General features: G+C 35.0%; 8 protein-coding genes and 2 pseudogenes across 10 annotated transcripts; 5 read left to right on the top strand and 5 right to left on the bottom strand.

Annotated features, from left to right (window-relative positions):
• Positions 1 to 8,855: 8,855 nt before the first annotated feature.
• On the bottom strand, positions 8,856 to 9,753 carry LOC145594062 (putative disease resistance protein At5g66890). The gene is made up of 3 exons (XM_081650406.1): positions 9,552 to 9,753; positions 9,395 to 9,440; positions 8,856 to 9,336 (listed from the first exon to the last, which is right to left on the bottom strand). The coding sequence occupies exons 1-3, from the start codon at positions 9,751 to 9,753 to the stop codon at positions 8,856 to 8,858; spliced, it is 729 nt and encodes a 242-aa protein (XP_081506532.1).
• Positions 9,754 to 29,541: 19,788 nt separating this feature from the next.
• LOC145594063 (disease resistance protein RGA2-like) lies at positions 29,542 to 33,916 on the bottom strand. The gene is made up of 3 exons (XM_081650407.1): positions 33,383 to 33,916; positions 30,424 to 33,288; positions 29,542 to 29,610 (listed from the first exon to the last, which is right to left on the bottom strand). Exons 1-3 carry the CDS (start codon positions 33,914 to 33,916, stop codon positions 29,542 to 29,544), a joined length of 3,468 nt encoding a protein of 1,155 aa, XP_081506533.1.
• Positions 33,917 to 43,976: 10,060 nt separating this feature from the next.
• LOC145594993 (protein ACCELERATED CELL DEATH 6-like) lies at positions 43,977 to 49,366 on the top strand. The gene is made up of 3 exons (XM_081651347.1): positions 43,977 to 45,731; positions 47,652 to 48,172; positions 48,515 to 49,366. The coding sequence occupies exons 1-3, from the start codon at positions 44,927 to 44,929 to the stop codon at positions 49,172 to 49,174; spliced, it is 1,986 nt and encodes a 661-aa protein (XP_081507473.1). The 5' UTR covers positions 43,977 to 44,926; the 3' UTR covers positions 49,175 to 49,366.
• A 192-nt stretch (positions 49,367 to 49,558) lies between these two features.
• LOC145596130 (uncharacterized) lies at positions 49,559 to 55,935 on the bottom strand. Of its 3 annotated transcripts, none has more exons than XM_081652553.1 (2): positions 53,680 to 55,935; positions 49,559 to 50,091 (listed from the first exon to the last, which is right to left on the bottom strand). In XM_081652553.1, the coding sequence occupies exon 1, from the start codon at positions 55,888 to 55,890 to the stop codon at positions 53,767 to 53,769; it is 2,124 nt and encodes a 707-aa protein (XP_081508679.1). In that variant the 5' UTR covers positions 55,891 to 55,935; the 3' UTR covers positions 49,559 to 50,091; positions 53,680 to 53,766. The 3 variants fall into 3 exon arrangements, with proteins under 3 accessions (XP_081508679.1, XP_081508678.1, XP_081508680.1); XM_081652552.1 differs by having other exon boundaries at positions 49,559 to 50,152; XM_081652554.1 differs by lacking the exon at positions 49,559 to 50,091 and adding an exon at positions 52,744 to 53,339.
• Positions 55,936 to 58,832: 2,897 nt separating this feature from the next.
• LOC145594064 (uncharacterized) lies at positions 58,833 to 59,612 on the top strand. The gene has a single exon (XM_081650408.1). It carries the CDS (start codon positions 58,833 to 58,835, stop codon positions 59,610 to 59,612), a length of 780 nt encoding a protein of 259 aa, XP_081506534.1.
• Positions 59,613 to 73,071: 13,459 nt separating this feature from the next.
• Positions 73,072 to 76,790, top strand: LOC145594801 (uncharacterized). Its single transcript, XM_081651133.1, has 3 exons — positions 73,072 to 73,360; positions 75,264 to 75,651; positions 76,396 to 76,790. Exons 1-3 carry the CDS (start codon positions 73,203 to 73,205, stop codon positions 76,459 to 76,461), a joined length of 612 nt encoding a protein of 203 aa, XP_081507259.1. The 5' UTR covers positions 73,072 to 73,202; the 3' UTR covers positions 76,462 to 76,790.
• A 1,000-nt stretch (positions 76,791 to 77,790) lies between these two features.
• Positions 77,791 to 87,676, bottom strand: LOC145594913 (protein GET4-like). Its single transcript, XM_081651264.1, has 12 exons — positions 87,437 to 87,676; positions 87,093 to 87,172; positions 86,521 to 86,599; positions 85,094 to 85,175; positions 84,797 to 84,947; positions 84,256 to 84,346; positions 82,132 to 82,215; positions 81,039 to 81,085; positions 79,165 to 79,293; positions 78,819 to 78,903; positions 78,373 to 78,453; positions 77,791 to 77,982 (listed from the first exon to the last, which is right to left on the bottom strand). Exons 1-12 carry the CDS (start codon positions 87,476 to 87,478, stop codon positions 77,965 to 77,967), a joined length of 969 nt encoding a protein of 322 aa, XP_081507390.1. The 5' UTR covers positions 87,479 to 87,676; the 3' UTR covers positions 77,791 to 77,964.
• Positions 87,677 to 90,714: 3,038 nt separating this feature from the next.
• Positions 90,715 to 94,811, top strand: LOC145594713 (uncharacterized). The gene is made up of 10 exons (XM_081651042.1): positions 90,715 to 91,342; positions 91,627 to 91,815; positions 91,913 to 92,006; positions 92,099 to 92,169; positions 92,686 to 92,720; positions 92,806 to 92,895; positions 93,119 to 93,227; positions 93,478 to 93,654; positions 93,794 to 94,002; positions 94,091 to 94,811. Exons 1-10 carry the CDS (start codon positions 91,237 to 91,239, stop codon positions 94,457 to 94,459), a joined length of 1,449 nt encoding a protein of 482 aa, XP_081507168.1. The 5' UTR covers positions 90,715 to 91,236; the 3' UTR covers positions 94,460 to 94,811.
• A 2,170-nt stretch (positions 94,812 to 96,981) lies between these two features.
• LOC145596136 (CBL-interacting serine/threonine-protein kinase 4 pseudogene) lies at positions 96,982 to 99,041 on the bottom strand (annotated as a pseudogene).
• A 16,407-nt stretch (positions 99,042 to 115,448) lies between these two features.
• Positions 115,449 to 137,964, top strand: LOC145594065 (uncharacterized; annotated as a pseudogene).
• Positions 137,965 to 144,179: the final 6,215 nt, after the last annotated feature.

Below are 144,179 nucleotides of genomic sequence, written 5' to 3' on the forward strand. Positions count from 1 at the left end.
AAAATAAAAAATCAAACCTTGGAGGAGGAACTTGTCAGAGCCAGGAGAGGCAAAGAAGTAATTAATAATGGAATTCCATCGTGGATAGCTAACATCCATAACAAGAATAAAGAAGGACTAGGTTATAAGAAGAAGTCTAGGAGAAACAAGAAGTATGTGGATCTACCCAGTCAAAAACTATGTTACTATTGTGGTAGTACAGGACATCTTAAAGCTGCATGTCCTAAAAGAAATAAAGATACTCTTAAGAATACTGAGCATGCTGAACAGGTATGGTTGAAGAAATCTGAATCTTCTTCCAAAACAATGGAACCCAAGGAAACCTGGGTTCCAGAAATTAACGCTTAGTTTTCATGCAGGTTCCAGTGAGGGGGAACAACACTTGGTACCTCGACAGTGGTTGTTCTAAGCACATGACTGGAGACAAATCTAAATTTCTCTCACTGGATGCCTACTACGGTGGAACTGTGACCTTTGGTGATAATAAGAAAGGTGAAATCATTGCTATAGGTAAAGTAGGAAGGTCAAGTTCCAATGCTATTGAAAATGTCTTTTTAGTCGAGGGTCTTAAACACAACTTGTTAAGTATTTCTCAATTTTGTGATAGAGGTAACTCAGTTAGCTTTACTTCTAATTTTTGTAGAATCATTAACAATGACACTAACAACATTATCCTTGAAGGAACCAGAAAAGGGAACACATATATTGTGGATCTTAACGAAGTTCCAAGTAGTAGTTTAACTTGTCTTAGTGTCATTGAGAATGATCCCTTATTATGGCACAAACGATTTGGCCATGCTAGTTTTTCTTTGCTTGATAAACTTAGATCAAAAGAACTTGTGGAAGGACTTCCAACCATCAAGTTCCTAAAAGATAAAGTCTGCAGTGCATGTGTTAGAGGTAAGCAGACACGAATATCTTTCAAATCTAAGAATATGGTAAGCACCACAAAACCATTGGAACTTATCCATATGGATTTGTGTGGTCCTATAAGAATACAAAGCAGAAGTGGAAAAAGGTATGTGATGGTTATTGTAGATGATTTTTCCAGATATACCTGGGTTTTCTTTCTTGTAAGCAAGGATGATACGTTTGATCACTTTGTTGCTTTTGTGAAGAAAGAACAGAGAAGAACAGGTCATCAACTGATCCACCTAAGGTCAGATCATGGAACTGAGTTCGAAAACTCAAAATTTGATGAGTTTTGTGATGAACATGGGATGGACCACAACTTCTCTGCTCCCAAGACTCCACAACAAAATGGAGTAGTTGAACGGAAAAACAGAAGCTTGGAAGACATGGCAAGAACTATGCTGATTTCCAGTGGACTGCCTAGGAACTTCTGGGCAGAAGCAGTTAACACAGCGTGTTACATATTGAATAGAGTTTCTATTAGAGCAATAACCAACAAAACACCTTCTGAACTAATTAAAGGAAGAAAACCAAATATTTCCTATTTAAGATCTTTTGGTTGCAGATGCTTTGTACACAATAATGGAAAGAGAAACTTGGGAAAGTTTGATGAAAGAAGTGATGAGGCTATATTCTTAGGATATGCCTCAAATAGTAAAGCTTACAGAGTTTATAATAAAAGAACAATGTGTGTTGAAGAGTCTGTACATATAATTTTTGATGAAACTGATTTTGTGATTGATGTACAGGATGATGATGATTTCGAGATAGGGTTAGTAAGAAGACATGACCCTGATGAGGAATCAACAATATCCATGAAGCAGCAAAACAAGAATCCAGTAGCTGAAAACCAAACTGCAACTGAAACAGAAGTTCCACAAGAGGAACATCCTGAGCCTGAGAATCCAGAACCTGAGAATCAGGAACCACTGAATCAAGAGACAGGAAACAATGATGCTGAACCTGAAAAGTTGTATCCAATCAAAGACTTTACCCCTAAACGTTGGAAACATCAAAAGTCTCATCCAGTGGACGTGATTATGAGTGACATAACCAAAGGAACTCAGACCAGGTCACGGCTAAGGAACTTCTGTGAATTTTTCTCGTTCCTATCTACGTTGGAACCAAAGAACTGTGATGAAGCCTTACAAGATGCTGATTGGATCATAGCCATGCAAGCTGAACTAGGAGAATTCGAGAGAAACAAAGTTTGGCACCTAGTTCCTAGACCGGAACACCAGAAGGTCATAGGTCTAAAGTGGGTGTTCAGAAACAAGCTTGATGAACATGGAATCATAGTAAGAAACAAGGCTAGACTGGTTGTCAAGGGGTACAATCAACAAGAAGGCATAGACTTTGATGAGACATTTGCTCCAGTTGCCAGGTTAGAAGCTATACGCATTCTTATTGCTTTTGCAGCTTTTATGGAGATTAAGTTGTTTCAGATGGACGTCAAATGTGCATTTTTAAATGGTCTATTAAAAGAGGACGTCTATGTGGAACAACCTCCTGGATTTGAAGATCCAGATTTCTCAAATCATGTCTATAAACTTGATAAAGCTCTCTATGGGCTAAAACAAGCACCAAGGGCATGGTATGAGAGGTTGTCCAAGTTCCTGTTAGATAATGATTTTAAAAGAGGCAAAATAGACAAAACTTTGTTTTTGAAATCTAAAGGAACTGACATTTTAGTTGTACAAATATATGTAGATGATATTATTTTTGGTGCAACTAATGAATTTTTGGTGAAGTATTTTGTTGACCTTATGAGTGGTGAGTTCGAGATGAGCATGATGGGTGAGCTAAACTTCTTTCTTGGATTGCAAATTAAGCAAACTGAGAAAGGAATAATGATTCACCAACAAAAGTATGTGAAGGAACTCATAAAGAAATATAAGATGGAAAGTTCCAAAACTATAAGAACACCTATGGGAACTAACGCCAGACTGGATGAAGACATAGTTGGAACTTGCATAGATCAGAAGATGTATAGAGGTATGATAGGTTCCTTATTATATCTAACTGCTAGTAGACCTGATATATCTTTCAGTGTAGGCTTATGTGCGAGGTTCCAAGCAAATCCAAAGGAATCTCATCTCAAGGCAGTTAAGAGGATACTTAGGTACCTCAAAGGAACTGATGATTTATGTCTCTACTATCCAAGGAATGAATCAATTGATTTAGTTGGATACACGGATGCTGACTATGCAGGTGATTTAGTGAATAGGAAGAGCACATCAGGTATGACTCAATTTCTTGGATCATGCTTAGTTTCTTGGGGTTCCAAGAAACAGAATACAGTTGCCTTGTCCACAGCAGAAGCTGAATATGTAGCTGCTGCTGCTGCAGCTTGTTATTCACAAATGCTGTGGATAAAACAACAAATATGTGATTTTGGTCTAAAATTTGAATGTGTTCCAATTTATTGTGATAATACTAGTGCTATCTGTATTTCTAAAGATCCAGTGCAACACTCTAAGGTTAAGCACATCCACATTAGACACCACTTCTTAAAAGATAATGTGGAAAAAGGCTATATTAAGTTGGAATTTTGTCCTACTGATAATCAAATTGCTGATATTCTAACTAAGCCTTTGAGCAGAGAACGCTTTGAGAACATGAGACTGGAACTTGGGATGATCAAGCTGAATTGATTGCAACTGAAGTTCCTAGATATGGCATTGTCAATTAACAAGATTAATTAGAAGAATAAAACATCTATCACAAATTTTGTGTGATAAACATAACGGGAATGTCACCGTTGGTAAACTCTTGGAGGTCAGTGCAAGTAACACTTATTTAAAACTGTACATACTATTCAAAGCAATGTAGACTTGTATGTGACTTGTTCCATGAATTATATTTTTGAAAAAACAATTTTTCTTTTCGAGAAGATTTATCTTCTGGAATTATCCTTTATTAAATATAGTGTGAAAAGATAAATTCTTGATTTGTAAAAATTCCATCCGGATTAGTTTTCAAAAACAAGATAAAATAATAAAATTCATTGTTCCTAAACTAAACCCTTCCACTTCAATACACCGCTTCAAATATTTACTCCCTTATAAATACTACCCAACCAACCCCATTAACTTACCATCACATCAATTAAACTCTAGAACTACCCTGACCATAAAATTTCTACAGCTAAACCACACAAAAATTTCTACAGCTAAACCTCAACCAACCATGGCCGAAGAAAACCCTAAGAACCAAGAAGAGCTATCACCTCCCAGATCACCTAGCCCGCAACCACTCAGCCAAGAAATTCCTGTTGTGCTACTTCAAACCACCTCAGAACCAAAAAATACCAAGCCAAAAGCTGTTGAGGACACTGCAACTTCCTCTACTGGAAGTTTACCCAATGTTCTTGATCGAATCGGGTTATGGAAGAAGAGGAAAGCCGAAAAAACGGAAAAGTCACTCGAAGATCAAATTCTTGAAATTGATATGATGGCGAGGGACGAGGAACCCGAGGAAGAGAAAGAACATTCTGAGGGGGAAGAAGATGAGAAGGCACTGGGAAAATTTGCTGACAGGTATGTTGTAGGCTATAGAATTGATGATGCATGGTGTAACAAGGTGAATTTTGAACTTCTAGATCTGCTTAAGTTCCAGGGTTGGGATTTCATGTTTACTGTTAAAGCTAAAAATTATTTGTATCCACTGGCTATGGATGAATTCTGTAAGGAATGTGAATTTGAGGATGGTGTGTGTTATAGCAAAATTAATGGTGTTGATGTTGAGTTTGATGCTGCTAGATTAGGGTCTATTCTGCAAGTTCCATGTGAGGGGTTTGATACTTACATGAAAGGGGCTGTGACTGTTAAGGTAGCAGGGCATACTAAAACTGAAATCATAAATTACTTAGGGGGTAAAAAGGGTGTTAGCGTGATGAATCACAATGATCTCTCTCCGTTGCACAAATTGCTGTTTAATTTGGTAAAGAAGTCCTTGGTTCCAAGGACTCAAAAGAAAAATGAATTGTGCTACTTAGATATGGCCCTAATCTTTTGCATGTCTAATAAGATTAAAATTAATTTCCCAGCCATTATGATCCAACACTTAGAGCACTGCATAGAAAAAGAAATAAAGGTTGGATATGCTGCGATTCTTGCTTCTGTGTTTGAAGATTTAGGTGTGCAATTGAGGGATTTCTATGGGCATATGAGGGAGAAAGGAGAAAATGTGATCAATGAAACCACTCTGAGAGGTTTGAGTATTGCTGTAGTGAGGGGGAAGTGTGTGAGGTATGAAGCTGCTCAGAAAAAGAAAGAAAAGGACGAGGACTCACAGGTGAGAGTTCCTGTCAGGAAGAGCAGAAGGCTCTCTGGTGGAACTCAGGGTAGGACCAGTGCTGCTGATCCCTTGGAGTTGAGTGAAGGAGATGGAGGAGCTGATGAGCTAGTAACTGATTTATCTAATAGGCTTATGCAGGTTGAAGGACAGCTCCTTGACTTGTCAGGGAAGATAAAGGCTATGGAGAGGACTGACGCTGCTCAGGCCAAGGAGTTCCACAAAGCCATCTCAAGCCTTGAAGCAAAAATGAAGAAAGCTCAAGAGGACAACAAAGCTGATCTTGAGAAAATTTTACAAGCGCTTGATGCTTGATCACCTATGCAGCCTACCCTAGCCATCCCCTAGCTTCATATTTTCTAATGGTTTTTGGAACAATGATCTGTTTTTATTTGGATGTTTTTGAACTTATTTGCTTTTGAATATTTTGGAACTTGGTCTGTAATATTTTAAAGTACTCTGGATGGTTGGTTTTGTTAAATATTATGGAACTTTGTCTATACTTGCTTGCATTGTTGAGAATAAACAGGAAAATTTGTGTGAAAGTACTAGCTTAAGAGAGCTAGCCAGCGCTGCTTCCAGCTTCCCACATTCGATGAATTGCCTGTGGGGCTGTGAGTAGATGAATAAAACTTTGAAAAGTCAAGTTTTTGATGATGCCAAAAGGGGGAAAAGCAGGAGCAAACTTGAAAGCTGAAGTTGTTCTAGTTTCAGTTGAGTAAGTAACAAAGGTTTCTCTTCTCTAAAAATTTTCTTTGCTTTATGTTTGTTTTCTTTCTGTTACTTATGTTCTGTTTTGTTTCTTTGTTGTGCTTATATGAAAAAGAAGAAAAAAATTGGAAAATGAAAAATTAACCTTCTGTTTCTTTACTTATCATCCTCAGAAGTTTGCTCAGTTTGTCATCATCAAAAAGGGCTCGTTGTTGACCCTTATGAGGTTTTGATGATGATACTAAGAATTGAGCAAACTTCCTTTTAATAAGGATTTTCTAGTGTTGTGATGTTGGCAGGTTCAGTAAGCGTAGAGGGCTGAAGTAGGAACTGGAACAAAGGAACTTTGGAAGATCCATGAGGACAAGTAAAGAACAGAAGAAGAGTTCCAGCAATGGAACTTCCCGAAGTTTCTCAACAGGAACTTCAAAACGGGTGTAACGACCTGGTTCTGGTGTAATGCTGGGGCAAGCCTCAACAATCAAGGATCAACACAAAGATCAAGATATCAACCGAAGAAGATGGACTTCATAACTTATAGTTGTGTAAAAGATAAGTTTGTTTTCGTAGGATGATGTAAACATATAAATGATAGATATGCCTGGAACTTATTAGAAATCAGATAAAGCTTGGCAAACTAACTAATTCGTAAAAGATAATTATGAATTTTATAAAAAAAGTACTTAATGGATTTTATCTTATAAAATCTGGTTTAACTTGGTTTTATCTTTTTTATAAAATCTTATCTTTTAACAAAAACGAATTTGATAAAATTTGGTTTTTATAAAAACGAATTTAAATCTGTTTGGATTCGGTTTAAAAGAAGATAAGATCAGATTTGTGTTTGATCTATCTTGTTTGCGAAAACCCTAGTTTGAGAAGCTGAGGAACTCCTATAAATATAGAAGTATTTCAGCTTAGCAAAGTGAGAGTTTTAAGCGTGAAAACCACTTAGTGCTTAAGAGTAAGTTTGCCAAAAGGTTTAAGCTTTATCATTTTGATTTCGGGTTTCATGTGTAGCTTTCCATTTATGTGTTAGAGTGTGTCTTTGGGTTGTAATTGGTTTTGGGGTGAGATTGTGGATTCTCTTAAATTCACACAAGTGTATGAGTTTGAATTCTCTAAAATTCGAGTGGTAGTTAGTCACCCCGAGTCTGTCTTGGGTTGCGAGTGGGAAAAAGGAACCTGAGTGTGTCTTGGGTCGAGAAAGGAACCTGAGTGTGTCTTGGGTCGAAAAAGGTGCCTGAGTTTGTCTTAGGTCTGATAGGATAGGTTCCTGTCAATCAGCAAGTGTCTTAAGAGGAACTTGCGAAGCAAAGGTCTGTGTAATAGGTTGTACTAGGAGAGTTGCCTATTATAGTGGAATTTGTTTATAAGTCCCAATAGGGCCGAGGTTTTACTTCCAGTTAGGCGCTGGATGGTTTCCTCGTAAACTTGCTGTGTGCTTAAGTTTTCTTTATGTTTTTATTGTTTATTTCCGCTTAAGTTCCGCGATTGGAACCTACTACTATTCACCCCCCCTCTCGTAGTAGTTCATCTAAACTAACACTCGTAATGAAAGAGATAAAGAGTTAACCTTTTGATCCAGATTTACAAAAATTTAAACCGATTAGTACAATATAATACTAGCATCAAACATTCAAAGTGCAATTAACACATCTGTATGAACCATGACTATCACTATATTTGATTTTCACCGTACTATATTTGATTTTCACCGTACAAATAAAAAAAAAATTTTAAAAATAAAAAAATCATTGTACAATAGAAATCATCAGGACAAATGAACATTCAATGTGGAAATTCCAACAGCACAAATTTAATTTCATAACATCTAGAAATACTTGCGTGGACCTGGTTCACAATAATATTATTGTGGACCCGAAATTTATACACACGCAACTGACATTATATTGAACATAGTGACCTTTAATTTTAACATAATAACCTTATTTTTAACATAGTAACCTTTATTAAAAGTTGTATAACGTTTAATATTATTGTGAACTTGAAGTACGACGTTATGACCCTAATTTTAACATAGTGACCTTGACCTTATAAAATATTTCATTAAAAAAATTAACCTCTTATAGCCTATATATTACCAAATGACTTTTATTTTCAACATAGTAACCTTCATTTTATTATAGTGACTTTTTTTTTTTATTAATAAAACAATTATAAATTATCTAATGTTAGTGGTCCACAATAAATTAGTGTGAACCAGGTTCATTTAAGAATTTGTACATAACATCTGTTTCTCTGAAATCCTGTTATATTACCACAGGTTAATACATTTTGTCATGTAAGAGTAGCTATTATAGCACAGAAAATTTTTGTGACTTAGACATTGATGGATCATGGAAGAATCCACATAAAATACTGTATACAAATTTCCACCTTATTATGTCATTTTTGTGATTTTTAAGTTAATAAATTACCTTGTTTATTTAGCGTATAGTCGTTCCAATCTTGTTATGCTCCAGAGTACCCAATAACCCAAAAGCCCTGTACTAATAATGAACATAAACACAAGTTAATTTTACGTTCTCTTTGCAAAATAAATTTGTTAAAAAGCCACTGTACTCCTGCCATTCCAAAAAAAATGGGCAAAATTCAATTATTTTAGTACCAAAAGACGATAAAAATCGTCTTATATTAACAATACCTATGAAATAGTAGTATAACATTTGTTACAGTTTATTACAAGCTAGTATTAATACAATAAGTCAATAATACATCAATTATTACAATGCACAATGATACTATATGAAATAATCAAATGCGAGTATGTGACACAACCTTTTATTTTGCATTTGATGTATAAAGCTAAGATGCACCGTTGTGATTATTCGTAAATAATGATGGAGGAGACGTGTTGAATCTTAGGCCAATCCTCTCCGATTGAATTTTGGCATCGTTCCTTCAAGCCTTCTTTACAATAACCCAGATCTAGTAGCTTGAATGATGTGAGCTTCCGCATTGAATCTTGTAATGCATGATTGGATTTCATCGCAATTCTTAATCCGAAGGGACTTTAGAGATGACAAGCAGCCAATCCATTCTGGCAAGTCCTTCAATTCCCAGCAACATTCAATGGTCAGCTCTTGGAGCGCGGTCAAGTACTGCATCCCTCTAGGCAGAATGGTCATGTTTTCAAGTTTCCATAATTCTAAGGATCGGAGGCTTTGATGAAGGGATCTCCAAGGCATGCCATCGTCGTCTTTGAAGATTAAACTCGGACATTCAATTATTGATAGTGACTCTAGGACAGGGAGGTACTCTAATGCTCCGGAAATACTCTTCAAGTTATCACAACCTTTGATTGTAAGTTTACGCAATGAAGAGCAGCAATTTTTGAATGCCTGCTTGACTTCGGATAGAGTCTCCACATCATCATCCCATGCTATGTTGATGCTTGTGACAGAATTCAGTGATAGTGATTTAAGACAGCTATATTATCGAAAACATTCACCTTTCTGAATGCTGAAGGGCGGTAGCCATTGCTACCTTCGCGATCACTAAACTCCATTATTGTGAAGTTTTCATTAAGACCTCCCAAGTCGAGTAGTTCCACCCTTGGACAAGGAGGAAATGAAAAAGGCGCAAAAATGCTGGTTGCCAACAACTACCATCCTTTGTAACATGCTGTTGATCACCTTCACACCACCCTGTCAACTCGGGAGCAAAACTTATACTTAGCTCTTCAAGGGAGGGAAAGAAAGTGAAGTTTGTTGGCGTTCGTGTATAATCTCTACTGCTGGTGCTGCTTGTCATCTCCATATACTTCAAATTGCTCATACGTGATACTGTCAGTGATTTCAGATGCTGCATTTTACTGAGTAATGAGAAATTGTTAGTTTAGATGAACTACTACAAGAGGGGGGGGGGGTGAATGGTAGTAGGTTCCAATCGCGGAACTTAAGCGGAAATAAACAATTAAAACGTAAAGGAACTTAAAGCACACAACAAGTTTTACGAGGAAACCATCCAGTGCCCAACTGGAAGTAAAACCTCGGCCCTATTGGGACTTATAAACAAATTCCACTATAATAGGCAACTCTCCTAGTACAACCTATTACACAGACCTTTGCTTCACAAGTTCCTCCTAAGACACTTGCTTATTGATAAGAACCTATCCTATCAGACCTAAGACAAACTCAGGCACCTTTTTCGACCCAAGACACACTCAGGTTCCTTTCTCGACCTAAGACACACTCAGGTTCCTTTTTCTCACTGTGCAACCCAAAACACACTCGGGGTGACTAACTACCACTCGAATTTTAGAGAATTCAAACTCATACACTCAAACGTGAATTTAAGAGAATTCACAATCTCACCCCAAAATACAAAACACTCAAAACCCTTTTTCCCATTACAAGATCTCATTGAATATCCCTAAATACATATCTATGAATAAAGAGATAAAACTAATATGTTGAACACTCAAGATCTGTCTGGAACTCATTGGACGTACTGTAACCAAAACCTGATAGGAACTTTGACCAGGAGGACTGACTTAGCTTCGTGGTGAAGGATAAAACCATTAAGCACGACCACTACACATCATCAGCCTCAACTTTGAATGAATACATATGAGCATATTTATAGTACACTCGAATTATTCATTTCATCTTGAAAGAGATAGATTTTCTGAAAAGATAAGTTTAAAAGATATTTTCTAAAAACAAGTTTTCCGAAAATACATCTTTTTGTTAAGAATAAAATATGTCCATAATAATAAGATAAACTTAACATAAAAATCAGATTTTATTTCAATCTTATCTTTTAGTTTAAAAATACTTTTTAAACAAAATATATCTTTTTCCAAAAGGGATTTATTAGAAGATAAATATCTTTATTCAGTAAAACCAAATCCCTAAAAGATATGCACGTATTAGGTAAATAAATATATATCATTAAAACCGACTTTTAACGACGTGCATACTTAAGTTCCTATTAGGTTCCTGAACTCTGACAGTCTCTGAGTTCCTGACAAGTCAGTCACTCTAATTTCATTAACTGTTTGGAGTTCACCTTGGTTCTATATAGACTTGTTCCAGACCGACTTTTATGTCCAACATACTTACATGAATCCTAGAGCAATATACTTCTATTTCTCTGTCTTCATGTTGCTTCTCTGAAACTCTTGTTCTGGAATCCTGTAGTCTTGATATATTTTGGATCTTAGGGTTTGCCCCAGCATTACACCGGAACCAGGTCGTTACAACCCGTTTTGAAGTTCCTGTTAAGAAACTTCTGGAAGTTCCATTTCTGGAACTCTTCTTCTAACTTTACTTGTATCCTCATGGATCTTCTAAAGTTCTTCTGTTTCAGTTCCTACTTCAGCCCTCAACGCTTACTGAACCTGCAAACATCACAACACTAGAAAATCCTTATTAAATGGAAGTTTGCTCAATTCTTAACATCATCATCAAAACTTCATAAGGGTCAACAAGTTGCCCCTTTTTAATGATGACAAACTGAGCAAACTTCTGAGGATAACAAAGTAACTCAGAAGGTTAGTTTTTTCATTTATAAAAACAATAAAGAAACTAGACTAAATTAAAAGACTTCTACACATACATGACATATATATGTATAGGATACTTACCTCGTGAAGCTAACATATGTAAACACCTATTTACATAGTTACCTTCATGGTTCCTTAGTCATCATCATGCTTATCAACCGTAACACTTATCATTGTTCTTGTTCCTCTATAGCTTATCCTATATTGCTCAAGTTCCTTATATATATAATTGCTCGGGTTTCTTGTATTCTGTTCCAAACATAACTTGCTCTTTCTATGCACAACTTAACATACACATTAGATAGATAATCATCATTAGTTTATAATCATCAAAACCTAATTGCTCAACAGAAATGTTGCAACCCCTTGAAAGAATCGATCTTTATCTTTACAAGGTTTGGGAGATTTGATGTCCACTTTGTAAAAGTAGCACCTTGATAATCGCTTAATTCCACCCCTTTGAGGTTAGAATGAGGCCGTAATTTTTCTAGCAAATTTTCATGTTTGGTAGCTACTTCGTCACAATACTTGTCGCATTCAAACTCAATTGATACCTCCTTCGGCCTCCTTCGGATGCTCCATACTCCTTAAGTATCCTTTGGGCTTTCTTCACGGTTCTGTTTGTCATCAACATCCACACATTTTGGAGGAATTATTATGCTAATCGAGCCTCGTAGGTTTATAAGGGCTTTCAAATCTTTTAACATGCCCACATTTTGCTCACGGCTAACTTGAGCTGTCATCCTCACTCGGACTTTCTTCCTCACTTGATGAGTACTCTTTAGCTACTACAAATGTAGTGAGAGTAAGAAGACTTGTCATTTTATCTATACCCAAAGGCATTGAAAATATCACAAGGCATTTATTAATATTTAAGCTACTAAGGTTCACCAATTTATATAAATCCTAAGGCAACTCTTTTAAGTTAGTGCAACCTTCTAGGTTCAGAGTTTGTAGGTTGTGTAGTTTAGTGATTGAATTCGGAAGTCTTTCAAGATGATTATCAGAAACATCGATCAAGATATCGTAAATGCAGGAGTTTACATATCGACTCTGGCAAACTTTTAATATACAAGTCATGTAAGTCTAATGCCCTTAAAAATAACCAGCTTGATACAAGATTTTCAAGTGGTGGAAAGGACACATCCAAAATGCCATGAATATATGAACGGATGTTAGTCTTAGGAAAAATGCTTTCACTACAATCATTCCGATATGATTTAGATGGAGGATGTTATCTGTCATGTTTTCTGCAATAGAATCCACAACTCAAATCTCTTGTGCTCCAACATCTAAAGCAACGTCGTGCATCAGACTATGCATTTCACAAAACATAACCTATCCAAATTCATCCCTTTTTACAGGTTGCAACAAACAATCTGAGTAACAATTTTGATAAGTACTCCTCAGCAGAATCCACCATACTTTGACCATCGAGTGGCACCACATATCCTTGTGCCATCCAGAGGTTGAGCAACATCTTTTTGTCGATGATGAAACCCTTGGCCTAGGGAACAACGTACAATAGCTTAAGCAACTTTTCACTAGAGATTCTCGACTATTAACTAAGCTTTAGTATCAACATAGTCTTATCTTCACCTCTATCATCACCAATTGCGGCTGCTAATCCATACTTTTCAAACAAACTCAATTTACTTATATCCTGGCCAAATAAATGACAACCTAGCTCTTTTATGGCTAAAGGAATTCCATCACATTTCTCAACAATCTTCTTTCCTATCTCAACTAATTCAGGGCTGCTCCCCTGTTCTTGCCCTTTCTCAAAAGCCGTATTCTTAAAAAATTGCCACAAATACTCTTTGGACAAACCTTTCAACTCGTATGTGTGTTCACTCCCTATAGCCCTTGTTGTCTCTTTGTAGCATGTAGTAACTACGATCCTACTCCCACCTATACTAAACATTAAAAACTCTCTTAAAGCACGCCATTCTTTAGGATCATTAACATAAACATCGTCTAGAACAATCAAGTACTTCTCCCTTCCTATATTCTCTGAAAGTTCATCTTTTAGCAATAACACCTACTTAGTGCTTACTATATACTCTAGTTCAAATTTTGGAATAACTATAGGCGTATAGCACCTCTATGTTAGCAAACATTTAGGATGGCATTCTTGAAACTAAGTTGAAGTTTGTCACGTGAAAATGAGCCAAGGTGGAAAGAATTTTGGTGGAAAATATGATAGTAAAAAGTACCATTACGTGCATTATAGTACACAAAAAGTACTATTAAGACAACTTATACTTAGGCCCTGTTCTTTTGTGCTTCTGGGCAGAGCAGAGCAGATTTCATTATTATTATTATTATTATTATTATTATTATTATTATTATTATTATTATTATTATTATTATATCAGAAAAAACCTACAAAGTCAATCAATTTACAAGAAATTAGTGGGGAGCCGAGATACAATCTGGGCCCCCACCCCTCTAGCTATAGCGAACCCGATCCTGCTGAAGATTATAATAAGTATTATTATTATTATTATTATTATTATTATTATTATTAAGTATTATTATTACAATTATTATCATTGTATAACTACTATTATTATTACTATTACTATTACTATTATTATTATTATTATTATTATTATTATCATCATCATCATCATCATCATTATTATTATTATTATTATTATTATTAAATATTAATTATTATAATTATTTATATTATGATTATTAAATATTAATTATTATTATTAATATTATTATTATTAAATTTTAATTATTAATTATTTTTATTATTATTAAATATTAAATTTTATTAATATTATAATTATTAAATATTAATTTTTAATAATAGTATTATTATTAAATATTATTTATTATTATTATAAAATATTTATTATTTAATTATTTATTATTATTATTTAATATTAAATATTATTATTATTATTAAATATTAATCATTTATTATTATTAAATATTAATTATTAGTATAATAATTCAATATTAAGTATTATTTTTAAGCAGAGCAGAGTAGATTGAAGCAGAGCAGAGTAGAGCAAAGCAGCTCTAAAGAACGGGGCCTTAATGGTATATTACACATGCATAATAGTATACATGAATGTACCATTGTAGCATAATACTCCCTCCGTTTTTAAATACTTGCTCCACTTTTCTTTTCCGGCCGTTTTTAAATACTTGTTCCCATTTCCTTATTTGGAAAGTTATTAGTTATTTCAATACTTAATTAATTTCTCTCACTTAATGGACCCAACATAAATAATATTTTATTAATGTCGTATTTTCTCTCCTCCAATTATCTCCACTATTTTTACTTTATACAATTTTTTATTCTTCCACCCCCTACTACCTCCATATGGAGCAAGTATTTAAAAATGGAGGGAGTAGTTACATGATGTACCACTGTAGGAAAAAATTAAACGAATAAAAAATTGAAAAAAACAAAATGCCCTCTTATATACCTGTTAAATAAATAGGTGCTATGCGCCTATATACACTCCAAATTTTGTTCTTATCAGTTCAATTTAATAGCTTTTATGATTTTTAACATTAAAATACCCTCATCACCAACAAAAGTGGAAAACTCTATGATTGGATGCAGTATATGCGTTTTTATGCATTTTTGCTAATAAGAATAAACTTTGTTTTTTTTTAACAATTGAGTAAATAGTAAACTAGTAACTGGGCCGGATTATGACTCGAATCATTACATAATTGTTTTATTTTAATGATTATGTGCAATTTCAAATATAATCTAATATATATATATATATATATATATATATATATATATATATATATAAATATAAAGGGGAGTTTTTTCCCGAGTTTTTAGAGAGCCACATGGGATTTAATTATCTTAGCGCGCCACGTAGGATTATAAAGTTTAGTTGTAGCCAATTAAATAAGAGATTATTAATTTATTTTACAATTAAATAATTCAAATGCCACGTAAGCAAAATTGACGAATGAGATTTTAATGTTTAAATTAATTAAATACAAAATATTATCTTTTGAGATTAGGAATTTTATCTAATATTTTAAAACTAATATAATAACAATTTTAATCACATAAATATGAAAAAAAATATTTTTTAAAAAATACGAACAAATCGTGCATCGCACGGGCTTCATCTAGTTTATGTTATTTTGCTAAAATTTAATTGTTTTGCTTAAACGTGGTGTTATTTATTTATTTATTATTATTATTATTATTATTATTATTATTATTATTATTATTATTATTTTACTAAAAAGATAGTGTTGCAATCACGATAGAGCAGAGCGACTATTTTGTATGTACCACTGTACAATACATTTTTTTTTATTTTTTTTAGAAAATTCTACAATATAACCGCTACTTTTAGAAATTCTACTATGTGTCCTTACTTTTTGAAACTTCTATATAGTAACCCGCAAGTTTATTTATTAACTATATAGTAACCTTGCCGTTATCTCACCGTTAATAATTCCGTTATTGAGGCCCACTTTACAATTTTTAATATATTTTTTTATTGATTTTTGCGCGTTGTAAAATGTTTCGTTAAAGGTTCTAGGGGCTATTTTGGCCTAAAGGAACCAAATTGAGCTTAGATTTGCCAAAAAAAAAAACATAAATACCACGTTTTACATATTAAAATATAAATACGCAAATCGAGACATTTCTTAATGCGTAAAACGAGGTATTTACGTTTCATATTTGTCAAATTTAAGCTTAATTTGGACCCTTTAGGACCAAAATAGCCCCTAAACCTTTAACAGAACATTTTATAACGCCCAAGAATCAATAAAAAATATTGAAAATTGGAGAGTAGGACCCACTAACGGAATTAATTAATGGTGGGATAACGGCAAGGTTACTATATATAGTTACTAAATGAATTTGCGGGTTACTATATAGAAGTTTCAAAATGTGAGGGCACATAGTAGAATTTTTAAAAATAGTGGGTTATATTGTAGAATTTCTTTTTTTTGTTTTTTTTTTGGCATTTGAATGGATACACCCTACATCAACTAAACAAATGAGTATGTGAAGTTGTGAGAAACCCACCTTGTGACTTTGAGGTCACGGGTTCGAAACCCAGCAACTACAAAATGGTTAAGAGTAACCTCCTCCCTCTACTGTCAACTCTCAAGTGATGATAAATGAATCGAATTTATAGGCGAAATGCGGATTGATTGGTCTTACGCGTGCTAAATGTAAAAGTAGAGGCAAGTAAAAGCAATTCAAAAAAAGAGGCAAAGCAAGATAAATCAATGTAAAGAATCACTTTGCACCGAATTAATTATTGCTAATGGACAAAATCGTCGCAATAATCATCAGCTCTATCTTTGATTTATTGTGACATTCAAACACTCGTACTTTGATTTAATGACTCGTGAGGGGTTCCATCATTTATTCGGTGATTTCACCAATTACTTTGTGTATGTTAAATCTTTCATGATTTATTAAAGATGTCAAAAAATGACCCCAAATGATTATTTCTTTATCAAATGCATGTAGTAGGGTTAATACTTTAGTGAAAAGTAATGAATGTGAGAGGAAAGATATAATCAAAAAAAAAAAGTAATAATGGGTTTGGGTAGGGACCATGAGAGGAGAAAGATATAATATTTTAATGTAACTTTTTACCAAAAAAGAAAGTGTAACACTTGTTAAAACACGACGGGATTTAGTAAATGTAACACTTATTAAAACACGAAGGGAAGGGAGTAAGAAGTTATTCATACTAGGCGCGCGCGCGTACTTTTAACCGAAGAGAATTATCAGTTGATCAACCTCAACTTAACCCATGATCATAAAATTCAAAGAAATTTGACACCCTATATGGATTTAGTTACTTTAAATTGTTTCAACGATTCAAATCAATCTATACCCATCGCAATAACAACTCAAATACATTAGTAGAATTATTACAATCAACCCAACTTGCTAAAATATGAATGTGTTTGAATCACAATATTATAGGTACTACCTATTTAAAATTGAACTCAAACACAACTGAATTGTTGTTGATCCAACTCAAGTAAACAAGGCACATGAGATTGAACAAGAGCTTAGGTAGTTAGAGCTTACATACATCCTGATTACGGGGAATTATATGAAATCGATTTTCATCACTCGTCATTAAGGCTCTATCATAATAATAAAAAAAATAAAAACTAAAAAACCTTTTTAGACGATCACCCTAAGTTCTAATCTAGGACAAACCAACATTTTCTTTTACTACTAGGTAAACTTTGCTACTAATGCCACTATAGAAAGAGATCTTATAAGCATAGTGTCATAGCAATCTAGCTCTAAAGTTTGAGTTCAACCTATAAGCATAGTGTACGATTTGGCCAACTAATTATTGCAAGCACTAGGGTAGTAGGGTTAATCACCCATAATTACTCTAGGACATGAGCACCCAAAAAAAGGTAAATCTAATAAATCCTCTAGTACATAATATCTATTCCACATAGTACTTCATCACAACAACCAAAGCAACAACTTTTTACATCTATAAATAGATGTGAAATTTATATTTCAGAAGTCACCCAACACAAACACAACCAAAAAGAGCACACAATAAACGTTACTTAGTAGAAAGTTCCAATCCTCCAAGTCAAAAATGAAGCCATCCTTCATTAACATGGCTATTTGTGCAATGCTAGTGCTGGTGTTGGCTAACACGGTTGAGTTAGCCAATGCGGTGAGTTGTAGCCCTGCACAACTTAGCCCTTGCGTGAACGCGATCACTTCAGCAAGCCCACCAACAGCAGTTTGTTGCAGCAAGATCAAAGAGCAAAAACCATGCCTTTGCCAATACATGAAAAATCCTTATCTTAAAAAGTTTGTTAATACTCCTAATGCATGGAAGGTTGCTAGGTCATGTGGTACACCTTTCCCCAAGTGCTAAATCTATTTATATCCTCTTAATTAAGTGTACTATTAGTAGATCATGATATGTATTATAGTTGGCTTGAGCTACTTGGCTACTATTAGCTTGTAGCTTGTTAAAGGCCTAAATCTCAATAGTATTGCTATTTAAATGAGTGAAATGTAGTTTAAATGTGTCCCATTTATACTCTACTTGGGTATAGTATAGATGAAGGGATATATACAAATTAATATATAATATATGTATTATCTTGTTGAGTTACCTTACTATATACTCCCCTTATTTTTAAATATTTACCACACTTTCCTTTTTCGATCATTTTTAAATACTTGTTTTATTTCTTTATTTAGAAATCTTTTACAATATATAATTCATTTCTCTCACCTAGTAGACCCAATATAAATCATATTTTATTAATTACATATTTTCACTCTTCCAATTCTCTCAAATACTTTTGATTTTTACAATTTTTTATTCTTCTCCCTACCCTACTACCACAATATTTTATTACTTTCTCTAATTTCTCTTAAAACTCCGTGCATGGAGAAAAGAACAACTATTAAAAACCGGAGGGAGTATATGAGCTCTCATTTTGTAGTAAATGCCATAATAATTTATATTAAGCACTAATTAAAGTAGAAAATTAGAATGAGAACAATAAAGGTTATATGTAAGGAAACTTATGAATGAATACAAACCTAAGCTATAATCTCATGAAGTCATATATTACGAGAGCAAAAACCTATGTTAGCAGACATCTACTCTCAAGGTTAAATGCGATAACACAAATATAACTTCTTTCTTGCAAGGGGAGTTTATGCTAATCTCTAGAATTCTCAAATTTGTACTTAGTACATATTCTCTTTAACTTCTACAATCAAAAATTGATTATATATCAGTTTCAACATTTTCCAAGAATGTTAGTTACTAGCCAACAGTACATCATTTTCGCTTCTTTGGTTTCGGCTTTTTTGAAATTTCATCTTCATCTCCTGAAGAGCCTTCAAGTGGTTCATCAGGAACATCAGCTGGAGCATTAGTTTTGGTGATGTATTCCTTTAATATGGTCATGCTTTCTTCTTTCATTGAAACCAACTGTTCTGAGAGAAGGCCTGTGCTTCCGCTGACTGTATAATTCTCAGATCCAAGACGAATTGTGGCTCGGACATATGAAGGTTCCATGAAAATTTTGTTAGAATTTAGATACCTGAATGAGAAAATACACAGAAAATAGTATTAGAAAAAATGGCTTAACCTGCAAATTGTCAAGTTGAACTAAAATACAGAGTATGAGATTGCTTAATAAACAGCATATTGGGCGAATTTTTATCGCATGATTCACGTTAATGCATTGTGGAGGAGCAGAAAAAAGAAAGAAACAACATGAATAACTCATAAATATTACACAAGTACAACTACCCAGCAAAAGCACTCATAACATTTCTGCTAATCAAATAAAAGTTCATAGAGCAGAGTTGAAACAACCTAAAATACCAATGGAAGTCTACATTATCTACTGTTGTGTGACGTGGATAAGATACAAAGGATGTCCGGTCCAACACGCACAACGCACAACGCACAACTGGAAATACCTTAAGACGCTTGAATGATAGCTATCACACTGTATTTTGCTATTATAAGAGTCTACCACAATGTTAGACAAGATCATGGCTAGCTTACCATATTTATGCTACTTTGTAATAGGAATTTTCAACTTCAAGTTTGGGAATAAAGGTTGTAATAGCAACTAAAGAACACATAAAAATAGAAACGCCCCAAGTTTGATCTACCAAGCACCAACTGTATTAAAATCACTGATAAAATTCATCATATTACAATCACAGATTAAGAAATTCACCAACACCAACACTTACAGACTTACAAACATACACAATCAAATCAACAGTCAATTCTAACTACTATTTGATGTTATGATCACCAATGATGTCTTATCCATTAATACAACTGGAATACAGTGAGCCTCACAATCCAATTTTATGCACAAAAGTGAAAATCCAGACATCATCATTGTACATATTCTTCTCTATAATCTTTTCATCCTTCCCTCATTCTCAGTCTAATGCATGTTACATGTTATGATGATCTCACAAGAATGATTATGATATGCCTTGGTCCACTCTTTAATGTTTCGTATTTACTAAGGAAGATGAAATAAAACAAGGATCAAAGAGTACTTTAAATTTGGCAAGACAGAACAAAGATTAGTTTGAAATATAAGTGCATACCCCACAGAAGTGCATTGATACAAAACCAATGCCATAGACGCTTTGGAATCAAAGTGAAAAAAATAAAAAATATTGTGCCTATCACACATTGCTAAACGGACTGGATCAAAGGTTTTATCCAACAAGACCAATATTCATATTCTGTCTAAAGGGACATGTCACCTTTGTTAGTTTTTCAACAATTTATAGTTTATACTGGATATTCGGGCAAATATGGGTGAACGTATTTAATATAGCACAAACAACATTAGCATTTAATATAAAAGGACAAGGCTTGTCACTTACTGATAACAAAATGCATAATAATCAGTAGCACATTAACAGCCTTATTGGGAGAAAAATATATGATACAAACAATCACACAAATAGATATAAACAAGGGACAATAATCTTTTCCACCTCCCAAAGAAAACTAAGTAAGATTTTAATAAGTTTCATATTACTTCTTTTCCACCTTTCCCTACAATTGAAGTATTGAACCACCTAATGTGAGAAATATATGATAATAACAATGGAAACCAAAGAACTAAAATAGAATCTTTACTCTATGATGAAATTCAAATGACATGGAAAAGTCAAGAGAGAGTGCAATTGTTATGGCAGATTGGCAGCAAACCGACCAAATTTGTATTCGTTTGGGCTAGTGACTTTACTCTTTAGGTAGTGTTTGCCTTTCCAATAACATAGATAGAAGAGACATTTTTCATGCATATAATTAGTGAACAATGCTTTTAAAATTGAGTTAAACCATTACTCAAGTATTAGATTATTCAATCTGAATGCATTGGCATCAAATCTAAGAAACTGACTTGTTTACTACTTCTTACATTTCTCAAAGTTTTTATCTTTGTCGTAAACCTTAATCTAATTAGCTAATTATCATAGTCCTCATGCTGACTAATCTATAAGGTTAAGTCATTTTCCTTTGCTTAACAAGAACAAAAGCATGCCCATAGACCACTGTAAATACGAGCAAAATAAAAAACAAATATACATCTTCCAAATTCCAACCAACCATATACAACCTTAATTAGACTCCACTTGACAGCAATTTTGAGGCTCCACAAACTATTCTTGTGAAAAGATAACCAACCAATTTCATACTACATGATTTTAATTAAAATCCTTGCATATACACTCACAAATTGGTGCCCAACAATTTTTCAGTACAATTTTTCAGTAAATCTCTCCAACCCCCAATAATCTTAGTACTACAATTCTCCAATCACCTACCATGATCCAAAACCATTCCCTAATCCTATAAATACAATATCACTAAATAATTAATATTTTTGCACCAACTAATTATCAACACAGAGCAAACCCTAACATTATTGAGTAAACAAATTGCAGCAACTAGATGCAGACATACACATAATTCAGAATAAATTCAAATAAACAAAAACCCAGAATCATTATTATTCAAAAAAAAAAAAAAACCCAGAAAAATTAAAACAAATTAAGCAAAACCCAGTTCAAAATCAAGCAAATTCAACCAAAAATCAATAGAACATAGGAAAAAGAGGAGAGAGAAAGTACAGCAGCTTTGTTGATGAGAAAAATAGCTTCACCACTAAATCTTGGAATAAGAGGAAAAATAGTGTCGGTGAGGATGACGATAAAAGTTCCGGCGATAAGTATGGGGTTGAGTGAGAAACAATGAAGGCAGAAGAGGGGGAGAGAGAGAGTGAATGAATTAGGCGGCTAAAGAAGGAGGGTAAATGTAAGATAATTGATTAGCAGCGGTTCAAAGGAAAAACCCCTGCTAATAAATAATTGTAATAAAAAATAAGCAGTTTTTTACTAAAACCTATGTAAACTCCACTTTGATTTGCAGCGAATTGCCCAAAATGCAGCAAATCAATTTTTTTCTTGTAGTGAAACATCAAAAAAAAAACTTATGGTTAGGATGAATATGCTTTGTAGGCATACAAAGTCATGATTCTCATGAAGACACAAATTAAGAATGGGTTGATAAGATATTAAGTGACAATGACACCCAAACACTTGTTACCATTATTTATTTCTTCAGTTTAAATGTCTATAGGGCAGGATTAACAAAGGTTCAATAACATTTTCAAGAGTTGATGACTGTGAATCCAACTCTTCACTTCATCTCAAGTATCCAAGTCCTTTATATGATATAACATGGGTACTAACGGTTGACACTGCATTAAGTGCATTTCGAGATATGAGATTATTATAAAGTAGCCAAAGTCTAACACTTGAAGTCATTGCACTCATGTCCAACATGAGTAAACAAGTCCAAGAAACAGATATTTGACAAGCATTTGGAAAGTGAAAGTCTACTGGAAATTTTCCAGTCTCATTAAGCATAAAAGGATGTTTAATTTGAATTGGGGCACCATTTTCATATTTCATACTCCCATCATTTCCAACAGTTCTACTCACTATCTTTTTTAGTTATTTCAAAAAGTTCAACTCCCTCTTACTTCATTTTATTTTGGGTTACTAGATTAACTTTTTACTTCACAATATTAACACATTTCCACTCACTCTTAAGTCTTAATCCACGTTTTTCTTACACACCCACCTTTCACTCCACCTTTCTGAGTCGATCCAAATTTTCTTACAACTATTCATTTTTAAAAACTTTTTTACACTATTCTACAAGCAAGAGTCTTCAATAAGTGAGCTTAATTTCAGACACGAAGGGACTTAAATGCTTTTAAAAGGTTAGGGCAAAGATTTTACGCCTAGTTCTCTTCACCTTATTCTACCAAATTGAAACCATTTTCTAATATCAACCATTTTTAAGAGATATAAAGTGGTTTTTACTGATGCACCCATAAATTTTACTATGTAAATTTACTTATTATTACCAATTAAAATTTAATCACACTTATTTGCAGCTCCAAGCCTCCACCTCCACATTGATTTTTTACTTATTACAAATATCTATACTGAATATTATTATCTAAGGGGGGGGGGGGGGGGGGGGGGGGGGGGGGGGGGAAAGGACCCTAGGCTAAAGTCCTGATGTATTTAAAGCGCATGATTATTCATTAGTTACATTATCTTTAATACAATGTTTGCTCCTAAAAGATGTTAGGAAATGTCTTGTTGAAATAGCTCAAACTTTTAAACATGATACCTAAAAGATATATACAATAATCACACTTATGAGGGCTTATTTGATTCATCTCAATTTGGAATATTAGCGGTAATGCTCAAAGATGTGCCTTGGAAAGTTATGAGAAACAACTTTTAGAAAAGAGAAATATAATAAATAATATAGCTTACCATCAGTAAGTCGGTCCTATTTAATAATATTTTACTCCCGATAGAACATATGAAAAATGTATTTATTCAATCACAAAGATATTGCATATAACAATAATATCTAAGCCAACCAGCTAAAGTCAAAGGGAATCATAGAAAATCCTAGAATGAAGGTTTTCTAAAGCACATACCATAAAAAGATTTTCCCTCTTTTATCTCTTTTCCAATGTGTTTGCCTGACTAATTTTGAGGCCTAACTTTATTAGATAGCTCAGCTAGGCATCTATTGAATCAATTAAGCTAACATGGATTTAAACTTAAACAATCCACTATCCACATTCCCTTTGTTGCTATTTGTTAGCCGTTTTTTCTCATTCCCTTTACCCCCTCCGTTCCCCCAAATCCTTCTAAGTTCATTCCCCACCCCCCACCCCCCACCCCCCTTTAGGTACTTCCATACCCATTCCCTACCACCACCACATCAAACGAGCAGAATCCCAATTGATGTCAGGAATGGTAAATATTAGCAAAAACCCCCCAACCACAACCCAAAACCACCTCCACAAACACCCACAAACCAGAACCTAGACCCACGAAAACCCCCCACCCCCGCGAACACCTAACCACGAAACTCACCCGGATTCGCACAGAAAGTTGCACATAATAATTAGCAATTTAGATCCATGTTTGACAAAAGTTGCACAAAACATTTAATAAAGGTAGTATAACAACTGATCACTAATAATTTGTAGTATACTGAATTAATCACAAACATTAGTCAAATAAATAGTGCAAAACAGAGTGAGTAATAAGATATATAGAGAGTAAATAAATAGTGTAGAAAATTACCTCAGCTGAAACAGAGAGAAGGCCAAGAATGCAGGCGAAAGTAGCAGCTGCAAAAGCATTTGAGATTAGGGAGTCGACGACGCGAGTGAGACGATAGACATTAGCAAATCCAGCAAAAGTAGCGGGTAAATCCCAATTGATTCAGAAATGGTAAATATTAGCAAAAATTATACTTGTAAATTGCAGAAAAAATAAATTGTGTAAATAAAACGAGCCATGTGAAACTTGAGATACTATAAAAGCAAAACCTATAATCAATCGAATTGACTCTTCCATTTACAATAAAAAAAGTCCTCAATTTAGAATAAGAGAGAAATACCGTCAGAATTTATCTAATGCATTAAGATTTATTCCATGGAAACCCCAAAAAAAACCTAATTTTAGACAGACAAAAGTAAATTACCTGATTCTGGGAATACGAAATCTTCTAGGCCACTTGAGAAAAGAACGCTTGAATGGAAAATGTGATGAAATGTGTAGAGATTAGAGAAGAGAGAGACAAATGAGAGTAATGGATGATATGAAAAAATGAAAATGGAAGATTCCAGGGCTGTCTCCCTTTCTTATTGTGTTACTTTTATTTTTCTTTTTCTGTATTTTAGAATTTAGGGCATGTTCTCATTGTCTGAACTCAGCTAAACTAAAATGAATTGAACTGAAGTGAAGTGAAGTGAACTGAACTGAACTGAGTTTAACTAAATTGAACTGAACTGAAATAAAATGAATATTTTATAAGAGAAGGAAATTAGGAGCTGAACTGAGCTGAACTTTCCCACAATTTTTAAATGAGTTAAAAGTATTATTTTGTTTCCCTCCTAAATTTTCACTTTAAGTTGTAACTTTGTTAAACTTGAAATTTTGAAAATTTTTAATGATCAACAAGTGTGTCTGTAATCTTACATCTGAATATGAAAGTATTTCACTTAATAAATAATACCTTTGTTTTTTTACAAATTCTTAAATGGACCTGGTTCACACTAATTTATTATGAACCACTAACATTAGAGACAATAGGATTGTTTTGTTAATAAAAAAAGGTCACTATATTAAAATAAAGGTTATTATGTTGAAATAAAAGTTAGTGTGACATTAAAAGCTATTAGAGGTTATTTTTTTTAATGAAATTTTTAATATAATGGTCAATATGAATAATAAAGATCACTATGTTAAAATTAGGTCACTATTCAACATAATTTCGTACTTTAAGTTCATGATAATATTAATGGTCACACAAGTTTTAAAAAATGTTACTTTGTTAGAAATAAGGTTACTATATTAAAATTAGGGGTCACTATGTTGAATATAATGCCAGTTACGTGTGTATAAACCTTAGGTCCACAATAATATTATTGTGAACCAGGTCCACGCAAGATTTTCTGTTGTTTTTTTAGTTGACACGTTTTGACTTTATTCACACACTCCTCTTTAAGTCTTAACCTGATTTTGTGTTTTATTTGTAATGAAATATATTGTCATGTAAAATCTTGAGTTCTTTAATTGGATAGTAGACTAGTAGATAGATACAAGCATAGTTGCATAACTGCAATATATACTTCATAATTCATTAGTTCATAATATACTAATAGTGATGAGACATCCTATGAAGTAATTTAAATCGGAGAGTCGGAGACAGTGGCGGATCTAGGGGGGTACATAGAGTTACAACTGTACCCCCATTCTGCAGGAGAAAAAAAAAAAAAAAACTGATACAAAAAGAGATCCCCTTTATCTAATAGGCGGTCTCTTAGATACTGTCACCTACCACAACAGCCTAATCAGCGCCTTTTTTTTGTACAAGTATTAAATTCTAAGAGACCGCCTATTATAAAACTGGTCTTAGGCGGTCTCTTAGATGATATATATTCCATTGTAGTCTTAAAAACAAAGAGACCGTACTTTTGATCAAAGAGATCTATTGTTACCATAACAAGTTTCTTAGACAATCTCTTTTTAAAAAGATACTTCGTTACTCAATTATAAGCCTTGTTGTCGAAAGAAGGTGCATAATAAACACAAATACTAAATTACTAATGCAATAGTTAAATGGTTTATTAACTCAAAATTTAGTTAAGAAAAAATTATTGTGCTCCACATATTACTTTGTATTTTGTAAATTTTTTTTTTATTAAACTTAATTTCGTACCCCCATTACCCCAATCATGGATCCGCCACTGGTCGGAGACTGAGCTATTAAAAATAGCTCAGGAAAGGTTTAATCTAATCTTATCAAGTTTGAATTTGAGATCAAATTGTTCGTTTGAAAAAAATTGATTGGAATCGTATAGGTTTACAATAATGTTGTTAATCAACTTTATAATAAAAATTTGTTTCGTTTTCCACTCTTATGTTAAAGTACTTGATCACATATATTTGTATACATTATTAAAGCATGTAATTTTAAGAACTAATTAAAACTAAGTTAATTATACCTGTTTGAATTCCTAATTAACAATAAATTTTGGGTTTTTCTACACAGTAACCCTGTTTTTTTTCACTTTTCTACGTTGTGCCCCAACATATATGACTTTTTACACGGTAACCCCAATATGCTTTTTGTTTCCATACGGTAACCTTGCCGTTATCCTGGCGTTAAAAAATTCCGTTAGTCGGGCCCACTCTCCATTTATTAATATTATTTTTATCAAATTGGTATTCCGTCACATGTTTCGGAAGCTATTTGGGTCCTTAAGGATCCAAATTGAGCTCAGATTTGACAAAAAAATAACGCAAATGTCTCGTTTTGTGTGTTAAAATGTCAACACGTAAATCGAGACATTTCTTAATATTCTTTCGTTGCAGATAATAAGAAACAGAGGTAGTATATAAAATGATGCATACTTATTATCATGCAAGTATATATGATCACCTCCAACAATGTAACTATACCAAGCATCATAAAACCACTCATACCACCCTTAACTTTTGGACCACCTGAGTGTCTCACATACAAATTGCTGCTTGGAATGTAGTTGTAGTAGCTTGGTGATGGCGGCGAAGGTGTTTGCCAAAGCATGCAAGGGATACAAAATGGCGGCGGTGATGGATTGCACGGTGGAGGGGGAGGTGGTGGACATTCGGGAAGCGGAGGAGGCGGTGGAGGAAGGTATTCAGGGCAAGTGTCACACTTGATGCTTGGGTTTGGTAATGGTGTGTTTGAAGTTAATTCTTCGGTGGCTTTGCATGAAATTATGATTAAAAGGAGAAGAAAAATAAAATGGATGTACAATTTTTGAAGGATTAGTAAAGTCATTTTTGTTTTACGTAAAAAAGGCTCTAATGAGGGCTTGAGAAGGAGAATTGAGAAAAGATGTTTTGGTGATTTTCAGATTTTGTGATTTGTTAGGATGTTTAACTTTCAAAATATATACTTGTATAGTAAATAAAGTCAAGTCAATTCATAATTTCTTATATTTTACGTTAAGGTCAGGTTATATTGATCTTAAATTAATGTTCATTTGGGTATTAGATAATCTTTTGGATATTCACATAATCTAGGAATTGAATAAATTTGTACGTCTTAGGAAGTGGAATGTTTCTAAGAAATTATATACGTAGTAATTATAACAACTAAAGTATTAGCAATGTAATAATCTCAACATGCATGCCACATTTATTGTCCTAGCTTGGTCATCATTTGCAATTCGGTAGCCTCTAATTTTTAAAATTTCAAAAGGTTCCTATTTCTACATGCCACAGGCATGTAGAAATAGGAACCTTTTGGAATTTTAAATAAATATTGTCCTAGCTTGGTCATCATTTGCAATCCGGTAGCCTCTAATTTATATACAATTTGATACTAAGTAATTAAAATCCTATTCAATTTACTTGTTTTATCAATTGGAATTATTAATCTAAATTTTATGGAGTATTAGTTTCAAATTGAATATTTAAGAATTGGAACTTATTTTTATTATGTAAAAGTAACTTTTACAACTTTCAAAATTATCAAATTATAAAAATTATTGATCATACATACATACATACCAAAAAAAAAAAAAAAAAAAAAAAAAAAAAAAAAAAAAAAGTTGTAACCATGTTTTATTATCTACTTCGTATTAAATTTTGCTTATTAAAATAATAAAATGAAACAACAAAAAATTTGCTTATTTAACTGACTTCCTCGCTCAGATCAGTGTACTCATGACAGTCATTAGTCATACATATATCATAATGTTGTCAATTAACACTTTTTGGGTCAATTAATAAGCATCCTACCTACTACACTGATTAATTAAGAATAGGATTTACTTTAAAAAAAAAAAAAAAAAAAAAAAAAAAAAAAAAAAAAAAAAAAAAAAAAAAAAAAAAAAAAACCTAAATATGAAGGAAAAGACAATTAATTAAAAGTTGTTTTGGTAGATTAATAGTGTGTAGTTTGTCAATGGAAGGAAGACTTGGGGTCAAGCGTCCAACTTGTATATGGATAATATAATTCTACAGAGTGTAAATTTAATTGTGGCATTCATGTGTAAATACTTACAAATCAACCAAAAAAAAAAATGTATACAAAAGAGATAAAGAGTTAACTTTTTGATAACATCTGTTTACAAATCAAGCAAAACTTGGTTTTGTTAACCTCATAGGCTCGTAACGAAAGAGATAAAGAGCTAACCTTTTGATCCAGATTTACAAAAATGTACACCGATTAATACGTATAATATAATAGCACCAAACATTCAAAGTGCAATTACCACAATATAATAACATCAAACATTCAAAGTGCAATTACCACATGTACAAACCATGACTATCACTATATTTGGAAAAAAAAAAAAAAAAATCACTGTACAATAGAAATCCTCAGGACAAATGAACATTTAATGTTACTCCTAAATCCTAATCAATATGTCAATTTCTCATAAACATGTGAGCAGCTTTATTCTTTCAAATGCCATCTCCAAGTTTCCAACAGCACAAATTTCATAATATCTGTTTCTCTGAAATCCTGTTATATTACCACAGGTTAATACATTTTGTCATGTAAGAGTAGCTATTTCAGCACTAAATATTTTTGTGACTTAGACATTGATGGATTATGGAAGAATCCACTATTAATACTGTATACGAATTTCCACCTTATTATGTCATTTTTGTGATTTGTAAGTTAATAAATTACCTTGTTTATTTACCGTTTAATCGTTCCAATCTTGTTATGCTCCAGAGGACCCAATAACACAAGTTAATTTTACTCACTCTTTGCAAAATGAATTTGGTAAAAAGCCACTGTATTCCTGCGATTCCAAAAAAATTGGGCAACTATCAATTACTTTAGTACCAAAAGACGATCAAGCAACCACAACAAATTACCATGGCATAAGAGGCATATTAAAAAATGGTCTTTTCTTCAATAATTAAATAAAAAAATGGTCTTATATTAACAATACCTATGAAATATAACATTTGTTACAGTCTATTACAAGCATAGTATAAATACATCAATTATTACAATAAACAATGAGGAAGCCCCAGTTTCTCACCGTGAGAAACGAATTCGTTTCTCATGGGGGCATTTTTGTGAATAAATCAACAACTTTTTCAACTTTATTCAGCTGTGGAGCCCACAATATTGAAAAAATTGTTGATTTATTCACGAAAATGCCCTCATGAGAAACAAATTTTGTTTGGAATTTCCCATAAACAATGATACTAGCTACGAGTACATGAAATAATTATATGTGACACAACCTTTTATCTTGCATTTGATGTATAAAGCTACGACGCACCTTTGTAATTATTCGTAAATAATAATGAAGGGTACGTGTTGAATCTTAGGCCAGTCCTCTCCGGTTGGATTTTGACATCGTTCCTTCAAGCCTTCTTTACAATAACTCAGATTTAGTAGCTTGAGTGAGGTGAGCTTCCGCATTGAATCTGGTAATGATTGGATTTCGTCGCAATTCTTAATCCGAAGGGACTTTAGAGATGACAAGCAGCCAATCCATTCTGGCAAGTCCTTCAATTCCCAGCAACATTCAATGGTCAGCTCTTGGAGCGCGGTCAAATACTGTATCCCTCTAGGCAGAATGGTCATGCTTTCGAGTTTCCATAATTCTAAGGACCGGAGGCTTTGATGAAGGGATCTCCAAGGCATGTCATCGTCGTCTTTGAAGATCAAACTCGGACATTCAATTATTGATAGCGACTCTAGGACAGTGAGGTACTCTAATGCTCCGGAAACACTCTTCAAGCTATCACAATTTTTTATTGTAATTTTATGCAAGGTAGAGGAGCAGTTTTTGAATGCCTGCTTGACTCCGGATAGTGTCTCCACATCATGATCCTGCGTTATGTTGATGCTTGTGACAGAACTCAGCCGGAGTGATTGAAGACATCCTATATTATTGAAAACATTAACATTTCTCAATACTGAAGGGCGGTAGCTATTGTTACCATCGCGATCACTAAACTCCATTATTTTGAAGTTTTCATTAAGACCTCCCAAGTCCAATTGTTCCACCCTTGGACATGGAGGAAATGATGCTAGTTTAGGGCAGTTCAAGATTGACAACTTAAAAAGGCGCAAAAATGTTGGCTGCCAACCACCACCATCCTCTGCAACAAATTGTTGATCACCTTCCCACCACCCTGTCAACTCGGGAGCATAACTTATATCTAGCTCTTCAAGGGAGGGAAAGAAAGTGAAGTTTGATGACTCTCGTGCATAATCGCTACTGCTGGTGCTGCTTGTCATCTCCATATACTTCAAATTGCTCATACCTGATACTGTCAGTGACTTCAGATGCTGCATTTTGCTGAGTAATGAGAGATGCTGCAATCCCACGGCAGACTTCATCTTTAGCTTTACAATGTTTGGGAGATTGGATGTCCACCTTGTAAAATTAGCACCTTGATAACCTCTTAATTCCACCCCTTTGAGGTTGGAATGAGGTCGCAATTTTTCTAGCAAATCTTCATGCTTAATATCTAGTTCATCACAACACTTGTCTTCTTCAAATTCTATTGATACTTCCTTGAGATGTTCCATACTCTTTAGATATCCTCCACTTTCTTCCTGGCTCTGATTGTCATCAACATCTATAAAATGTTTTGGAATTATTATGTTGATTGAGCCTCGTAGGTTCGCAAGGGCTTTCAAATCTTTTAACATGCCCACACTTTGCTCACGGCTACTTGAGCTATCATCCTCACTCGAACTTTCTTCTGCACATGAGTACTCTTCTGCTACTACAAACATGGTGAGTGTATGAAGACGTGTCAATTTATCCATGCCGGAAGGCATTGAAAATATCACAAAGCATTTATTAATATTTATGCTCCTTAGATTCACCATTTTGCATATATCCCATGGCAACTCCTCTAGGTCAGTGCAACCTTCTAAGTTCAGAGTTTGCAGATTGTGTAGTTTAGTGATTGAATTCGGAAGTCTTTCAAGATGACTATAAGAAAGATCAAGATACCGTAAATGCAAGAGTTTACTTATTGACTCTGGTAAATGTTTGATATATAAGGCATGTAAGTCTAATGCCCTTAAACATAACCAGCTTGATACAAGATTTTCAAGTAGTGGAAAAGACACATCCCAAATGCCATGAATATACGAACGGAGCTTAATCTTAGGATAAGTGTTGTGACTACATTCACAAATCTCTTGTGCTCCAACTTCTAAAGCAACATCGTGCATCAGACGACTATGCATTTTACAAGACACAACTTCTCCGTATTCATCCCTTTTAACAGGTTGCAACAAACATCTTAGTAACAATTTTGAAAAGCACTCCTCAGCAGCATCCACCATACTTTGACCATTGAGTGGCACAACAAATCCTTGTGCCATCCAAAGGTCGAGCAACAATTTTTTATCGATGATGAAACCCTTGGGAAACAACGCACAATAACTTAAGCAACTCTTCAATGGTGATTCTAGACTATGGTAACTAAGCTTAAGTATCGACATAGTCTTATCTTCACCTCTATCATCACCAATTGTGGCTAATGCATGCTTTTCAAACAATTTCAACTTGCATATATCTTGACCAAACAAAAGACTACCTAGCTCTTTTATGGCTAAAGGAATCCCATCACATTTCTCCACAATCTTCTTTCCTATCTCAACTAATTCAGGGTTGCTCTCTTTTTCTTGCCCTTTCCCAAAAGCCGTCTTCTTAAACAATTGCCATGAATACTCTGGGGACAAACCTTTCAACTCGTATGTGTGTTCACTCCCTATAGCCCTCGTTGTCTCCTTAGAGCATGTAGTAACTATAATCTTACTCCCCCCTATACTAAACATTAAGAATTCTCTCAAAGCTAGCCATTCCTTAGGATCATTAACACAAACATCGTCTAGAACAATCAAGTACTTCTCCCTTCCTATTTCCTCTGAAAGTTCATCTTTTAGCACATCAATATCCTCATTACTATATCGTCCGGTAACTTCTAAAATTTTCCCAAGAATCTCATTTGCCTTAAATTTATTTCCTTCTCCATCAACCCACAATCTCAACGGAAACTCAAGTTTAACCCTTTCATCATTATACACAAGTTTGGCAAGAGCAGTTTTCCCGACTCCTCGGACTCCCTCTATTGTCAAGAAAGAAGTACTCCATTCATCCCCTTTTACTTTTCCCAGATTCATATTTTGTTGGTATACAAGGGACCAACACTAATATCACATCTCGACTCAAATCTAAAAATCTAACAAAGCCCTCATAAGCCAAACAATAAGGGACGGAAGGAGTATCTAGTAACAAATCTACGACAACATTTTTATCAATCTTCCTCCCAATAATCACATTTCTTTCTCTTACATAAGAGTTAATGTCATATTCACCCGCCTTAATAAGCTGGTAATCGACTTCAAATCCAACATTGCTTTGACTAATCCAAGTACTACTACTATGACCCAAAGCATCTAATTGGTTCTTTGCATCCTCAACACACTGAGACATTCTGTTATCAGAAAAGAAGGCACGTACCTTATCAGGGAGCTTATTATCACGCAGAAAACGCCCCTTAGTTTGACCAGCCACAGTGAGTAATTCATCGAACAAATCATCAGCGTCATAAACAGCATCCTTGAGCTTCTGAACACACTTTCGTGTTTCGGCCACAAGCTCCTGCTTGGCCTCTGCATCACACAGGACACTCCTTATGTCCGAGACCGTGTCGATGAGGTCTTTCAGTCTAGACGGTTCAACACCCCACTTGGAGCATGTATCTTTCACCATGGAACTTTGCAATGCAGTTAGTAGCGTTTCAGCAACACTACGTGTAGTTGATAAGTTAGCCATTCGAATACAGAGGAATTTAGTGATGTTTGAAGCTAGCACAAAAATGTGGTTTAATTAATTTGTGATTTCTGGTGAATCTAGTAATCAGATCTGCCAGACTATATATAAAACCAGTTAGTAGTAATGGTAACTTTACTGTAGATTATTTGATCAACTACTGTAGATTACTGTAAATTTATTAATTCAAGCTGTACATTCAGCTTAAATAAGCTAGGAAGGGTAAATAATATTTGAACCAATGATCTTCGTGTCACCATGACTAGAATTTGTGATATACATCTGGGTGTACCGTACACTTAACAAACATTAAAATGAGAACAAAACACTCATGGGTGTACGGTATATCCGGGTGTATATAACTACCTCTCCACCATGACTCCATTGTATTGGCTAGAGTCTCAAAATTCGTTCTATGTCTAATCTATCAGTGAATGTGTGTATACAAAATTGAGATATAGACATGCATGCTGGCATTGTAGTCGATTACAAAGTACCAAGTATATTAATTAAACTACCCAAAGTAATTTTAATCACAATTATCAAGTAATTGGGTACAGCTAAGTTGTTTAGTCAAATATTTCCAATCCTATAAGTAATATTTTAATGAAAATAATGATATTATAGTAAATAATATGATTACAGATAACAAAGTGTCAAAGTGATGGCAGCTCATTAGTGATACTATATACGAAGTATATATTAGTCAATTGCATACTACCTAATACCTACTTACTACTCTGCTCAATTAAATACTTCTTATGAATTTTTAACATTTAGCCACCCACTCAAATTTTTTTGAGACATTTGTGTGAATAGTAAACTAGTCTTTGGACCGCACTATGTCCCAAGTCATTACGTAGATTTGCAATTACACAATTAATTCATAACACAATCTTCTCTCCATTTAATTTTATTTCTCACATAATCAATCATTCACCATACCTTAATATTTTGTTATAAATCGACATAAAATTTGACATATTTTAGTGGTAAGACAATGATGTTCAATAAGGATACATGTTCAAATTGACACGTAAACCAATTTTTATTTTGTCATTTTTAATTTTTATTTAATTTAACCACATATAATACTCCCTCCGTCCCCAAATGATAGTCCCTTATGGCCTATTTTTAGTCCCAAATTGATAGTCCCATTTGCTTTTCACAAACTTTTAAATAAAAACGGATGTTCAGTAATTTACTGAACATCCGTTATAAAGTGACAATAAAATGTGCAAAAATTATACTAAAACGCACAAAAGTTACCCTGACATATATAAGAGTTATTTATGCTTTATTGATAAATTTGACAAAGTGACACTAAATTTGACAAAAGTGACATTAAATCTGACAAAAGTGTACCCGATTTACAGTAAATTACTGAAAACCGGATGTATACAAAAGTTTTCCTTTGCTTTTTTCAAGTACCATTAATATCAATTTTTTATCAAAATTTCCTCCAATTACAACAATATTTGTGCAAATTTAACTTTCCCATGTAAATTTTGTTTTTCAATGTACTTTTATTACTTTCTCTCTCTACTATTTTACATACCTGTCAAGAATGTGAATCCTTAGTCAGTGTATTACGTATAAGGGTATATTTATACAACCTAGGATCGGGCTAAAACATAAGCCCAATATAAGCTAAATACATAAGCCTAGCTCAACACCCCCCCTCAAGTTGGAGCATGCAAATCACAAATGCCCAACTTGCCAAGTAAATACAAAAATTGTTGCTTGCTCAATGCCTTAGTGAAGATGTCCGCTAGTTGGTCCGTGGTCTTCACATATGATGGTCGAATTATCCCATCCTGAATTGCATCCCGAACATAATGACAATCAACCTCAATATGCTTAGTACGTTCGTGAAAGACCGGATTCTGCGCAATATACAACGCAGACTGACTGTCACAAAATAAACTCATCGCTTGCGGATGTGAAACTCCCAAACTATCAAGAAGACCCTTCAACCACTTCAACTCATCAGTGGCCTTAGACATCGTACGGTACTTAGATTCTGCAGAAGATTTAGCAACAGTATCCTGCTTCTTAGTTTTCCAAGAAATAGGAGAATTCCCAAGGAACATCAAATAACCTGTAATCGAACGTCTCGTAAGAGGACAACTAGCCCAATCTGCATCATACCAACCTGTCAATTGCAAGTCACAATCTGACCTCAAAAGAATACCCTGGCCCGGGCAACCCTTCAAATAGCGCACCGTACGAAGAGCTGCCTCCCAATGATCTTGACGAGGTTGATGCATAAATTGAGACAAAATATGGACTGTGTATGCCAAATCTGGTCTAGTGAAAGACAAATAGATCAAACGACCTACAAGCCGCCGATACATTTCGGGGTCCGCAATAGGTAGTGCCTCTGATTTTGCCAGAGTGTGGTTCTGCTCAATTGGAGTACCTGCCGGGCGTGCCCCTAACAAACCAGACTCTGCAATAATATCAAGTGTATATTTCCGTTGGCATAGAAATATGCCTTCCGGACTACGAGCAACCTCAATACCAAGAAAGTATTTCAACACACCCAAATCTTTCATATGAAAACATTCACTCAAATATGCCTTGAAATCAGAAATCACAGAAGCGGAACTGCCAGAAATCAATAAATCATCAACATACACCAGAACACTAAGATGGACATTCCCTTGATTCAGAGTAAACAGAGAATAATCAGAATATGACTGTTTAAAGCCATACCTTTTGAGTGACCCTGCAAGTTTGGCAAACCAGCAGCGGGGTGCCTGACGAAGACCATAAAGCGATTTCTGAAGACGAAAAACCATTCCTGGTTTGCTACCATGAAACCCAGGAGGTGGCTTCATATAAACCTCCTCATCAAGATCACCATGAAGAAAGGCATTATGAACATCCATTTGATGCAATTCCCAATTTTTCGCAGCCGCAACCGCTAAGAAAGTTCGAACTGTAACCATTTTAGCCACAGGAGCAAACGTCTCATTATAATCAATGCCCTCAACTTGATGATTGCCAAATATGACCAGACGAGCCTTTAATCGTTCAACTGTACCATCAGAATTGTACTTGATTTTATAGACCCATCTGCAACCAAGAGCCTTCTTCCCCGGAGGTAATTGAGCCATCACCCATGTCTGATTGTCTTCCAATGCTGCAATCTCCTTCTGCATTGCTTCTCTCCACCCTGCATCTTTCATAGCCTCTTTGAAATTACGAGGCTTAGTCCCTGCAATTACAGCTGCAAGAAATATACGGTGTCGCAGGGAAAAAATTTCACAATTCACACAATGTGCTATAGGATAAGGAGTACCTGAGGAGCATGGAGAAAGTGAACTAGGAGGACTCGTCGCTTGTACAGTATGTGCCACATAATCTTGATGCCAACCCGGTGCACGTCGTACACGAACCCCACGACCAACATCAAGAACATTTTCATCACCCTCACCCACGTCGCTAGCAGCTGCCCCAATGTCAAGGGTGCTGCCAGCACTGTTGTCCCGGGCTGCTGCTGCTCTGTTGTCCACCGCAGAGGCAGCGCTGCTGCTGGCCAAAGCAGCCCCTGCCGCAGGTGGGCTGCGGACTGCACTGCCAGGGGCAGCAGCAGCATTCTCGTGTGCCCCCTCGGCAGTGGGCTCTGGCTGCAGCTCTCGGCTCCCTTCACTCACCTCCAAAATCGCCTCCAAATCATCCAAAAAATCAATATCGACCCCCACATTATCCACATCCATATTATGCATGTCCACATTATTTTCGGAGCCATTAATCAAGTTCTTTTCACTAGCAAAAGGGAATTCATTCTCAAAAAATTTCACATCACGAGACACAAAAATCTCCCCCGTTTCAAGGTCATACAATTTCCACCCCTTTTTACCGTGAGGGTATCCTAGAAAAACACACTTTCGACTTCTAGGTGCAAATTTATCTCCCTTGGATTTTTGGTTATGGGCAAAACAAAGAGAACCAAAAACACGCAACTCATCAAAGCTAGGCTCTTTATCAAATAAAATTTCATATGGAGTTTTGTTTTGTAGTAACCGAGAGGGTGTACGATTAATCAAATATACCGCCCCAAGAACACACTCACCCCAAAAACCAATAGGTAAATTCCCTTGAAACATCAAAGCACGAGCCACATTCAATATATGTTGATGTTTTCTTTCAACACGGCCATTTTGTTGGGGTGTCCCAACACATGAAGTTTGAAAAATAATGCCATGTTCATTGAAATACGGAAGCATACAATTGAATTCAGTTCCATTATCACTCCTCACCAATTTGACGGTCGTTTCAAATTGACGCTCAATCATAGCAAAAAATGATAAAAATGCGGAATAAACTTCAGTTTTGGAATTCAACAAATAAACCCAAACACCTCTTGAAAAATCATCCACTAATGTCAAAAAATAATGTGCACCACAAGTAGACGGAGTTTTATACGACCCCCATAAATCACAATGAATTAACTCAAAAATTCTACTACCCTTGCTATCACTATTAGGAAAATTATCCCTAGACTGCTTAGCTTGAGGACACACATCACAAGCTTTATTTAAATGTTTCATAGTAGTACTATTACTAACAGCAGGAACTAACTTGACAACTTTGTCTGACGGATGCCCAAGTCGCCGATGCCATAACTCGAACACAGACAGCCCCGGAACTTGCACCGCACATACTGTAGGAATTCGCCGAAAGTAATAGAGTCCGTCCTTCCGTTCACCGGCTCCAATCAAGCTCCCCGAATGTAGGTCCTGTATAGCACATAAAGAATTAGTGAAACGAACAAAACATTGAGAATCATCAATCATTTTTGACACCGATATTAAATTGCATTTTAATTTTGGAACAAATAAAACATGCTCCAATATTAAATCATCGCTCAACCAAACCCGACCCTCTTTCAAGGCCACGGCTTGGTCTCCATTAGGCAAGCCCACGGGACACGCTGCAATTGAACACACATCCAACAAGCACGATTCATCCCCGGTTACATGATGAGAAGCCCCCATATCTATAATCCAAGAACCCGGCACACACTCACCTTGCATTCGCTCTTGTTGATTGTGAACCATATTTAGCAAAACCTGAACATCGGAAGGCTTGAGATCGGCCAAAGACACACCGGCAGCAGCTTGAGGAGTTCCTGTGATGTTGTTAGCACGAGCAGCAGGGGCAGCAGCAGCAGACTTCGGCAGTGAGGCAGGGGCAGCAGCTCTGTCTCGCCCTTTTCCCTTCCCTTTGAGCTCGAACTACCATTCGGGGTAGCCATGGAGGTCAAAGCATCCTTCCACATCATGTCCCGATTTTTTACAGTGAGTGCAATATAATTTTGATCGATCTTGACGATCAAAATTACCTTTCCCACGCATAGAAGGCACAGCAAAAACATGAGCCTCCTTCGATTTCTCGGCTTTTCCTTTTGCAATGCCACGGGATTCCTCCTCTTGGAGGAAAGCTTGATAAGCACGGTTCAAATCAGCAGGGGGTTGTTGAGAAAGCAAGTTCGTCCTCACCACCGCATATAAGTCATCATCAATACCAATCAGAAATTGGTGCAAAATTTCTTCATCTCGATCCTTAGCAAACTTGCCAGCCACATTACACGTGCAAAGTCCACACTCGCAGCCATGGAGGGGCTTGATTCGCGTGAGTTCATCAAATAACCCCATCAATTTCGTGTAATATGCTTCAACAGTCATACCCTTTTGTTGCTTGCAATCGGTGATGCTAGTCCGCAATTGTTGCAAACGAGGTCCATTCGAAACACAATAGCGTGCCTCTAAATAATCCCATAGGCGCTTCACCTCCTCAAAGTAAGGGATCGATGCCGCAACCTTAGTGTCCATAAACCGCAATAACCAGGAGACTAGCATCGAATTGACCGTCTCCCAATCAAGCAGCTTCTTCTTCTCTGTAGGTTTGGTGATGGTTCCATCAACAAACACAAATTTCCTCCTAGATCGAAGAGATAGTGTAATCGCCCTCGACCATGCCAAGTAGTTATCACCTGTGAAGATGACGTGTGTAATCAAATTACCCGGTTGATCACCGGAGCCAAGGTAAAACGGAGAAGCAGGATCAATCTTTCCGTCCTCCATTGTTGATGATTAAGCGTTGAAAAAAAAAATCAGTGTTTTAGGTTTTAGAGTTTTAGGCCTGATACCATGTCAAGAATGTGAATCCTTAGTCAGTGTATTACATATAAGGGTATATTTATACAACCTAGGATCAGGCTAAAACATAAGCCCAATATAAGCTAAATACATAAGCCTAGCTCAACAATACCCAATGTAAATTTATCTTTTCAATGTAATTTAACTACTTTTATTTAAGTTTCTTAATTCCCGTGATTTTTGCCCATAAGGGACGATCATTTGGGGACGGAGGGAGTATGTACATACCGATGCCTTTGGCACACCGCACATGGTTAGCATAACTTTCGAGGCATAAATGGCATCAACTAATGTAAAACTATGAAAATTTGAGCTTAATTAGCTTGTCCTTAGTGGATTTGTTGAACTTTAATGTAATCAATTAAGCCTACTCCCACTCACAACTCACTAGCTACGTTATTACATTCACACTCTATATTAACGATTCAAAGACTTTAAATAAAAAATAGAGTCCAAATTTGGAATCGTTACAATTTACCTACTGGTCATAAAATTTACTGATTGAATTTTATACATTTTTTTTTTTTTTGAATTTTATACAATTTAATTTTTACTTAGCGGCCGTTTTTCTAAACACTAGTGATTAAGTTTTTGTCAAGCATGCATGGACCATTATATTGAGGACAATTAACGTATATGTATATTATATATATTAATTAAACTAAGTGGTTTATTGATAATTGTATCAATTGGGTACATCATATTATTGGTTTATTAGTCAATTATATCCAAATCTATAAGTCATATTTTAATGAAAGCTAATCGCATATATAACTAGATTGTTTACGGCTCACACATTGATGACAGCTAATTAGTGATATTAGTCAAATGCCTAGCTACTATCATCATACCGTGTATACTTCTAGTAGGGATTGATTGACAACCAAAGGATCTAAAGTACTACATTGTTCTAGAATGATCGATCTATCTTAACATTTTTCATACAGATGAATTGTACAATCAATGATGCCAGAGTTTTAATCATCTGCTTAAGTTTTGATTAAGTTAGTCACTTCATATGGTATCAACATATATCGTAACAAGAAGATTACGAGTTTACATTCATCCACCCCTTCAATTCGTAGTGTGGAATAAACCTCCCAGCTAGGTTGAAAGGTGGTCTTCAATAATATGGTATAATTATCTAATGGAGGGATAAAAGTTACATTAATTGGTTGATGGTCATGTACTCATGTATAATATGTACATTGGCACACCACCGCACATGTTTTCGCATAACTTTCGGAGTATCAGTAAAGCGAATCAACCAGTATCAAATTATGTAACTAGTAGCTTAATTAAGTTTGCCCAAATTGGATTATTAGTTGAACTTTGACTCAACTAATTACACATAATCTACACATAACTCACGCGGTTTTATTGACATCACACTCCATATATACTACTAACATTAGCCCATCCAAAAAACATAAAACTTATTATAATTTGCATCCAAAAACCAAAAGAAGACTAACAACTATCTTTGTACCCTTAATTTAATTTATGGCGTCTAGTGAAGCAAAAACAAACGCTACTAGCAGCAACAACAACGACAATGAAGTTGTGTACGGGGCTGATGAACTCCTCGACGCGGCCTTAGAAGGCCGAGCAGATGAAGCTGTGGAAATCCTCACCAAAGATCCGACCCTAATCCGAATTGGGGATGCTGTTGGAGACACGGCATTCCATGTTGCGGCACGAGCCGGACATGAGACTACTATATCGAAGATGATGGAAGTTCTTGACATGAACAACCATGTTAAGATATTGAGGGATGTATTATGCGAAGGGAACGCAGAAGGTGACACGCCCTTGCACTTGGCTCTCAAGAACCGCCATATAGATGCCGCGACCCTTCTAGCTAAGAGTGAGACGAGTGTCATATACCAATTCAATAATGATCAAGAGACGCCGTTTGTTCTAGCACAAAAAGCCGGGTACGAAGATTTGTGCATCCGAATGGAGCGTGTGGGGCGAGACAAACAACTCTTTCTACCTTCGGATATACAATTGGGTCTTGTAAGAATGGGGCTTTCGGATAATGATGATGATGACGAAGATGAAGAAGAGTGGATTAGACTCTTTAAGGCAGCTGCCAGAGGTAAACTAAGGGTGATCGCACAGATCATGGAGGACGACGTTCATCAAGACATAATACGGTACAAGGATGCCGCGGATTGCACTGCGTTACATATGGCTGCATATCATGGTCAAACAAGGGCACTAAGGAAGATTGCTGAGTTAATGCAAAGCCAAAGTGGTTTTAAGAAATTGTTGCTTGGGGGTGACCGTTATGGTAACACCCCTTTGTACTATGCTGTTGATGGTAACAAAGAGAACACCGCGATTTACATGGTTAAGGAAGCTCCAAGGGCCATATACAAAGAAAACAACCAAGGGGACTCGCCGCTGTGCCTTGCTGTAGAGAAGGGTTACTCGGATCTGGTTAGGGCCATGATCGGAATGGGTTCAGATCGATCCATCAGAAAGCATCTTCTCAATCATGCCAACAAGGTTTCGATTGCACATACTGCCCTTGAGAAGAGGAACCTAGGTGAGTGTCAATTGTCAAATTAAAAGACTGTTAGCTTTACTACTATCTACTACTTCCTTTGTTTTTCTAAATATTACTGACCTTTTATTGTCATCCGTTTTTCTAAGTTTTATTCACTTATACTTTATTCCTTTTATGACAATTATTTATTTATCTTTTTATCACCTACAACCCCACTTTGTGAGCCCCATTTTATTTAATAAATCCCTTACTCTGATTTCTATCTATGCTCTTTAAAGCAAAAGCACCCACATGCATGGTTCCTATTTTCACTTTTCCTCCATATACGTTACTGCAATAACTATTTAGCACTCAGCAAAAGGGAGGGAGTATTTCGGTATTGTTTTGCTAACATGGGAATTGAATTTTCATATGTAGTTGTTTTTCATTGATTTCAATTCCTTAGAATTGGCTAAACTTTATTGTGGATTTTTCAACTACCTGGCCCAGTTGTTTAAATATATACCTTTAACTTGATTTAATTTGTAACAATTTAGCTGTATTCAAGGCAATCATGGAGGGCCTTCCCGAGCTCATCGACTCAGCGAACAACAAAGGATGGAAGCCTTTTTCATATGGAGCGTACAAAGGTTGTTACGATGAAGTCTGCTACATTGTTCAAGAGTTTCCAGAATATGTAATGGTAAAAGATAACGGTGGAACGTTTCCTATTCATAAAGCAATTACTGGAGGACATGTTAATGTAGTCGAGAAGCTTATACTGGGTTGCCCTGATGTTCTAAATTGTTTTGATAAAAAACGTAACCTACTTGAATTTGCAACTTATTATGGAAAAACACATGTCGTCTCATACTTAAGAGGGCTAAATTATTTTAGATGAAATTCAACTTATTACGTGAATCAGAGTATTTTAATTCGTAGAGAATATGAAAGCTAAGAGTAGATTTATTTTCTCCTACAATAGCGTTATTTTCACTCATGACATGTTCTATTAGACATCATCCATAGGACATGTCTCTTTTCTTCCCTTTTGTTTGTATTCCTTTGGTTAAGATTGTAGGTTTTCATGTTAAAGACTAAAGAGACAATGAATAAATCTAGTACGTATTTTTTTATACTCCGTACTATGTTTTTTTTTTTTTTTTTAAATTTTGTCTCTAATCTCTGTTCTAATGAAATCCCTCGACTCTGTAAACTATCCCTCTTTCTCTTCCCTTCTAGTCAATGACAAAGACAATAATATGTCTTCAAAAAAAAAAAAAAAAAAAAAAAAAAAAAAAAAAACAAAGACAATAATATTGTTATTGTAGTTTTTTTTGGAAAATCATGAATAATTACATAAACTTTAAATTAGAGAACTAAAAAAAATTGCCAATGACACATCTACTCCATGAAGTACTTCAATTAACCTTAAAAAATAATATGAGGTTTTTTTATATAAAAGATTGAATACTATAGAGTAAACATCTACGGTAATAGTACGTATATAGATTAGATATATATTTTATTCTTTTATTTTTTTTAATAAAGGTTAAGGTTTTTTTTTTCCTTTGTAACAGAGTTGATTTTTTTTTTTAGGGAGTTTATATTGGTATTAATTTTTCTTATTTTAATAAAAATACTGTTTTTTTTTTTGGTATAAAAAATGTTACGGTTATCTTTAAAGAAAGTTTAACATGGTTTTTTTTTCAATTAAAAAAAAAATAAACATGGTTTGTGCGTTTGTGGGTAGTTATTTCTTTTTTATTATTCATGAAAAGTAGATAATTTTTTTGAAAGAAGAAAAGTAAATAATTTTGGTTTGTGAGTAGTTTGTTTTTTTTTTTTTTTTATTTGAAAGTTTAGATTTTTTTTTTTTTTTTTTTTTTTTGTGAGCAGTTATGAACTTTTATATTTTATTTTTTGAAAAAAAAAATTTAAATAGTGAATAAGTAATTTTGTAAATTAAGAAGGACAGTTTGGAAAAAGATAAATTTATCACTCAAAAGGCCATTTTCCTTTATACAGCAGTATAGGTAATGATGTATATTTCCCGGAAAGACATGTAGAATGCTTCATAAAGATGAGGTGGACCAATAGATTTTGGTGGTACATGGAATAACACCAAGTTATAAGATCGAGGATTTGAACCAATAATCAAGTATTGCAATAAATAATTGGAGTCTAAAAATTGACTAGGGAGAAGTAAGTCTATATGTGGAGCAACCAAGTAAGGTGGAATACCCTTTTATAAACTCAAAAGTAACTTAGAGTTCCTTAATTCTCACTCTTCAAAAAGCTTAGAAAAAGGAAAAAAGCATAGAATTTAAAAATAAAAAATCATTGAAAATGATTTCTCCCAAGTGTAGTAATATTGGTGTAGTTCAAGGAGTTTCCTCCATGAAAAACACCATTCAATCCCTGAGCTCAATATACTGCAACAATCTCTCCCCCAGTCGCACCGACGACAGCATCAAGTCCGACAGCAACGACAGCGACACTGACAGCAACATCAGCGACAACAGCAGCCAGTCAGCAAGCCGCAAAGATGTCACACCAGATTTTACTCCAATTGATGCAACCATGTACAAGCTAATTATTGAAGGAAATTTAAATGATATATCAAATTCACAAGTAAGCTTGGAAAAGCTGAAATGTGAAGAATATGAAAACACTGTGCTGCACATTGCAGCAGGAGCAGGTCAGTCTCAGCTTATTACCGAACTTCTGCCAATAACAAAAGATATCATTAAAGAAACAAACAACATGGGTGATCTTGCGTTTCATACTGCGGCGAAAGCAGCACAGTTGAAATCACTCAAAGCACTGATAAAGTGGGATAAGTATGATCAAGCAGAGTACATTGAGAAATCGTTGTTGGGTGAAGGGAATGATGAAGGCGATACGCCGTTGCATATTGCGTTAGAGAATGATGATAAAGATGTGGGTTTGGTTTTGGTTGATGATTATTGTGAAGCTTGTTATAAGTTGAATAAGAAAGATAGTTCTCCGCTTTATTTGGCTATTAAGTCCGGGTGTTGGGAAATTGTGAAGAAGATGATCGTTTATACAGAGCAACATAAGGAAACTGCCGAACCGATGTTGCTAAAGGGAAAATCTGTTGTTCATGCTGCCATTGAAGCCAAGAACACAGGTATGTTGCCTTTTTTTTTTTTTTTAATATATTTTCCGATATTGATTATATTTCACATCTCTAACCTTTTAATATAAAGAAAAATATTTTTTGTTAGATTATAATTTAATTCCATTTTAAATTAGATAGCAGGACAAAAACAATTGATTGAAGGGAATATAATTTATTTATTCTCGGCATTACTATAGCGTTTCGAGGATGCCCCACTTTCTCACGGTGAAAAACGAATTCGTTTCTCATGGTGGTATTTTTGTGAATAAATCAACAACTTTTTTAACTTTATTCAACTGTGGAGCCCACAATATTGAAAAAGTTGTTAATTTATTCACGAAAATGCCCCCATGAAAAACAAATTTCGTTTCTCACTATGAGAAACAGGGAATTTCCCGTTTCTTTGTATGGCATGGGCATTCAAAAGTTGTGAGAAAAGGTAATTTTATATTGGAGGAGGGAGAAGAAAATAACAATAATTGTGATTATCTAATTGGAGTAACTTAATATTGAGTGGAATAAAATATAATAATTGATTTGTTGTATCGAGGTCTACAATTCGAATTTGTATAGTCTTACCAACGGGTATCATTGAAAAACTTCAATCATATAAAATACTTTTATTTCACAATAAACTTCACTAATGTCTACAGTCGGGTCATGGTGCACCCGGTTAAACAAAAAAAAATAAAGCGGAAAGAACATTAGGTGTTAGAAAAAAGAACATTTAGGTATTTGGAAAATAACATGTTTGTTTTAACAAAAAACATGCATTACTAAAGAACATAAATACAGTTTTCAAAAAAAAAAAAAAAAAAAAAAAAGGATATAAATACATTACAAAAAGAACATGATAAAGACTTTATTAAAATTTCATGAAAAATTGCTTCAAAATAAATTTCATAAGAAAAAAAAAAAAAAAAAAAAAACTGTACCAAAGGTAACATTTCCCCAAAAATTGATAGTTTTCTCTCTTTTTAAAAATTCAACTTTTCATAATAATTTTAGTTTTCACTCTATAAAATTATTATCAACTAAAAATAACTCTAGATTTCATTTTTCTAATTATATTTTAAATTTCAAAATTCAAAATAACATATGTTAAAATAACACAAGTTATAATGTGAAAAATATATAATTCATACCCAAAGAAAAGAACACACCGAACAAACTCAAAGAACATACAATAATAAATAAAAAAGAACATAATTTGTGCATCACTCATTACCTCAAAGAACATACAAGTCAAGTTCAAAAGAACATATTTTGTATTATTGAAACCCAAAAAACATGTTCTTTCAACATATGTTAAAGAACATAAGTATAGTAGAACATGTTATCAAACATATATAGGTATGTTCTTTGTCTAATATAAGTATGTTCTTTGTCATACACGAAATGTTTTTTGTCGAACAATAGTATGTTCTTTCCGCGTTCCGGGTGCACCATGTGCATGGTGCACCCTGGTGTACAATACTATTTTCATACATGAGTGTCTCCAAATTAGATAAGATATTACTAATTAATAATTACTCATTTACTCGTTACCATTATAAATAATGGCTACTGCGAGATTTGTCGAATAGGACCTCAGTAGAGAGGAAAGAAAGTTGGATAGTGATGATAATGTTTAGAGTAAATTATTATTTAAGGAGAAAAGGATTTTTAAAAAGACATATAGTCGCAGCCACTTTTGACTTATGATAACCTTGTACAACAATAAATTTAAGATTCCTAATACTTTTGTTATATACAGATTATTTGGCCAACAAAAGCATTATGACTCCACTCAATATTCTTTAAGTAAAACAAGCTACTTTTTCTTCTTATTAAATACTCTCGATTAATTAATTAGCTTTTAATTTTTGCAATATATATTTGATTTAATTTTCAAATTAAAACATAACTCCTGAATTTGAATTTATACAGATATTTTGAAGTTGATACTAGACAATCACAATGAACTAATAAAATTAGAGGAAGATGATGGTCAATCACCACTATCATACGCAGCATTCAAAGGTCACATTGAAGGTGTTGAATACTTGCTCAACAAATTCCCTGAATATGCATATAAATGTGACAAAGAAGCCTCCTTTCCAATTCATAAGGCAGCTTGTAGTGGTAATGTAGAGATCATTCAGTTGTTACACATGACCAAAAACTTGCTCAATAAAAAAGGCCAAAGTATTCTTCATTTGGCTGCTAAATATGGCAAGTCCCAACTAGTATCGTATCTCATCAAAATGACCGAATTGGCAAGACTCATTAACCTTAAAGACGAAGATGGTAATACTCCTCTGCATTTGGCTACCCGAGGCCTCCATCCGAGGGCGGTCTATATTTTGACAAGGGAAAATAGATGCAACACTAAGTTGCAGAACAAGAAAGGGTTAACAGCACTTGATATATTTGAGGTTCATGTTGATTCATTCCCCACTTTTGAAGCGGTATGTTATCGATTAGCCATTTTTTACTCCCTCTGTCTCTTTTTACTGTTTAGGTAATCACGTGTGATATGTTGTGGTGTACATTTGATGGATACATTTTTGACATATACTTAACATATATGGAGTTAACTTTAACATACATGAAACTACTATAAATTATTAATTGATACTAACAATAAATATATCAAGTGTGATTATGGTGCTTTAAAGTGAACTAGGGACAGAGGGAGTATCTATTATATTGGGTTGCGATTTTCTACACACTCAGATTTGTTAGGCCTATTTATGTTTTGCATCGGTTGTACATGTAACAACACAATTCATTGCTCTATGAATTTGCAGAGGCTTACTTGGATGGCCTTGAGATATGTGGATGCACCGCGAAGCTCACAATCACTAAGAAAGAGTTGCTACAAGCAACTACAAAGAGTTAGAAAGCAAAAGAACAAAGCAAATAGCGTGAAAGAGTTGGATGGTTTCAGAAAAAGAGTTGACACACACATGCTAGTAGCCACACTAGTGGCTACAGTTACATTTGCAGCTGGATTCACCCTTCCGGGAGGTTACAACCAGTCCGGGAATGACCCTAACATAGGCATGGCTGTCTTGCCGGACAGATGGCCGTTCAAGGCATTTATAATATGCAACACAGCAGCATTATACAGTTCGGTTTTATGTGTGGTAACTCTTATTTGGGCACACTTAGGTGACCTTAAGCTAATCCTGGTATCTCTCAAGTTTGCACTACCCTTGTTGGGTTTCGCATTGGTGATGATGTCCTTGGCCTTCATGATGGGTATATTCGTCGTGTTGAGGACAGTACCTTGGCTATCCTATGTGGTTTTAGGCATGGGATGTACCTTCTTGTTCGGCGTACTTCTGTTCTTTATTCCACTATACAACCCATCAAGCATTAAGAATTCTGTGGTCCGGTTTTTCTTTTCCGGCACCTTTCTATTGCTGCTGCTAGTGTGTGAAAAAAGCTCTATTACATATGCCTAGCCGCCTAGGACGTTGATTTCATGTAAGTAGCAGCTTCCATCCATCAAACCTGAAGACGAATATATAGCCTTTACGTAGAAACGTAGAACTGTAAACTGATCTTTCGTCAATGCAATACATTGTAATATGATAAGAGACCAGTGTTGTAACTCATTCAACTTCAGTCGTGGTAATTGAAGCTAGAATAGCACTGAAATGGTATCGGTCACATATGTGTTTTAGCTAGAATGACTAATTTATTTCAATTCAAGTGTAATTTATGCTCCGACCATTTGTCTTTAATGGTTAATTAGACGAATTAGTCACATATATATCCCATCATAGGATTTTTTTTTAAAAAAAATTATTAAAAAAAAAATGTCACCATATAAAAGATAAAACATTCATTCATCTTTTTGTATGATCATGTCTTTATCTATATTACTCTGTAAAAAGGAGTTTGGACGATATAACAAATTATTTAAACTAGAGAGAGTAGGCTATAGGAATTTTTCAGTAGTATGTACAATATCAAAAGCCGTAATATGTGTAACATATTTATCCTAAAGTACTTCGAGTGGTAGCCCAGTAGTCAGCATTTCCATCGGTCGTACCCATGATGCGGGCTTGATGATCACCAAGGGCGGGTGGTTTGGGGGAAGATTGGGGCATTTCTTCCAATGCTTAAAATCGGCGGCATCCATCCTCCAAAGATTGCGTGTTGGTCTCTCAGGGAGACAATAGCATCAGACACTTCAGTACTGGCATTGATTATGAGGAAGACACAACGGCAGTGTGCACTGTGCAGTGCCAGCAGCAGCAACGGGGGCAGCATGCAGTAGCACCAGCAGCACCAGCAGCACGGCATTTCAAATTCTGTGAGGGCATCACATTTTACAGGAAATGTGCAGCTTCAGCTTCCAAAATAGACCCTTGCTCTACATGTAACTCCACAAATCCAGAGTAAGTTCCAAAATTCAACGCACACTAGACAGGTCACTGTAATCAGTTGCGTCCAGCAGATTTTGCAGCATCCAGAAAAGATACATTAAAAGACATTTAACAGCAAATTAATAGAAGATTCAGAGGTAGATTACAGTTTCTTACTTCAAGGGATAACTAAAGAGGAGTGCATCTTGGCACACACACTAAAGAGTAAACCCAGTCCACTATTAAAAATTTATCTGAAGTTCTGCACCTAGGCATCAATATTTTATGCAGCTAATACCCTAGCTGCAGATTTTGAAATCCAAATAATTTCTTGGGTTCATGAAGGTTAAACATGACAGTTACAGTCACATTTGACTAAAATTAAAACACAAGAAATTAATGCAAGGAATTTGATCTTGAGAGATTAAAGGTAGCAAAGTCTTGATCCTGCTGCAGCTTTTAAGTTTTCTAATGCGTCAAAGATGTTATAGATTGTTATAGCTGAAATAGCAGACATAAATGTTCAATGAGATAGGAGATGTCACAAGTCCTCACAACTTAGGGCATGTTCATTCGAAAGTCCTATTGCAAAAAATAAGTTTAGATAAAATAAGTTTGGAAAAAATGAGTTTAGATAAATTCACAACATAATTTCAGGAAAAAAAAAAGTTCAGAAAAAAGACAAAGTCAATGGTAGGAAATTTGACTTTCTCACCGGAAAATGGAACTAAGGTGTTTTTAATACTTTTTTAATTCAAGATATGAAAAAAAAAAAAAAAAAAAAAAAAAAAAAAAATCCCAAGGTTGCTCACAAACTCTAAAAAAACTTGGTAATACAAAACAAATTTGCCTAATATTTCTCAATGTTACTATGAAGTAAACAACACAGGCCCCTACCTACAGAACATCATGTTACATTCAACAAGAAATGCACACTTTCAAGATATACACCAACCAGAAGAAAGAAAGAAAAAAGTCCCCTGTAGACCAGCCTATAACACAAGCTAGGATACTACCCAGCAGTCCCGCAAGCAACACACACCCATCTACAACCCCCTACACATGCCGCCCAAAATGCATGGATCGATTACTTTTATTTGACCATCAGGGGAATCCTATCAAATGTCAGGATTGGTGGACAAGCATTCAGAGATGTTCATTAGCTGCAAGTTGTCACTAGTAAGTTATCAAGTCATTGCTCTACATGCAGATATTAGGAACTAAATATCAGAAAATCACATGAATAAAGTCAGGCATCCTATTATTTTAGCATGAAATTTATTAAACAAGTGCACAATCATGCAGGAAAATATTTAAGACCCATTTTCATAAATTATTTGATTTTTTCATGGGTGCAGGAAAAGGTTACATAGTGAAGTAGTGAACTGTTCAGCTAAGCAAAACAGAACGCTGACCAATTTAATTTTATGGCGTTCTTGAAACACTGGGACAGTCTGGCATCACAACTAGGGCCAGAATCTCGCTAGAGCCAGCTTCCAAAACGGTAAGCATTTCATAGTTTATCTGGCCGTTGAATCATAGAGGTCCATCTAGTCTGAAAGGAATAAGTACAGCCAATACCATCAAAAAATTCATTTAATTACATACAAGGCTTCGTTATATTAAGCAGGGAAGATCTTGTTAATGACTGGAGATCTACCTTCAGTCCCAGAGAACCCCTGCAGGCAATTTAGCTCTGAAGGAAAGACTCTATACTGCCTCGAAATGGCCAAGTACTTTAATCCTTAGGATGCGAACATTATACACCAGTTTAGAGTCTCTAACAAACTTTTACTTTCAAAAGTTGACACCCATGCGATCATTCACCATCAAACTGAATCTCTTGTGTTTTTTCAAATGCGAGAAATAGAACATGGACTGTCTAAATTAAATTATATTTCTGAACCTAACCCAATCAGGAAAATCATATAAAGATTTCCTAAACAGAGTTCATCTATCAATTATAAAGTGCACACTAAGCTAAACAACAACACCAACAAGGCCACAATACATCTCATTCCACTCATGACCTAAAGACAACCAGTGATCATCCGAAGCTCCTTCTTCACAGTGCCAAAGTCAAGATAGAAGATGGTGTGACGGTGAGAAGAAAGATAGGGGATAGAATGAAGATGTGTAAAGAGAGATAGACAAAGGGAGGAAGAAAAGAGAGGAGAGAGATGGACAATAGGTCAAAAAGAAAGAGAGACAGAAAGAAGAGGGAGATAGGGGTGAAGAAAAATAATTAGAAAAAAAAAAGATTCAAAGACACTGGTTGGTTTAAAACCAGAGTATTTGAGTGTTATTGCTTTTTTAAAAAAAAATAAAACTTGCAGTTTCAAATGCACAGTGAAAGAACCAGTGCATTTATCACAAGACATTTGACATTTTTTTTCTACTATTGCAACCTCGGTGAGAATAAGGAAAGAAAGGGTGAGTAAATATGGATTTATCATCAGAAAAATGCCAACACAAACAATCAAAGTATCAAACTCACTATAAATAACCAGATATACCATATAGAAACATTCAAATGTTACATTTGGATATTTTGTCAAAAACCACTTTATAAATTCCAGCTTTTGCGAAAACCACCATTGAAAAATTATGTGGTCATTAACCACCTTTAAAATATTTTATGTTGAAAAGTAACATCTATGGCCGAAAAACAAATGTTGTCCAGAAATCCAGCGTTGACCGTTCACATGACCTTAAATGACCCTACCTCTTTCTATCTCCTCTCAAAACTACTCACCAGAATAAATGTAGTGCAAGTGTGCAACCAACAACCACCACCACCATCACACATTTCACATAGAACGGCAACACTTCAGATTAGAATATAAGACTATAAGAATATCTATATGATATCCCCTCATGCAGTGCATTTAAGTGTGGAAAGGTATGGCATTGAGGTACGAGATAGAGGGAATGATGACCACCAAGGCTATTGAGTCGCAAAGGGCGTGAATCACCTCTTAAATTGCACAAAGCTTTTATTTTTAATAGAATATTCTCATTAAAAGAAAATTCATGTTCTGTAATACGTATGATATAGAGATAGTATTATGATACAAAACTATGAAAAGTTCAGTCAATCATAGAATGTATCAAATGGAATTTCATTTGTTTGTAAAAAACTCCATATTCCTTATTTTTTAGGTATGACTCCTTTTTACTAAAGAAATGTATGCATCGCTCCTAAGCCTGTGCCTTTACTTTCAGGACCCTATTGCTTGAGGCACTTCAGGAAAACCTGTGCAAAAGTATAAAGACACTACAATCATGATTTTTTTTAACCATCCAATGGCTCAATAAATGTTAAGACACAATGGTTTTAGACCAAATCAAAATTCACATGCTTAAACTGGATTTAATACTGCATAAAAACACACAGCTGAAAAAAAAAACAGCTACACACATGAAAGACAAACTGCTATCCGTAGTGTGGATACTGACAGATGTATGAGTTTCACATTGGGCAGGAAGTCACTTACAAAACGCTTCCGTTATTAAGAGCACCAAGATCCAAGCACAAACTTATATGCAAATAAATGAAGAAAAAACAATATGTTTGCAGTTTCTGCAGTAAGTACCTCAGGTGGGTTCTGATTCAGTCAAATTTAAATCCATCGATCCCATGGAAGTAATTAGGTCATGAGAACCTATCATAGAACCAGACGTCAATGAGCTCCTTTTGATATGGACTTTCTTCTCTTAAGGAGCCCCTCAATCAGAGTGAAATAAGTTGTCTTATTTACAGCTACTCCTTTATGGCTAGCCTCTTGATATATGTCCATTGCTTCCCTGTACCGACCTTCCATGCACAGTTCATTTATCCTTTTTGAAAAGTCTTCAGCACATGAGATTGGCTCTGCCGTCACCGCATCAGTCTCAACTGATACAACCTTTTCAAGCTGTGAGCACTGATCCTGCAACATTCCAGATTGAAGCATTGTTTCCCTAAATTTTTCTGCTTCCATTGTTCTCCCTGCACTGGCAAGAGCATTGAAAATGGAATTGTAGGTGTACTTATCCGGTCCTACATTATTTTCCATCATGTCCTCCACAAGGTTTAAAGCATCTTCAAGTCTTCCGTCCTTACACAGACTTGTTATCAATGTATTGTAGGTAACTGCATCAACTTCTTTGCCTTTAGAAACCCAAGTATGGAAAAGCTTAATAGCCTTTTCAAGCATCCCATCAGAGCAAAGACCACGCAGAAGAATATTACATGTGTACACATTAGGCTTAAATGCATTCTCCACCATTTTGTTGTGAAACTGAAATGCTTGCTCAACTTTACCCTCCCAGCAGTAACCATGGATGATGGTGTTGTACGTAGTCTCATCTGGGAACAATCCATTCTCCATAAGTTCATTCAACTTTCCAATTGCTTGGTCAGTTTTTCCTGATTTGCAAAACCCAGCAATTAAAGAATTATAAGTTGCAACACTTGGGATGACCCCTTTCTCTTTCATCTCCTCCCAAACCTTTAAAGCCCTCTCCTCCTTTTCATCCTTGAAGAACCCCGTAATCAAAGTACCATAACTCACTTCATCAAGCACATAACCCCGCCCAATGGCACTATTGAGTAGCTCATGAGCCTCATCAAGCCTCTTGTCCTCACAAAGAGTGTGAAGAAACATATTCAACGTAAATATATCCATCTTCAAGCCTTTCCTACCCATCTGACTCATCACCTTAAAAGCTTCTCCAAAGTTCCCCATCTTGCAATATGCATTAATTATAGTATTATAAGTCACACAATCTGGTGAAACTCCACTCTCTTCCATCTCCTTTAGCGTATTCGTTGCCTCTCCAATCTTCTTTTGATCACAAAACCACTTGATAATTATATTATAAGTAACTGCATTCTTCCCCACTCCCTTATCCCTCATTTCATCCAACAACGCAAACGCCTCGTTACTATCCCTAAACTTGAGACAGCCATTAATCAAAGTATTATACGTAACAACATCCGGCGTCAATTTCAACTTCTCCATCTCATCTCTCTTCCTCAAACCCTCATCAATCTTCCCATCACTACACAACCCATTAATCAACATATTATAAGTCCAAACATCAGGCAACAAATTATTATGTGTCATCAAATCGATAACCTGTGCCGCCTCCTTCAACCACCCCATCTTACAATACCCATTAATCAATATATTATAAGTGTTCTTATTAGGAAGCAACCCTTTATCCTTCATATCAGACAACAATTCTCTAACATCATTCAACCTACCTTTCTTACACAATGCATCCAAAATAGTATTATAAGTAACGTTATCAGGAAAACAATTAAAATCAGACATAATCTTAAGCACTTCCATAGCATCCTTAAATCGAAATTCTGAACAATACCCATTAATCAAAATATTGAAAGTAACAACATTTGGGGCAACCCGAATTCGAGCCATATCATCAAACAAATCTCTACAACTAGAAATAGAATGAGAAGATGGGTATTTTACCAATGAATTGAGCAAAGTATTGCAAGTTAGAAGCTTAGGCTTGAGCTTGAGACGCTTCATCTTCTTGAAGATTTGAAGGGCAAAATGGGGTTTTCCTGACTGACAGTAGGCGGCAATTGAGGTGTCGAAAAGGGCTTTGGTGGGGGGAGGAAGGTGGGAAGAAGGGTGGAGGAGATGGTGGTGAAGAGTGTGTTGAGAATCGGAGGCGATGAAAGTGAGTAAATGGGATTTAGCATCGCTGAATTTGTTGTTTTTGAAGAATAATGGGAGGAGATTGAGGAGGGAGGAGAGAGATGATTTTGGTGATGGGATTTGGGTTGCCGCCATTGCTGTGGAGCTTGAGTTTTTCTTTGGTGAAAAGTAGAGGAGGGCTTGAAATGAGAATGCGAAAAGGGGGAATTGATTTTGGCACACGATTTAGGCACATCCCTATGTGAGAAGAGCATAGAAAACTGCGCTCTCACATAAGGGTGTGCCAAAATCACTTTAGTGTGTGCCAAAATCACTTCCCCGAAAAGGGGAGAAGAGACTTATTTACTTTAGTCTTTTTTTTTTAAGATGCATCACTTTTAAAATCAACATACTATTTTAGATCAATTTTACTCCCTCCGTCCCCTTTTGATAGTCCTTATGGATAAATTTTAGTCCTAAAATATTCACCCCATTTGCTTTCTCCAACAACTATTAAGGACTTGTTTGGTTGCCTAATAAATTCATGGGAAGTTTATTTTGCTAGGAAATAGATTTCTATATACTTGTTTGGTTGACAATTATGTAGGAAGTGGGACTTCCTAAGAACTTCTACTTCCCACAAAATGGAGGAATCAACTTACCTAGTCCCCCCTAGGTAAGTTAAACTTCCCATGAGAAGTAGAAATTCTCACATTCAACCAAACAAATTTTGACAATTCCTAGGAATTACAATTTCATGGGCATTGAGTTTTCATGGGAATTTCTACTTCCTCCATCCAACCAAAGAAGCTCTAATATTAATTTTTTACCAAAATTCCCTTCAATTTGCAACAATATTTGTGCAAATTTAAATTTCCCATGTAAATTTTGTTTTTCCATGTACTTTTATTACTTTCTCTCTCTACTTTTTTGCATACCCAATGTTAATTTACCTTTTCAATATACTTTTACTATTCTTATTTGTGTTTATTAATTCCCGTGAAAAATGCCCATAAAGGATTATCAAAAGGGGACGGAGGTAGTAATTTTTAAAAGATGAATAGTCAATCGAAATCGACCCGGTGATTGACAAAGTGCAACCTATTGTTAGTGATGCCCAACGTACAAATATGAACGCTCCCTTTAATGCCGAAGAGGTGCATATTGCACTTTTCCAGATGCACCCAACTGAACTAAGGCTCCGGGGTCCAACGGTATGTCTGCAGTTTTCCTAAAATTTTGGGATATATGTTGGTACGGATGTTGTTGATACAGTGCTTGATATTCTGAATTATAATGGTGATGTAGGCTCTATTAATCAGACTCATATTGTTTTAATTCTGAAATAAAAAGTGTGAGTCATTTGTTGATTATAGGCCGCCTATAAGTTTGTGTAATGTGTTGTATAAAATTGTCACCAAGGTTCTTGCTAACAGATTAAAGTTAGTACTACCTTATATTATTCATGAGTCACAGAGTGGGTTTGTTCCTGGGAGATTGATCAGGGGGTTGTGTATGAGTGTTTTCACTATCTCCGGAAAAAGAAAACAAGAAAAAGGATTTTTTTTTTTTTTTAAGGGCTCAAGCTTGATATGAGTAAGGCTTATGATAGAGTGGAATGTTAGGTGGTTCCTAGAAAAAATGATGTTAAAATTGGGCTTGCCGAAAACTTTTATGAATGCGATTATGAATTATGTTAGCTCTGTAGAATTTGATGTGTTGGTGAATGGCCAACTGTCGAGATGTTTTAAGCCAAGTAGGGGCCTTAGACAAGGCGATCCTCACTCACCTTTCCTGTTTATCATGTGTGCGGAAGGTTTGCCAACATTGCTTCGTGATGCTGAAAGTAAGAAGCTTATCCATGGGGTAAAAATTGGCAGGCATGTAAATCCTACTTCACACTTATTTTTTTACGGATAATAGTCTTCTTTTTGTGAGAGTGACATAGGAGGAAGTAGACAATTTGTTCAACATTATTTCTACCTATGAAGTGGCCTCGGGTTAGAAACTGAATATGGACAAGTCGAAAGTATCCTTTAGCCGAAACATTTATCAAGAACGGAAAACTATGCTTCAGATGAAGTTATCTTTTAAGGTTGTCGAAGGACATGACAAGTATCTTGGCTTACGAGCTTATGGTGGGTCTAAGAAACAAGTCTTCCAAAATATTCAGGATCGGGGAAAAACTAAAAGGGTGGAAAGAACATTTTTTGTCTCAAGCGGGTAGAGAAGTTTTAATCATGGCAATTGCGCAGGCTATTCCTACGTATGCAATGCAATAATGTTTCTCAATACTGGTTAGCATCCTCAATGCCATTAAAAAGCTCTATAGACAATTTTTTTGGGGGCAAAAGGGTAAGGAAAGGAAGATGTGTTGGGTAGCTTGAATTGGGAGAAACTATACATTCCCAAGAAGGAGGGGGGCCTTGGTTTTCGTAATATGAAGAACATTAATAAAGCTTTGCTTGCGAAACAAGGGTGAGGTATCCTTTCAAACCCGGATTCTCTTGTGGCTAGGGTCCTTAAGGGGAATTACTTCCCTCACTCGAATTTTTTGGATGCTAAGGTGAACCTGAACTCGAGCTATACTTGGAGGTCGATTATGGGAGCCAGAGATGTGCTTGAGATAGGAGTTAGAAAGTCGGTGGGTAATGGCTCGTCGATACATATTTGGCAGGACCCTTGGGTGCCAAATCTCCCTGATTTTAGAGTCCATTCGAGCCTTGTTCAAGGTGAAGATCAGCCTATGTATGTTCGTGATTTACGGGTAAAAAATAACTGGGATTTGCAGCTTCTTAATGACCACTTCTCTCCCTTGGAGATTGAGGAAATTTGCAGCCTCCCTATCCCTATTTATAATAGGCCTAATGCGTGGGTTTGGCATTTCACAAAAGATGGGCGATACTCGGTGCGTAGTGCTTATAATCTACTTACAACGGAACAAAAACACAATAAATAAACCATCAACTTCTTCACCAAGCAGCATATTTGAATGGAATGTGATATGGAATACTGACTTGCCTCCTAAAATCAAATATTTTGGGTGGTGGGCGATTAAAGGGGCTATTGCAGCAAGGTAGTGCTTGCTTGTACGAGGCATGATTTCTGATCCTATTTGTCATATGTGTGGCATTGAGATCGAAAGGATTATGCACTTGCTGGTGCGTTGTGAGGATGCTAAGCTTATTTGGTATCTTTCTCCCCTTTGTTTGGAGGTTGAAAAATATGATGGTGTTTCTTTTGGTGAATGGTGTGGGTCTCTTAGATTGCATCACAAAGACCCTCATTGGTGGAATTTATTCTTTGCCATTTTATGGGGAATTTGGTTACGAAGGAACGCTTGGTGTTTTGAGGGAAGGAGAAAAGATGTGAATGATGTTATCCACAAAGCTTTGAGCTTGGTAGGTGATTATGAGCAAGCTCAGGAAGCGTTATGCGCGATAAACAACAAACCACAGCTGTTGAAGACAAAGTGGAGACTTCATGTACCTGGTGTGATCAAGATTAATTCAAATGTTGCGGTTTCTGGCACTAGCAAAGTGGGCTTGGCTGGGGTCATGCGAGACGTAGTGGGAGATGTGGTTGTTTCTACTTGCACTTGCTTGCGAGGTAAATTTGATCCTGATGTGGCTGAGGCTTTAGCTATGAGGCATGCTCTGGGCATCTCCTTGCAATCGGGAATTAGGAAAGTTTGCCTGGAAACCGATTGTCTTAAGCTTTACAGTCATCTGAAGAAGCGGTATGCCCCTCCTACAACATTTGGTTTGGTTGTCAATGATTTTTTTCAGCTTGTTCTTGAGTGTCTTTCATGGTCCTTTTCTTTTGTGAAGCGTAGTGGTAATTGTGTAGCTCATAAGCTAGCGAAACTTAGTCTCTAATGAATTTAGAGTTTGGATGGAGGAGGTTCCTATGGAATTTTTTATTATGTAGTGGCTAATTTAGCCTCACTTTCTGAGTAATAATATGCTTCGATCATTTCTCGTCAAAAATAAATAAAAATAACAGATGAATAGACAAGAAAGATAAAGTGAAGGGAAAAAAGTGGACTATGTGATATAAGGGATAAAAAATATACTTTTTCCGTTTCTTTATAGTTGCAACATACGCTTTATCATGATATTTAAGAAAAGTAGACCTCACATAATAAAATACACTTAAATTGGGGTTGAAAGGTTGTTAGAAGTACAATTAAGTGGGACATGTGCTTTAAATGAAGGTTATATTACAGTTTTCACCATAAAATCCTTCCTTTTATGGTGTGTTGCAACTATTGTGACGTTTTCAGTTTAGGGAAGAGTTGCAACTGTAAAGAAATGGAGGAAGTATATATTAAAACTCAATGAGAAGAATGAGACTGCCACATGTCATCATGACTAGACAGATGATGTGGCGCCATGTCATTTCTTGAGTAATTCTTATAATTTCCAATTTAAGAGGATTTTTAAGGTGATTTATCACTAGTTCACTACCATTATTCTCTTGATAAGTAACTCTCATAACCCCACATTTAAGATTTAAAGAGGATGTTTAAGGTGATTACTAACCTCTCTTGATGCTTGAGATTCTTCTTCTATGTTCTTTCATGTTTCTCTATAAATAAAAAAAGCCCTTTTCTGATATTTATACTTGAAAAATACATCAAGCTAGTACAATAGTCTAAACACATTCTCTATTGGACATAAATTACTTGACTCAAACCTTCTATCCAAAAGTGTCTTTGTGTAGACGTGGTGTGTTAAACTTAGGGTTCGTTAGGGTTCGTGTCGGCGAATACAATTGAGCACCTTGGTTGAGCCAAAAATTCGCTTTCAAGTCAGCAATTTGCATCACGACGCACCGTTATTGTTCTATTGTTTCTGAGATTATCTTTTTAATCTTACTTACAAATTTTTATACTATTTGTACTAGACTACTCCTTTATTTACAACAAATGTAACAAATTAAATCTATATTATTATATCACATAATATTTATTATAAAACCTCATTTGTAATATATATATATAATGACCCGGGGCATTGCCCGGGCCAAAAACTAGTTTATAACTTAAAGGAAAGTGACGCATTTAAATTGAAACTTCCAAAATAAAAGTGATGTATCTAAAAAAAAAACAAAGGAAGTATTTTATTATAGTTTGTGAAATTTATTTTTACTATGGACTGTACTTCGTATTTGCTACTCCACATGACATTAAGTAGAGGTGATTAAAAAAAAATCAAGCAGAGTCGGACCTTAATTAATAAAAAATCATGTGTTCAAATTTATAAAATATTGCCAGACTTATGTAATTAAAGCAGGCTTTTTGGACTTTTTCTGACAAAGCTTGAACATTGGAGCATTTCTTGGTCTCAACTAAGTTGAGTCCACTTTGGACTAAACTAAGGGCAAAATAGTAATTGTCCCTTGTCTTGTTGTTTTATTTGAATAAACCAAAGGAATTGTAGGGCCTATTAGTCTGAAGCAGCCTGCTAGTAAAATAAAAAAAGGCAAGAGATAGAGAGAGAGAGAGAGAGAGAGAGATATAACAAAAGGTTTTGTTTTTGAAATTTGAAACTAAAAGGGAAGAGAGAGAATACAAAAGAGGTAACACGAATTACCAGAAGAGTGAGAAAGCAAAGAAGAGTGAGAAAGCAAAGAAGAGTGAGAAAGAAAGCAAAGTGAACGGTGAATGACGAACGCCAAGTCGACGGCGAAGGGCTTGACGACGACCGCTTAATTCCGGTGAATCTCCCTCCGTAATTGTAAGTTTTTTCTACATGAAATTTCGAAGTTAGGGTTTATGGGATTCGGGTAATTTGGGGGAATTTGAGTAATTTTGTCTTCTATTATGTGTGATTATGCTAGATTGTCTGGGAAATGGGTATTAATTGATTGTATATAGTTGTATGTAGGGTTTTGATGTTACAAATGGATTGGTATCTTGAAATTTGGGGGAAAATTGTTGTTCTCGTAAAATGCTGAAAAGTGGTTTTAAAATAGAGTATTTTCGAAGGCTTGATCTGAATATGGTATTAATATATAACCCAAATTCGTTGTAGAAGTTAGTGATTTGCAATTTGATAAGTTAATTTTTTAGGGTTTCTCGGATTCTGGGTTCCCTTATTGTTATAATAACAAAAAGCTTTATTTTGATAAGTTTTCTAGTTTTCTCAAAGTGTTAGTACCCTTTATTCCCAAATTGAATTTGGGAGTGTTGGATTTCCCTTTTTTCAATGTTGCTGCTCGGTTTTTAGGTTGTTTTTTTTTTGTGAAAACATGGACTTTTTTTTTTTGGTTGGTATTGCCTTTTTTTTATGGTAAATATGGAATTAAAGTTATTCATGTGTTGTTGTTGGTATTACAATTATGTACCATTAATAATGTCGTTTGGTACATATAATTATGTTGTTGTTATGGTAATGTGTACCAGCAACAACGCTTGTAATCCTAGCTGGTATGTTCTAAATTATATTTCGGAAAATTGTAAGAAAAGTAGAGGGATGATTGCTGTAGGGTCTAAAATGTTATGATTCTAATTAGATGAGTCTGGATCCTCAGTTGATTTGTAGCTTAATCAACCCCATGGTATCAATTTGTGCTAATGTTAGGTACTGCATTAGGATAATTATCTTTCTTCTGCTTCTATCTTCTTATTATTAACACAAAACTATGTTGAATTGTCAATTTGGCAATGTAGGAGGTGTTGGAAAGAGTTTTTTGTTCATGAACTAGTTTCTTGAAGTTTTTATTGTGTTGTTTTTTATTATGTATGATTAGGCGGGGTGAATCAAAAACATTGATATTGTATTAGATGCTGGTGTTTGTCTTATTTGTTTGATTTTTATTTGTGTTGGTTGTCGTCCTAAAACATCTAAGTGGCTTGTGTGTGTGTGTTAAACAACCGCAGCCATGGCGTTTAAGAAGGGCGACTCTTCAATTGGACCACGAAGTAGTACTGGGGTGAGTAAATTGGATAGCGTTATATTTTATTGGTATTATGTGTAATTTTTACCTGTTTGTTAGTCCCTTAGGGTACAGCTTTATTGATTTGACCCAACAAATTAGGGCTCTTAGTCGCGAATTCCGCTAGCCACACCTCTCCAAACAAGTCCGAGCAAACACAACGCAACCCCAGGTCGAGGATTTTAGTCGAAGCCCTCCATAATTCAGAGTCGAAAAGGAAAACCTAAAAGAACAAGATAGAGAGAGAGACAGAGGAACTGACAGAAATAGGAAGAAGAACAATGTAGGGAGGACATGAATAAACTCCCAAATAACATACATAAATTCAAAATGGCTCTTTAACCAAGATAATATAAAACAATATATTTTTCCAAGTACAGAAACGAGATGGCAAATAGCAAAACGGGAGTGCTACTTAGGATTTTTCAAAATTCATGTTAAAAGACCTACGTACCCCTCGTTATGTATTTACATATACATAACTAACCTCCCTTTGGAAGGCCTCATTGTATACCATCACACCATATATTGGTATTTACATCATACCATCACACCATATGTTGGTATTTACATCATACCATCACACCATATATTGGTATGTATTATATATTATTACACACTATGTTGGTATTTATAGTGAGCTTAATTGTATACCATCATACCCTATTATAGTATTTGAGGTGAGCTTAAATTGTATAACTACAGATGAAGGCAATAAGAATGATGAAGGCAATAGGAATGGCTAATGAAACCTGAATTAGTGCATACAACTAAGTCCATCTTTTTGTCCAAAAATACATGCAATTCCAAATGATTAAAGAAAGCAGAATCCTATTTGTATTTGTAGTTCATACTATCCAAGCCATAAATAGGGTACAATCACAATATGTCAGTACTAACAGTACTCAAGAGCTTGTGAAATGAATTTGTTACAAACATATTAAGTAATTAATCAATTATTATTCCTAGAGAAATTAGAATGAGTTTGTATGGTCGTGTTGGGGACAAAGCCAGGATTGATAAAGTAGCCACCATCCCCAAAATGCAGTTGTCCTTCGTACGCATTGTTAGTGAAGTAACTAACTGCCTCACTTTGCAGACTGATATGAATCCCACTGGCTAATACCCTTCCGTTCAACGCTGAAGGCCCCTCGCTCCCAATTCCCTCATAATATCCTTGGTTGACATACACATATGTGGTAATTGTTTATTTGTATCTAATACACAAAAATCAAAACGCAAAGGTAAGACACTGAATGTATTAGTCAACTAGCCTACAAATACCTGACTACTGTGAATTAAACCATTGTTATGCTGCTATTGGAGGTGTAACATATCCCCCCCTAAAAATTAGAAATGGGATTACGATGAGTAGGTAACACGTTGTTGGGGAAACAAACTTGCACACAATACTTTTGTTAACAACACTGATTAATGAAAATAATGAACATATGACATACATGATACACTTATTACACCTAAATCAGAAAACCTTGCTTGTTGGAACTCCGCCATATGTTGCAAGAACTCAAAGGGATGATGTTGCACAGTCCCATGATCATATTCTAAGTGATCATCATGCCCCTTGGCCTGTTTCTTCTTACCACATGTCTTTGGAACCTTGGCTTTGGCCTAATCTGCTGGGGATACAAACCGTGTTGCTCGAGGTCTGCCTTTGTTATTACTACCTCCTATAGGTTTTGGATCTTTCACACATGTGGAACTGGGTGTGTCTAAGGAACCTGCAACGCCTGCTTTATTGACTAAGATTGGGGTTTTGGGAGTTGGAGGTGTAGCATGTTTCATTACCTCCACATCAACCTTTCATCCTCACCATAACCTTGGCCCGACCCTTTTGCCAACACACAAAGTTCATCCACCTTAATGCTCATTAGCTGAATCAAGTCCATCAAGACTTCAACAGCTTCATCTGATGCTGAACCACGCAATACAACAAGTTCAAGGGCTAACATCAACTTATCATATCTTCGAACCTCTTCTGTTTTTGAGGCATCATTATAGGCAACTTTAATGAGAGTGTGTTTCCTACTAATATCCTTTCTCCACCTGTCAAGTATGTACATGGAAGGGACATTAGTTACTCCACTCATGTCTAAAACCTTGATTATGTGCCTACAAACTATCCCATGACATTCAAAGTGGCGACAATCACAGTACGCCTCCTATCTCTCTGTGTTGTACAAAACAGTATAGTCCTTCAACCGACCTTTGAGATGAGTCTCCTTTTTTTCTTGCAATATATCTATACACGGTCTGAGAACACATACTCCTCCTCTTTATGTGACACCGACTTCTTTGATACAAGAGTAACTATGCGACTCGGTTGCATTGGTTTGTACTTCTAAAAACTTCGCATCCGTGTACAAAATTTATGTTCTAGCCCAAATTCTGATATCAATGGCCTCACAAAACGTGTACAGTTTGCATCCGCTTCCTTCTTATCATTTGCTTGTCTTTCCATCGCCTTACAGTAATTAGGAGCAAACTCACATAGCCGAGTGTGCCTATTAATATAACCATTGAAAAAGCTATTTATGCTATCAACCCTTTGAGTTGTCTGCATTCCTGCCCAAAACACACCTTTTACATATGCGAGAATCCACATCTCTCGTTCCTCGTATAGGCCTATCCAAATAAATATGGCATTTTAACAATTAACAAGCCATTTAAGCATCAAATGCAGTCCTATAACTCAACATTTAACAGGAAATAGGCAAAGTTTTGGGACGGAACATAACTAAGAAATAAGGGTAGGATGGATTGAAGAGATATATATTGGAGAAGAGGAAGGGGATCAGAAAAGAGGAGAATTTAGAGAAAGTGTTTGTTAGATTTCTTGCAACACATCCTATTTTAAAGATATTGGAGTACCAATTATCTAATACATTATCTACTGCATAAATAGTAATCTGTTGTGGTAAAATGCTTCATTTCTTGTAATTTCTTAAAATTACTTGAGTTATTGTGGTGCTCTTATCTGAAATAACTAATCAAGCTTGTTTATCAACATCACACATTATACATTGTGAATATAGGAACCATTGTAACTTGAAAAGGCCTTCGTGTTAACAGATTTATGTCTTGGGTTGACCAAATATGTATCTATGGTAAAGACTCAACAATATTTCATAGTATTCTATCATAATATAAGACCCACATACACATTATATCTAAATGTCATATACATGAAAGATATAATATCAAACAACTGATAGGAAACATTAATATATGGACTCAAGTGATAGGGACATTAATATATGGACTCAAGTGATAGGGGCAAGAAATTCAGAAAACATAAGTATTCCCATTTTAGAAAGACAAAATATGGACTTAAGTGATAGGGCAACAAATCCTATGTTGGTATTTATTTTATAACACCACAACCTATGTTGGTATTTATAGCATACTATCATTTACTATGTTGGTAGTTATACATGGCTTAAATTGTATTTATACTGATGAAGAATACACACTCTGAAGGTAATTAACACTTATCTTAGTTATGATGTATAATAGGAGTATGTTATGATCGGCTCGGCCTCATAAACAAACTACTGTCAAAGTATCATTTTCATGTGAATTTTTTGTACAGCGAGCTCTAATTGAAACTAATTATATACGTAAATATTTAACAACTTGGTAACAACACAAATCCTATAAACAAATCAGGGAGTAAGAACCCGGAGAAAAATAAATAAACATGAGTAGATTTTTTTCATTGTGCAAACAATTTCATCATACTAAAATAATTTCTAACTGAATTTCATAATATATGCTGCCTTAATTTCATCATCCAAACAATTTCATCACGCAGACAATTTCATCATACTTAAATAATTTCTGACTGAATTTCATAATATATGCGCTGACTGAATTTCATCATACATAATATATGCTGACTAAATTTCAGCATGCAAACAAACTGAATTTCTTAAAACAAACATAAAATAAAATAGCATCAGCATAAGCAAAAAATCAATATTAACAAAGCTATTATTACAGTAGGCAAACGCACCTTCCAGCCACTCATAGCACTCATACTCTTCTAGCTTGAATTTATTGACAACTTCCCACCAAGAATCAACAAACTCCTCTAGAGTAATGCTATTGTAGATGACATGTTGCAATTCCTCTTTAACATCTTCGTAATTAGAAATAGCACCAAGTTTTTGACCAAACTTCTTCATGATGTGCCACAAACACCACCGATGGCGTGTTTGCGGCATTGGGAAAACCGCTCTTATTGCCTTCCTCATTGCAGGGTCCTGATCTGTCATGATTGCAGCATTGGGCTTTCCACCCATGCAAGAAACCCAAGTCTTGAATATCCACTCAAACGTCTCAACATTCTCATGGGAAACCAAAGCACATCCAAGTAGGATTGTCTAACCATGGTGATTCATAGAGGTGTCAAATCGGGTATTCAAGTCGGGTTCAGGTCGGGTCATGTCAGGTTTCAGGTCAAGTTCAAGTCGGATCACATTGGTTTTTTCTGACTTACAAGTCGGGTTCAGATCGGGTTGGGTCAAGTTCAATTCGGATAAGGAGAGGCTTTATATCTTTTTGGTTACAGTTCGGGTTCGATTCAAGTCAATTTTGGCTCGGGTAATGTGTTGGGTTCGGTTAGTGTCAAGTCGGGTTACTAACAAGTTTAAGCAGGTAAATTTCGGTTAGATGAATTTCAGGTCGGATCATTCTTGGACTCGGGTCAAATTTTATTCATGTTGGGTAAAGACCAGTTTTGATAAATTAAAGCACAATCAAGCTAGTTCATTCTTAGGCTCGGCTGATAAAGGTGAGGTCATATCGCGTTGGGTTGGGCCGAGTCTTATTTCAAACTTGAGTCATGCTAAATTGTTAGGTCTATACGAGTCAAAATCTGAATATGATATTTTTCGGGTAAGTTTCAGATCGGATTGGTCGGGTTAGGTTTAATCTGAATACCAGTCAAAATTGAAATCTATGTCAGTTATGAGTCAAAATAATATCAACGTGGGTCAATATACGTAAGTTTAACGACCTAGATAAAGTCTAATCACATGCACTAAACAGATTACTATAATTCAGGTAAGTAGTAAGTTATGTTAGGTGTTTCTTATTAAAAACTTAATTAAGTTGAGTGTTATTTCGGGTTCAAATCATTAACAAGTCGGGTTAAATCGGTTGTCGATCAATATCCATTCAGGTCGATAACAAGTTATGACAGGTTATAATCGATTTCAGGTTCTAAACAAGTCGGATACTAATCGGGTTCGGATCATAATCTAGTCGAGTCAAATCGGTTTTCAGTTATGCTCAAGTTGATTACAGGTTCGGGTTCAGGTCATAAAGTATCAGGTCTATTCAGTTATCAGTTACCGTCGGGTTTGTTCGGTTCAGTATCTATGTCACTGTTTTCACCTATTCTTCGGGTACGGGTCAGATACAGATCATTACCGGTTCCAGTCGGTTTTTCGGGTCGGGTTAGATTTTGACAGCTCTAGTGATTCACCCCAACAAAGTTTGAAAAGGGGAGCTTATACTGGTTTGTCAAGTATGTTGAATCGAAGCAGACAACATCTCCAAAATACGGAAACACCTCCCTACTCCGGGCATCAACCCACATGATCGATGTTTTTCAATCATCCATTTTTATCAAGGCAATGCATGTAAAAAAAAAATCTTGATTATCCATAGTCATTCTATCAAAATACTTCAACATAGTCGCGGCATCACCATTTTCTAACTTTAATCTCCTCTTTCTATTCACCAAATTATGAATATCTTTTTTTGTGAATCCCACATTCTCCACACCATGTCTTTGGCTCGCCAAGTTGTTATAGATCTGACCTGACAAGTGATGTGTTCATTTTATATATATATTTACCCCCGTCCCTTGGTCGTAATTAGTAGTGTTTTGGCTCCTTCGAGCCACTTTTATTACTAATTTGTGTTTTCCAGTGTTTTTGTAGTTTTGCTTGAGTTTTGTAGGAATTTGCGTACTTGGAGCATTTTCCCGGGTTTTCGAGGAGCATCTACAAGTGTTGGAAGACCGCGACCACTTTCGATAGCCCAAGACCGATTGGAGGTAGCAAATCGGTGACTAAGGGCTCAGTTTTGGAGATACAAGGCATTTGGGCCAAGTTCGGAGGCCCAAAGGTAGAAGCCCAAGGCTAAAAAGCCTCGCCCGGATCCACCAGGGGCCGCCCGAAGGCGCGCCCGGCCGGGCGGGGCGAGACACCACTTGAGGAAGCCCGCGCCCGGCCGAGCGCGAGAAGGCTTTATGAGGCAAAAAAGGCGGGCTCGGTCGGGCGAGCCACTGCCCGACCGGGCGCGTGTGTTTTAAGGAGTTAATTATTTCCGATCAGTTTTGTTTAGCGTATAATTCTTGCTTAGTATTAATGTAATTTTATTAGGCAAGATTAGACACTTCTTTTCACTACTCTATACTCTAGTTTTTAATTCCTTCTCTCTCTACTTAGACTTTTTCTCTCTAGACTTTACTTTCTCTTGTTTTCTAAACTCCATTGTAATTCCGCCGTCTTGGTACGATTTCTCTCTTATTAATCTCAATATTTTATTCATTCAATTTCTTATGTCTTGTTTAATTATTATATTTTGTTTAACTTTAATTATGTCGGAGTAGTTCTCTTTCTAGGGTTTATGGGGATCTAATAAATAATATGAAGGGGTAATTTTATGATTATTGATTGTTAATGCTTAATTGATTTCCTATTGATTGTTTAAATGCTATACAATTAGATTTGGCCAGGTTTAATTGTATGAGTTTAGCAATATTAATTCGAGATTCGAGAGATGAGAATTGATGTTTGGGCTTAGTTTCAATAGGCAGATTAATTTATAAATGGTTAGGTCGAGATTCGAGAGATGAGATTTAATACCGGTAAATTAACTCTGTGATTGTAATACGTAGCGAAAGCCCTTTATGATCTGATTAATTAATGCATTGATGATTGATTATTATGTTTTACCCTGGAATATTGTTTATTAGTGAACCTATGCCCTAGGCTTTATTATTATTGATTTCTTCCCTATTTATTCTCCTTACTCATAATCTTTGTAGCATAGTTTTTACTCATAAAAATATTGGTTACTTTAATAATTTAGATTATAATAATTGATTAGGAGTAGAAAGACTTGTTTCCCTGTGGATTCGACCCTACTTCCCTATCTGCATAAGCTAGTGGACTTAGGTAATTATTTTTGATTAGGTGATACGACTTTAGCCTGTCACCAGGGCGCCAGATGCATGGTCAGTTTCAATCCTATGCTCCAAATGTTTAGTGCTTTTTTCCTTCCTATACATTACGATGTGTCTTGACAGCTCGGGACTCACTGTGTGATTGTGCCCATTCACTACTTTCTTGATCTGCCACCCAATTTCATCGTTGCCTTGCCCATACATCATAACTGGGCAGTTGCATTTTTACTCTTCTTCTTCACGGATGGCTCATCATAAACCACAACCCTCTTCCCATTAACCCTCTTCATGTATGCTATCATACCGTAACACTCACACTTCCAACCATAAGTGCTATAAGATCTTGTCTTTCCACCACCTATACGCACAACACCAAATCCCTCTTGCTTCCCATAACTACGATAATAATTATTCATGTCATCCCAACTACTAAACTCCATTCCTACTTCTGGGGGTACTACTCCTCCCACTACACATCTACCTGCATTATATAAATCCACACTACATTCGTCCCCGGTAATGGTACATTCAGCAGGAGGGTCTTTATTCAAGTCAAAACCCTCCCGTACATCATTATTCAAATCGTCAATATTCAAATCATCATTCAAATCAAAATGATCACTTTCATCACTGTCAGAACTACTATATGAGCTGCAACTAAGGTATGTGCCCTCTTGTGTATCATGGTTCTGGTGCACAACATTACGCTCCTAACCAAACCAAACAATAAAATTAATGAACACATATTCTTCTTCCTTAATCATAATTAAACAAGAAAAGAACACCACAACAAGATCAACAGAAGTCATGATACAGCAAAAAGTAGACATTTCCTCATATGTTCACATGTTCTAACTACTATTTCATGCATGGTTGTTGGTATTACCAGTACGTACCATTAACCATGTAGATGGTATACAAACATTAACGTACACTTTGATTGTTCATACATAATGGTATGGTCTGAATTGTACATTGTTGCATAAATACAAGATAACTAACTATATATCAAATACAAATTAATCAATTACTGAAAATTATACTTGTTCACACATATTGATCAATTTCACTATATTGTTCAATTTCTCATTTCTCAACAAATGTCACCATTATTTGATCAATTTCTCTTAATTCGACTCTTAAATTACAATTCTCAGCATTACAATTTATCAAAACATTCTCAAAATCCAATACTGAACTTACAGGAAACCGAATTACCATAATCAAAATCAATTAAAATATTTGGAAAACGAAAAGAAAACAAATCAAAATAATAACTTACCTCAATCATCTCACTGTCTTTGTTCCCCGAATTACAAAAATCCATTCCGCTGCAAGCCCGCACCTAATCTTCTTCTATTCCAGATCCAAAGTTGCAGCTCACTCAATTTTCAGAAATTAATTACTCCCAAAATAAGAGCTTCTCTCAAATTTGGGGCCTAATCTTCTTCTATTTAAGATCCACAGTTGCAGCTCGCTCAATTTGCTTAGTTTTCAGAAATTAATTACTCACAAAATAAGAGTTTCTCTAAAATTTTGGGCCTTTACAACCCTTTGGAACTTCAATTTACTGTTTTGTGTTTTTCTCTTGCTTTGGGTGGGGGGGGGGGGGTTGGGGGGGGTAGGGGAAGGAACCCCATTAATTATTTCACCAAAATTTGGGAGGGAAAAATTGGGGGAAAATTTTGGGATTTTTTTGCCCGCCATAGATTCATTGTTGTGGCTGGTGAAATTTTGGGGAGGGGAATCTGAGAGTACAAAGTGGTCCCTTTCTCTTTTTCAGCTATTTTGTTTCATTATGCCTTTTTCATTTTCTTTTCTATCTTTTTTTTTTATCTAGTTAAGTCCAAGGTGGACTCAACTTAGTTGAGACTAAGAATTTCTCCGAACATTGAACTAAAAATACTTTTTAAGGGTTAGCCAAACCCATAATTTTTCGGGTCGTCTCGATCAGGTCATCAGGTCGAGCCTTGATCACCTGTGGCAATCTGGCATGGGGGTAAGTAAACTAGAGAAGACCAAAGAGGCAAATACTAATCCAATTCAATCCAAACATGTCAAACCAGATTGGATATGAAAAGGTTTAGCATGAGTTTCGAAGTCCAAAGTCTTTTTGATTGGTCAACCTGTAAGAGTACTAATGTTCTTAAAAGTCTTTTACTCCTTTTGCGTTTATACAAATGAGGAGCAAAGCACAAAAAAAAAAAAAAAAAAAAAAAACAAAAACAAAAACAAAAACACAAAGGCTAGCTAGTAGCTAAATGTGACATACCAACACTGTCCATTAAATCAATTTTTGAGGTTTGATTCACACCATAGTTTGCTAGTTAACTCGCAACTCCGTTTACTTGTCTATAACAATGGAAAAAAAAAAATTTCCTCCCAATTGTTATGCTCGATGAGTCGATGATAATTACGACTATTGCAATGCTAAGATTGTCTACCGAGTCATAAAGTTCTTAATGCCCATAGACTATAGTAATCACAAAGTCAATACCAAGTTCAACATTAGTTCAGCTTTGAATGAAGAGTACGAACCTAAAAGGTTTATTTACTTATTTTTTACCTTATAAATGTTAATTACTTCGTTTTTTTTTTTAAAAAAAATAACTCTTGACAATAGTGTGTGGACATTTATACCCTAAGAATACTTGTTTATATATTTTTCATCATGAATGCTACCAACAACTAAATTTGTGACATAAAATCAAACTGAAAAAGTTGTCTAAACATGTCTATATTTGGCGCGCGCATCGTAAACATTAGTTGTTCTGAACTTCTAATATTTAGAGTGTAGACATTTGAAAGAGATCATAATATATGTCGAATGATTTTTAATTAATGAAATCACATATTATATCCTTTTCGTAATAATCACAGCAGTTTGATTTTTGCACTATTCATATCCTTTTCGTAATAATCGCAACAGTTTGACTTTTTCATAATAACCCGAATCATACTTTGACTATACATAGTAACCTTTTATATTTCTAATACTCTAATATATAATTACAAATAATAATAGTCAATGCATTGAGATATATATCACTCAAAATATTGCTTATGTTGCGATTATTATGAAATGGAAACTAATCTTTAATTCACTAAACAAAAAAGCAAAATTGCACCGGCCAATTATTAAATATGCAAATTCTATAAAATATCACCGTTCACCAATATGACAATATCTTTGTCAACGACATTCATTTCATTTCATGAAATTGGACCTCCAACAACAACAAAAACATTAACCCAGAACAAGAATCTCTTACTCTCTTACCCCTAAAAAAACAAGCAACTGAAAATGGAAGGAGGAGACAAGATTAAATTGGTGAAATTGAAGGCAATTGAAGCAACTCCTGAAAATTTCAAAGATTATGGTCAAGTTATTCAATCTTCTTCTGATGGTGAAGAATTTGGACCTCATGATGCTCAGCTTGACCTTTCCCGTGGAATTCCCAGGTCCATTTTCTCTCTCCCTTTACTTTTTTGTTGTTGGGTATTTGTAGTTTATTCATTCTTGCTTGATTAAATTGCTGTAATTTTTACATTTTTTTTATGATTTAATTGCTGCTAATGTTGGGTTTATTAGGTATTTTGTTTAATTTTATTGGGTTAGTTCTACATTGAGGGTTTAGTAATTTGATTAATTTTAAAAATATTGGGATTATATGTGTGAAAAGTTTGCAATTTGCTTAACAATTCTTTTGAAACTTACTCCGTAATTGTTTATTTGGGTTACTAGGATTTTGGGGTTTTTGGTAGTTTATTCATTTTTGTTTGTTTCTTGATTAAATTGCTGCAATTTTATGTTGCCTGAGCTGGGTTAATCTAACTGTTCCAGAAATTTTGTTGGGTATTTTAAGTTTTAGCTCATAAAATTATGCTTGATTTTACAACATTTACTGTTTTTGTTCATATAAAATTTTTCTAAATTGGTATAATTAGTTGACATAAAACTCATCTTTAAGATTCCCAGGTTAATTGAATAGGTTAAAATGTAAGCTATAATTATATATGATTCTTAAATTAGGGTACATTATGCTGCTTAAATTAGGTATGATTCGAGTCACGCAGACATTATCCTTTAATGTATGAAATTTAGTGTGTGTGGATAGTATTGGTTTCACATGTAGGGCTTGTTGTTTGTACAATTAAAAAAAAAACTCTACTTTGTACTTATGTAGCAACCTAACACTACTTTAATTGACTAAGATAATTTAATTTGATTTTTATCAACAAGAGTGTGAAGATGCAGTTTTGTTGGGAGGGAGAAATGGCACATATTCGTCGTTTTGCTCTGGTATTAGGATTAGCTACCAAACTGTTAGGTAAATTGCCACACCATTCAATGTATAATCTCATGTTAGCAACTTAACAACATAAATTATCTTTAGAGCCGCCTTACCGTGATTGTTTGATTCTTTTTGTATTTACCAAGTTTATACTATAAGCGGTGGGTGGGTCATTCTAATGATAATGGAATAATTTCTTATTTTGAGATTGTTCCAATGACCCATGTGGCAAAGGAATTTTTTTTTTTTTTTTTTTGGATTGTAACAACATTGTATTCAATCTTAAGGAGTATTACCTAGAAAATGTATTGAAATACGTCAAATACCTAGCACATACTAATATATTGAATTGATTGCCTTATGAAAGCTAAGATTGTTAATACGAAGAGATATGTCATATATTCATATGAGGAAATGATTTTCTAGAGATACTTTAGTCTGAACACTTGCTTCATGTAAGGCATTTCATTGGTAAACGTGCCAAAGGAGCCAGTGTTCTACAAGGTTTGAGAGTTATAGATTAATGTTTTCAGAGAAGACAATGTTTTTTTTTTTTTTTTTTTGACCACTGAAACTAGATTAGTGGAATGATTTAGTTCACGTCGAAGAAGATTTACTTTCATATTATTGCAATCGGAGCTCAGTTGCTAGAACACCTTTTTATAGGTCTAGGTTGTACTTTTGGCAAACTAAGTGGATGGAACTGATTATTTTCTCTTGTATGGTCCCCATCTTGATCTTGTATGAGAATATTATAACCATTTTGCTGTAATTATCGTCCTGATTGTATGTGTTTGCTTCCTTTTGCCATTGATATTTGTTTGTGCGTTATTCTTAATGGACAGTTGCAATTTACTGCAATCCAACCTGTTTATTTTTAGAATGAGGCAAAAAGAGATAGAGCTATTGCGGGTACAACTACTTATAGATAAATTGATATATGTTTCACCAACTTTAATAGAAACTAGTGATCTTTCTTTAGTCGACTCTCCCAAATTTCTTAGCTGCTTAGTCATCTATTAAAGTTCCTCAGCGGATGTAGCTAACAATCCGTTAATGTACAATGTCAGGTTTTACATTATGCAACTAAAAGATCGAGGACTCAAGTTTTCAACAATCACCCATCATGCAAATGTGACTCAGTGCTTAGGCTCCATTGGTGGCCATGAATGGTATCTTGGAGTTGCCAAGCCATCCATAGTGGATTTGTATATCCCTCCTACTGCTCCTAGTGTGGAAGAAGTGAATGATTCTAGTGCAAATGTTGTGGAACCAAGCAAAAAAATTGCCAAGTCACCTTGTGGCCATTTATATGTACCTCCTAGTGTGGAAGAAGTGCAGGTCTTCAAAGTTATGGGCCCCAAGTTTCTTAAGCTTAATGTTGGGACTTGGCATGCTGGACCTTTATTTGTCCAAGGTGCAATGGATTTCTACAACTTAGAATTGAGTAATACAAATGTGAGTTTCACTTTGCTTCTTTCAACGCATGTTGATATTTGATATCTGTTCTATTCTGTGGCACTTTCCAATTTTAAACAACAATGTGTGGATTTGATTGCCAACACCATGCAATCTATAGAGTTTAAGTCCCAAAAAAAGTCTTCTATGGCATTTTGTATTCCAATGTGGTGGCTTAGAATTCATTTTACTCGTGCAACTTGTGCTAATTCAATTTGATGGTTGATAAACTAGTTTTATACTGTCAGATATTACTTCTGTGATATTCCCATGTTGTTCCAATGATTCTATAGATATTGTTGTTCCAATGTTTCACAATTAGGATGTGATCTCATAGCCCCTGAATCCCTGATTGATACTTTGTGTTTGTGCGTCCTTGTTGCATAATTTATGGTGACATTTCACTTGCTTGTCAGTCTTGTCTCCTCTTTTGTTAACCTCTTTCTTTGTCTTCATACATTTTAAGCTATTTCTTCTAGGTTCTGGTATTATGGCTAATTTTACTTCATACAACTTTCTATTCCAATTTTCTGTGTGGAGATTCATCTAAGAACCAAAATGTTAATTAGCTCCCTTTACAGAGTAGATTGCAATTTAGCAAGAAGTTCGTTTTGCACCTTATCTTGAAGGCTTAGAGCAGCTTTTGTGGTAGTCTATGAATCATCCTAATTGGGTGGGGGATGTCTCTGAGAGGCTTTTCTTCTAAACTAATTGGTCGTAGAACTGTGATTTGTCTGTTTGTAGGTGGTGGATCATACAACTCATAATTTTCGCCAAGAGAATGGGGTACAATTTGTGATTGATGAATAACTGGTTCTGTTTGGTATGAAGGGCTGGGCCGTTGGAGTGACAAAGAGAACCTTATGCTACATTTATGCCCCTGCTGCTGTTCCTCTCTGTATAATGCACTAGTCAACTTGGTATGTGAGTTGTAAAATTGATACTATATTTTCAAGTGATGCGATTCACTTCTTTTAATCCGGTGAATTGCAACTTGAAAATTGCTTCTTTCACGTTTCAATCCAATTTACTTGGAGTCTTGCTGATGTATATTTACGCCCTTTCCAGACCGGTGAGTTGTAAAATCTTGTAGTTTGCTATATTATCTATAACAGAAGTCACCACATGGCTTTACTTTCCCTGTTTTGAATTACATTTGGAGATCAAGAGTCTCTTAGAAGCTCGAATCGATCGAGTCTTGTATTGACAGACTGTTTGGTAAGCCAATTTAGCATGAGACTGGAAATCATCTCTTCTTGTACTGTAAGTTGCATCTACCAGGTTCTTAATGTCGCTTTGATCGAGTGTGTATAGTCTCATGCCTCGTACTTATGTCTCATGCCTTGTAATGAATTAATTATGTTAGATAACAGGGCATTTTTCAGGCATGTTTAACTGACAGAACCCCATAGATATGGAATTATGTGAAATTAAAATAAATCCAGATGGAGGAAGTAATTTACAACTTATTTTACCAAAACATATCTAATACGAATTGCTTGCTTGTTGGTAATGGCTTACTGGCTTAGTACTAAACTGGAGTTTCTTTTTACTTGAACAGATTTGATTACTGTAAATTATTGATTAACCGATTCTCAGATAGCTAGTCGTACGTTATTTATTTATGCAGCTTTACACTTCATGTGTTGCTGTTCCTGCTTATTTGCTGTTGTACTGATGGATTTGGTCCTTGGTGGCGGAATCCAGCCCTGAATTTCTTCGTCACTGGTACATCCAAACACATGAGACCAATCTAGGGATTCACTCGATTCAGTTTCTAAGAACTTTCTAATGAATAACTTTTACTCGCAAATGAGATACTAGTAGATTGTCTTAATGCCAATGGAAGTTGTGGTCAAGCGTATGATCCTTGGATTTTGTTGCATGAATGACAATGTCCTAAAGATACTTTGTTTAGAGAGTGAAACGAAATGTATAAAGTTGAAATTAGCCTACTTAAGGAAGAATGCATCGGACTAATTGCTTTAAACATAATCAAGCGTTGTACATACGGATTAAGTGTTACATACAGATTAGGTAGTTCACAAATTTTTCTATTCATAAACAAAAATTAAAATTAAATTTTAACTATGCAAAGGAAGTTGAACACAGATTATTGGTTAATAACAGGAAACAATATACCAGAAATTGTGCCAGCAAAATTTGATAATGGCATATTGAATGACTAGCTGTTACTTTGAAAGAGATTGTTATTGATACAAAATAATGTCATAATTTTTGGAGCAGCCACCTATAAATCTAATGATACAATAAACAACACGATCAGCATTACCGCCTGATCAATCAACAATGTTACATATCTCCCATCATCTGCAGAACAAAAGACAGTAATCAAGTATCAATATCGTCGCATAGGTTGCATTGCATTAGCTTCCTAGTTTCTTTACTAAAACCTTATTAATAGGCTCATTTAAAACTACCTTATCAAATTTATTTCAAGAATTTACTATGATGTGTTGTGCAGGAGTAAAAAAGGTAAGCAAACTTTATGTAATTTTCTCTTAGTTTCAAAGCATCAAGAACAAAAACAAAACCCTCAGTTTCGCATCAAAAAACTCAACCTTTTGCCACATTCTAGAGGAAGACAAGGTTAAGAAAAAGTGAATGAGAAGGTTGTTATTTACAAAGTTACAATCAACAAAAAGGTCTATTGAGAGATCATGGTTGAAAAGCAATAATAGTAAAAAGAATGGAAATAACCTTGAAGATATCCCCAAACATCCCTTGCATGGGATTTTTACGTCGCACTCCATAAAACTTCTCCGCTATCTCATCTAGGAACTGAACCATACAATAAAGTCAGAAGCTCAATATCACAAATTCAATCAGAAGAAGCCTTTAAAAAGTGTCCAGAGTTTATTTATTGAACAATCTCAACTGAACTTTAGCATGAAAGTGAACAGAAAACATGAATGATCTCAACTTTTTTTTTTTTTTTTGAAAGAATGATCTCAACTTTAAACACCTATAAATAATACAACCTTGGATTAGTCGTGTCCTCATAATAAATGCAAGTGATATATCACTTGGACTTTTATGAGAAAGAGCTCTCAAATTACAAGGTGCGATAAATTCAAGAAGATGTGAAAAAGTTCAGATCATGCATGTTATGTTTTCCCATATACTAAGACGAGTTTGTGAAGTACCTCATTAAATGCAGGATCTATATCAATGCTAGACTTGTAACTCTGCCTCAACATTCTAAATAGAGGCAAAGCATCCCTTTCCAACCTGAAAACGCAAAAGGAGGGAGTATTCAGACATATACAATCCCTTGACCTCATCCATGACTAATATTGCCGGTCTTGGATGCAAAACAGGATTTTCACATATCATTATTTACGCCATCAATCGTTTCTTGACACTAAAGTTAGAAAATTTTCCTTTGAGGGATGTGAAGTGGAAAGAAATAACAAGAACACCCGAAGAATATTGTCTCATGAAGTAACAATTCAAATACTTATATGATAGTGGTAAAGACTTGTGACTTACGTTTGCAAGAGATAATTGATAAATTGCATAAGATCCGAGTCTGGAAAATCTAATTCTTTAGATTCTGCCTGCTTCTTGACCTCATTCAGAACATAGTTTGCATCTCTCATATTACCTAGAGCTAGATACCTGCAAAAGAGAATAGTATCTCACTAAATTAATTATATTAATTATCAGATTTCTGAAACTTCTTTGAGACAAACAGATACAGGGATCAAAACAAATTAATGTGGCAAAAGGACTAAAATATTTTACATGCAATGCAATTTGATGTGAAGTGTGAGCATATATCCTATAACGCGATCTTGAGCACGCTATCACGGGTCGTCTCCCTTGCCAACCATGGGCGTCATTTGGGTCACTAGGTGACAGGGCATAATCGTGGCTAGGGGGCTTGCCCTTGGTGCCCAGCTGAGCACTTCCCCCTATAGAGCTTTATTTAGCTAAGGTGGTAAAATCCTAGTGCACACCAAGTGACAATAATGCAATCATGGGCCATTTGAGGGCCTAAACGAACTCCAAATGGGCCCAAATTTGGGGGTCCACTGTATTTTGGGCCGAGGAAGACCATGGCGGTGTCAGTTTTCCAAGATGAAGTCCTGAAGTACAAGTTTTGGCAGCAAGGAAAATGCGAGATGCTTCTAGAAGATTCCGGAGCTATCTAAGAGGTTTTTGGAAGACTATTCTAGAGTGGATGATTCGAGAATAATCAAGGAAGGTCTAGTACATAGTAGAAGTCTTCTAGGATCTTCTATGTATGTACACAAGTATAAAGTTCAAGAATGTTCTAGGCTAGTCTTTAGCATTCTAGGCATGGAAGGATGTAGAAACTTCCTTGTATGTATGTTCCTTTGGAGGTGGCAACTCTCTAGATACTTGTAGTCTAGAACCCTCCATTTGAGGAGGTTATAAATATTCTAGATAAAGCTTGTAAGTAGGATAGAGCACTATTAATAGGGCTCCAAAACTCATTTGTACATTCAAGTTAAGAGCAATACAAAAGTCATTCCCAAAGCACTTGTGTTCTCTTGCAACTCAATCTCTTCCTTTAAACACTTAAAGGGTGTGAGGAAAACCAAGGCACGAGGGTGCCAAGTGAGTGATCGGGCATACTAGCAAAGGTGATAACTTGTGTGCTCAATTGTCTACGACACTTAGTCGTAAATTCAGAGTAAGGCACTAAGGTTGAGTGCTTAGTTCAACCAAGGGGTCTTGTTAACTCGTCTTACGACGGACTGTAAGCGGGTGTCGCACGGTGCGTGACTAGGGCAAAGTAGTCAGCACGAGACAATGCGTACACACACTCTATAGTCGCATGATTAAGAAGTCTACATAATAAACTCAAGATCTAAGGGCATTCGAACACATTTTTTTTTATTTTTTTTAAATTTTAATACTCCCTCCGTCCCCTTTTGATAGTCCCTTATGGGCAAATTTTAGTCCCAAAATATTCACCCCATTTGCTTTTTCCAACAACCATATATATTAATTTTTTACCAAACTTCCCTCCAATTTGCAACAATACTTGTGCAAATTTATATTTCCCATGTACTTTTATTATTTTCTCTCTCTACTTTTTTGCATACCCAATGTCAATTTACTTTTTCAATGTACCTTAACTATTCTTATTTGTGTTTATTAATTCCCGTGAAAAATGCCCATAAGGGACTATCAAAAGGGGACGGAGGTAGTATTTTTTTTAAAAAAAACTTTAATTTTAGAGTCTCAACCACTTTCATTTTTATACTTTGATCTTTTCAAATTGATAGATATATTTATGACAGCACAATAACATATTTCAACTAAAGATTTTATTTAATTAAAATGTAAGAAAATTACAAAAAGTTGCTGAATGATAACAGCGAAAAACTCACATAAGAACAGCACGAGCCATGGCCAAATCATCTTCTCCAGGATAACACTGCAAAGTTGGAAAATGTCATTGAATTAGAAAGATATCTTGCATAAATATCACATAAATGTTCATGAAATCACCTACCATATACAGATATTTCCCTCACAAGATACTATATCACTCTAACAAAGTCTTGAGATAAATACACTAAAACGTATGCGACATATGCACCGACACAAAAATCATATTTCTTATTTTTAGAAGCACCAAAACGACAGACAAGTTAAGGGTGTTCATAAATCGGTCTAAACCGAAAAAATGGACCGGACCGAATCGAATTGGGTCTTAAAATTCACTTTTCCGGTCTTCGGTCTGGTCTGATCCAAAACCCTATAAAAACCGGTCTTGGACCGGACCGATTTTTTTATTAAAAATATGCGTGAAAACCTTAAAAAATGGTGAAAATTATTCTTAATAAAATTAGAAAACTTTAATTTTACAAGTTTTTTGTACTAAACATACAAAAAAGACATAAAAATGACGTTAAAATATAGTTTTTCCTTAACTTTTTTCGTGTTTTCCATAACTTTATTAAAAATTAGTACTCTTTTTAAAAAAATTCTTAAATCGGTCCAAAGAGGTCCGGTCCGGGTTTTGGACCGATTCTTTCGTTTCGGTCCTAGCTTAATCGGTCCAGTCTTCGGTTCTTAAAATTCTAATTTTCGGTTTTCAGTCCAATCCAGGTCGGTCCGGTGCGGTCTTGGACCGATGAACAACCCTAAGACAAAGTAGTATTTTTTTGAAAGGTCATCTATTTCAAGTTTCCTTTTATTTTTTATTTTTTTCTAATTATATTTCACTAATAAACAAGAGGGCAAATATTAACATATCTCTGATGGCTTTTGCTAACCATAAGCCTTTCCCTAAAGCTTGCATCCACTTTCATTAGATTTTCACTCAAATAAAAACCAATAAATGCAAAGATATTGTGAAACATGAAAAGTAATCCATGCTTACAGCAAACATGCTATAGAGAATATATATGACAGCTTAATTTCCATTGCGAAAGTTTAAGAAAGAGATATTTTTTATTCATTTGCAGAAAGCTTTACCTTCTCCATGAAATTTATGAGTGTATCAGCAAATTTCTTTGGACTATTCCCACGAACAAAATGGAATGACACTTTGGCCATGTCCTACAATTATGAAAGTGTGGATGTGAGTTATACCATTACACTATAAGAAACCGTGAAATAATGAAAATAATGAACAAAAAAGAAAGAGATCATGCTTCTCAACAACGATTTAACATAATAACTTCTATAAGACAGGAAGCTTGGGGCCTATGCCATAAGTATGACATTAAACTGGTAGTTCAAGTAGTTAATTCAAGAGATAAACAAGTTATGTGAGTAATGACCATGTCTTTAGAAGTGGATAGACAACTTCAATGAAAGCTTGACTAAATGGATAGCAAGATAGAAATCAGTTACGCAGATCAATTCACTAGGATATAGTGCAGTTAAGAACAGTGATCTATACCTAAGACCTTACCCACAATCCTGCAACATCTTAGATTAAAACTATAAGAACTAACACTGAGTAGCTTTTCTAAAACTCGTCTTTCTATCACAAATTTTCTACAAAGCTGTTTTTGAAGATATTATCCTTTAGTCCAGCTTTGAAAGTGGTATAAATGACAAGTAACGACTTTTTGACCAAATTACTATTTAAAACTATCCTAAATGCTTAAAAACTAATCACATCAAAACCAAATAAGGAAGAAGACAAATTAATTCAGTAGACGTGCTTACAGTCTGTATAATAATTCTAGCTTGACTAAACCATATCAGTTACCAATCCTCACTTCTCTTGCCTCTCCCTTTCCTTCTCATGATTATCGAAATAATGAAATCATACATGGACCCAAAATGTTAGCATAGATCCGAATATAACCAATACATTTGCAGGGATTGATTTTACCTTTTCTCTATAAATTTCTATGAAATGGTGAGATGGAGAAAGAGAAACTAAAGATGGACCAAAGTAAACAAATGCATTGTTTGGAAAATAGCATTTGGCCAACTTTTTTATATCAACTTTTAGAGTTAAACTTATTACTGCAGTTAGGCAGTTCTACAGGGGGGGAGAGGGGAAAAAAAAAAAAAAGAAAAACCTGTTAAATTGATGAATTTTCAATGAAAAGTATATTATCTAAGAATGCCTATTATTGGCCAGCTATATGGAAAAAAAAGGTCAGTTACATCGGTTTTTGCATACAAACAATAAAAACCGCCAACTAGCTAAAAAAGTCAACAACTTATACTCTACTAGCTGGTAAAACATGCCAGGTGAACCAAACTATAGCCAAAATGTAATAGGCCAACAAGGCCAAACTAACCAATAGAAAATTATAACATTGAGTGCACAAGATTCCAACATGGAGGGAGTGCACAAGATTTTAGGTAGTGGGAAAAGAAGAAGAGAGAAGGCTAAATTACAAATTTGTACATGTGATTGTACGCATTAACTAAAGCAATAGCAAAAACAGGGTACATTGGGCATTTGCGAAGTGATAGAAGATATTTGCTTTCCTAAAACGGGCATGTTGCAATAATTGTGAAACTTACTAAGAGGTAAACACTGCAATATTAAAGAAACGGAAGTAGTATATAAGAATAAGGACGATTTAGGTTCTTCTTGGGAATACGTGATCAGCTTAATGAATCATTAATTGCAGATACAAGTGCAAGACCCAAAAGTAGCGACGAGCCAGCACCAAACCAAAACTCCTACGTTCGGGTGAGAAGTAAAGGTGTAATCTTCAGCTTCTACATTCTTCAAAAAATTGTTTCAACTTTTTTAAAACTGCGGTGTTTGTTCAGGATTCTATGTTTAAGCAGAACACTGAAAGCTAGACCAAACGCATACTATTTCAGCTTCTAAAATACTATTCCTACCATCCTATTTTTAAAACAATTTGGACAAAATACATAGTAGCATAAAAAAAAATAAAAAAAAAAAAGAAAAAACGAGCACCATCACATTTTCCAAAGCACATACTGTCTTTTTTAGTAAAACTACATTTTATCATCAATTAAAAAGATTTAGCAATGAAAATCAGAGTTCAACCGATCATTGTTTAGCTTAGAACATGTAATTTAAATAAAATAACCAAACAACCATAAGTCTAACCAGTTGTTACTATTCTTGCAGCCAAGTCAGTGTCAACTTACCACCTCAGGTGTCTCGGAATATATGTACTCTGCAAGCATAGTATGTAAGTCCCTAGAACCATTTTTATCAGGTCCAAGTTCAATAGACCACCTAAGCAATACAACAAGTAGCAATTTAATAAGTTTTATTTTACAAAATATGATCATAATCCATAGTATCAATGCATCCATTTAAAAGAAGTTAATACTTAATACACTTGTATTGTCCCAAAATAAGAAAACGACAAATAATCTCATTGTTCACTTTTTTTATTTTTATTTTTTTTGACGAGCTCATAGATCACTTAAATGCTTTTGAACAGCTGTCTTATATTGGAAGTAGAAGCATACGAGCCTAGAAATCTATTTAGAGGTAGGTCTGACACTTCAACACTTTAGTCCATCATATTCACCTTTACAATGTTACTAAGTATTCCAAGAATGCTAAACTCAATGGACAAAGATCATGAAAAGCATTGCTCAAGTTCACTGGCAGACATATGTAGAATGCATACATGCAACTCAAGATCTTCTTAGTTAAACATTACTTGATATTTCTCACCTGATAGCAGCCCTCAGAAAAGAAGCGCATGCCTCCACACGTATTTTAGCTGCTCCCAAAGCTTCAGAAAGCTTTTGCATGTCATCATCATCTTCAACATGGTCCGGTACAGCATTTCGAGGAAATGCCTCGTAGATTTTCCTGAGACGGTCTAACAAAACTTACTTTTTATGAGATCACACAAATAGATCATATTCTACAAAAATTAGACCTAACTGTAGTAACAAACAATAAATACTTTCTAAATAAAAATAATGCAAACAAAAGATATAGACTGAATAAAAAATTAGTACTGACCAAGCAGGTCGTCATTGTAAGGGAATTTTCCTTTCACAAGTGTCTCTACGAACAACAATGCCAGCTCAGCACCACAAGTAACCTAATCATATGCCAGAATTTAACCAATTAAGAAAACGCAATATACACAACAGATTAAAATGAAAGAATTTTACATCCAGTGAAGACAAAATCAGGCCTCACAATCTCAGAGTCATATTTAGGCAAGTTCACATATTTCAATAGACAAAGAAGCGAAATGGAGAAAGGTTGACCATGCATGGATGTACATATGGTTGTCTAGCAAAGGGCAGATCCTTATTTCTTAAAAACAGCCTTTATATACACTGCTAAAAGATTAGCCAATATAATACCACCTATCAAGCACTAAAAAATCATCAACAAGATTAATTAAACCCCCACATTCAACAAGTTAATTATTTAAAATCTCATAGGAAGTAGGAAATTTCAGATAGGTAACAATTTGGAGATAAAGTATTACACTTAGGCTTCTAATTCTCCAAATAACCGAAGTATCATCCTAAATCAAAACAGCTTCACAGGACTTCAAGAATATATTAGGACAAAATAAAAGGATAACAACTTATGGAAAGAAATTGAGTTATCTTAATCTATCCCTACAATGACAATGCCAAACATGGAATGATCTCCAACAGCGGCAATTATCCTAATATTACTACAAAAGGAACATTCAAAGATTCCAAATTTCCAATGCATCCAAGTCCTTCTCTGGAGTAATAGGAAATACAATTGTATGATGTGACTTTCTTGCCTATGTTATCTCCTGCTCAGCTCTTTCAGAAGATTTCACTTCAAGCTTTATCCTAATGGCATTAGTAACTATATTATTGACTACCAACTACAGCCAAAAAACCGAGACTGTCTTGACTCTTGAGCAGCCCCTTTGTTGCAGCTTGCTAAACATGGATAACATAATCTGCAGATAGGACTCGCAAGAGCATTGCTGCTTTTGGTGAGAGAAAATGCGAGACAGAGAAGAAGGGAATAAGAAAGAAAAGGTACAACTCACAAGCCTTCAATTATAAAACTAAACCTCATAAAATTTACAAGTTACTAATCAAAAAGGTCATGAATTACATATAAAGTTCATTAACATCTGGTGTATGATTTATTCAAGTCAACAGTAAGTGAATCAATATAACCTTTTGATCTCATACAATACAAACAAGCAGCCAAATTCCCACATGAACAATGTATCAAGAAAGTGGTCATAATCACATACTTCGTACATGAATAATAAATCCTTCAGACAAGTATTTAACATATGACAATAAAGCGGCCATAATCACAAATCGACATTGTTCTACAGAAACTTAGCATAACTTTTAGCCATTGGACCTCAATCTCGGCATACAACTGAATCAAAAATCAATTGAATTTATAAGTTAGTGTTCGATAAAGAAAACCTGATCATGTTTCAATTGGAGACAGGCACCTGACTCAAGGATATCCAATGCTTCAGAGTACCTCTCAGCAGCTATGTATCTGAAATTTCAGCAAGCCAACTGCATTAGCACAAAAGAAGGCAGAACCAAAATAACCAAAAGTAAATTATACATAGCACAAAAAAGGCAGCAATCAAAATAACTAAAAGTAAATTATACAATGCACCTGAAACCAAGGTAAGTCAATACTCAATACAATGCCTTGACTTCAAAGAACAATAACATAAATCACACAAGAAGGGTGTTGAACAAAAGTTATATACTTCACTTATTTTGGTAAAGATACAATTGTTTCATTATGAGTTCAAATTACACTATCAACGTGTTTTTGCATTACTTGTTCAAATTTCACTATCAATGTGCTATTTCGTTATGAGTTTAAATAACACTATCAATGTGTTATTTCACTTGTTCAAATTACACTATCAATTTGTACTTCATTGCTTGTTCAAATTACACTATCCACGTGACTATTAATTTCCGACAACGGGAATTATACGTGTCAATGAAAAGTAACCGACATACATCCATACCTAGCACTAGTAGACTTGTACATCTGCTGAGCTCCATAAAAATTCCCTCCATCTATAACTTTCTGCAACTTCTCAATACTCTGCATGTGAAATTAAACATAATTTACATCAATTACCAACATTAACATCAAATTAACGACCTTTAAAATTAAATAGCACAGTAATCACCAAAGCAATAAGAATTAAACCAAATTGAGATCTAATATTGAAAAATTATAATGGGGAGGCAGCAAATAGATTAAAACTCAAAAACCCACATCAAAAAATAAATTAAAGATTGGGTTTTTACGTTTGTTCCCTACAAAATTCAGATTTTAGAGTAGCAGAATTTAGGATAGAAAAACCTGAAGAGCAGGAGGCAAAGATGCTTTTCTGGGTCGAGACATGTTCTTCGTACAACCGGTATATTTTGATTTGAGGAATTATATTAATTGGGTAATTTTAAGTTTGTAATGATGAATCGAATTGAAGGGAAATTATGTATTGATCTGCTTCAATTTTTATGGAAAGTTTTTCTGTAATATCTTTTGTCAACAGCAAATTTTAATTTCAATTTGGAATGGGAATGCTGGGGAGTCGTTTAGGCCCAGGTCTGGATCTAATTAAGTTTAGTGTTAAAGGAGCGGTTCGAGTTAAAGATTAAAGTCTGGTCGTGTTCGACAACAACAATAACAAAATTACTCTCATTAACATTATATGACTTATGGAGCAATTAGATTATTTTCTCTCTACCTCATTAAGATAATATTTGATAAAAATCATTTTTGTTTGGTAAAAATAATTTCAGATTAGCAAAAATAATTTTAATTTTGAACAAAATAAATTTTAATTAGTGAAAACAAGTAAGGCCCCGTTCACTTCACCTTATTTTTGCTGCATTGAAATTATTTTTACTGAGACAGAATTATATTTGCTGAACATAAATTATTTTTACTGAATTTAAATTAATTTTACTGAACTGAAATTAATTTTGCTGAACTGAAATTATTTTTGCTGAACTGAAATTAATTTTATTGATATTCTATTATAATTCTTCTTTAAGATAACTGAATTTTACTGAACAGAACTTATTTTTACTGAACTAAAATTATTTTTACTTAACTGAAATTATTTTTGTAAGGTGAAGTGAACAGGGCCTATTGGCCTAACTTTATTGAACAAATATAATAATGAATCATTAAAAATAAGGTCTTGTTCAATTCATCTTAAAATATTCAGTATAATTAATTTTAGTTTAGTTCGGTTAAATTAATTCCACTCAGTAAAAAATAGCACTTGGAGCTTTAAAGAAGAAATATAATAGTAAATTATTAAAAAAAAGTAAAATAAAATCAATTCAGTAAAATTAATTTCAATTTAGTAAAAATAATTTAAGTTCAATTAAAATATTTTCAGTTCAGCAAAAATTAGCAAAAGTGAACAGAGCCTAAGTTTTAGTTAATAAAATTTTTTCTTGTTCAACAAAAATAATATAAGTTTAATAAAAATAATTTAGTTCAGCAAAAACAAAGTGAAGAGAACAAGGTCTTACCCCTTAGTAAGTTTTACCTTACTTTTACTGAATTAAAATTATTGTAATAGAACTTAAATTATTTTAAGTGATTAAAACTTATTTTTAATGATTCTCTACTATTATTTTTTTCATTAAACTTATGGATTTTAATTGATTATAACTTATCTTTATTGAACTGAATTTTTATATATTTTTTTTACTTAACTAAATTATTTTTACTTAAAGTAAATCATTTTTAATAAATCTTATTTGAATAAGATGAAGAGAACAAGACTAAGGAATTGGTTGACCAAAGAAAGCATCTAGTACAACGATTTGTTTTCATTTATGAAAAACTCATGTTTTACTTAACTATTGAATTATTTTTAATTATTTTTGCTAAATTAAAATTAATTTTACTTAATTAATTTAAAATTTCCTGAATATTATTTGAATAAGGTGAAGATAACTTTCCTTAAAAAAAAAAAAAAAAAAAAAGTTTTGGAGATAACATGGCCATAAGCTTTTCTTGTAATTAAAATTTTATTGGGCCCTTCTTCAAAAAATGAAAAAAAAAAAAAAAAAACATTGGGCCCTAAAATATGTTCATTCTCGGCCCCTTCCTTGAGCGTCCGAAATCTCATAAACGGCACCACATAAATGGAGTATTACGTTGACTCAATTTGCTCACATACTTAATTTAGATTATTATCTCATGTCTCCGGTAAATTGAGATTCTAGTCATTCATCTACATGATGAGGCAACTTGATTAAGATAGCAATCTCCAACAATGATGAATTGATGAAATAAGTCAACGTTGCATGATTACACAAACTAAGCACACTTGTATATACATGTAAATTTATGAGACAGAGATTATAAAGTGTCTTAAAAATCTTCTTCAATTCCAACAAACTAGGCACACATACATACATGTAAAATTATTCAACATAGATTATGAAGTGTCGTCAATACCATCATATACCGCACACTCACATGAACATGTAAATGTAATTAAAATATACTCGTATTATAAAATGTCTCAAAAACCTCCCCTGATACCAACACAAACTCCACTGATATACATGTACATGTAAATCTATTTTACACAAAGTGTGGCATTAAGCAGTGCCTTGAAAACCTCCTCCAATACCATACAAACTACGCACGTGTACATGAAAATTTATTCAACATAGATTATGAAGTACGTACTTTAGAAACCTCGTTTATTAATAACGATACCGCAATGCGTAATTAGTTACGAGAATAAGATCATTCATGAAAAAAGCATGACAGGGTTAGACAACTAACATGTTACTAAACATGTTTAGAAATTTGGCACTATTCAATTAATCGACCTTGATTTTATGGCTAAATAAGGTATGAAATCCCAAAAATCAGCTCTACTAACACAAGTTTCCCGCCTATTTGACCAAACAAGTAAAAACTCAATTTGGCTTACTATGAACAACCGTTACAAATCTCAAATAATATTTTTCTTGAATCAAAGATTATCACACTATATATTTCTTCTTTAAGTACTTCTATTACATCATTTTTTAGTAAGATTTTTCAAAGAAGCTCAAAAATTAAAGGGTGAATTCCCCTCTATTTTAATTCTAATCAATTAAACCCATAAAAGAATATGAATCTTGATGTTGAAAAAATTCAATTGATTGATTTTTCTTCCGAGGATGATTTTCTCATTGATTCTGATTTCGATAACACCTTTGTCGATCTTCGATTATCAGGTAATTTTTTCTTTTTTACCTCATCAAATGAATGCATTCATAAATTTTCTTGCAAGAAGAATGAGTTCAAGTTGAATTGGTTGTCATGGTGGCAAGAAGTAACGTTTTATTTTTATTTAAATTTTGAAATAAACGTTTACAGTCCTCATTACCGTCTCAATGTAGCATGTTTTATTGCATAATTGATTATCTTTCGTTTTATTACGCGATTTTAAAATTAATTACCCAATTTTTTGTGGAATTGTAGCATTAGATAAATATGTAACACAACTTCGTAAGTCTTAATTATAATGATATAAAAGAAAAAAAAAAAAAGGAAAATTCTCAATGGTAGCTATTTACTTTTGCACATTCTCATTGGTAACAAAATATTTGGCTAATTCTCTCAAATAGCATTATTTTTTATTAGTTTCTCTGAATTGACAATATTTTTACATTAAGTAACTAATTAGCTTAATTATATGATTTTTAAAAAAAAAATTAAAAAAGTTGTGCAATACTCTTCACCAGCCACCCCACACCACCGACTATCCACCGGAACCCATCACCACCAAGCTCGCCTAAACCCCTCCGAACCCACCCCCACGCTGCGACTAGCCACCAGAATCCATCACCACCAAGCTCGCCTCAAAGAACCCTGCGAACCCTCCATCAAGCTCGCCTAAACGGACCTGCGAACCCACCCCATGCCGCCGAATAGCCACCAAAGTCCACCACCAGAAAGATCGCCTAAACCCCTACGAACCCACCCACGCCGCCGATTGTCCACCAGAATCCACCACCACCAATTGCACCTGATGAAGATTGTCAATTGGGGAAAAATCGAAAACCCTTAAAATCTGAAATAAAAATTTCTAGGCTAATGAGGAATCAATTCAGCAGAGGAAAGGGGAAAGGAAAATGAAGGAAAGGGTGGGAGGTTCAGGCGAGTACAGTTGTATGAATATCGAAGGTGATGGTGGGTTCTGTTGGGTTAGCGGCGACGTGGGGTGGCTGGCAAAGAGGGGTCTGTACATTTTTTTTTTTTGATAATTTTTTTTTACAAGATTGTTAATTAACTGTCAATTATTGTTTAATTAAGCTAATTAGTTACTAATTATAAAAAAAATGTCATAATAGAGAAACTAATAAATAATAATGCTATTTGGGAGAATTTGTGAAATATTTTGTTACCATTGAGAATGTGCAAAAGTTTATAGCTACCATTGAGAATTTCCCAAAAAAAAAAAAAATGACTTTTTTGGTCTGTCATGTTGATTAATTCCATTCAATGTGATAAATTTATATCAGTGTCATTTGAGACACAAAAGGAGCTAGTGTGCAATTCCAAACCTATGGTTTACCGAGGAACAAAAGATAAAGTACCGATCTTTGATGAAAAAGAACGAAGAACTTTTCGACTAGAAAAGGAAAATGGTGATAAAGAATGCAATTCAAGGAAAAGTTTAGCTTGGGATCATGCATTTTTAACAAGCCCTGGTATGTACATACCTTTTTAATCTTACATGTTTACGATTTTTGTAACTTGAACGTGTGTACGATTAATTGATCCTTTTGACTGTCGTGATTGTTTAAGGTTTTCTTGAACTCGAGGAATTGTGCCTTGTGAATAGTGGTTTCAGGAATCTTGAGGTATCATCTTCACTTGGAAGTGAAGATAATGTGAAGAGGTGTGTTAATATAAGTGATTTTGAGTAAACTTTTTACAGTTTAAATGATCCCTTTGAATGCAAGTAGTAACTGTTTATTTGGAAATCTGCAGTAAAGTTTGCCAGGAAAGAAAGTTAAGTCAGAAACTCGGCGTTGGATCTGGAGGAAAACAGAAATGTCAGTGTAAGTAGACACTTACTCGTTACAGATGATGTATGAGTCGTATAACCTGTTCTGATGGACTAGTTTGTGCTCTGCATGACTTTCGTTTTTAAGTGAATCTGTAAAACCATATTTAATAAATCTCAGCACTGTATTCTGATTGCTACTTCTGTCCAATGAACTTATTATGTCTGATTGATATTAATCGCGGTTCAAAGAAAGTAATCTTCCCTGCTTGTAGTTGCTTCCAAGTGATGGACTAGTTTTGTGCTCTGCATGACTTTTGTTTTTAAGTGAAACTGTGAAAGCATCTTTTTTTTTTTTTTTTTTTTTTTTTTTTTTTTTTTTTTTTAATCTCAGTACTGTATTCTGATTGTTACTTCTGTCCAATGAACCTATTGTGTCTAATGGATATTAATCGCGATTGAAAGAAAGTAATCTCCCTGCTTGTAGTTGCTTCCAACCATTACTTATTCTGTGTCACACTCATGATATTCTTTCTTATCGCGTTGTCTTTTCTCTTGTGCCCTTTTACAGCATTGATGAAAACAAAAGTTGCGTCTCCAAGCAAGGTGAGGTTTATAAGATAGTGCTTTTGCTAGAAACATCTATAAATGACTTGAGCATAAGTGCCTATTGTTTTTCTTGGACTTTCAGATGGTGTTGACACACGGCTCCATACGACAACAGATGGCTGTTGGAAGATCAGAGACGATATCAAGATCAGCCGTTGCTAAATCACAATCTGTGAGTTGACTGACCACTTATCACATTACTGATTAGGCGCATCTAGGACCGTTGGACTGGAATATTTAGCTGAACTTTTTAAAAGCATCCAACTGAAAAGGTTGAGGCTGATAAGGACAGTTTCTGCTGTATCTGATATGCACCAAGATATTTATGACTATGAGCAAGTAGTAAAAATCTTGAAAGCATTATGACGAACTAAACTTATTTTTATTTGATTAAGAACATTATTAGCAGGAAGGAACCTTTAAAATCTACCGGAACCAGGAGCCAGACTAGAGTCTCTAAGTTGCATGACAAAAAACCACCTCTGCGAGCAATCAGCAGAAACGGTAAAACTGAAACTACAGAACTTATGTAGTGAATCTAACTTTATTTACTACTCCATCGGTCCCATATTATTTTGCGTACTTTCCCTTCTCTTTGAAGTAACATTTTGTCACAAGATCTGTTACTCAGTTACTTGGTCTGTCACTATTCAGAATGTTAGTGCCAGACCTAATGCAAAATACATGGAACGGAAGGAGTATTCATTTAGATATCATCTATTATCTGATGCTGAATTAACCATAACTACTACAGGACATGGCATGGTCATCCCCAAACAACCAGATTTAAGAAACTCAGATCCTGTAACAAAATCCTCCCGATCTCTCTTGCCTTCATATGCTGCTAATATGTCGATTGATTATTCTCCAAGTAAAACTTTCGTGGATAATTTACAGACTGCAAGCCTGCTGGAATCACAGGAGATGCAAGGTAGTTTCACAAATCAAAACTTTTTTCCTATTAGTAATAATTGTACGTACTAAACTGAACCTTATACTTCATTTTGCATACTATATAGGATTATAAGTGAATGCAATGTTAATCTTATTCTTCTACTAATCTTCTTCAGATGGGAGTATCACTTGTGATATTAATGCTTCTCAAACATTGAACTTAGTAGGCCATCAAAACAATCATCAACTTCATTCTTTCACCAAACAAAGTCTTGGACAGGATGCTTCAAAACAGAATGACACTACTGAAGCAAAGAGAAGTCCCTTTTCTTCCAAGACTTCTAGTCTTCGGATGCCATCTCAAAAGATCGGCTTCTTTGACATGGTCAGTTTCTTTTAGACATCTCTTTAAGTTCATATATAGTTGGACAAATCTGAAAATGAGATTTACTAATAAGTTACTCTTCTGTTAGAAATTTCAAAAGCCAGAGACCAAAAGGCATGATCAAGATGGTATGTCTAGTAACAAAGGGCAAAGGAAGAGAGACGAGCCCTCCTCCAAGAATCAAACACATTTTCTTGGATTCGAGGAAAAGGAAAACATTTTCCACCCTGAGGATACTGTGATTGAGCTTCAACTTAAGAAATGTTCCCCGTCAGCTTCTCAGATGGCTGCTAATGGCTCCTCACCAAGTTCTGGTCAGTGCTCATCTACTTCCAAGAAAAGCCACACTAAAGCTCAGCGACCAGCACGACAAAGTTTGTTCAGCCCAACACCTCGCACTAAGACATCAACATCAAATTCCAAAGTTTCTCCGTTGAAGAAAAGTGCTTTCTTTTAAACTGAGCAATCCCAAAGGCAGTGTCCAAGAAGGTAGATAACTTAGATCTAGGTTCACCTAAAAACTTATTAGACGTTTGAAAGACTCTCATTCATCTGTGGGTTGCTATCATAATGAGACAAATGAAGGCGAAAATTAGTAGGCTGAGATGATGGTTACTTGTACCAAGGAGGAAATAGTCTTAATGTTCGAGCATTGAGCAGGTCGATTATGTAAAGCCAATAGGGCTAATCTATAGATAACGATTGTTGATTCGGATTTTGGTCCAGAGCATCTTCTTGTAATGATTCTTATAGCCATAAGTATAATTTTGATATGTTTCCATATTATTTTCTTGACAAAGACCATTGCACATGTGGGTTCATGCATTATTTTTTCTAAAATGGGACCATTTCACATGGATCAACAAAGCTTCAACTTGAATTTTAATTTAACAACACTTTGTCTTCACCTCCTCAATGCCTGTTCATCGTTCATCATGACGAAGTTTATACAACATAGCCAGTGTCCTAGAACACCTTTGGCACCACAGAATTACATATTTCAAACACCGTATGTTTAGGTCACTTTAGGAGCCTTTTCCTCCTCTAATGCTCCCATCATTAGAGGTCTTTTTAAGCATAATTGTTGTATTGACTGAATTTTTTTGTTTGTTTCGACAGCATTAATTTGGCTTAATCTAAGGTCATAATCAAGAATAATGTGAGATACATAACTTTTGTATTAACCAAAAATAAGACACCTGAATGGTGCTTAGCCTTTGATATACAATAACTGAATACAGAGTATAATCCAATCCTTGGCAGAATAAATACGATTGACAGGAACAGATCAAATAATAATGTTGAGGGTAATTTCTTTTTATTTGGAATTATCCATTGTAGTTACCAAATCAAACACAACTTAATAAATGATACGCGTTCCAGGATAATCTCTAATGACACCAAGTATATCCACTCTTATGGAGTCAATTGTGATGAAAGTGCATCAACTGATACATCAGTCAACTTAGATTTACAAAAGGAACCTACAGCCAGTGGCTTTCAAGGACACATTCTGTATGGACCATGTGTAGACCTATGCAACTACGTGATTCAGAATCAGAAAACTGTTTCGACACATATAAGATATAACTGTAGGAAAGAAAGACAGAAATTGTGAAAAATCAGACTGATGTAAGACATGTAATTTGGAAACTTGATTAGCGTAACTAACTAGTAACTCCCAAACGATCTTACAAACATTCGGGGTTTAAATTGATGTAGCTTAATACTGACATTCTGACTGCTGTAATATTAGGAAATATAACATTGATGTAATATAAAAGTCTCTTACTATTAGGGAAGATCAGAAACTTCAACAGTTCAATTCTTAAATCACTTACATTCACTTGCCTTGCACTAAATAAGACATTGTGCTCAAACTTGATGAATACAAGTTTTATAAAAGGCACAAAGAAGCCTTGCTAATTCATAACATAGCTGCATAATAGAGGCACTATGCAGCTCTACCTAGCATGAAGCATCAGTATGTACTGAAACTATTGCTATAAAGTAATAAAGAACAACAATTCTTTAATGATAACAGACGTCTAGAAAAGGAAATTTATCTTCTTAAGCGTAGTAAATGTATTAAAACCCAATGGTACGCATGTACTCCTACAGAAATTTCGGTGTAGAACTTTCAGAAGAAGAAATCTCATATCATCATGTTCTCACAGTACAGCTTACCAAAAAACCAATAGTCAAAATTACTTGAAATTACTATAAGTTTGGCTAAAAATATCACAAAACACCAGCAAGTTCAATAAGGTTGTGATTCATGAACCAGTATGAGCATATGCTTGCAGACATAAACAAAATGGACTTACATTTTCCTTAATTAAGTTCAATCAACTATCAGTGGCCACAATAACAGCGATCTTTCCATTCTTGATCAACTGCACACAGCAAAATTTCTGATAGCAGAGTTGGGCTGTTTAGCTCCAATACCCCTGCATCAAAAACTCTTATTTTAAGTTCCTTAAAATACTGTGTCACCACACATAACAGCAGGAAAGAAGAGAAGAATTACGAAATATTGGACAACTTTAGTCAGCTGCACAGATGTAAGACGTGTAATTTGAAAACTCGATTAGACAAGCAAGCTAACTCCCAACTAATCTTACAAACATTCCGGGTTCAATTGGATTTAGCATCATACTAAATTACTAACAAGTTGGACTTATTAATTGTAATTACAAAAAATAAACAAAAACTGCAGCAGATGTAATACATGGCTATCAAGAAAAGATGGATATACTAATATACATAATGTCAACTTGTTTTATATTGAACATATACCACATCAACAGACGGCCCACCATTTTATCAATATGACTGTTTCATCATTAATAGATTACTCCAATAATTTCTTCATTTGAGTAGCTAGACAATGACAGAAAAAAATATAAACTCAGTCTGCCTGAGATTAATTATCAGTAATGTGACAACTAATTCTCGACAGAAGTAACAAACAGAACATATAAATAAAATTTTCCATATATATTAGTTAAAATATGTTACAAGGAGATAAAAAGTCGAAATCTTTACAATGTACAGGCACTAAATCAAGCTTGTCATGGCTAATTTTCTTAGCATCTTCTTTTTTCATGGACCTTAAAGCATCACTAACATGGTTGATGATTTATAATTCTGAAGGGAAACCCCTAATAACCCCTATCTAAAAAGTTCAACACAGACAAATTAAAATTCCAGTTTACTAACACCATGAACAAAAATCTACAATCAACTGTCTGTGTATAATCTAATTTAGCTCTCTTCTTTATAGAAAAGAAACTAAGCTCATCATCATAACTAAGTTCTTTTCCTGGGGTGTTCATCTGTACAACAAATTTTCACCATCAATATCATCTAGGAAGATATATATAATAATCCTTGTATCATCGATTCGATCATCGTTTCATATACGACTCGAAAGCTCAATCATCTTCCCATTTTCCAAATTTTTCCAGTTGATTTTGGTGAAAATTTTCATCCCCCTATGATCAACCATGTGTTCTTGTTAATTTTTTTTTTTTGGTAAGGTCACATTATTTATTGGTGCCATGACACAACAATATCACCAAGACCTGACTTCAACTGCTCCCAATGAACTTCTTCTTGATCCCAACCCACTCCACCACCATCCACAACCTTCATCTCCACCACGACCAGCTCGGCCGCCACCTCGGACACCGTCACCGACAAAACAAACCTCCCTTTCCCTAACCATACACTAAAATTCCCACAACAATTCTCTCTTTTCTCAACCTCATACCCCAAATTCTCCCCTACACCCACAACCTTCTCCACCACCACCGCCTTCGCCTCCCTCGACGTAAACCTCTTTTCCCTCCTTCCTTCCGAATAATCTTGATCAAACATGCCAGACAAATTCAACCCCGATGACATGGTTATAATCTCGAAAGCATTCATACTCTCACCACCACCGCACCTCGCTTTATCACCATTATTACCCGCTGAATCCGACATAGTATTACACCTTTCCAACAACAACATTTTCTTATACTTCTTCTCCTCCAAAGAAGCCATATCTCCAAGGCTAACAGACCTTGGGTACAACATTCCATGATTCTTAAACCAAGAATCATTAGGAATATCATCAATGCTCAACCGGCTCTTCGGAATCGGATCGAGGAGCCGGCTGATCAACCCCCTCGCTGGCTTCGAAACCCACGAGGGAAACCTGTACTCCTTCCTATGCATCTTCCGATACATCATAACCAAATTCCCATCATCAAATGGCAAATACCCTGTCAACATAACAAATAAGATTACCCCACATGACCACGCATCTGCCTTCGAACCATCATACCCATTCCGAGTCCTCCCCACAATCTCCGGCGCTGCGAAAGCCGGGGTTCCGCAAGACGTTTGCAACATCATCTTCTCCTTGGACACCGCCACCGCGCTTTCGGCCACAGCCGAAAGCCCGAAATCCGAAACCTTAATATTCCCCTCCTCATCAAGGAGAAGATTCTGTGGCTTTACATCTCGATGCGCTACACCGTTTTGGTGGCAATAATGGAGAGCGGAAACAAGCTGATGAAAATACTTCCGCGCCAACGGCTCAGGAAACCGATGATCAGCACGCCTAGAAAGCTTCCCGAATAAATCCCCACCCTTAGCAAGCTCCATGACCAGATAAATTTTCGATTTCGAAGCCAAAACTTCATGGATCTTGAGGATATTCGGATGATTAAGCCTCCGCATCGCGGCGACTTCGCCAACGATGCGAGGCTCCATAGAAGGATGAGTTTTAGATTTATCGATAACCTTAATTGCAACGGATTGATTGGTGGTCAAGGATCGAGCATGGTAGACCTTGGCAAAGCTACCCTTGCCGAGGAGTTTGCCGGATTGGTAGCGACCGAGGATGGTTTTAGCGGCGTTAGAGGATGATGAAGGTGGAGAAGAAGAGGAGGAAGGGGGTTCTGCAACCGCTGCCGCCATTGAAGGAGGAGGAAGCGGAGGAGAGAGAAAATTAAAAAAAAAAAAAGGGGTGAAAAGAAAGGACCGGCGAAACCAGGTAAATAAAATTGGGTGAAGGCACGGACAAATGTTGAGTGATTGAGGGTGAGGGTTTTATAAGGGACTTTGGTGAGTCATTTTCATAATTAATTCACAATTTTTTATTTTTTGAAAATTTTTTTATGTTGTTTTGTTGTTTGAATTACCTGAAAAGTCCTTTTGGATTTTTTTTTTTTTTTTTTTTCAAATATTGGTATAGAATGGTGTTTCGTGTTTGATGAGAGAGATGTAGCCTATAGAGGGGATTATATTGGTTTTTTGGGGTTGGAATGAAGTTATGAATGGAAAGAAATCAAGAAAGATGGGGTGATGTATGGAAAGAAATCAAGAGACATCTAGATTTGTTATTTGGGTGTGATATTTTTGCTTATTATTAGGAGGCTGATTCAACTCTATAATCTGTGGGCTGAAATTTATTTGAAATGACTGTCAGTTAGAATGATCAAAAACCTCACATGATGAATCGGGTTGGAGATAGTTGTTTTTTTTTTTTTAATGATATTAAATAAAGTAAAGACAAGTAACTTTATGTGAAAATTTGAATTGGAAACGCAATAAAAAAAATTTATAATTTGGGTTAAGTGAGCCATTTAGACTCTAAATTAACAAAAGATGAACAAAATACATAAAATAAATAAATAAAGGCAATGAAAGGAAAGAAAGCAATCCCCCTATTCTCCCTATTATGCATTTGGCTCACAATCTGTTTTGTGTCAACTTATATGCCTACATTCATGATCATTATTATAGTTAATTCAGTTTTATAGATTGTGAACCTTGTCCTGCACCCAAAAAAAAAAAAAAAAAAAAATAAAAAATAATTCAATAAATGCACAGTATAAAATTTATTTTGTCGAAAATAGATCAGATTGTGTTTTGGTGTCCAACCTAAATTAAAACTCTTAAATTAAAGCTTAAAGTTTATAATTTGTAACAAGAAACTAGAGTCATGTACTATATAATTAAATGTTCTAAGCTAAGAGAAACCAAACATTATCAATTGAACTGAATTACTTATTACTATATACATAGCCCTTAGGGCTATATATAAGCACTAAATAATTCACACTAGAAAATCGTATAAAGTTAGGATTTATGAAAATATAAACACTAATCATACTGATTTATGCACGTTTTTGTCATGAATTTCTAGCTGTATACAATTTTCAAGAGTGTATTTAATGCTTTAATGAATTACAAACATATATATTACTTGATGTTCACAATTTTATGGTGCCTAGTAAGGGCATGTTCTCATACGATTATTTCAGTTCAGTTCAGTTCCGTTCAGCTCCTAATTTCCTTCTCTTATAAAATATTCATTTTAGTTCAGTTCAGTTCAGCTCTAATAAGTTCAATTCAGTTCAGCTCAGTTTAGTCAATGAGAACAGGCCCTAAATGTAATGTTTTTAGGGCCCGTTTGGTTCGATCTTTTGAAATGCATTGGGATCCACTTGGAATCCATTTTATTTACTATATTCTTTGGTAAGTCTTTCAATTAAAGTGTGGAATTCCAAATTAAATGGGTTCTAAATCTACCTTATTCTTCCTGAATCTCATACCCACCTCACTTCTTTAGATTTACAGTCCATTTCATTAATGAGATGTAAAAATCATTCATTCGACCGAACAACTTTAGGCAAGTAGTATGTATGTGATTTGAATTCATACCTCTCTAGTATGTGAGAGATTTCATATCAATCCTTTTCAACCAAAACTTGATTACGAATTCAAGTAAGTCTGGTTTTGATGGGAAGAACAAAGATTAAGAATCTAAAACCACTAAAAGTTTTCTCAACACTCCTATATATGTTAGTTTTCAACTCGATAACAACTTTAACAAATTAAACATATTTGAAACCACAAATACTTTCTCTTGGTAGTGTGATGAAAAACCATATCAAAACATCCTATGTGTCTTTGATGCTAACTGAACACTTATATCATTTAGGGCCTGTTTTACATTTATTGAACTGAACTAAACTGAGCTGGAATGAATATTTTATGAGAGAAGGAAATTAGGAGCTAAACTGAACTAAACTAATTGGAGCTGAACTGAACTGAAATAAAGTAAATGTGAACAGGCCCTTAATTTGGCGGCAAGAGGATAGCACGTACTAAGCAAATAAAATTTGAAGCCCAATGCGGTGAACCATTGTGCTTGATTATGCTCCGACTTCACCGTTGGAAACACGCTAACAAAAATACCCGTTGATAAGGAGAGGATTGTACTCACCAAAGAACTAGTTGCGGCGTTGAAACTCTGGCGTGCTCTTAGGTTTTCGAGAAGGTTAATTAGTTGCTTCCCTTTAGGGGAGAGAGAATGGAGTGAAATTTTTTAACTTACGGAGTAATATTGCTAGTCAACAAGCACATTGAAATACAAAATGAATTCAAAAACTGTTTTTTAAAGGTTGTATCATGTAATATTATATTCGTTACACCATAGCTTAACCTAATTATTCCTAATTTAAAAGAAGAAGAAAAAATGTAAAATACAAGGAGAAATTAGTAGACCTATTTCATCACTTTGGTCAATATAATAAGTGTTTTGGGGATCTTAGTTTATAATACCATACCAATGGGACTGAGATTGTAAAATCATAATCGTTTCATCCAGATTAGAAAGCTGCCTATTATGTTAGACATATGATAGTTGTATGGACAAATTTAGGGTTATCATATCATTCGAAGAGTGAATAAGTGAATATACTAAAATGTCTTTTAATACATCAAAAGATTAATTAGTATTGACACAATTTATAGTAACATATCGATACACTTTTCCATTTCGATGATGTATAATTAATTGTCATGTTAAAATGAGTCAAACTCCTAATATTGATGTTTTCCGTTCTTATTGTTTATATATTGATGTAGAGAGAGTCATAAAAGAGGATAACAGATCAATATAGAATAATTTTCCAAATCTGACATCCACATGTTTGGCTATATCTTTAAAAACAGCTTACTAGTAAGAGCATGACCACTCTAACAATCTTCCTAGCTAGTAGATACATAAAATAACCTCTCAATGGATAAAGAGCATTTGATGATCTGAATTTCAAACAATATCCATTCGATTATAGGCATGTTTAATTTGGACTTTGCTTTACTTCAAAAGTCTTTTTTAGTATCATTTTTCGTCTTCTCTCTCTTTTTTGCCTTTGAATAGGAAGCCAAAGACACATTCATTTTATTTCTATTTTACATTTTATCTTTTTATTACGTGTATTATTATTTGGATAATATGAACTGACTTATTCACATAAATTGATTAATAACTAATAAGCATGTCTATGCACGTAGCCTTACGAGAATTGCTACATGTAATTTCTACACGTAGAGTAAGAAAAAATCTTCATAATAATTGTATCATTTTCGCATTTTTCTACATACATTATTAGTAATACCTGGAAATAACATTTATTATTTAATTGTTAAAATTACCAAAAAAGTCTTCTTCCAGCTGAAATTATCATTTGGATAAGAGTTTTCATACGTGGACTTTATTAGGATATGTTAATTTATTCATAATAATATGTATGGTGCGGTTCAACTAAGCAACGTACGATATACATGTAATACTCTTAGCTTTTATGACAGATATATAAGGTTAAATCTGAAAAGTTCATCATATATTTTCTTGATTTAGTATTTTTCTACAAATAATTATTATAGTATAGATGAATTGGTTAAAATGTACGGAGTACATACATATGCTATATCCAATTTCGACCATTCGAAATTAATGAATTTTAAGAAAATTCTTTGCAGCTTCTTTCCTAATCAAAATTGGATAATGAAGTCTGATTGAATTAGTAGGAACAACTAGCTAAGAGCTTGTCGTAGATTCATTCCTTCCCTTATTTTCTGCAGCATTTGCTTAATTAATTATTGTAAAAAGCTAGCTTCTAACATGATTTCGCGTAATTATGTATGTATATACATTTTTTTCTTATATCAATGGTAAATATACGTTAGATGATATGCTTTTATATTCCAAAAAAAGGAAAAAAAAAAGGGGGGGGGGGGGGGGGAGCATTAACTCTGCTCTATTTAATTAGCATCCATCAATCAAACATGTCTTTAGATGTGTTTGATTATATACGTATATCAATTATATTGTTATTAATTATGTACAAATTAGCTAGATAAAAGAAAAAATGATACTCATATATCTTATTTGGAGTTTGGACCAATGTAGGTGTCAGAGCGTGAAACTTTTTCGTCATCTAAAACCTAATTGGTAATAACTAATAAGTGTACGTAGTTTCCCATATATTAATATGTAGCACATTATATGTATATAAGCTTTAAAGTTTACGTAGTCAATATTAACTAAAGGGAACCATATAGATTTCAATTTGAAGATTGTATTGAAATTGTATTATTTGAGATATTAGATAATCTTGTATGCTTTGAGAATAATTTTTGTTTATACAAACAGCTAACTAGTTTTAGTAAGAAATCTTAATTAGCTTAAACTTGCATGTATGTGTACGTGGTCTAGGCATAGCATGCAAGTGTGGTACAAAAGTCAAGGTCGTATGTGCTGTGATGTGCTATCTAGTACCATTGAAAATCATGTGTTTTTACTTGCAAATGTTATGATGAACAACGTGATTTGAATAACAAATTAGCACAATTTATGGGAAGCTTAGTTTGAATGGCACATGTGAGGGGGAATTTTTGTGACATCTTAGAAGTATATGCTAAAACAATTCTCCTAATTTATAATGACGGTTAGAGAACTACAAGTCTACAAGTATCTATATTCTAGTGAATTTGTTGGAAATTATATAATTTGAATTTATTTAAATTTAATGTGTTTGTGAAAAAACTTGTTTACATTAATTTTGATTTTGCGCAATCTATCTATAAAAATAACTGAAACATACAAACATTAAGAATAACAAGGCCCTAATTGATAATTTATTTATGTGCATATTAGGGTCTATTCTTTTACGTTGAAATTCAGTTCCTATTTTTCATCATTCTCTTGTAAAATATTCATTTCATTTCATTTCAGTTCAGTTCAGTTCAGTTTAGTTCAGTTCAGCTCAGCTCAGTTCAGTCAATGAGAACAGGCCCTTAGTGCACAAATATGAGCAAAGTTCAATCTAACAAAAAATAAATATCAACCATAACAATGCCAGATGCAAAATATTTCAAAATTTTACCCCCACCAATCCATTTCTAATTGATTATCTTGTTTTGAGCCTTTAAAAGATAAATATATAATTCAAACATAGTCTCATAGTCATGTGTAAAGTTATTAGAATCATCTCAATTTTTAAAATCTCTCTTTTTTTCTTTTTTTTTTTTTTTTTTTTTTTTTGCTTTAGATATTTTAATTACAATATTGCATAAGAATTTGTGCAGAATACAAATAGGATAATATAATCAATTAGAAATGGAGTGAGCAACATACGGACTATTTCATGCAAAGAAAACATAGCGTAAGGGCCTGTTCACATTTTCTTAATTTCATTTCAGTTCAGTTTAGTTCAGCTCCAATCAAATCATTTCAGTTCAGTTTAGTTAACCTCCTAATTTCCCTCTCTCATAAAATATTCATTTCAGCTCAGTGCAGTTCAGTTCCGTTCAGCTCCAATCAATTTTAGTTCAGTTCAGTTCAATTCAGTCACCTTAGTTTAATAAATGTGATCAGGCCCTAAAGGCATCAAATTTGAGGAAAATTAGGAACAAAGTGGGTAAACTGTGGTCTATTATTTATTTATTTAGGAAAATGACCCTCAAAACAATATTTTCATTGTTATTTATTTATTGCAAAAATTTAGTTTACACACTGTATGTTCACTCACTATCTTTTGATCATATGGGTCTTATTGTATTCATCTCGATGTGTAATTCCAAAATCATAAATTTTTTTTTACAAGTCATAAACCTACTTAATTTAATTAAAATTATTAAATTTTATACGCTTGGAGCCGCCTGAGATGTGTGAATCTCAAATAATTATTGCAATAGACAAGATTAGCGAAATTAGTTGTTTTGATAGTAGCCGTGTGAAAATATCTTAGATTTGTAAAAGTAGATAAAGATTGTTTACAATTAACGATGGTAATTAAAATATCTCATAATTACCTTCACAACTATATTTTGCTGAACATGCTCTTACTAAAAATAAATAAGTTTAAGTAACTTTAGACAAACATTACTCCACAAGCTAGGCTTCAGAGGTTGTTCTCATTGACTGAACTGAAATGAACTTATTAGAACTGACCTGAACTGAATTGAATATTTTATAAGAGAAGGAAATTAAGAGCTGAACTGAACTAAACTGAAAATAATCGTATGAGAACGGGCCCTAATTTGTGAATTGTACTAACCAAAAGTAAAAGCTACTCCAAAAATTTGCTACATACATACTCCGTATAATGCCAAAAACAGAAGTGAAAATCAACGGTTAATGCAAAAGATAAGTGTACAAAATAAAGACAGGAGCAACCAAAGTAACCTAGGCACCTAGCAATATTCAACATTCACCAACCAATGTTTATCCATATCCATTTGAAGTTTCTTGTTTAGTCTTTATACCTTAGCTTATCGTACTCATGTTTTTGTGCTAATTTTTGACAATTTCGTACAACAACCAAGTTTACTCTAACCTAATCTATAATAATAAATAAAGTCAAACTCAAAGCATAATTGTTATTGAAAATCTAGTAAAATGGGTAGCACTTATCACATGATAATGTCATCTTATCAAATACGCATTGATTATATAAAAATCAAGCGTAAAGTGGAACTTTCAAAGATATGCTACGCATTTAATTCCTTTAATTAGCAATTAACTGGACTCCACGAAGTAGCTATTCTACGCGACATTATCAGCTATTAGTAAGCACTTAGCTGACAAATAATATCAATTGCTACTTTATCATCTTCCTTGAACCTTCTTACATACTTGTATCATTTTCATTAATGTGACTCCATTTGGATTTTTAAATACTCGTAGCATTTATAACTACTTCGTGTGTTTTAAGTTTTAATGGTGACTGGTGAGAATTTTATGTGATGTAACAGATACAAGAAAGATTAGCAATAAACAATATATAGATTTGCAGCAATTGCATGCATGGTTCACTAACAATGTGTTTGCTACATCGATCTAGAGGTAGAAGTTTATAACTTTTATTACTATTATGTAAAACTGCGAAAATGCAACTTGGTATATAATTAATTATTTCAGACCAAATAGAACCGCAACTCAACAAATAAACCAAATTAGAATGAAATTAATTTCAAGTCTCGGTTTGTGCATGTGGTTTATTTCACCTTTTAAGGAAGAGCGTCTTATTCTTTGACTAATTGAATTAATTAGTGCAACACTCTCAAATTATGGAAATCAAAAGGAAAACTTAAATTTAAAAAAAAAAAAAAAAAAAAAAAAAAAGACAACAAAAGAGACAAATCAATATTCCAAGATTTGAAAATTATATAGATATAGATTGCTTAATGACTATGCGCCGTAACATACTAATACAGGATTTGAATCCAGGAATGAGGGAGGGCAAGTAGAAAAATCTTGTCAAAAATGTGGGCAATACAATTAAGCTCAACCTCAGCCCCCTTATATCCACATGCCTCTCTATTTTGAAGAATTCCGTATCACCACTCGTAACTTAAGGTAAGTCCCATCTGAGAAAACCGGAAAGAACCCTGTAGATAAGCAAAGCATTACTTGAGGCAATATTTGTGTGTTGGGGTTTTAATAGGTTAAGGATTCAGTATACCTACTTTGACTAATGGTAATAATTTATAGGAAAATTTGTAAATAATTATCCGAACTTATTCCAATTTCTTTTAATAATCCCAACTTTGGATTATTCTAGAATAATCCAACTTTGGGGGGGGTGTTTTCATTCTTCAATCCCAATGACCGTTTACCGGTTGAATGGGTTATTTGTTTTTCTTTAAATGACATGTGGCGGCTTAGGGGTGCTTATGATGCGAGTCGAGTTCGAGTTTGGGGTAGCTCGACTCGACTCGTGGACAAATCGAGTCGATCTTTGACCGAGTCGAGTTTTGACCGGGCTTTGACCGAGTCGATCTCGAGTAGCTTGCAAGTTGATTGGTCTGTAAAACTCTCGATTTGGTGTAACATATTTTCATTCTCTTTAACATCTTTTCATTCTCTTTAATTTTGTCATTTAAGAGTACATGAATAATTTTTATTATTAATGTATAATCTAAAATAAAAGTTTTTTTTTAATCAAAATATCTTTATTTTTGTATATATATAATACTATATGAAAGAATTCGAGCTTCTTACGAGCTTTCGAATCGAGTAATGATCAACTCAACTCGACTCGTTAACATTTCGAGTCAAGCTCACTCGAGTCGAGTTTTGACCGAGTCAAACTCGAGTTACTCGCGAGTTGTCTCGTCTCATAAGCACCCCTATGTGGCGCAGTTTTATTGGTTAAAAAAACTAAAAAAACAAAAAGAAAAATTATTTAAAAAAAACTAAAAAAACCCACGCAGCACCGCCCAGCCACCAGAACCTTGACGCCGGCCAGCTGCCCCCACCCCTGCATCGTCGCTATTCCCCCACCCCTGAAGCACAGCTATTCCCCCTCCCACAACGCCCGTTTCCCTTCTCCCTCCGTGCCGGTGATGCGACCCACCAACTCACCACCTTCCTTCCCTCATTTTCTGACTCTCGAAACGCCTTGAAAACACCTTCCCCACCATCAAATCTCCCTTAAAACACTCGATAGGCCTTAAAATCAACTTCCCCACTTTCGAAAACCCAAAACACCCCTCCCCTACCTTCGAAAACCCTAGCCGCTAGGTTTTGCGGTGGTGGAGGAGCGGTTCGGAGTTTCTGGGAGTGGGGATTGGGTTTGCTTGGTGTTGCGTGGAGAGTGTTTCGAGGTAGCTAGGGGAAATCGGCGGCCGCTCGCCGGAAAGAAATGCAGCGGCGAACTGGGCAATGGTGGGGTTAAGGTCGGCCGGTGGTGGAAAGGGAGGAGGGCTGGTGGGCGTGGGGGCTAGTCTTCTGATTTTTTTTTTAATTTTTTGGACCAATCAAGACTTGACACGTGTCAATTGACCTGATATAATAGGTCATTGACTTTTGTTGACCGTTTTGGGATTGAAGAAACAAATCACCCCCCCCCCCCCAAAGTTGGGATTATTTTAAAATAATCCAAAATTGGAATTATTAAAACAAAACGGAGCAAAGTTGGGATTATTATCTCTAAATTTTCCTAATTTATATTAAGAGAAAAGGAATAGTTTTATGAGTGAGTACCTATTGAAATCGTCTAAACGAATAGTTTATTCAATTGCTATAACTTATACTAATTGATTAAAAAAAAATACTATTAATCAAAGTTCTATATCGATATACCTACTCAGTTAAAATGGACCACTTAAATATAAACAGTGGAGTATGTGTTTTTGCTCGCATACTTTTTTATATCCTTTTACCACTATTTTAAAGCTCTCTTAAATTATATTCGTACACATATTCCCTTTTTTGGTACTCACTTCACGCAGCTTATTTTTTTTCCACCCACTTTGTTAATAAATTGTTTTGCTATGCTATATTTGTTTGTGGACGGTTTCTAATGAAGATTTGTTACAGTAATACTATTACTATTACTATTCATGTATTAACTTTGCCTAAATATTCATTAATACTCCATAATTTGTGTATATAGTAATGCCATGAGATGTGCGTCAGTCAAACTACTACAAGTATTCAAGAATAAAGGAACTAGTAAACATAACCAAAGTTAATATGAAAATAGTGTAAAAATGTCAATATTACGCAATAATTATAATAATATGACTTAGGGCCAAGGAAAATAAATAGAATGATCGACAACCCTTTGTAACAATACATGATCTGAAAAGTAGGGTACCTGATTTGATAATCATAACATTTCAGGTACCCGGCCAATCCGATAATTCACTATCGAGATGCGATAAGCAATTTTACTTTTCTTTCCACTTAAATTTAGTTATCTAATACCTACATAAACTCCAAAATTGTTTCATCAATATCAATTTATAATTTGAATAAATTGTAATATTATAAGTAAATTAGTCTACATCATTTGTTATGTGGTTAGTTCGTGTTGAATGATCTCATAAAAACTTAATTTCAACACCTAACTTTTATATTGGATATTTGATATTTAATCCGATAATTTGTGTGCTCGAAGTTCGACATACTCTATATTATTGATTCAATTTATGAATATCATTTTTAGCATGATTGGTCATTGAATGCCCATCTTGACTATGTTATTACTTCGGATACCCTACCCACGCTTGCCAACATAAAACGTTGCAAAATACACAAACTATTGGGTCAGTCAAGCCTGACCAATAGTATCATCAGTCCACCCATAGTTTCGTGTGGCAGCATTTTGGTGGTGCGAGCTCTCCTACTTCTCTTCCCTTCTCTTTCTCTCTCCTTTTTTCTCCTCTGTCTCTCTCCTACGATTTGGTCCTGCGATTTGGTGGTGCGATTACAAGTGTGGAGTTCGCAATTTACGAGATTCGGCAAATTTCCATTTCAATCCACCAACGTTAACCCTAATTGAGGTCGTAGAAGAGTTCGCTGCTTCAATTGCTGGAGTTTGTTGCTTCAATTGCTGGAGTTCACTGCTTCAATTGCTAGAGTTCGCTGGTTCCTACCATCTCCGTCCTTCGTTGCATTCATTCCCTTTCGCGGACTTCTCATGTTCTCCTCCCGTCCACGTGGTAGCTGCGACGGAGGTCAGATGAGGTTTGATTTAATGGCGAAGATGAGGTTCAATTTGCAGCCAAGTGATATGTTTTCATGTGTGGAGGTAAAAATGCAAATGGTATTATGATTAATTGGATATATGACATGGTTAATTGTATAGATTATATCATCTATTGGCTGAATGATATCCTCTATTGGATATATGATATCATTTATGATTGTGTCTATGATATTCTTTCACTAGTAGAAAAAACTAAATGGGAAGCCCCAATTGGCAAGCGGTTTTTCAAATCCGCTTCTAAAGACCCTATTTTTAAAAAAAAAAAACTCTTTTTTAGAATGGCAAGCGGTTTAGGCGCGAACCGCTTCCCATTACATGTATTGGCAAGCGGTTCGGGGTTGAACCGCTTGCCATTTGGTGTAATGGTAAGCGGTTCAAACCCGAACCGCTTGCCAATTCAAAAAAAAAATTTGCGGGAGAAATTAACTCAGCATTCAGTAGCGGCACTTAGTCGAATTTTTGTCAAAAATTCGAACATACAGTAGCTCTAATTCACTTCCCCTCTCTTTCTCTTTTCTTGCTTCAATTCCAACTCCACTCTCAAGCATACTCCACCGCCGCCGCCGCCGCCACCACCACTCCTTTCACTCCCTTTTCTCTCTTTTTTTTTTAAATTTTCGTGGGTTTGTTTGTAGCTGCTCCTGTGCGAAAATTTGCAGCGTTCGTGGGGAGGTGTTGCTCAAGGTCGCTGGTGGTGTTCGTGGCTGCATGTTGCTGCGCTCGTGGGGAGGTGTACTGTTGCTGGTGGTTGCTGGTGTTTTCGTGGGTGTGGGTGTCATCAGTTCGTGGGTGCAGTGGCTGGTGCCTGGCTGTCACCACCACACCTCTCTCTCTCTGCCCTAATTGAAGCTACTACCTCTAATTAACTCTCACTCTCAAATTAGGGTAAGCTCTTGCTAAACTTTACTTCAATATGTATTAATTGTTTGTTTATTCCAAACTTTAAAGTTAGGGTTTCAAATTTAGTGAACACATTTATCTTAATTGTTTTATTAATTGTGATTTTTTTCCATAAAGTATGTTAATTGTTACTTTAATTGTTTAAATTTAGTGAACACATTTAGTTAACATGTTAATTAGTTTGTTAAATTTGGTTAGTAAATTATAATGTTTGAATGGATTGCTATGAATGAATGAATGGAATGTAAACCTTAGTTTGATTTTAGGTAATTTAATTAGCAATACATGAATGAATGAACTTGTGTATTGTTAGTTGAATGTCATATAAATGCAAATTATTGAATGCTTGCATCATCATTTGCCTAGATACCCGTTCGAGTCTTTCTCATTAGGAGAAAGTCTTGAATAGTCCCCGGTTGGGACTGTTCTTGGACGTTTAATCTCACTTAGGTAGTGAATGTATGTCTCTTTTTCGATTTTAAGGAAATCTCGGCTTATCATTTTCTCACCATGTTCTCTGGGTGCATATGTAGGTAAGTAATTACCTACATTGTGTACTTGGAGAACTGGGGGGAAATGCTGCCGGATTTTCCTTAAAATTGAAAAGTTGACATACCTTCACTAGTGAGATTAGACGTTCAAGGATGGGTTAGGTTGGAGTGATAAGGACCTTTTGGGAGCATTCATTTTTACGCCATATGGATGAATTATATGATATATGTACTTTGATTAACATAATTCATGTTACATTTATACATTATTTGAAATGTGTCGGTATATTTAAAGGCAATTTAAAACGACAATGGATCGCGGTTGGATGTATGGTAGACGTGATACATTCGAATTCTTTAATGGGCTTCAAGAGTTTTGCAAGAGTGCTTCACAGTATCAGCTCAGTACGGGTGAAAATTACCTTTATTGTCCTTGTGTCAATTGTAATAATGTCACAAGGGTCGATAGTGTTGGTACCATCATGGCTCATGTACAATGTCATGGGTTTAGGCCTCAATATCATGTGTGGGTTTGGCACGGTGAAAAGGGATCGTATAGAGAGAATGTTGTTGGGAATGAGACGCATTGTAAAAGTGCCGAGATTCGTGTGGAAGAAGAATATGGGAGTGATGATGATGGAGATGGGGATGAGGATGGGGATGAGATCGAAGATGTTGGTTATGATCACTTGGATGAGATGATGCGTGATGTTGAAGGTGAATTTGGTGACCGATCTGATGTATTTGACTCATTATCAGAGGCTGCCAAAAAGCCTTTGTATCCTGGGTCCAAAAAATACACAAAACTCTCAGCCGTGCTAACACTTTTTAATATTAAGTCGAAGCATAACTGGAGCGACACTAGTTTTACTTCTTTGTTGACCGCGTTATGTGACATGTTGCCTGATGGGAATGAACTTCCTAATTCCTACTATTATGCAAAGAAACTCATGTGTCCATTTGGTTTGGAATATAAGAAGATACATGCATGTCCTAATGATTGTGTTCTGTATCGAAACGAATATGAAGAATTGGAGGAGTGTCCACGTTGCGGTGAGTCGCGCTACAAGCAAACAAGCTGCAATGTTGGTATGAATGGACCTCCTGCCAAGGTGTTGTGGTATCTTCCCATTATTCCAAGGTTAAAGCGTCTATTCTCAATACCAAAAGATGCTAAGAACTTGAGATGGCATGCAGAGGGGAGAAAGAAAAATGGTTTGTTGAAGCATCCGGCTGATTCTCCACAATGGAAGAACATGGATATGAAGTTTAGGGAATTTGGTGATGAAGTTAGAAATTTAAGGCTTGGGTTGTGCACGGACGATATGAATCCATTTGGCACTCTTAGTACCAAACATAGTACATGGCCGGTACTTTTAGTGATCTACAACTTGCCTCCGTGGTTGTGCATGAAACGGAAGTACATAATGCTTTCACTTTTGATAACGGGGCCAAGGCAACCTGGAAACGACATAGATGTTTACCTTGAGCCCCTTGTTGATGATTTGAGAAAGATGTGGGATGAAGGAGTTTCCGTTTTTGATGCCCATAAGAACGAGATGTTCATATTGCGTGCTGCCCTTATGTGGACCATCAATGATTTTCCCGCATATGGCAACTTGTCCGGGTACAAGAACAAAGGGAAGAAAGCATGTCCCATATGTATCGATGACACACCAAGCGTGTACCTTCACAACTGGGGCAAAGATGTGTACGTGAGGACCCGAAGATTGCTTAGGCGCGATCACCCATATCGTAGGCAGAAAAAGGCCTTCAATGGGAAAGTGGAAGAGGGGGTTGCACCTAGGGCATTGAGTGGAAAAGAGGTTTATGCTAGAGTGAAGGGTATACCATGTGTTTTTGGTAAAACAACGAAACCAATAGACCCACATGCTCTTTTTAAAAAGGAATCAATCTTTTGGAAGCTTGAGTACTGGAAAGAACACGATGTTAGACATTGTCTCGATGTGATGCATATAGAGAAGAATGTTTGTGATGCAATTGTTGGGACAATTATGAACATTTCTGGAAAAACAAAGGATGGAAAGAGTGCACGATTAGATTTGCAAGCTTGGGGGGTTCGTCCGGAATTGTGGGTTAACACAAAGGTAGTGAAGGCAATGGTAAAGGAAAAGGGAAGCGAAGATGGTGGACAAAAACGTAAGGGGAAGCGCAAGGACAAGGCCACGGGTAGCTCAAAGAAGAAAGTTGATGGAAAAGGCAAGAATAAAAAGGTTTATTTACCTCCAGCTTGCTACACATTGTCAAAGGAAGAAAAACGAAAGTTTTGTGCTTGTTTGTATGACATTAAAGTTCCATCTGGGTTCTCGTCAAACATGAAAAGATTTGTGTCCTTAAATGGAGAATTGAAGTTGACAAGTATGAAATCCCATGATTGTCACATGATGATGCAAGTATTCCTACCGATTGCAATTCGTGGTATTTTACCGAAGCACGTGAGAGAAGTTATTACAAGCCTTTGTTCGTTTTTCAATACTATATGCAGCAAAGTGCTTGATCCCTTTACACTTGATGCGCTCCAGGCGAATGTTGTTGTAACTATGTGCAAATTTGAGATGTATTTTCCACCGTCACTTTTTGACATAATGGTGCATTTGATTCTTCATTTGGTTCGAGAGATTAAGTTGTGTGGTCCAGTCTTTATGAGGTGGTGCTATCCTTTTGAAAGACACATGGGTACATTGCAAGATAAAGTCAGAAATCCAGCCCATCCGGAAGGTAGTATGGTACAAGGAATAGTGGCTGAGGAGATTGGTAATTTCGTGGCAGAGTATGTTGCCGTTGCCGAACCTATTGGGCTTCCCACTTCCCGACATGAAGGGAGACTTGATGGTCATGGCACAATCGGGTCGAAACGGATCTCACCTACTCGAGATCAGTTCTTGCAAGCTCACCTATTTGTGCTTCATCATGTTGTTGAGGTTCACCCTTATTTAGAAGAGCATATGGATAGTTTGCGTGTCGAATTTCCATCTAAAGGGGAAAGGGCACTAATGCAGTTGCATAATAAGATGTTTGTGAAGTGGTTCCATGATCGTGTGATGCATCAATTGGAATTGGATGAGGGTGTCTCTAGTACAATAAAATGGCTAGCTTATGGTCCAAAGGAAGATGTTCATTCATTTGAGGGATATGACATAAATGGATACACATTCTGGACTGAGCGTCGGGATCAGAAATCCTCATGGACTCAAAACAGTGGTGTCACTCTTGTGGCTTCATCAACAGAATTTGCAAGTGCAAAGGATACATCACCAGTTGAGGCACTATTATCCTACTATGGACGAATTCAGGAAATATGGGAACTAGATTACCGTGAGTTCAAGGTAGGTCTATTCAAGTGTAAATGGGTCGATAATAACAGGCGCAACGTCAGACATGACGACTTCACTCTTGTAGACCTTGGCCACTTGCGGGATAGTTTGGAACCATTCATCCTTGCATCTCAAGCTAAGCAAGTGTTCTATGTAACTGACCCAGCCGATCCTAAATGTTCCATTGTCCTTGCTGGCAAAAGAAGAATTTTAGGGGTTGGAGATGTTGAAGACGAGGAAGAATATGATGCATTTGATGATTCACCCCCTTTCACTGCTCCTAGACTTGATGTAGCAAATGATGTAGACAATGACACTACTTATATTCGATCAGACCACAACGAGGGAATACTCGAATGAGGTACTTTTATTGATGCATGATTATAAAAATCTCTAGCTTGATTAGATGTGAACTATAAATTCATGAAAATAAAGATGTTGGAAAAATTAGAATCTCATTTATGTCATTTTGAGCTTATATCGCTCCTAAAACCTTGTTTTTGCATGAAATCAATGACTTATAAGCATTTTCAACTTATAAACATGTTATGTATACCAAATATATATTGTTAGAAGGATTAGATGTAAAGGTGGAATGAAAAGAAAGAAGTTGGGAAAGTTAGAACATGTTATATATAACAAATATCTTTCGCTCTTAGCGGCTTGTTTTTGCATGAAATATTTGACTTTTAAGCATTTTCAACTTATATACATGTAATATACACTAAATATGAATTGTAAAGAGGATAACATGTGAATTTGTTGTGAAAACAAAGAAGTTGGGTAAGTGTTTGATATTTTGGTGAAGCACCTTTGATTACTTTTAGTTATGACTAACAATTTGCTTTGCTTGTGATCGTAGGTGTGTACACATCATGGGTAGTGATGAGAACCTTCATTTGGATGAGGATGTGGATGATGAAGACCGTAGAAGTTCTCACTCTGATGACCCGGAGTATGATGTTAATAAGGAGACAGATTTAGGTGAAGAGGAAGACCAAGCTCATGACGAGTTGCAACGTAGGCTTGTGGAGTATGAGATATCAGCTGAATGTGCCCCCCATATTAATGATAATGTTGTTTCTGAGTTTGTATGTGATTCACAAGGACAAAGTCACATGCAAAGTCAAGTGAAAACCACCGGTGGTGGAGGGCGGGTAAAGGAACCGGTGAAGAGAAAAGCTAGGGGTGCAACAAAAGCTTTTAAGAAACCCGGGGTACCCATGGTTCTTGAGTATGACGAGTTCGGTCAACCTGCTGGCCAATGGCGCGACAAATATTCCCAACACGTTGGCATACTAACTCGTAAAATACCCATTACACTTGATTGGGCCGAGGTACCACCCGGGTTGCTTCAAACGGCTTGGGACGATACAATGGTAAGTGTTTTGAATTTGCTTTTTTATTTTGGCTTACAAATCATGTAGTACATGAAAGAGGCAAAACCCGCAATTCCCCTCGGCTTGGGCCTGCCAGGGCTGCTGCAGCTGCCTGGGCAGTTGCCTGGGCCTGCTGCAGCTGCCTGGGCAGTTGCCTGAGCCTGCTGCAGCTGCCTGGGCCTGCCAGGGCTGCTGCTGCTGCAGCTGCCTGGGCAGTTGCCTGGGCCTGCTGCAGCTGCCTGGGCAGTTGCCTGGGCCTGCTGCAGCTGCTTGGGCCTGCTGCAGCTGCCTGGGCCTGCCAGGGCTGCTGCTGCTGCAGCTGCCTGGCTGCTGCCTGGGCTGCTGCAGTTGCCTGGGCAGGTGCCTGGCCTGGGCCTGCTGCAGCTACCTGGGCATGCTGCAGCTGCCTGGGCCTGCCAGGCCTGCTGCTGCTGCTGCCTGGCTGCTGCCTGGGCTGCTGCTGCTGCCTTGGCAGTTGCCTGGGCTGCTGCTGCTGCCTGGGCAGTTGCCTGGGCCTGCTGGGCCTGCTTCTCCTTTTTTTTTTGCTTTTTTTTTTTTATAAAAAACTATTAACGTTGACAGTTGTCATTCTTACAGAGTGTGTTTAACATTCCTGATGAGCCAGCCAAGAGAAAATCATTTGAAGCTTTTGTACAAGAGAGATTCAAAAATTTCAAAAGTTACTTGAGAACTAGATGGATCCATAAGAAAAAAAGGAAAAGACCGAAGAAAAATAAACAAGCTACTGAAGGAGAGGAGAAACCCGATATCAAACCGTGGGAGCTATATCCACAAATACTTCCGGATGACTGGAACAAGTTTATGGCGAAATTAGTTACCGCGGCTGCACTTGTATGTTTTGTTTATATATATATCTGTTTGAGTAGTTTTTTGATGTGATTTTGGTTTACTACAAATATGGATGCTAACATTTCTTGATATGTCGTAGGAAAAAAGTGAAAAAGCTAGAACCAATGCTCAGAAGAAATTGTATAGCCATCATATGGGTTGTAAGACATTTGCGGAATCTAGACCAAAGTGGATCAAAGAGGGTCTATACCCCATAGACAAATTTTCAAAATCTGATAAACCGCTTTCTTCCACGGTCTCCACTTTGGTATGTCGTGCAATTGACTGGTGGTGTGCTATGCATGGGATTGACAAGAACACAGGCAAGTATGTCATGCATCCGGATACAAAAGCAGTAGCAGATGCACTTGTAAGCAACCTAAGCTACTTTTGCTATTATTACACCCTTATTATTAAATATTTTCATATAAACTACTTCTTACTTGGAATTTGTAACTTCTTGTTTTGTTACAGCTTGATCATACATCAGAAGTAATTGAAGGCAAGCTCACTCCAAGCATCGAGAATGATCCTTTTACCTTGGCTTTGGGAAAACCATACCACCCTGGGCGAGTTATTGGTTCAGGAGGGAAACAACTAGGGTGGGAAAAGGTGATGGGTTCAGAATACACTAGATCGGGAAGAAGTAGATCAAGTGTTAATTCACCATATCATTTGGATGACAAGGAAAAGGAATCACTTAAGGCGGAGATACGCGCGGAGATGCAAGAACAAATGCAAGTCAATTCAATGCCATTTTGAAGCACATGAACTTGCCAAACTTGCCGTTACCCTCGATTACCCCGGTGGACTCATGTAGTACTCACCCAGACCACGTCGTGGACGATCTAGTTGTTGAGAGCAAGGTAATTTCATTACAATCAAAATTTAAAATATGAACTTAATTGGTCTCTTTAAGAACTTGGTGTAACTATTACCATTGCAGATTCATAGTCCTCCGCATGCAGAGTTAATGAAGATTGCAAATCCAACACCAGAACCTTTCCCTGATCTTAAGGTAAACTTCAGTAGCTAATCATATGTGCTTCTATTAAACTTTCGTCGGTTAGTTCATAACTAATGTCCTTATCAACTGTGTAGGAAGAGACGCCTTGTGAGCTTCTTCACCCCGGGGAAAACAAGGATGGAGAGTTGCCTTTGGTGGGGTATGGTAGCGCACAACCGTTTGACAAGGTCCATTTCAAGTCTAATACTAGTACCCACTATATCTCGGTCGGGATCAATTCTATAGTAGTCGGGTTTGAGGACTTACCACTACCGGTGCCTAGAGAGGAATATGATTTCATTAACCTGATTGATGCGAAAGGTAGCTTTGTGCAATGGCCACGTGATCGGGTGAGGTTGTTAGGAGTGGTAAGTATACACTACTTGTTTTTAATTAAATCATGTCTACATAAACAATAACTTCTAATATGACCATGTGTTTTTATGTTACTAGGTTACAAAGGAAAATCAGCCCGCTAAAAGGAAGAAGGTGGAAAAGCCAAAATCCAAGGATGTCCAACCTCCAAAGATCATGGAACAAGGACAAGGGTCAAAGGGTGAACACTTGTCGAATAAGAGTTCGAGAGCTCCTTCGACTCCACTCGTAGAAGCCGATGTCCTTAAGTCGTTCTCAAAAGCTTGTTATTTTCTTCACAACCGTGTTAGTGAATTACCCATGGACAAACAAATTCAAGTGTTTTTACCTAAGGCATTGTTCCACTATGATGAGGATGCGATCGCATTTATTTCAAGAGTCGATGTGAAGGAATTTCTCACCGGTTCAGAGCTTAACATTTCCATTATTCAAGCGTTCATGAGGTAATGCAATGCTACCATTCCTAATGATATTGTTTTCTTGATATTTCTGAATGAAAAAAATGCAAATACTAATAATTTTCCCACATTACTCTTATGAAGGTCACTACAGGTGCTCATTCTTAGTAAACCCAATTCTCAGGCTGCAGTTGGGTGGTTATGCCCCGAGCAGACCTCCGAAACCAGATGCTTACATAACCCTCGTGAGGTGGTAGATTACCTTGCGCGGAGTTTGAAAGAATCAACGCATGCGGGAGACAAGTTCATATTAGCCCCATGCTTTGAGGAGTACGTTTAAATATGTCATACTTTAGTTCTTTGTTAAGTATATATGTTGACGTCTAACACTGATGGATTGTTATTTGGTAAAAATATATATACAGTCATCATTGGAGCCTTATGGTGGTATGTGTTGCTAATAACACAATCTACTACTTTGATTCAGCTAGTACTTGGCCACCACGGAAGTTGCTAGTGCAGAGCCTACTGAATGGGTAAATATTGATTCCTGTTGTTGAATATCCTCACCTAAGTTATTGAGTATTTATGTTTCTTACTTTGAACTTATTTTCCTAAAGTGTGATGAAGAAGCTAAATTGTCGTTCTGTTGCCGGTCCAACGTGGAAATATGCAAAGGTAATGCTTTGAACAGTGCTTTGTTTAGTAAACTTGGCTTTGATTATGGCTATGCATGACTAGAATACCTTTAATTTGTGTCATGTAAGTGTGCGCAACAAGACAATGGAGTTGATTGTGCCCTATACGTGATGAGGTTTATGTTTGCCATAGTCAATTGTTGCACGGAAGTTCAACACGTTGAGGAGGTATGGGTTTTTTTTTTTTTTTTTTTATTCTCCAGATCAATAATTGCTTCTCATGGCAGCTGCAGCAGCCACGGTAGCAGCAGCAGCAGCCCAGGCAGGTGCCCAGGCAGCTGCTGCAGCCACGGCAGCAGCAGCAGCAGCCCAGGCAGGTGCCCAGGCAGCTGCAGCAGCCACGGCAGCAGCCCAGGCAGGTGCCCAGGCCGCTGCAGCAGCCACGGCAACAGCCCAGGCAGCTGCAGCAGCCACGACAGTAGCCTTGGAAGCAGCAGCAGCAGCCCAGGCAGGTGCCCAGGCAGCTGCAGCAGCCACGGCAGCAGCCCAGGCCGCTGCAGCAGCCACGCCAGCAGCCCAGGCAGCTGCAGCAGCCACGGCAGCAGCCCAGCTAGCTGCAGCAGCCATATGGCAGCAGCGTTGGTAGCAGCCCGGGGAATGTGGTAGTATTTTATGAACTTGGTGCGTAAATGAAAGTGAATTTGGCCATTGTGGTAAAATTTTTTGAACTTGTTGCATAATTGATAGTGAATTTGGTAATGAAGTCATACATTTCATATTTGGGCCATTTTGGGTAAATTGCGTCCTAAAACTAAGTAAATTGTTATTTTGATGTGATTTCAAACCTTATACACCTAAGACTAGGTAATAGTGACATGTTATGAGAAAGAAATAGTCCATTTGATAAAAAATGTAGAAATTGGGCAAAGTAGTAGTCACATATGCCTTATTTGGGCCATTTTGGATGAAATCCGTCCTAAAACTTGGTAAAATGCATTTTGATGGGATTTCAAGCCTTAAACTCCTAAGACTAGGACATATTGACATGTTATGAGAAAGAATTAATTCATTTTATAAGAAATGTAGAAAATGGGCAAAGTGGAAGTCATATAGGCCTTATTTGGGGCATCCATGTATAAAATGTGTCCTAAAACTTAGTAAAATGTTTTTTTGATGTGATTTCAAGTCTAAGACACCAAATCCTAGGTAATATTGACATGTTATGATAAAGAATTAGTGCATTTGATAAAAAATGTAGAAAATGGACAAAGTATAAGTCATATAGGCCTTTTTTGGGGCATCTTGTATAAATTGCGTCCTAAAACTTAGTAAAATGTTCTTTTGATGTGATTTCAAGCCTTAGACACCTAAGACTAGGTAATATTGACTTGTTTTGATAGAGAATTAGTGCATTTGACTAGAATAGTAGAAAATGGGCAAAGTAGAAGTACAATAGGCCTTATTTGGGGCATCCTTGGATAAAATAGGCCCTAAAAGTTAGTAAAATGTTTTTTTGATGTGATTTCAAGTCTTAGACACCAAATCCTAGGTAATATTGACATGTTATGATAAAGAATTAGTGCATTTGATAAAAAATGTAGAAAATGGACAAAGTATAAGTCATATGGTCCTTTTTTGGGGCATCTTGTATAAATTGCGTCCTAAAACTTAGTAAAATGTTCTTTTGATGTGATTTCAAGCCTTAGACACCTAAGACTAGGTAATATTGACTTGTATTGATAGAGAATTAGTGCATTTGACTAGAATAGTAGAAAATGGGCAAAGTAGAAGTACAATAGGCCTTATTTGGGGCATCCTTGGATAAAATAGGCCCTAAAACTTAGTAAAATGTTTTTTTGATGTGATTTCAAGTCTTAGACACCAAATCCTAGGTAATATTGACATGTTATGATAAAGAATTAGTGCATTTGATAAAAAATGTAGAAAATGGACAAAGTATAAGTCATATAGGCCTTTTTTGGGGCATCTTGTATAAATTGCGTCCTAAAACTTAGTAAAATTTTCTTTTGATGTGATTTCAAGCCTTAGACACCTAAGATTAGGGAATATTGACTTGTTTTGATAGAGAATTAGTGCATATGATATGAAATGTAGAAAATCTCTTTTGATGTGATTTGTAAATGGCATCAATTAGTCCTAGCTAGCTAATTATTTTAATTTTTTTTATAATAGTCAAGTGTTATATATATAATGTTTGTGTTTTTTTTCCTAAAGGTTTGCGCGATTCAAAGGGAAGGCCCGTTAACAAGCAAAGAAATCGATGAAATTCGCGACATGTGGGCTTATTTCGTGACATTTGATGGCATCTATTAGTATTGTCGTAGTGGGTGCACACACACCAACTTAATTAGTGAGCTTGAGTTTATTAGTTATTAGTATGATGAACATTATTTTAGTTAGTATATGTTTATATATATATTAACATTCATTATGATTAGTACGTAGCTATTGATGGTGTTATATATCTTTACACATTTTGTTGTACTTACATATTATTGTTAATTCAATATTACAATGATGTTACTTTTGATATGATATATATATATATGTAATTTTTATTTCATGTTATATATTATATTGTATTATTATTATTAATAATATTAATATTAATAATAATAATATTATTATTATTATTAATAATATTAATATTATTGTGACAGGTCCCTATTATAATTAAGACATGACTATTTATATTAAAACAGGTCAATAATTATATTATTTACAAATTAATAATAATTTAGGAAAAAAAAAAAGAGAATGGCAAGCGGTTTAGGTAAAGAACCGCTTCCCATTTGAAGAAAATGGCAAGCGGTTTGGCGCCAAAACCGCTTGCCATTACAATTGACATAAGAGTATGTCATGTGTAATGGCAAGCGGTTTTGGCGCCAAACCGCTTGCCATTCTCATCAAAAGGCAAGCGGTTCTGAACCGCTTGCCATTTAAATGGTCATTGGCAAGCCCCCCATTAGGGAGCGGTTCAAAACCGCTTGCCATTGGGGGGTTTGAACCGCTTCCCAATTAGTTTTTTCTACTAGTGTTTATTGGCTGGATGATATTCTCTATTAGTTATATGATATCATTTATGATTGTGTCTATATCATCCATCTAGTAGAGGATATCATCCAGCCAATAGAGAATATCATCCATCTAGTAGAGGATATCATCCAGCCAATAGAGAATATCATCCAGCCAGTAGAAATATCATCTAGCCAATAAAGGATAGTATCCAGCTAGCTAGTAGAAGATATCATCTAGCAAATAGAGGATACAATCCCGCTAATTGAGGATATCAAGAATTTGCATTTCGTTAGTTCGGACTGACGAACTGATGCAATACCTTATCTGCAAAATATTAGTAGAATTTTTTATAACATATGCCTTGGATCTTCCTTACAGGTTTAAAGGGGTGTGCTTAGTGCTGCATTTTTTTTCTATATCTATATATGGTGTATGGTGTGCCTTCAAAATAAAGTTTATATTCTAGGGTCAAAACTCAAAACGAACTTAAAAAATGATCAAAGGACTTTTTCGAAATTTCACCACATCACTCTCTCTTTCCCCCCTTAAGTGGAGGCAACTCTGGCAAGTTCAGTGCCACTTTTCACATCTTACCTCGTGTCAGTCACGTGATATCTTCAATCATTCAATATATTCCTCATTTTCTTGGCTTTTCTTGTTTTTTTCCCTCTTTTTTAGGAAATTTTATGTCCCTGACTTTGATTTCTTTGGATTTTAGAGGTACAATAATGTGGTGTGTTGGCACATCGTCACTGGTTTAAACTGACCTTTAGGACATACCACGTGTCAGATAAGTGACCCGTTCCTAGGAAGTTGGACCCACCTCGAGAGCCAATACGATCTTGACATTACACTTCTCAATTGATCATATAAAAAAAAAAAAAAATGATTATGAAAAGGTTGCAATCACAATTATGGTAGGTATAAATGAATGGTGAAGCTTTCCTCAGAATAACTGTCAGAAACTATCAACAATTAAAAAATCAAAACTTAGGACACAAATTTTTGTCTCAAGATAAGGCAATTGTTAATTTGATTGTAGTCCTACATTCATACTAATACATCAAAATGATGTGCAAAGCTAGTAATTACGATATCTGTCTCAAGACAAGATAAATTGATGATTATCAATATGTACATCAAATGATGTACAAAGCTAGTAATCACGATATTTGTCTCAAGATAAGGTAAATTGATAATTATAAATATGTGCATCAAAAACTGGTAATCAAAATATTTGTCTCAAGATAAGCTTATTGAAAATTGTCAAACTGTACATCAGATGATATGTAATCGTAAAATTTTGATTATGAAAGGGGGTAGAGTAATTGGCCAACACTTATCACTTTATGATTATTTAAGGTGAACAAGATGATTCTATCAAACTAATTTTTAGGATCTTAGAATTTTCTCAAAAACCCTGTCAAGATAATCCTTCCTTTATTATGTAACATAAATTCTGAATTAATATCAAAATTATTGATCTTGATTATATTAATTGTAGAGTTAGGTCATTTAAAGCTTATGATTAGCTTTATGATATCATAAAATTGTTACCCACTAGTGTGTTCTACTAATATATGAGAAGGTCGTCTCAATCATTATTATAGCATTATTTAAATAGAATTACTTATACTCCTTCGGTTTGTTTAAGAGTGTTTGATTTGCTTTTTATTTTTAGTCATTTTTTTTGTAAAAAATATATATATATATATATATATATATATATATATATATATATATATATATATATATATATATATATATATATTTAGTCATTTTAAAATTCGACTTACTTCTATCTTTTATTCATTTTGGGAAATCCTTTTCAATATTTTACCACTATGAAGTTATACCACACTATTTACATTATCTTTCTTTCTTATCCCTTTTTTTCTTACACCCACACACATCTTTACCCAATCTCTACATACTACTTTATTCACTTTATGACTCACTAATTATTGTCAAAAATGAAATAAAGTAGATATGTGTTAAGAACATGATGATACAAAGGTAATATATCATGTTATTGATCCTAGGGAAAGAACAATATGACAAACGATGTAATCTCTATATTTTTTTTTTTGGATAGGTTAGATGAAGGGTGCTACCTAGCCGACATTTGTCACAATGACTGGACTGAGGGCTCATTTGGTTGACGTGGGAATAAAATTTCTGTAGAAAATTGCTTTTTATATGGGATGTTTTTTCCTTATTGAAATTCTTAAGCAATTCCTAAACTTGTTTGGTTGGCAATGTGAGAATTTAAAAACTCTATAAATTTTGATTGGCCAGGGAGGACTAGGGAGGACTTGGTAATTAGCTTCCTATGCTTTTTGTGGGAAGTGGAAATTCATGAGTTCCCATGAATTTTCACTCTATCTTTTGTATCTCAGTTAAACAAGTTTCTAACTCATCAAATTCTTTGAATTTTCACTCCATGTGGCCCCTATTAAAATAGGGGTGTCCATTTTTCGGATAAAAACCGAAATCCAATCACATCCAAACCAAATTGAAATTTAATTTGGATCAGATCCAAACTTTAAATCAGATTGGATCGAATTGAAATTTTTTGAAAATTTTAATTTTCGGATCGGATTGACCTTGTTTGGATCCAAAAAACCGAATAAACCGAAATAAGAAACCATTTTTTTACAAATAAAGAAACTTTATATTAATCATGTAAAATTACGTTGATAATTAATTTAAAATAAACCATGTAAAATTATGTTTTTAATATTTGTATTAATCATGTATAACTATGTATTTAACACTAAGCTTTTTATAATTGCATTTTTATTTTTATAATTAACTAAGTCCCTAAAAATTTACAATGTATTTTAATTCGAATTTTCGGATCGGATCCAAATAACCAAATTTTAATTCGAATTGGATCGGATTGGATTCGTGTAAAATTCAGATCGGATTGAATTTAAAAATCAAAATTCGAATTATATTTCGGATCGGATTGGATTTGGCCTAAATCCAAACCGAAAGACACCCCTATATTTAAATTGGCATCAAGTAAGGCCCAAGTTCAATAACCTAGACACTTTAGAATGAAGTAGGGGTAGGGCAAGGGTAACAAATCAGATGTGTTTCATTAAGTCCACACATCTGATTTGACATCCTATTTTCAAATGAGAACTCCCAAATTATGTCACATTATTAGTCATTTTGGTTCACCAGCCACTCAACTTAGCTAAAGGAAGCTTATATTTTGATGTCAAATAATGTATTCTTCTCTTTAAAATCAAGATTTTGTCATTTGTAAAAAAAAAAAAAAAGGAAAAAATACTTTATATTTTCTCTCATTCATTATTCTACTTTTTCAGCTACAAGCAAAACATTGAGCAATTGTCACATTATTCTTCTCTTGTCTAACACATCAACCAACTACTACTACTACTACTATACTACTGTCCACATCCCATCTAAAAATTATTAAAACCAAGAAAAATATAAAGTAAATTAAGGACAAATCAAATGCTAATTAAACATTACTTGTATTAATCTTAAGTTCTTAGCTACTGGTTAAAGTAGTACAGTGTGTTGGTTTTGGCTAATGGTTGACACATAAACCAATAAAATATGAGTAGTAAAATAAATTGCATAAGTATTAGGCATGCTAAAAGACAAATCCCTTAACTAATACAAGTAATTATTACCAGCAAACTACCTCATAATTTTCTTGGTCATCATTAAACCATGTTTAGTATCTTAATTCACTCAACTAATTAAAAACACTATTATTTAACATATCTTGTAAGAAGAACACCTATAGTCTTTGTCCTCCCATGTTATAAATTTTTTTTAATATCAAATTATTTAATTTATACACTTGGACTAATAAAGATACTCTCTTTTGATTTTAGTTGTTAATTGGACCACTTAATGAAATGTAGGTTAGTTTGTTCACTGCTGTTTCTTAAGTCCTTGTGTTGTGCTTGATTTATTCTTTCTAAGAATAATTCATGAGTTCAGCCTCTTTCTTTTTCACCTGCTCTAAATCTACCACCTTTTTAATTGGTGTTGAATTAATCATTTAGGTTTTCTCTAATTAATCATAGTTTATTGCTATTACATGCATAGTCGGATCCAGGATTTTGAATATTTATAAGTGTCATATGAATCCCATATGGATTACAATTGAATTTTCGAAATTAAGATCCTATTTTGGACCTATTAATTAATTTGCTTAGAATTGGATTGTGGAACCTAGTCAAGTAGTCGTACATACAGTCGTATAATTCTCCAAAGTTACTGAAAAAATGACATACCAACTTAAATAGTACTTGTAATAATCATTCATACTCCGTATGTATTTGATCTTTTTAGTGATCAAAAGTTTCCTTATTTAAATAAAAAGTAAGAAAAATTCACCCGTCCCTTATTTTCTATTAAAGCTATGTTTTCTTCACCTAAAAAAATATTCAATACATAATTTACTTTAGTTTAGATATTTTCAGTTCAAAAACAATAATTTCTATTAAGTAAATATAAGTTCAATTTATTAAACAATCGGCAATTCTAAAGAAGAAATACAATAGAGAAAAAAATAATTTAAGTTCGGCAAAATAATTTCAGCTCATTATAAATCATTTAAGTTCTAAAAAAAAAGGTGAAGAGAATAGAGCCAAACCCTATATATAAATCAAGCTATCATGCAATTTATAGTAAAATAATTTTCTTTCAAAAAAAAAAAAAAAAAAAAAAAAAGAAGAGAGTTAAAATTATGTAGATTGCTTGGATTATTTTGTAGATTATTTGAAATCATTCTATAATCATAATTTATTATTAACATGCATACAATAATATTTAAGGTAGAGATTTCTTCGTGAACAATAATAAGTAAGAATGCCCGTTAAAAAAAAAAAAAAAATTAATAAGTAAGAATGACTTATAACTTAATTTGTCATCGTCGAAATTGAATCATTTGATTGTAAAACCATATTAAGATTATGACACTTCAACTGTTCATCGAATAAGAACATACGATTTAACAGTTTAAGATTCCACTTAGAATCAGCCACAACTTTTTATATCGTATAGACTTCTAATTAATATTTGAATTGCAGTTCTTCTTACAATTATTAAATTATTGCACCTGACGTTTATCAAGGCAAAACAACTTCAATCATTTCATAAACATACAAAAACTATTCATTTATATAATTTTGTATTAATTGTAACTAAACCCTAGCTTCACTTTACTCCCAAGAGCTAATAACCGGTTACATTAAACTTTGCTAGCTTACTAGGCCAATTGACCAAATTGGTATAAAATTAACACCCTTATGACACATTGGTATAAAGTTAACACAAGCGACAATTGGTATAAAAGTTAGCACCCTTGCAACGTATTGGTATAAAAGCTGAAGGAAGTGCGTATCATACAATTGCTTTTTTTATTAAAAAAATTATTATTGTCTTTAACATCTATAGTAGTTTTTAATGATTATTGACAAAAAAAATAACAAAAAAATTTGTAAGAGCAAGTAGAATTCTCAAAAAGACGAATTAAAAGAGAAAGAGAAAGTGATAAATAATCTAAAGAATGGAAGAGAGGAGAAAATGTGTGGGAGAATTATTATTGATCAAACATTGTTCATATTGGCATATTTGTAGAAGTAACAGGTAGCTAAATTATTTTTTTTTACTCCGTATTATTTTTTTTTTTTCTTTTGAAGGGTATTTTTATTTCATATAATCTAATTATAATTTGGAGTCTTAGAAGTGAGAACTATTCTAGAGAAGGCCTAAGATTTCATGACATAAAACTTAAAACTTGTTGAAATTAACTTAAAGGTTATATTGTTATAGAAATTAGAAACACATTTATTTGTATATACTCTTTTGTATTGCAAAAATTGAAAGCTCAATGTAAAGCCAAAAATGTTTAATTAAATCTCGAAATTGCAATTTTTACAGAATAACTCTTTTGCATTGTCTTGAATTTTATTCTATTTTATTTGATTTCGTTTTTTTTATCTTTATATTTCATTTCTTTTATTTGTTTATTCTTTGGTTGTTCTTTGCTTTTAGAGTTCTAAAACTATTAATACACAATATTATTCAACACTACTAAGAAAAAATAGTAATAAATTTATAAATAACATGATACACACTTACTTTGACATGCTTGAAAAAAGGGTTAATGGTCGTTGTTTACTAACTTTTATACCAATCTTTCACTTTATACGAACTTTTATACCAATTTGTTACATTTTGTTGACTTTTATACCAATGTGTCGCCGATTTTAATTTTATACCAAAATATTGAAAGGAATGATGTCCTTCGAACAAGTGTATTATTCCGATAGAGGGTTTGGAATTATTAGAATCTAATTATTTAGTGAGGTCAAGTGATTGGAATGCCTAACTGCATGCCGCTTTCGATCGGTAGTATTGATGCATAATTAATATTATACCTTAATCTTGACTAAACCCTTCGGGACACACCCGAGTAACCAAACCGAAACGACGAATTAATCCTAAGGATTAAATGAGTCATTAGAGTATTACGAACAAAGGCATCAGATTCCGAGCTTAGAGCGTCGAAACCGAGCATCGCAAGTCGAGTCGAATTTAGAAATCGACGAGACGAAAAATCAAGCAAACAACAAGTCACAAGTACAACCCTAGCCTCGGAATGCCTCGAGCAATTCAAGGGCTAAGGGCCGTGCATAGCTAGCTATGTCAACCGCACCATGCCAAGCTAGCAGCACTGGCTAGCTAGATGGTGCGGCATGGCCAGCCATGCTGCCGCGCGAGGCGTGCTAACAAGTTAGCAGCGCTAGCAAGGCCAGTAGCTAGCACGCCTAGCAGCCGTGTTAAGTAGGTCAAGGTTGTATTTAGAAACCGTGTTTTTTTTTTTTTTTTAGTTGGGGTCATTTTGTATAATTACAAAAAAGGAAGGCCATCATTGGTGCATAGCAAAACTAGGGGGTCACCATTGAAAATTTCCCTTGGAGTAATTATTGGATAAGTATGTGTTGAATACAAATTAAAATTAGATGGGCTTTAGATACAAGCAAGAAAACCTAGAAAAGTATTAATTTCCAAGCCAGCCTCGATCGTTAATCATTATATATGGGTAATATCATAATCAATTGTTAGGGTGACCAAAGAGTACATTCATTTTAAGCCGTTAATTGTGGAAATTTAGATTTTTCTCTTTTCATAATAACCAATAATGTACTTGATCAATATACAATAATTAGGGAAGATCAGATCATAAGACAGTGCTAGGATTACGAGCTGACAAAAAAATAATAATACTAAAATAAATAAGTTTATCTTGTTCACAAGAGAAATTTGTCAGTTGTTTGAGAATAATATTAATAAACCTTAAATCCCGTATGTTGAATTATAGAATTATATTATTAAGCCAACTGAAATTTTGTCACAAGTGTATGTGAGATGCTGAGAATAATTTTAGTGGCTCCAACCCATCGGATATTTGTGTCCCATCTCCCATGGGGTGCTAACAACCCATAACATGAATTTAAATTTTTATATTTAGAATCAATACTAAAAGACAATGATTTAAACAAAATTTGATGTTATGTATGGTTTAGGCATTACAATTTAATATTTCATTTTTTAAACTAATTAACATCAACTCTTCATAGAAATTTATCCTTGAGGTCTTGGCCACTTTAATGGCAAAGATTGAGTGTATCTGTGTATGTAGGATGGAATGATGGATAAGTCGTCACAAGTTTATAAGTTACAAGTCTGTGCTATACATTTGTGGCAAAACGTAGAAACTTTCATCTTCAATAATTTCGTTATACTTTTTCTATTTCATAGTTGACATATACATTTTGACTTATAACACTAGTCACAATCTTTATTTTAACGAGCTTTTCAAATTTATATTATGACAAAATATAATCACGTGAGATCTTGTTATAATCATCTCAATGTACGAAGTTATTATTACAGTAAACACCCCCTTTATTGATTTATCCCAATATTGTTGAACAATATATCTACTAATTATAGTAACTTTATATTGTATAATATCCCCTTCTCCACACGCACACACATAATTTTCTTTAAACACACACACACATACTTAATTTTCTTTAAACTATGTGTGAAAGCCTGTTGTTGTGATTATTGGAAACAATGATAATAGTTTATATATCGATAGGTCCATACAAAAGTCACCTTCCATAGTTCAATTCAAAGGATAAAATTACCACTCTGACAATCATTGGCATATATAGCAAGGTGGGGCCATTTTGGATAGATACCAGCATACATATCGGGATATATTGGTTTTTTTTTTGTTAAATTTTAAATTTCAATGATATATTTTATGTGCTATTAGAAACATATATAGTATCATGGGAATCTCAATGAAACTATCAATTACTTCCTTCATTTTTATTTAGTTGACGCGTTTGATTTAGGCACATATATTAACGAGATGAGAGAGAGTGATAGAAAATGAAAAAGCAAGTGGGGTACCTAGTAAATGCAAGGTAAAAAATTTACCCAAAAATGAAACGTGTCAACTAAAAAGAAACTTCCTAAAAAGGAATACGTGTCAACTAAAAAGAAACGGAGGTAGTATTACATTTATACCATTGAAATTTACCTAATCTATAAAACTCTACCTTTACTTGAAAATTGTTATATACACCCGGGTGCACCGTGCACCCAACTAACCCAAGGTTAGTTTTTGATGTTCATTTGATGATTAAATAAATAAAAATCATCAAAATAATAACAAAATATTTATAGATGCACAGTGTACCCGGATGTATATAACAATGTTTTACCTTCACTATCTCATAATTGAAAAAGTTTATACTTCTTATTTACAAAAATTGTCATAATAATAGTAGGGTTTTATACTGCACGAGTATGTACCAAGACTTAGCCTAGCAAGGTGTGATATATAAACTACTATTGTGTTATAAGGGTCTGTTTCCATTGACTGAAATGAGCTGAGCTGAGCTGAACTGAACTGAACTTAACTTATTAGAGCTGAAATGAACTGAAATGAATATTTTATAAGAGAAGGAAATTAGGAGCTGAACTGAACTAAAATGAACTTATTAGAGCTGAACTGAATTGAATTGAACTGAAAATAATCGTATGAGAATAGGCCCTAAGTTTGCAAAATCAAATTTGCAACCATTGTTATAAACTCTCAAATTTCATTAGACTAAATTCAACTACTTCACTTTATTAAGGCCTATAATCAACCACTGTTAACTAGGTGATTATTGGCCAATTGACCAGATTCGTAAATAAAAAAGACCTCTAGCGAAAATTTGGTAAAAAAAACTTACTCCAGCGACAGTTTGGTAAAAAAAGCTAACAATATGCGACAATTTGGTAAAAATAATAAACTCCGGCGATAGTTAGACCAAAAAATCTATTTTTTCCCGACAAACTCTTTAAAGATCCTAATTTAATTGGTTTTGTGTTCTTAAATTTATTTTTCCTATTTAAAATTTTGAATTTACTAGTCATCCCTTTTTATTTCCAACCCCTTTTAAAAAAATTTCGTTAATAAGGGGTATGAAACTTAAGTGAAACTTAATACTTAACATTTTTTTTCTTCAAATTGTTATTTCCGTAAAAAGGGTTGGTAAAATAACAAGAAAAACGAACTATATTAAGCATTCGCGAGTAATTTATCGGAATTTTTTTTATTTTTTGGGTTAATTGTCGCCTAAGATTAATTTATTTACCAAATTGTCGCTTAAGGTCAGTTTTTTTTACGAAATTGTCGCCGGAGTAAGTTTTTTTACCAAATTGTTGCTAAGGGTCTTTTTTATTTACCAATCTGGTAAATTGGCCGGTGATTATATTATATGTATTAGGCCCTGTTCTTTTCAACTTAAAAAAATAATATTAAGTAAAAATAATTTCAGTTCAGTAAAAATAAGTTCAGTTCAGTAAAATTAATTTCAGTTCAGTAAAAATAATTTCAGTTCAGTAAAAATAAGTTCAGTTCAGTAAAATTCAGTTTTCTTAAAGAAGAATTATAATAGAAAATCAGTAAAAATAATTTCAGTTCAGTAAAATATAATTTAATTTCAGTAAAAATAATTTCAGTTCAGTAAAAATAAGTTCAGTTCAGTAAAAATAAGTTCAGTTCAGCAAAATTAAGGTGAATCAAACAGGGCCTTAGTCTTATTTCTCCGACTTACTAGGAGATTGGTATCATTAACAAATTATCAACATATACATGTAAGTGGTGTTATCTATCACGCACTACTACATTTTTTAAGCAGGTTGCCATAAAGCGAAAAGCATAATCAACCAAATCACATCAAAGAAATCTCCAAAAAAAATACCCAGTATGATCTCCGGTCCATTAATTTAATCTTTGTCGCTTTAGATTTTTCTTATTAGAGTTTGGTTTGTTATATTTGTTAATATTGTATATTTGGAAAGTTTATCTTGTTTAGGAGTTTTAGGCAAGTTAGGTATTCTATTGTATTTTGGTATATATTTGTGATTAATAGAATACAGAAGGCTAAGCCGTTTTCTCCAATATTCTCTCCACTTTAACATGGTATCAGGCCTCTCTAATTTCTAGAGATTTTTCCATCGATCTTGGTTTGTTCTTGTTTAATTCCGCAAATTCGTTGTTTGTTTGAGAATATTAGGCTTCAATCTTATTTATTTTTTTTTTCAGTTTCTTTTACGTGCAAAATCTGTTGATTTGCTCGAAATTAGGGCTCACAAACCCTAATTTTTTTTTCTGGTTCGTGTTTGTTGTGGTGCGCATCGTTGTGTGCTGCCGATTTGGTTCTGTTTTGCTGCAGTTTTGGTTCTGTTTTGCTGCAGTTTTGGTTCTGTTTTCGGGGTGTGGGTGCTGCTGCTTGTGGTGCTCATTTTTGGTGTGTGGTGCGCCTTTGTGTGTGCTGCGTGAAGTGTGGTGCTGTTGTGTGCCGTAGGTGTGTGGAGTGTGCGTGTGGTGCTGCGTGTGTGGTGCTAGGCGTCGTGGTGTTAGTGGTGTGGTGCGTGTAGTGCTACCCCTTGTGTTTCATTTTTTGTGCGTGTTTCTTTGCTTGCATAATGTCAGGTGATGATGACAATACGCCTCCTTCTCCTCCACCTAAGTATGAGCCCTTCACCGATTATTATCTTCATCCGAGTGAAGGCTCTCAACTGGTGATTTGCCCCGTGTTGCTTACCGTCGACAACTATGAAGAGTGGTCGAGGTCAATCCGCAACAACCTTCGGTCCAAGAGCAAGCTCGGGTTTGTTGATGGTTCGATTGCTCAACCTGATTCTAAGCATCCAGATTATCGTCAGTGGGGTATTGTTAATTCTACTGTTGTTGCTTGGATTTATAATACTCTTGATGTTTATATTCGTTCTACTGTTATTATTCGTGATGATGCTAAAACTTTGTGGGATGATTTGCGTGATCGTTATTCTCTTGGTAACGGTCCTCGTATTTTTGAATTGAAACATGATATTGCTGATTGTAAGCAACGAGGTCGTTCTGTAGCAGTTTATTATGGTGAATTGAATAAATTGCAAAATTTATTGTCTAGCTATGTGAAATTGCCTTCTTGTACTTGTTCCGCTGCGAAAGAATATGCTAAGTTGCATGAGAATGAGTTATTGCATCAGTTTTGTCTGGGTTTGGACCCTAAGAAGTTTGGTTCTGTGGTGTCTACTTTGTTGATGAGTGATCCTTTGCCTAGTATGAATGCTACTTATGCTAAGGTTATTGCCGATGAGCGTAAGCAATCTGTGTCTGAGGCACATGAGACCTCTTCTTCTTCTGCGACTGTTGGTTTTAATGCAACAGGTACGGCTTCCGGTCGAAATGCCGAGCGGATTGAGTGTACTTATTGTAAACAGTCTGGTCATGATAAGGACCACTGTTATCAGCTCCATGGCTTCCCGGGTGGGGGGCGTGGAGGGCGTGGTGGTCGAGGAGGTAGTGGTGGTCGGTCGTCTGGTAAGGGCAAGGGTGAGTTTGCTGGTGCTGCTGGAAATTCTCGTGGTAACAATGAGCCGGTTTCTGATTCTGATCATGGGAGTGTTCCAACGATTTCTGATGCTCAATGGAAGGAACTCATGTTTGCGGTAAAGGGTGCCAAATCTAGCTCTTCGTCAGATGGCAACAAACTTGGTACGTATAATTCCATTGATTGGCTCATTGACACTGGAGCTTCAAATCATATGTCCGGTAATATTGATCTTTTCACTGATTTACATGACATCTCTTCACCTGTTGGATTGCCCAATGGAAGAGCACGACAGCAACGAAGGAAGGAAGAGTTATTTTGTCTGATAATTTAACTCTTGATAATGTTTTATATGTTCCTGCTCTTAAATGCAACTTGTTATCTGTGTCTCAATTGATAGAAAAACAATGCTATTTTATTATGTTCACTGACAAGCTATGCATTATTCAGGACCGCAGTTTGAGGAACCTGATTGGAGCGAGGGTCCAATGTGATGGGGTCTATATTTTTCGTCCGGTTCGTGCTCGGAATCTGCAGGCGAACAAAGTGGTTATTTCAGATGCAAGTTTGTTATGGCATAGGCGTCTCGGGCATGCGTCAATGCAAGTTGTGAGCTCTCTTCCGGGAGTCTCTAGTAGTCATAGTACTCATAGTAGTAATTCAGTTTGTTCATTTGATTGTGACATTTGTTTTATGGGGAAGCAACCCCGAAACTCTTTTCCCTTAAGTATCAATAAAGCATCTGAAATTTTTGAATTAGTTCATTGTGATATTTGGGGTCCGAACAAGATTGTTTCTAGTTATGATGCTCGTTATTTCCTAACTATTGTTGATGATTTTTCTCGTGCAACTTGGGTTTTTTTGATGGTTGGTAAATATCAGGCTTCTCAGTTGGTGCGTGAGTTCTGTGCTATGGCTAAGACTCAATTTGGCAAGAAAGTGAAAGTGGTTCGAAGTGATAATGGCCAAGAATTTTTGAGCTTGGGGTCATTTTTTGCTCAGAAGGGCATTCTGCATCAAACCTCATGTGTTGACACGGCTCAACAGAATGGTAAAGTTGAGCGTAAACATCGTCACATTTTAAATGTGGCTCGTGCCCTTCGGTTTCAGGCAAAGTTGCCAAAGTATTTTTGGGGTGAGTGTGTTATGACAGCGGTGCATCTCATTAATCGCACACCTACTCCGGTTTTGAAAGGTAAAACCCCTCATGAGCTTTTATTCGGTCAATTACCTTCGTATGATAGTTTAAGAGTCTTTGGGTGTCTTGCTTATGCTGTGAATCGTCCTCGGATAAAAGATAAGTTTGATTCTCGTTCTCGGAAATGCATTTTTGTTGGTTATCCTCATGGAAAGAAAGGTTGGCGTCTTTTTGATTTAGAGACGAATGAATTTTTTGTGAGTCGGGATGTGCAATTTTTTGAAGACAAGTTCCCGTATCTTGAATCACTTCCGGATGGCCGGAGAGTGTTATGGGAATCATATTTTGCGCAACCTCCTATATGGGATGACGAAGAGGGCGATTTAAGGCCGAATTATGTGCAAGGTGGGGGTGCGAATGCCGAGACAGCAAGCCTCACAGCCCAGCCGCGGCAGTAGGTGCCTCCCCGCAACCAGCCTGCGGAGCACGCTGCCCAGCAGAGTTCGCAGCCCCCCCCACACAGTGGAGTCCGCAGCCCAGCCGCGAGGAAGCGCTCCAAACCGCAGCCAGGCTGCGGACCAGCCTGCCCAGCAGCGTGGGAGGCTTCCTGACCCCCTGCAGCAGCCCTGCACGCACCAGCAGGCTGCTGCCCAGCCACGGCAGGTGGCTGCCAGGGAGGTGGTGGTGCCAGTGAGCTCCGGGCAGCTTGCCGGCGGTGGTTCAAGCTCCGGCGATATTTCCGGTGAAGATTCTTGTGATACTTCTCGCTCCGGAGTGGTTGTTGAGCGTGAAATAATGGATAAAAATGTTTTTATTAACCCGAATTATTTGAGGGGGAGTTCGTCGGAAAATTTGGGTAAGGGTCATCGTGAGAAACGTCCTCCTTCGTGGCATCGGAATTATGTTACTCACACCATCGTCACTGAAAATATAGACCCATCTACATCAACTATCGACCCTCCTCAATCACATTCCTCAGGTAAACCTTTCCCTATAGCTTGTCATGTTGAATATAATCGTTTTTCTAACAGACACAGGTGTTTTTTGGTGACAATTACTAAGGGAAAGGAACCGTCTTCATTCAAAGAGGCGGTTAAAGACGTCGGTTGGCGTAAGGATATGCAAGATGAGATTGATGCTCTAGAACGCAATGGCACATGGACCATTGTGGATCTTCCTCCAGGCAAGAGGGCCATTGGTTGTGGTTGGGTGTACAAAATTAAGTACACCGACAAGTCAAAGGTGGAACGTCTCAAGGCTCATTTGGTTGTTCGTGGCAACCGTCAGGTTGAAGGTGTTGATTACAATGAGACGTTCGCTCCAGTTGCAAAGATAACTACGGTACGTGTCTTGTTGTCTGTTGCAGTTTCTTTGAATTGGGAGTTACATCAGATGGATGTTCATAATGCTTTTCTTCATGGTGATTTGGAAGAAGAAGTGTATATGCAATTGCCTCCAGGGTACGGTACTTCGACACCTGGCAAAGTTTGCAGGTTGGACAAATCCTTATATGGCTTGAAATAAGCCCCGAGACAGTGGTTTGCAAAATTGTCCAGTGCTCTGCGAGGTTTTGGGTTTAAAAACTCATATGCTGATTACTCTCTATTTAGCTATGTACAGGGCAGTGTCTCTTTGCATGTTCTTGTTTATGTCGATGATTTGATAATTGCAGGCAACTCTCATGATGCAATTGTTCGTTTTAAAGCCTATTTGAGCAAATGCTTCTATATGAAGGATTTGGGTTTGCTTAAGTATTTCTTAGGTATTGAGGTTGCTCGGAGTCCCGAGGGCATCTTTCTTTCACAACGAAAGTATGCTCTTGATATTTTGACTGAGGCAGGAATGTTGGGTTGTAAACCCATTGATACTCCGATGGAGCAAAATCATCGTCTTGCACTTGCCTCCGGTGAGCCGTTTGCTCATCCGGAGCAGTATCGTCGTTTGGTTGGTCGTTTGGTTTACTTGTCGGTCTCTCGACCGGAGTTGAGTTACTCAGTGCATGTTTTGGCACAGTTTTTTTGAGTGTTTCACAGGTTTCTCATTGGGATGCGGTCATTCGTGTCTTGCGCTATCTTAAGGGTAGCCCGGGACAAGGTATTTTGTTGCGACCTACGAAGGATTTGCAATTGACGGCATTTTGTGATAGTGATTGGGCGGCATGCCCCTTGAGTCGGCGTTCTTTGTCAGGTTATTTTGTTTTCCTAGGTCGCTCCCCTGTTTCTTGGAAGACTAAGAAACAACCTACTGCGGCTACATCTTCTTCTGAAGCTGAATACAGGTCTATGGCTTTTACTTCTCGTGAGTTGAAATGGTTGAAAATGTTGTTGTTTGTTCTTGGTGTTAAGCATTCAAAGCCTATGCAGTTGTTTTGTGATAATCACTCGGCTTTGCATATCGCTAAGAATCCGGTGTTTCATGAACATACGAAACATATAGAGGTAGACTGTCACTTTGTTCGTGATGAGTTGATCAACGGTAGTATTTCTACCTCATATGTTTCGACAGGTAATCAGTTGGCAGATATTCTCACCAAGGCTCTTGGACGGCAACAGTTTGGTTTTCTCTTACGCAAGTTGGGCATTCGTGATTTACATGCTCCAACTTGAGGGGGAGTATTAGAGTTTGGTTTGTTATATTTGTTAATATTGTATATTTGGAAAGTTTATCTTGTTTAGGAGTTTTAGGCAAGTTAGGTATTCTATTGTATTTTGGTATATATTTGTGATTAATAGAATACAGAAGGCTAAGCCGCTTTCTCCAATATTCTCTCCACTTTAACATTTCTGGATCAGTAAAAAGATTTCAATTAATTAAATTAATCATACAGGTAGTGAGAGAAAGGGACAAAATACAACCCATAAGCTGCAGTTCTACAATAATTATTATCTTAATTCAAAATCAACTCTAACTCTTGCAGTCATTTTCTAAATGCAATCAGATTTAGATGAAGATTTTTCTACTTTAATTTATCTAATATATTGTATCTTTATTTAATTTTTTTTTTTTTTTGGAAAAGAACTACTAAGAAACAAACACTCTAAAAACCTTTTTTTTTTTAGAGCATAGATATTTATTCAGGCACACATAGAGTCTGGTGTACCAAGATATTTGTGGAATTTGTTATATAAATCAGGGTGCACCGTACACCCAACTAACACAAGGTTAGTTTTTGCTCTTTATTTGATAATTAAATGAAAAAAATATTATCAAAATGAGAGTAAAAAACTCAGTGATATATGAAACATCCGGGTGTATATAACAATCTCCTAGCTATTTAAGCTGTAACACATATGGACTAACACATTTATCATCAAAGTTACTTCGTATATTCTTAACGTACCAAGATTGGAATCATGTGACTATTATTTAGGGGCTTAAATAAAATTTTAGTAACAAATAATAGTAATAAATTAATTATAAGATTTTTTTTTTCATATATAATAAGAATAATAAGAATTTATTAATGATCTCCACTTAGTGCTTAAAAGCAATAGGTTAAAGAGTAGGGCAAAATATTCTAAGTGTTAGGCATGCAAGATGACAAAATCCTATAGCTAATGATTTCTACTAAACAACACATAATTATTTCAAATGTCACAAATGACCAAGTCCATAACACTATATAGTACTGTAATTAACATGTTACATGTACATAGTAGACACGTAGCCTTAGCATATTCTATGAGAAGGGAGTTTACCGGCCTTAATGTTCGCATTAGTTTTATGAAAGCACGCAATTGTATTAGATTCCTTGTTTAATTCCTCAAATATATGAATCCATTTTTTAGTTTTGTTTTTATTAGGGAAATATTAGTTTGATAATTGAAACTAGTGACCATCTTGGGTGATGTATGTTTACATTTTATTTAATATCTTATAATAGTATGTACTCAGTGTTTATATAAATACTGTTTTAAGATATAATAAACCATCTTAATTGAAAAGATAATATAATTTTTTTTTTTGGGAAATTTGTTAGTTATTTTAGCTTGATATTTATCATCGATTTGGGTTGTTTACACATAGCTCCACCGACTATTACGTAGTATATTAAGTATATATTTAGTGACATGGTAGAGAAATAGTGTAACTATTGAAATTTATGGAGTATGTAAATTTGTTTGATAACAAAATTTAATTTGTCTTGCAAATAAAAGGAAATATATAAACTAAATATCAGTTTTTTCACCAAATACCACTGAGCTAAAGCTTAATTCACTATATACCATCGAAAACTTTTTAATACACCATATAACCTTCAGTTTTATGGAAATGTCACAACAGGCCATTAATGACTAACGGAGGTTAACATCGTTAGTCATTAAGGTTAATAATGCCACGTGGCAGCTTGTGATTTGTTCCTTTCTAAATAATTTAATTTTAAAATAATTATTTAATTGATTATTGATAAACTAAAAATAAAAGAAAAAAAACCTACCACCACCCACGTTCCCCCAGCCAGCCACCACCAACGACACCCCCTGCCAGCCACCACCAACGAACCCCCTCGCCGGTGCGAAATTCGACCAGGACCTCCGCCGGCGCTCCTCCCCTTCCCTTGAGCTGTCGTGCCTCCCTCGAAAACCCCATAGAATCACCTTGAAAACCCCCTACCTCCCTCGAAAAACCGTTCCCTAAACACCGGCCGACGTCGAAACCCCCCTCCCCGCGTCGGGGAACGAATTCGTCCGGATGCCATCTCCAACCCATTGAACCACCACGTATGCCGAAACCCTAAAACCAAAATCTAGGGTTTCGATTTTGGTGTTTTGGGGTTTCGTGGTGGTGGTTTTCGGCAAGTTTCGTGGTGAAGGTTAGAGGGGTTAATTGGGGATGGGATGGAGGTTTTCGGCCGTTTTGCGAAGATTAGAGGGGTTAATCGGGGCTGGGATGGAGGTTTTTGGTGATTTGCGAAGGTTAGAGGGGTTTTTCGAGGCTGGCTGGTGTTTTAAGGGTGGTGGTTATGGTGGTTTCGGGGGTAGGATTTGGGTCAAGGGTTGATTTCGAAGGTGGACTTAAATCGGCGGGGTGGTTGTTTGTATTGGGTGGTTTCGGCCGGCCGATTTCGGGGGTTTAGGGTGGCGGCCGGCCGGTTTTAGGTGGGCCTAGGGTAAGGGTTAGGGTTTCGCGGTGGCTTGGGGGGTGGGTGGTGGGTGGTGGGTTTTTTTCATTTTTTTTACATATTTTTGTTTTTGTTTTAACTTTTTTATTTGGACCAATTATTGAGTGCCACGTGGCATTATTAACCTTAATGACTAACGGTGTCAACCTCCGTTAGTCATTAATGGCATGTTGTGACATTTCCATAAAACTGAAGGTTATATGGTGTATTAGAAAGTTTTCGATGGTATATGGTGAATTAAGCTTTAACTCAGTGGTATTTGGTGAAAAAACCGAATAAATATATACTAAAACCAAAATCCTAATTATTAAGGTAGATAATATGCTCATTGAGTGCTCTATCTCGGGCTATTGACATCATCGAGTAGAGAAAGAGAGCGTATGTAACTTAGATATAGACTTAGATATAATTAAATGGTAAAATTTTCAATAGATACTTTGTCGGTCTTAAGTTCAAGTTTCACCAATGACAATAATATTTTGGATAATTATATTAAGTTTGAAGAATTTTATTGTATGCATGAAATTAAAGCACATAAATGCCATTAAACTGTTATACTATCTGTACCATCCGTTCAATTAGAAACTCTAATTTTTTTCCCGTTGGCATATTTGTCTGACAACATAAGTAGAACACACCTAAATACGTGTCGGGCACACAAAATAATGTGTAGTGTTTTTATATAAATAAAATTGGACTAGACTCTTGTATACAAATCATGTCATGCTTTGACACGACTTATTTTTACTAATCGGATGCGCTAACTGCACGTCAACAATTTTTTTAAAAATAATTATTTTAGCACATTTTTTAATATTTTCATTATATATTTACTCTCTTATTACGCCGAATTTACTCTCTCAATCTATCTTTATTACCGATTCTTCATGTCCTTATATCTTCACTAATATCTTTTTGACGGGGAGCAAAGCTCAAAACTCATTCATTAATGAGAGAATCCATGAATACATAAGGAGACACTTCCAAAGAAACGCAATTCTCCCAAATTTGCTCTATATTAAAAGGGACAAAACTCATCCTTGCATTTTCAACTTCTCTCTACATCCCTATAATGTTCAACAAATAAATTTATCTCATACACCCTTACGGTTTGCGTTTGCCTTTATACTTGTGTATGTACCCGGCCCTATCTCATACACCCTTCTTGAGTAATTGCATAAAACCACTGTTAGGGGCTCTATGAAAATTAAAATTCCCTTATTATCAGCTTACACTCTCAACAAGCCTAACCTACAAACCTGAACTCATTCGACGATTAACATGTGAGAGGTACCAATTAAATAGGATAATTCTCCATATCTTTAAAGAAAATCATTACACAAAGCGAAGTGAACATAAAGGTATTATCACCAATAATTTAAAACAACTATTCCCATTTGTTTTATGTAATTGAGCTTGGAAAGTGACATCTCCAAAGATTGAAAGCAGGATAAGGCTGTGGGTGGTTTGGATTAGAACAGAACTGTCGAGTAAGTAACGTAATACTTTGTCTGGTGACAAGCCAGACACCTATTATTGTAGCAGAAAACTTGAAATAATTCATCTTAAATACTATAAAATAATTGGAAACTAAAAACATGCTACAATTGATAGAATGTCTATATAAAATGAATGCAAGAGAATATTACCTACTATAGTGTTCTCTTCATATTATCATAAAGGGGTATAACGCGAGCAGCAGATGTCAACTATTTTAGTTGCCAAATTTTTTAAATTGTCATATTATCATATATTTTCAACAATATATTAGAGAGTTTAAATAAAAATAAGACTAATAATTAAAATAAAGCAAACACTTTTATTCAAAAAATAAATATCATACACTGATGACAATGAAAATTTGGACTAAATCCGAGTCATTTTTTTTTATCAACAACTTGTCCATTTACCTTCGCTAATATCTTTATTATGTAGTTACTATTAAAAAAAAGTGAGGAATGTTTTAGAGAATAACAAGCTAAGGTATAATTCTACTTGTGGATTATATTGGAGATCAATTATCAATAAAAGATCCATCAAGCACAATGTTCAAACAACGGAGCTATGCTGGCAAAATGTCATGTATATGATACTACAACACGTAAAAAAAGAAAACGTTTAGATTGATACATCATCTACTGATTAATTCAAATTAAGTTTTGACATAATTAAGTTTGAAGGATGCTCTATATACAAATAAACATCCAAGCATCCATAACAAACACGCAATTATAAACAACGAGATGGAAATATAATCGAAGTGTAATGATAAGAGAAAGTTTCCTTCTTTAAATGAACGCATGATCCAAAGTGACAAGAATTTGTACGAAAATAGAATATGTGATGCTGTCTATAGAATATATGTTTAGTTATGTAACTAGCTTAGGACCCACAGCCCCGTTCCTAGAAATTTATGGGCCCTAGGCATAATGTAAGAAAAGGGCCCTTACGTAAACAAATTTTTTACACGCAACAGCTTTAAATATAAGACAATGAAAATAACTTAAATTATTTGAACAATTAGTCTCCATACACAATACTGGAGTAATAACTTTGCATAATATTTCGGTAATTGAATAAATATGAAACGGTGTAATTGAAAAGATTAATATTTTGAAACAGATACTCATAAAATCGGAAGATTGGAAGAAGAAGAAGAGGTTATATTGCATAATTATCTCCACCTAATTGACATCTAAGTAATTTAATATTAATTGCTAACTAAATGCATTTATTATCTTTTTTAAAAGTAGCTTATTTTTTAACGAGTAAAAACTACAACTTAGATAGTTTAAATTCTACAGCTATTCAAATTGATTTTTTTTTTGAATTTTTGGGCCCCTTTCTGGCGTGGGCCCTAGGCGGTCGCACTCGAGGCCTACCCCTCCGGCCCGGCCCTGAGGACCCATGCCATGCACGGTAATTAAAAATAACATATATTTTTTTAATATATAAAACTATCATCAACATCTCAACATAATATAATTATAACATAGGTTGTGTTTAGTTTCTTCTTATTTTGCAAATATAAAATTAATTAAACATGAAATATAACAAAAAAGCGATTAAACCATGGGTATATTAGAATTATGTGTTACACCCAATAATGAGCAGATGTAATAATCCCGTTTTAATGATATTTGATCAATTTTTTTTCCCTAACAAAATATAATAACATGAAAATATTTAAGAAAAAATTTAAAAAGTGCATAAATAGATTAGAGTTTATAATAATTATAATGTGAAGCTATGTTGTTGAATTCCCTTCATCTCATTATGTTCTTTATATATATTATTAGGCAAGCAACCAATTAAAATATTTAAAAAATAATAAACAAAATTCCCATCTTATATTTAAAAAGAGATCCTAATCAAAATATTAAAAACATAAAAATTGCATCGAATTTTAGACTATTATGCAGTTAATACACTTTGTACTAGTGGAAAACATAAATAAGTATTATAAAATAAATAGCTGAAAATTTAAAAAAAAAATAGAATAATATTATTTTTGTCCATGAAATAAATAGAACAATGTTATATTTTTGTCCAATAAATACTTTGTAAGTTATTAGTACTTGAGTAGGAAGATTTCTAACAAAATAATATTTTAGAATTTGTTAACTTTGTAGGTCTTTGAAATTTTTTAATATAATAGTAGTAGTAGTAGTAGTAGTAGTAATAATAATAATAATAATA

The sequence above is a fragment of the Chenopodium album genome, chromosome 19 (assembly GCF_948465745.1).
Source record: "Chenopodium album chromosome 19, dcCheAlbu1.1, whole genome shotgun sequence".
NCBI classification, from domain to species: domain Eukaryota; kingdom Viridiplantae; phylum Streptophyta; class Magnoliopsida; order Caryophyllales; family Amaranthaceae; genus Chenopodium; species Chenopodium album.

Coding starts and splice junctions, on each gene's coding strand:
- LOC145594062 (XM_081650406.1), bottom strand. CDS start 9,753: ATGCAGCATCTGAAATCACTGACAGTATCACGTATGAGCAATTTGAAG. Junction 9,441..9,551: donor ACAGCATGTTACAAAGGATG/GTAGTTGTTGGC, acceptor AATGGAGTTTAG/TGATCGCGAAGGTAGCAATG. Junction 9,337..9,394: donor GCCCTTCAGCATTCAGAAAG/GTGAATGTTTTC, acceptor TTCTGTCACAAG/CATCAACATAGCATGGGATG.
- LOC145594063 (XM_081650407.1), bottom strand. CDS start 33,916: ATGGCTAACTTATCAACTACACGTAGTGTTGCTGAAACGCTACTAACT. Junction 33,289..33,382: donor AGATTGATAAAAATGTTGTC/GTAGATTTGTTA, acceptor ATGTGATATTAG/TGTTGGTCCCTTGTATACCA. Junction 29,611..30,423: donor ACTGGCCTAAGATTCAACAC/GTACCCTTCATT, acceptor GTAATATAACAG/GATTTCAGAGAAACAGATAT.
- LOC145594993 (XM_081651347.1), top strand. CDS start 44,927: ATGATTTCTCCCAAGTGTAGTAATATTGGTGTAGTTCAAGGAGTTTCC. Junction 45,732..47,651: donor CATTGAAGCCAAGAACACAG/GTATGTTGCCTT, acceptor GAATTTATACAG/ATATTTTGAAGTTGATACTA. Junction 48,173..48,514: donor CATTCCCCACTTTTGAAGCG/GTATGTTATCGA, acceptor ATGAATTTGCAG/AGGCTTACTTGGATGGCCTT.
- LOC145596130 (XM_081652553.1), bottom strand. CDS start 55,890: ATGGCGGCAACCCAAATCCCATCACCAAAATCATCTCTCTCCTCCCTC.
- LOC145594064 (XM_081650408.1), top strand. CDS start 58,833: ATGATTTCTGATCCTATTTGTCATATGTGTGGCATTGAGATCGAAAGG.
- LOC145594801 (XM_081651133.1), top strand. CDS start 73,203: ATGGAAGGAGGAGACAAGATTAAATTGGTGAAATTGAAGGCAATTGAA. Junction 73,361..75,263: donor CTTTCCCGTGGAATTCCCAG/GTCCATTTTCTC, acceptor GTACAATGTCAG/GTTTTACATTATGCAACTAA. Junction 75,652..76,395: donor TAGAATTGAGTAATACAAAT/GTGAGTTTCACT, acceptor GTCTGTTTGTAG/GTGGTGGATCATACAACTCA.
- LOC145594913 (XM_081651264.1), bottom strand. CDS start 87,478: ATGTCTCGACCCAGAAAAGCATCTTTGCCTCCTGCTCTTCAG. Junction 84,948..85,093: donor TTACAATGACGACCTGCTTG/GTCAGTACTAAT, acceptor AAGTTTTGTTAG/ACCGTCTCAGGAAAATCTAC. Junction 81,086..82,131: donor TCATAAATTTCATGGAGAAG/GTAAAGCTTTCT, acceptor CCAACTTTGCAG/TGTTATCCTGGAGAAGATGA.
- LOC145594713 (XM_081651042.1), top strand. CDS start 91,237: ATGAAGGAAAGGGTGGGAGGTTCAGGCGAGTACAGTTGTATGAATATC. Junction 92,007..92,098: donor AGTGAAGATAATGTGAAGAG/GTGTGTTAATAT, acceptor GGAAATCTGCAG/TAAAGTTTGCCAGGAAAGAA. Junction 93,655..93,793: donor GGAATCACAGGAGATGCAAG/GTAGTTTCACAA, acceptor AATCTTCTTCAG/ATGGGAGTATCACTTGTGAT.